Source organism: Colias philodice, chromosome 16, assembly GCF_061535455.1.
Source record: "Colias philodice isolate Cphi_HAF_F1 chromosome 16, ilColPhil1 Martin Lab GWU primary, whole genome shotgun sequence".
Classification (NCBI taxonomy): Eukaryota; Metazoa; Arthropoda; class Insecta; order Lepidoptera; family Pieridae; genus Colias; species Colias philodice.
In genome coordinates, this window is record NC_143101.1 from 6,416,969 (window position 1) to 6,550,918 (window position 133,950).

The window sequence follows — 133,950 nt, forward strand, 5'->3', positions numbered from 1 at the left end:
ATGTATTGTTAAAAGTAGGTATCATGACATACCAATGCATAAATAGGTACGATTTTCTCGGTCAATGGATTCCTGGAGAACATAGCTATTGCATTCCTGGATACACAACAGTGCATTAGGCTCTGATTAAATATTGATCATCAGACAGTACGACCCTACAGTGCCACAAACTTATCTGACCCGGTGGCAAAAACTGGAACTACGTGCCGCCATTTTGAAATGTCACATTTTCACAGACTTTTCATACGAAATATTTTGTTTAAATAAAAAGAAAGCGACATCAGTGACACTGTCACCGGGTCAGATAAGTTTGTGGCACTATACATGATTCCACATACAACATTTAGTTTAAGGCTAATAATAAAAAGTAATTTTACATTTTAATTTATATCTCAAAATCACGTAGAATGACATTCCACGTTTTAAATAATTTCTATCAACATTCAATATCTTCTAAAGTTCATATTGTCGCATACCATCGCAGTTGCCTTATGGTATGCGACAATATGCTCGATTGGTCTTTCACCTAAAAAATAACGAATACAAAAACATGTTTGTCACAACACCGCATCAAAACAGACCCTAATACACCGAAAGCTCTGACAATTACCAGGATAGAGCCACTTTAATTTTGCAATTAGTACAGTCACTGCTAGGTACATCAGCCAGCGAATTTGCATAGTTAACAAAACAAACCTCATTATGCTACTTTTACACTGAGAATTTTGCTTATGTGGCATTTATGTAGTAAAACGACTAATAGAGAAAAAACGCTGCCTGGAAATCTAATTTTTATCATATTACTAGCGGTTCGCCCCGGCTTCGCCCGTGGTACATATTTACGTTTTCTCTACATAAAAACCATCCTCGTACTTCAAGGAATATAATAAAAAAAGAATTATCGAAATTGGTTCAGCCGTTCTCGAGTTATGCGCTTACCAACACATTTTGCGATTCATTTTTATATATGTAGGAGTATTACTGGCTGGTAGAAGTATTACTGGCTGATGAGAATTACATCGGAACGAGATTTGACAACTGTCGATCTGGCGGAGCGTCGCGTCGATGGTCGGCGGCAGACGTTGCTTGGTTACAAACGAAGAACGGCTAGAGCACCACGTTTGCGACGAATCGCTATTGTTCCGAGTAATCTTGTGCATTGTTGTATCGAAACTAATTAAAAGCGATTGATCAAGTGATTCCCTAATTACTAGCGCATAGATTTGTGTGATTACATAACATTTGTTTGTAACATTGATGATTCATTTGTTTCCACCAACATTATAATTTACTGAAGATATGGGTGATTCTGATGAATATGGCCATCCGCCCATATATATAAGATGTAATTAACGTACATAATATAAATTTACAAATTTCTATAAAGTGTAAAGACTAACACGTCCTGTAACAGAGTCCCTAATTAGTATAATGTTTATTTATTTTTTATCATCAATATTCGTTATATCGAAAAACATAACGGTTTATTAATTATTTACACCAATTTGTGTATTCCACGAATTTTCTTGTACCTATATTTATTACATTACTAATAATAAAAGAAGAAGAATAAGCAGCTAAATTTAGCATTATTCCATCGATTTTCCTCTTAATTAAAAGTTACTTTGTAGATATCCCTGCTGTAATCTTTTGAACTTTCCATAAAGCCTTCTCCAAAGCTGATTTTAATTGGTTTGACAAAAATATGGCTTTTTGTAAAAGTAAAACAAAAAGTAAATTTTATATCTATTTATTTATTTGGTAATACATCAAATGCTTCATATATTTTATTTTTAATAACATGTAACAATTATTGTAATTACTTATAACTTAAACATATATACAAAATGTTAATATGAATATATTTACAAAATGTTATGAATTATTAAGTTCCAATATTATTTTATATACAAATGCTCTACCATTTAAATAACGCTATTAAAATACCTCCACTTACATTATTAAAATTATTCAAGATGAGATATGAAACACAAAATTATAAAATATGAAATACAAATGAAAACACTTTTTAATTTATATATTCAATGGAAAATAGATATTACTCTTTACTAATTGTATGAAACTACATCTCTCGATATAATGTTTTAAAATTAATGATTAAAAAACTATTATTGAGAGAAATAACGATACACTTTAATTTATATTAATACATATATAATTTAAAATGTATGCTCTCCCATATTAATAAACCGAGCAAACAGTTACCGTATTATCCATCACAAAATATGCGTTATAATAGTGAATATCAAAGTATTAACGATGTTAATTTTCTACTATACGAATTTTATATACAGCAATCCTTATAGTATGGACTTATATTTATTGACTTATGTACCAAGCGATACGATTGCGCTTTTTACAGGCGGAAGATCGTTGTATAGTTATAATTTCGATTAATTTTGTTAATTTGCGATTGGTGGCTACGCCAATAGATATATAGGTACCTAAACATTGTATTCTTTGTTAAAAGATTTAATTTTATCCCGTCGTAATTGTTTTTAACTATATTTTTTAATCTTATAGTGTAAAATGCATTGCATTGCGTTCCATCAAGAGAAAATAAAGTATTACTGAAATCAAGATATCTTAAGAATTAAAGCTTGAATCAAACACATCATAATATAAAGATAGTTTTACATATAGTTAAATGATGAAACAAACAGAAGTTCATTCCCCAATTCGACATGTAGGATAGATCATAAAAATGGATTAATAATATTTTATAAAAATCAGGTGCAGCGCATTTATAAAAAATATCAACAGTGACCAGACAATGGACAATTAACCTTCATGAATACAGAAATAATAAGGATATAATAACAAATCTTGTAATACATTATGTTTGATATCTGAAACCCGGCATATTTCTCTCGTTTACAAGGATACTTAGAGCACAGCTCATGCGACTCATCTCCCCTGTTTAATTGAATTCAACATTTTACTTTGTGTATGTTTATTTATAAGTACGTTTATCTTGTTATGTGTATGGAACACATTTAAATACAAAAATGATGTAATAGTCCTATACTAGCGAAGAATAAACAATGTGATTAATAAATTCATAAAAAATAAACCACTGAATCCATTTAACAGACTAAAAATAAAATGCTTTAATTGTATGTAACTAACAACGGTTTTACCAATAATGTGCTAATATAATTTACATGATAACTTCTTCAATATTTTACCAAACATCAAGTTAATCGTATCTCGATCATAATATTATCCAACACATCCAACCAACGCGACGGCCGAGATGAGGCTTAAGAATTAATCCACCCAGCTTCTCTATACGTAAGTGAATCTGACATGTATCACGTGCCTTGATTCCTTGAAGATTTATCAACTTCCACAATATATTCACAATCTTAACTATATACAATAACAAATTATCCCGTCGTCGAGTTGTTTAAAATTTTCTCGTTCAAAATACATAAATGCTACAAACATTAAGAAAGAGCTTACTAATTAGGCGCAAAAATAGCAAATAACAATTAAACATTCTACTCTTATCCTGTCCCGGTCCTCGACGATAGTCATTTGTCAACTCAGCTCCTATCTTTACCTAAACCTTCCCTAAAAAGGTTTCATACATATTATCAGGAACAAAAGGGACATCTGCATAACAAATATCCACAAAGAACATAGTGCTGTCGAGTGAGCACTATGCAAATTTATTTTTATATCAAACCCTGCTTTGTAACATCTAGGAATTTACGAGCATCCCAAAAATGTTAATTCTATATATTAAACTCATGAACATTCCAGTATCTCTATTTTGCCCTACTTTATATAATAATGAATAGCTATTTTATACTGATAATGTATAATATGGTAAATAGATGGTCATATAAAAGCCCTCCCAAAATAATTCTCTGATACATTATAATACATCGGTATCTCCACGCATTCAAGTATATGGAATATTGGTTTTATCGGATTGTCTACAAGCGCCTTGGAAATATACATCACGATTTATTCACTTCAGTATTCTTTGTTTATAAAATCATACATAAGTAGTTTGCAGTTCGGTGTGAGAGCTCGCGCGTGGTTGCGGTGCACATTGAGCTCTTATGATTTGTCTGAACGTCGTTCTAAACTGTTTTGACATGGCACAATAAAGTATGAAGTTGATAGCGCCGTTTAAGAGAGCCAACGCGTCCATCAGTTCACCGAATAAGTCGTAGCATTGTTTGAAGAAACATCGCCCTAATATACCGCTCATTAGACCTGAAACAAGGAAATACGATGCTTGTTATTTTATTTTTGACAAACCATATTTAATTGGTATTTGATGTAAGGAAAATAAACATCTTGCTTTTCATCAAAATCTTCCGTTATTATATCAAATAAAAAACAACTTAGTGCTTATGGTTTCGATTAAAAAGTAAATTTTTAGACGGTTATTGGTATTTATTAATAACCTTGAAAAGCTAACGGTACTTCAATATAAGAAACAAATTTGAAAATTATGCGAATTTCTCTAAAGGTGAAATCAATAATCTATACATATAATAAAATCGTAGGAAAGTCAAAACTGTACATTGAATATTTTTTTAAAAGAATACATAATCCATGATCTATAATCGATATAGAAGCCAAAAATATAGTTTTTAGAATTTTTGTCTGTTTGTCTGTTTGTCTGTTTGTCTGTTTGTCTGTATGTTTGTCCGAGCTAATCTCGAAAAGTACTGCATAGATTGACTTCAAATTTTGCATGAATATTACTAACAGGTCGTGTGAGGTTTTTTTAAACATATTATCATGCTATCACCTCCGGGGGAGGAGCTGTGAACCTTTACTTTTCTTACGTATTCCGTGTACTACGACAGCGTACAATCTAAAGACTCATGTTTAAATGTTGTTTTTGAGTAAGCCATGCTATTATCTAGCTTTACACTATAAAAACTACGTCATTTACGTAATTTGGGCAGAGAAACTGTTTAATGAATCTTAGTACTATAAAGAAAAATTTGATTCAGCGCCATCTATGAGATTTCGTAAAAATCAAATCAATTTACATGTTAACACTACTGAACACAATGTTAAAAATTAATAATTTAAATATAATTATGTTATTTATTTATTTAACTCTTTAACCCATTAAGGTGCGCTTATATAATTCGTGTGAATATACTACATTTTTAAAAGTGAGGGTAGATGTATATTATTTTAAGTCAAACTAGACACCATTACAGTTAATCTAATATTGATTGTGTTCATTGGTTACATTTTTAAAAATCTTCGTGTTTTAATAATTCGATCACGAGGCGGGACTCTAATACAAAAAGGTTAGTTCGTTGATAATTATTATTACTTCATCATTTACATGTTGTTAGTAAAAATATACTTTGACTGTTAATACTTTTGTTCAGTATTTATCTGTATGATTATTGCTTGGTAATTAATATATTTTCATGTCGTATACCTAATGTATAAACATAAGTGTGATGTGAAACTAGCTGGATTTATTTTTACACACTCACAGTCTTATATTTTGTGTTAATGTTAAAATAGTATTAATAGTGTAAATCATAATATTTTTTCAAAGTTAAAAATATTTTCTTTTTTCTGATGGTGTCGCCATCGAATTAAACCGCGCTGTCGTTTCGTTCACAAAAAGTCATGTTATTAGGACCGAATATGTAGCCGCCTCAACTTACGGAAACGAGAGTAACCTGCGTTGTCTGTTAGTTATTGTATAGTCGAATTTAACGTTACATGGGAATTGGAATCTAAATATATGTATACCTACTTATATTAAATCTGTAGAGGTCAATTCTGCACATGAAATATATTTCCTAAATAACTATCACGAGGTGATTAGAGATCGACATCGACGTCAAAAATGTTTGTCCGTCTGTCTGTCTGTATAACCGTTATAGAAACAAAAACTACTCGACGGATTTAAACGAAACTTGGTACAATTATTTTTCATATTCGTGAGCAGAGCAGCAACTCCATTTTTAAGCTTTCGTCGCGTGTGCGTTCTTAATGCGTGTATCTTAATGGTTAAAGCTACACAGAAATCAAGTATGAAAGAAATGTTCTCCATATTATATAAAAAATATCTCCCGACATCATAAATGTCTATCTTTTATGGTTGAGCTTAGGAGTTCAAAGCTTTCTGATTATATTAGTCTACTAGCTGTCCCCGCGACTTCGTTCGCGTGGAATAGTGACTATGGGACCTATGACCATGGGCTCAGGGTGGGGCAACAATAAAAAATCATTTTTATTTTCATGCTCCCACTCCCGCGCCCACTCGCACTCCCACGCCATATGCCATGTTCAGTCCCAATCCCACGCCCACGCCCACTCCCCTTCACAATTAGTACCTACCAGATCAAAGCCAGGGTAAGCGCCCCACCCAGCCCCACCGTGGCTACGCCCATGCTGAATTACTACTTAACATACAATTATTGAGTAAATACGTACAACCATACTGTACTGTTGTACTACCATAAATAATTAAAAGAATTGTTATTAAAATTTCTTACTAAACTGAGCTAAAAAACTTACGTACCAAATTATTAAAGAAAATCAAGAAATGAAATGCCTAACCTATACCAAATAGTTACTTACTACATATTGTAATTAAAAATTATGATTAGTATATAATATCGAAAATCAAAAAAGAAATGCCTAACTAATTCTACGTAAAATTTCTTTTAAATTATGTCATATTATTTTTTAGGAACCAGGGGGGGGGGAGAGGAGCAAATTCTATTTCCTTCCTTTCTTAAACGGATGTTTTTAATAATCTATGGTGTAGCCAGTAGCCACTGATCAGCTTAATCGATACTCAGTTTTTATCAAATCCAGAAACAAATCCAAATTAGATCTTTCCTGTCTCACGCACGTAACTAAAGGCTGAAGAGAACCGTTTAGACGAAGAAAAGTGTATAGAAAAAGGAATAAATAATTTCATAAACATCCCGACGATCTTTAAAAATAAATTATAACTTTCATTTTTTTCATTCCCACTTTTACCCCTATGTAGGTATAATAAGTGGATGAACCAATTTTGATACACTTTATCTAAGAACCAGCGTCGGAAAATATTCTGCCTAACAAAAAAAACCGCATCTAATTCGGTTTACCTGTTAGCCAGCTACGGTGCCATAGACAGACACACACACACACACACAGAAATACATAGCGGTCAAACACATAACACCAGTCTTTTTGCGTCGGGGGTTAAAAATATAATACGACATAATTTAAAGGACATTTTATGTGGAAAATTTACCTATACACCAGGGTAGATAATTTTTGAAACAAAAAAAATCGCAGTAGGATGAAACCCATTAGAAAAGGATATGATAAAAATGTAAGGAAAAATAAATTACGGTCAATCGGAGTTCGGGAAGTGGGAGGGGGGAGCTTTTAAGAGAAAAAAATGGTTTCTCTCGATTTCTCGATAATAATAACACCTGCTAATTTTTTTCTACATATTTTAATTGTACAGACATCACTTTTCCACAATTTTATTATATGTATGATTGAGATTATAACACTCTTAGTCCGTTTTAACTTAATTTTTATTCACCCGCATCAGTGCCACCTAAAAAATCTTTAAATATCGAAATTCGAGCAAAGTTAAGAAAATGAGAAATAAGAGTTCTCAAGGATCGTTAGAGATAAGAGGCTTACTATTGACCGAAAACAACATGAATTGTGTTATGCCGAACCTGAAACCGCTTCACAACGAGAATTGCGGCTCACAGCTGACCGCGAACGGCATGTACTATCCTGTGAGACCGAAACCTTCACTGAGAGGGTATATATAACGTCTCACAGCTGATCGCAAATGGCATATTGTACTATCCCGTGAGACCGAAACCCTCACTGAGAGGGAATTACGTCTCACAGCTGATCACGATCGTCATATTTTATCTCGAGAATTCTGAAACTTTTACTCAATATGAAGACCGTTTGACAAATAATAGGGTGCACCATAATATTATTCGATCTCTCGAAGATGAACATGAGCATAAGCAATGACTAGAGTAGGGACGCGAATATTACCATTATTTGAGACAAGAACGATTAATAAATTTGTTTAATGAAAGATTAAGAATTGAAACTATTGGTCTCTTTAAACGGACGAATAGCGAGAGGCCCGTCTTACTGCAGACAGATTTCGACATAGTCTTAATGACTTAGAGGTAAACATAGAAGATCAATCTACAAATTCGGTGGTGTGGTCCGACAAAATAATATAAAAGTAGGTTTGCTTATAACCTCACAATTGATTACAGATCATCTTCTGTATAGGCGATATTAACGTAGTATGTTCTTTTTGTAATGCTTTAAAGTGGAGTAAGGAGTCGGCTTTCGTTTTAAGATACGCCGGAACCTTTGAAATCACTACTTTTAAGTTTTAGAGGAACATGTGCAATCTAAACAGTTCTTAGACAATATTAGCTCTTATAGTATTGCGTTTTAAATGATCCTTTGGTGCTCAACAATTATCAGATGCTCCTTTCATTCTTACTTTTAAGATACAAGGTCAAGTTTATCATTTGATAGGATCCCTTTTGCCTGAAGGCCAACCTAAGTTTCTTTAAATATATTTTGTATTCGACTACGACGAATAATCGAATACAAGAAATCAATATTTCTCGAATTTAAAACTGAACTCATTTCACAATTTTAGAACATGTTAATTCATCAGGTTAATCCGTATATATGCGTTTTAAATCGACGATATTAATATAAAATTGGTATAAATGCCGATAGACGGAAGTCTATCAGCACTCAGGAATTCCCTGAGCGTGTTATAACGCCCAGGCCACAGTATTACAATTTTTCCTACAGTAGGGCGACGAATGTATTTTCGCATAGCAACGGAGGGGAACTCGTGGGGGGTAAAGAGACGCGGGCCACGTACCACAAACATGTTTAGTTTGTGGTACCGAGCGCGAAAGAAAGTCATCGTGTTTTTAGTAAAGTTACTATGTAAACTAACGTAATTTATTACTTAGGTACATATTCTATAATGGTGCTCTCAAACTGTTAATCTACATTTAATTTAGATTATTATTTTAATTACTAAGAAATGTAGAATTTAAATCACATTCATTCATGTTTTCCTCAGATATTCGATGTCTATGATTTTCGGTGATTTTAAGATTTTCTTATCAGAGTATTCAATTTTAATGTAGTTAAATTTTATAAGAGACAATTAAGAACATTCAAAAATAAAGTGTCACGTATTTTTTTTAAACGACGAATGACGAAAAACGACCGAATCGCGGACGAAGTCGCGGGCAACAGCTAGTACTTATTAAACAAAGCCACTTATGTGTGTATAATTTAAAGTTAAATCGCGATAAAGAGGAAAGTATCTTGTTTGAAAAACAAAAGCGGAAAACGAAAAATTTCTAAACAACTTCGCCATTTCCAACGAAATCTGAATATTTTTTCACTGTATCATATAACCATGGCCATTATCCATTGCAACTGCATAATATATCAACATAAACATACATGATCAATACAGAATGCACAGATTCATCAAACAACGGCGATGCAATCAAATATTTCGTCGCCATTAATTATACTATAGAGAAGGCTCGACTGCAACATGACAGTGACATATTGCCTCGTATTACTTACGAAGAAATGAAACATAAGCCCTCTCATTCAGTAATGCACGATGCTCTGGCTTGGATCATGGACGTGACTTTAATGTTATGAGACATTTCTTAATGCAAACAATAATCTGTCTGTATATCTTTCATCATTTATCGTGATTTGATGATCAAAATAAATATAAATTTACTTTTCTTTCTGCATAAATAATCTACAGATTTATTTAAATGTACCTTTTTACTAGTCAAATTGTAGACTCTTATTAGATTTGAACTTTGGAAGTTCAAGTCTAATTACAGCACTGACATTATTCTTTACGATACTATTTTCTGAATCTATTATTCATAGCTTACCTAAAATCCCCTGTGGAAATTCAGTTAAAAGAAATAGCAGTAACACGGCAACAAGCATTCTAGTCGTTCTGTCCGTGCGTCGCTCAGCCTTCGAGCGTTTCGTGGATTTCCTTGTAAAAACATTTCCGTTGCCATTGACTACCGTGGCGGCTGGGCACGCGTTATATCCTTTGAGAGCTTTCTTTCTATTATTAGCTCTGTACAACACGCGAATAAGCCACGCACTAATCACTGTCAAGATGACGCAGGGGAGGAGCTTTATCACCACTGCGTGAACCCAAAAGTTGATCTGATATAAACGGCCATCGTAATTGGAGTCTACGAAGAACACTTTGGACGGCCGATGGTCGATCGCGTAGTCCTGGTGGATGGTAAACACCTGTAAGGAAATTGTAGCTATTTAGTTAAAAGTTAACAATGTTATCAATAATTATGTTCTAAGGGTAAGTATTTGCACAGTTGTATTAGGTGTAAGAAAATAAGTCTATCAATATGTTTTATGGCATGTACAAATAATTTCTTACAAATATTATCAGGAATATCGAGGACTTTTCAAGGAATTTTTTGATTTCGTATTATTAGCTTCTACACTTTGTATTTAAGAACCCATATACGAAAACCTTTTCTCTAGGTATATTTTTACTCAATAAAGGAATGTTTGTCAATTTGTTTATTATAGAAAATGGAGATATTTTATTTCAATCGCCTACGAAACCTCTTTATTTCTATAAATAATCAGATTGTTATCCTTAAAAATAAATGTGTTTGGATTTGTTATTGATTTCAGTACCTTAAAGTTAAACGTGTAGATTTTAACTTTAAAGTTCCTTAATGTAATTACGTGAACATATAGCTAGCTATTAATAAAGGCTGAACTTCGCGAGTAATTAATTATTTCCCGCAAATTAATGGAAAACCAGCTGTTAATTTAACCGATATAAGAGTGTTTGGACTGTGGCCACAAGGCAATCGATTCATTTTAGGTGCGAGAGCTTAGCCTTGGCCGATAAACCAACTTCCAATAATTGTTTTGTGCCACACCACCTTTTTATATCTCCACTAATCGTCTTATTCAATCAGGAGAAACTTTCCATTCTAAGGATAAGAGAATCGCCAAATTAAACGGAATACCAGAAACAATATTATGATTTCTAAATACCAGTAAAAAATTTTAATAACTAGATAATTAATACTCTATTGAAACCGTTTTTCATGATTTATTCGATCTTATACAACTCGAAGGTAAAATTGTTTCAGCAAAATTTTAAGCGCGATGTTTTAATTAGGTATATTATGTACCCCGACCTTCGATCCCTGTTAAATCGGTTATTTAAAATAACAATTACATCACAATATATTAAACATGAAGCACGTGGTATCAAGAATATGAAATCATTTTATAATATGTTTTTTTTAAGGGTATCATTTAAGCTATCACCAATTTAATTAGTTTTGTGTTTCTTAAGACGATACACAAAAAAAAATCTACTGCTTGGCGGGCGGAGTCTAATAGCTCGCTATCGCGAACGCGAGATGCGCGAAGTCATTCTTGCAAACTCGCCGCGCTGCCGCTGGCCGACTCGGGACAAACATGTATGGAGTCGTCATACAATTACATATAATATTCTTATACCTACATATATATTTAATTGTTGATTTATTGGTTTTATTTTCTTGCTTATAAACAAATAATCTTCTTTTTAACAACTACTTAGACATTATTAATAATTATTATTATTTCGTAATGTTTACTTTATTACAAAATAATACAGGTTATAAATAATCTTTAAAATAACAAAAAATATTGTTACTCTGAAAAAATGAAATGGTACGTGGACTACTGAATGGATTTAGATAGAATTTGATGCTGACGTAGATATTACGTCATGCCCAGAAATGAAAGGTAATATTTCTGAAAGAAGTTATAAACCCTAATTCTTCTCAGTCAAAGTCAAGAGTGGAAGATATCACTAATACAGTAAAACTGATGCGAAACTTTGGATGTTAATTTGTATATTTTTTTGTTAGTTGTTACTTAATCACGTCAAGACTACATTACCAATTTTGATAAAATATAGCTAATTGCCTGGATTTACACAAAGGATACTTTTTATCCGAACTGAACACTTCTGTGGGATAAGACAGGATTCACGATATAATCTAATTCCAAGCGGGCAAAGCCGCGGTCGGAATGATATTTTTTTAAATAAAAAAATTGTTTAAAAAAAACACAAAATATATTGACGCATGTATTTATTTTTTGCACTCTATTATAATTGTAATTATTCATTACAAATAATCAAAATAAAATAGCCAGAACAAAGTCAGGCCCTGGTAGGGTAGGTAGGCAGGTACAGCAATGTGAGACGAACACTGGCTTATTTATACCAATAATAATGTATTATAAACATTAAATTAAGTTTACTTTCTAACAACAAAAATACATAATATTAGCTAATGTGAAAGCGAATCAACCAATCATCACACAAAAATGAAATGTGCACACAAATATTCATCCAAATCGGTTCATGTCATTAGGAGGAGTGACTGCAGCGCCATCTTCCGGGCCCAATTGTGTTTCCAGATCACCCAGGAACTCAATTTAATATAATTACACAAAATTTTTCGAAATGAAAACTCACATTACTATGTAAATATGAATATAAACCTGTTTTATTACTAAGCAATTTCCCGCACAGGTGTAGTAAGTATAAATGAAATAAATATCAACATCAAATTCTTTATACAACATACTTATCTACCACCTTCTAAGAAATGTAATTCTTGAAATTATTTCGTATTTTTTTAAATATAATACTACTCCAATGAGCTCCTGTTCCATATTATGTCCGCCATACTTCCACTAAGTTCACCATGATTTTTTATTTCTTTGCACTTTGTTGCTTTTTGCTAAAAATGGAATCATGCGATAAAACCAGTAGAGCTTTGATAACATACATTTTTGACTGAATAAAGGTACTTACGAAGGAGTGGATTCACATTGTGAACAATCAGTGGGTTTATTTTCCTTCTGGATTCCGGATTTCTGAAAAGATTATTTATGCTATAAATGAAAAAATCTTACACATTCGTTATGTACTTAAAACAGGGGTACATATCAAACATCGTCTATAATACAATTATCATCAAATTTAAAATAAAACCAACTTACTTCATTAATTTGTTCCAATTGTAAGCATTCTTTTTCCTCCAACCTTTATGTTTCTTCTTCTTATTTTCTTTATTGTCCCCATTTGTCTTATCGTGTTGTCACCCTTTTTTACGATTGCGCGAGCGACACAAGTTCCCCGTGTGACAGCCGTAGCGGGAATGACTCGTGCAGCGATCGGGGTAGGAAGGTACAGGGCGGCTCTCGCTATATTGGCTGGTCGCGCGCTAATTTCAAGTATTTCTTGTTTATTTCAAAACCATCGCTTATTTCAAAATTCTAACACGGTAGACGTATAGGTTGTATATTTTATAGTTAATATCCAAAAAGTCGTAACTTTACGTTTGTTATTTTGAAGATGCCAGAGATTAAAAAAAAATAACAATGATAACTTTGTATTTTTTTTTCTATCGAGAAAATATCATGGAATCATGTTTCTAAAACGGTAGACGTATTGTGTTACTATTGAACTTTCTTGTCAAGAATTTTCATCACGACAACTTTAATAATATAAAAATTAGGAAGGTTTGAAAAGGGCCGTAAATGTTAGAAAAATTAATTCATCACCTTAAATAATAGGGTTTGTCCTCAAAATAGTAGATCTGTCACCAAAATGTAGTCACCAAACAATGCAAAATCAGTTCCACAATAATTCACCTAAAATCCTGAGATATAAGGTCTAGTACCAAATAAATGTTTGTGTATGTAATATGTATTATAATAGGTGTGTCCTAATAAGTTAAGTTAAGATATTAAGCAAACTAATTTAAAGAGATCACCAATAAATCATACCTAAGTATTATGTTACTAGAAAATTGCATTAAGTTCAAATAAAAAATTAGGGTTATCATCATCGTTTCAACCAAAAGATTTTGCTACTTAACTTGACTCCCAAGGTTCTAAATTTCCACTGGTAGTATAAATTATATTTAAATAAAATTTTTAGCAGAGTAGTAAAAAATAAACAATATTTATTGTTTAAAATAATTACCACTGAATAATCAGCTCTGGTTTAATAGCTGGCTTATGGCTAGCATAATTGTACTAGATAAAACCCTTAATTAAAGTTAAAATAATCAATTTTTAAAGCGCGCCAATTTGTCTCCGCCCCTTTGATCATTTTTTCATTAAAATTATAAATTGATGTATTAAATTGGTAACGAATACTAATAATTTAATATCTGAACGAAATAAAATGTTACTACTGTATTGGTGACAAAATATCAAATAAAAAAGAGTCGCAGTCAGGAATCGATAATCGATTTATTTGGTGACAGATCTACCATTCTGAGCACAGAGCTTATTTAAGTAACAAAACTGTTATTATATGAACGAAGTTTATATTCATGTAATGCAATATAATTTTATTGGTTATCGATCTCTTATTTTACACATATATTAACATTAATTTGATAATTCATACCTGGGAAAATTTTTTGTTTATTTGAGAACGAAAATATTTCGTGGTGATAGATCTATTTATTAGGTGATACAACTTGATGACAAATATAAATTTTGGTGATAGAAAATATAGTTCCCTTTTTTTAATTTGTAAACTCTATCTTCAATCTCAAATGGTATATTGATGGCAAACATTGTGATACTTATGAACTGAACTTGTGATATCAGTTGCGCGCGAGCGACGGCATAAGACGCACGTCAGTTGCCCAGTTTCGTATTTCGTGAGCGTTAGCGGCGTTTTATTTTAATTCTACCCTCATGTCAATTTTTATTTTGATTTTGGATTATGGCTAGTTTCAATCGATCTATGAGTGTTGGCTCTGAAAAATCAGACGGGATGAATGAAGAGAAACAGATAGAAACGGAAGTGATAATTGACATGCCCATGGGCCCGGAAAAAAGACATAGGTCAGATAGCGAGGAAGAGATTATAGATGATGATGAGGGATTCATTGCCGTTAAAAGAAAGCCCAAAAGATTATTGCGCAGTTCGTCCGATCAAAATGATGAAACAACAAATATAAAAACAAGAGATGATGAAGCTATTGAAGGTGTTCGGGTCCGTTTATCCTCTATGGAATTATTACCTAAACAATTTGGTTTGGCAAAGCTCTTAAGCGTGGAAAATATTGGAAATATAATATCAATTAAGTATAGAAGTCCGTATAAAGTAATAATTACATTCAAAAACAAGGAAGATGCGAGCAAACTGTTGAAGTGCAAGAGATTTAATGAGAATAATTATCGGTGTCAAAATATGGATGAAGTGAATATTTCTTATGGTATTGTGAGAGATATAGATTTAGATATAGAAGAGAAGGAAATACTTGAAGAGTCCGCATGTGAATATGAGATTGTCTCAATGAGAAGGTTAAAGCGCTTAACAAGCGACGGCCAGTGGGTAGACAGTACCGTGGTCCGTCTTGGTTTTAAAAGTTCGTCCTTACCCTCGTACGTACATGTTTACGGGTGTCCGTTTAAGGTTGAACGTTACATCTTTCCTGTCACACAATGTGCAGGTTGTTGGAAATTTGGTCATCCAAAAAAGTTTTGTCCAAGTAGAAAGATTATTTGTCCAAAATGTGGCCAAAAGCACGAGAATTGTGAAACTAAAAGGTTTTGGTGCATAAATTGCAAAGGGGAACATATGGCTCTAGACAAAAATTGCCCAGTTTTTATTAAGGAAAAGCGAATTAAAAGAATTATGAGTGAAAACAACTGCACCTACAGCAAAGGCTTATCTCTTTACCTTGAAAGCAATATTCAATCGAGGCTAAACAACGACTCATCAACTTATATAGATTCACGGGAAAATAATGATGCTAAGGTTGGCACCCCTTCTTATAGAGACATACTCATCCAGGGTAAGAATAGGACTACAAGTGAAGTAATGGAAGATGAAGATGTAGAAAACAACATAGATAATGAAATGACTTCAGAAATTAGTGGCATGACATCATCTCGGAAAAAAAGAAACAAACCAAAAGGAAAAATATTTTCAGAAGACATAATAGAAAGAGAAGAAGTACTCGAGTGTAACGATGGAAGAGAACCGGTATCGGAAGGTAAAGGAAAGAGAAAAGAGAGAACATTCACAGCATTTTTGAATAAGATAAAGCAAATAATACTGTCCAGAAAGGATTTTAATGAAAAAATTTATCTGTGCATACGGTTGGTTGTCGACGAGATTACTTCTTTCTTGTGTGATATGTTTAAGGAAGGGAATTTATTACAATTATTCTTTAACAACATAAGTAATGGCTAATAGTTATAGTTTTAAGTTAAACATTCTTCAGTGGAATGCTCAGAGCCTGGAACCAAAATTGTTAAATTTTGAAGCGCTTCTTAACAGAGAGAAAGTTCATATAGCAGTTATTAGTGAGACGTGGCTTAATTCGGAATCAAATTTAAATTTATCAGGTTATAGTATTTTCCGAGAAGATAGGTCGGATGGTTATGGAGGCGTTGCAATTATTTGCCACAAGTCGCTGAAAGCTTCGAGATCTTCTATTCAACTACGTAATGCTGGAATTGAGATTGTAGGTATCAATATATTAAATTGTAAGTATTTGCAGCATATTATTTCCATATACTGTCCATCATCTGTGCGAACGTCCCAAGTAGATTGGGATGATGTCTTTTCTCTTTTCTCTAGGAAAACTTTGATACTAGGAGATTTTAATGGTCACCATAGTAACTGGTCAAATAGGACCGATCCTCGGGGTAGCCAACTTTTTGATAGCTCTCTTGAGTTTGGTTTCATTTCACTTAATAATGGTGACCCTACAAGAGTTAAGCTTGTTAATGGTAGTATCCAGGAAACTTCACCAGATATATCCTTCTGTTCTACTGATATTGCGGTAAATGCCGAATGGAATGTGACCAATGAGAACCTTGGAAGCGATCACTTAATTGTTAGGATTTGTGCTAAATATCAAGAAAGCCTAAAATTTATAGCTAAAAGAAATATAAAACTGGCTGACTGGACAGAATACTCAAACATAGCAGATAGGTTATTTTCACAAATTAGCAGAAATTTTAACCACGTTCAAGATATGTATGATCATTTCTTAAATATGATTAACGATACAGCAGACAAAAGTATTCCTTACAAAAAAAAGTGTACCAATTCTAACCGTATATTCGTACCTAAAGTATATTGGAATCAAGAACTCTCTAAAGTAATAGCTGAACGACGTCTTGCGCTTAAATTCTTCAGAAAGAATCCCACTCCACAGAATCTGTCACAACTTAACTTAAAAATATCAGAGAGTCAACGGTTAATAAGGCAAGCTAAATCTCAAAGCTTTCGTAGTTTCTGTAGCAGTATAGACGAAAATACAAGTCTCTCAGACATGTGGCGTAAAATGAGGTGGATTAAAGGTTTTAGTCAAGCGAAATCCTATGCCTCCGACAAAGCTAAAGAAGAATTATTGTCCACTTTAACACCTGATTTCGTATCTGAACCTCCACCTACTTTTAGTACATCTAGCACCAAACTTGATGACCTTTTTGCTATGCATGAGATGGTAAACTGCTTCAAAAAACAAGATACTTCTCCTGGTTTGGATGGTATTTATTATAGTATGATATATAATCTTCCAGAAAGCGGTAAACGCTTCTTACTAAATATATATAATTTAATCTATACCTCTGGCTGTGTTCCTGCTCAATGGAGAAATATAAATATATTGCCCATTCCAAAAAATAGCTCCAACGGACATTCAAAACTTCGTCCGATTGCCCTCATGTCATGTTTGTGTAAGACCTTTCATTTAATGTTATGTAGACGACTCGAATGGTATGTCGAACATCACAACATATTATCTCGTAATACAGTCGGATTTAGGAGAGGTCAATCTAGCTTGGATTGTCTAGTACGCCTTGTCTCAAGCATTCAAGTAGGCTTTACCTACAATACTCCAACACTTGCATGTTTCTTAGACATTGAAGGTGCTTATAACAATGTACTGGTTTCTAGAGTAATTAGTATTTTGGATGAACTAAAGGTGGGTATAAGGTTATGCACATATTTATGGGAGTTTTTGCGGTTAAGACACCTTCAAATCCAGTGTGATGATGAGGATAAATTTTTGATACGGTCGACAAATAAAGGAATTCCTCAAGGTGACCCTTTATCGCCTTTATTATTTAATATTGTAACTACTAGTGTTTGTCAGCATATCAATCAAGTATTTATATGTCAATACGCTGATGATTTCGTAATTTTTGAAAAGCAAAGGAAACTTGAAGTTAGTGTTTTAAACATGCAAGAAGCACTTAATAGTTTTGTTAGATTGGTGGAACAACTGGGTTTGGAATTATCTGGTACAAAGTCTAGGTACTGTGTGTTTAGTAGAGCCCGTAGAATGCAACAGGTCCAAATTTATATTAATAATTCTTTATTAAGCCCCGTTGAATGTTTTAAATACTTAGGTTTTTGGTTAGATAGATCTCTGAGGTGGGGAAAACACATAAATGAGTGTTGTGCAAAAGCTTTGAAGTTTTTGAATTGTTTCAAAGTATTAGCTGGTTCAAATTGGGGTCTACATCCCATTCACCTACGTAGGATTTATTTTGCGATTATAAGAAGCCGTTTAGATTATGGCAGCTACATATACGATAATGCAGCCAATTGTCACCTATCTAAGATTGACAGACTGCAAAACCAGGCACTGAGAATTATTGGTGGATTTATAAAGACCACTCCTATTCATGTTATGGAATGCGAGCTGAGCATTCCACCGATGAGTGTAAGAAGATTGTATTTAGCTTATAAGTTCTGTTTAAAAACACACTCTTGGAATAGCAATATTAATAATGCACTATTAAGTGAACTGTATAATCTATATGATAGAAGCTATTGGAGCCATAAAAAGAAACCATTGCTTGCAACCTGCTATAAGGATACTCGTGAAAACCCGGTCTCTACATCTGATTTACTCCATACGTTTACTCTAGACACATGGGTGTCCAATATTAATTTACAAAATAACATTTTTACTAACTTAGATTGCATAAATGGTCCAAAATCTCAATATCTTGATCAACAGATAAAACTAGATATTTTGAATGAACTTCGCAATAAATTTATCGATCACAATTTTATTTATTCTGATGGATCTAAAACTATAAATGGCCTTGGTTTTGCTTTTTGGGACCCCAATAGAAAATACTCCTATAAATATAAAATTAATAATAGTTACATTTCTATAATGTCAGCGGAATTACTTGCAGTGTCCAAGGCTTTAATTTATGCTGCTGATATAAATGCCCAAAGAATAGTTATTCTCACAGACAGTCAAAGTGCCCTTCACCATCTTAAACGTTGTGTGTCTGGTAAGGTAGGTTTCCCGATAGCATATAAAATAATAGAACAAATTAATAACTTTAATAACTCCAATGTTACTTTGGCACTGCAATGGATTCCTTCCCATATCGGTCTGAGTGGTAATGAAGAGGCTGACAGGCTAGCAAAAACGGCTATTTTAGATGGAGAAGAAATTGATTACTTACCAAATTATTCGGAAGTTCTAACAGAATTCAAATTTAAGTGTTATAATCGGTTTAAAGAGTATTTTAATGAAAGGTCAAGGCTAAAAGGCATTTGGTACAAGAGTATACAATGTGAGCCTCTTCACATACCATGGTTTTATAATAACAAGTTTAATAGACGCGAAACTGTAACCGCTTTTCGACTTCGTTCCGGACACATACCGTGCGGAAGTTTTGCTTATCTCTTGAAAAAAGTTGACTCGCCCAACTGCGAATTCTGTCATAAATATGACGATATCCAACACTTCCTCATGGAGTGTGTTCGGAACGATGTTAAAAGAAAAGACTTGTTGACAAATTTTAAAATAAACTGTATGAATGTTGGTGCATATCATAGCATTCTAGCTGCACCACACTCTGATGCAGCTAGAATGCTATTCAACTTTAAATTTAAAATATAGTTAATATAGTTCATTAAGTGTTAAATATTTGTATACAAGGTACGATGGGATTGTCATCGTCCTTTCGGACAAAAATCCCTTAATAAAAAAAGATTAAAAAAAAAAAAAAAAAAACTTGTGATATTATGAACAACATACTACGTTTCTGCAGCCACATTTTCGATAACTTATACTTTAATAATACGTCCGTAACCTTAGATATTATAACCTGATTTCATTGCTCCTGTTGGTAATATTGTTTCTGAATATATTAATTAACACAACATTCAATGCGAACGCGACAAAACTGTATTAAACAACACTATAACAGAAATTGCCAACAGTAGCGGTTTATCCGGGGCTGCCAATCCTTGTTCTTTAAATATTTTACATTTCTTGTAATATTGAATGACATATTTAACGTTTGATTTTAATAATAGTTTATCCAGCTTAAAATCTATATTATGTTGAGACATTTTTAATCATATTAAAATCTGTGGATTGATTTACATAATGTCTATGTTTCCAGCTGAGTTCTTTAAACATTCTCTCAGAGAGTTAATTTTCATTTTAACAATAGATAAAAGTTGTTTTTCATTTTTGACATACTCGTTGAAAAGATAATATTAACAAGATCGTTTTCTATGACAACATGCAGAAAACGATATTGTTAATATTTTAACCTTATTTTAACTTAATTCAAGGAAACTATGCAAACCCACACTGGGCTTAATATACAATTACAGTATTATATAAATAACATGATTGCAAGCCCTAGATTTCCTTTGTGTCCTATGGTTTGAATGGAGTATGCATACACAATCCCTGGTTCGACTTGAGCTTAATCCAATTTCTAAAGCAGAATAGTGTGTAATTGCTTGTTAACTGGGAGGAAAAGTTAGACACTAGAGAGGAAAATTAGGTTACTGTTTTAAATAAGGTTATGAGAAAATCTCCTAAGCCTATTAGTTTTATTTTTAATTCTTTTCATTCTGCACCGTATCAGCCATGTTTATTAAAAAAAAGAAGCAATAAGATTTAAATAAAGAATTGTCCATAGACTAATAAGTTCCCCGCAATAAAAATAAAGTTACAGTGGTTGGTAATATAGACAAATAATTTGCCGCCTTTGTTTAAGAAACAAAAAGAGTCTCATATTTTTTCCCTCGCATAGAATAAATTTCATAAATTACAATTATTGTTTGTCGTAACATTATTATTCCCCAGGTGCCATATATTGAAAAATAGCGCCACCATTGTAAAATATTGCTATTGTGAACTCATTGTGAAATACAATCTGCTATTGATGTATTGTGTCATTCACAGCTCATTGTTTTATTTAAAATATTTACGACTCGTAAATAATACATTCACGATTATTATTTTTTTTCACGGAAAATTTACCAACATTCCAATGCGAAGCGTTCCAACCATGAAAATTAAAAAAGTGTGTTTTGATGAGAACTACACAAAACGATTGCTAATTTTAAGCGAAAATAAACACTTTCAAGAAATGTACCTCCATTTCAAGTTCATACTCTAAACTAAATCAGTTTCTTAATAATAAAAAGAGCCATACACCTTTTATTTTATAACCGAAATAAATGAATTGTAGTTTTGATAAATTAAATTTCACAGTTATTACAGTACAATCTATTTCTCATTAAATGCTTCTACTAATTTATTTATTTTACCACAGCAAGATAAAATTAAAATTACTTACAAAATAGGAAGGAATGCAAAGCACGGGCGGCAGCAGGAAGCTGGTAGCAATGGCGATGGAACACCGCCGGTCCGTGCACAGCGACGGGCCGTGCGACGGATACCTGAAAAGCAGGATATTCATTGCATCTTTTGGAAACATTTTTTATTCATCTTCTATAAAATTGTAATCGTTAATACCACGGCTTTGTCTTTGTGCAGATTAGATTTACCATGTCCGAGATTTCTGATAAATTAATAATTGTCTGAATATGAACAGTACCTACTAGATCTACTATTTCCGTTTATTATTTCAGTATGTCAACTGCGTAAATAAAAGCTTATTATATATAATAATATATTTAAAAGCGGTAAATTGTATAAATTTATAATTTATAAGTGCAAAATTTTGTATGCTATTTTTGGATGGAATTTTGTATGCTATTTAAACGGTTGTGATTGTTTAAAGAGTAGTATTAATTAGTCCCTATTAGATATTTTTCAAAACTTTGTTAGAGCTAATTAAGGCTGTTTTCATATAGACAAAGCCGTAGACAGCAGCTTGCCAGTCCTAAATAATAATGTTCTAATTCAAAATTAATAAAGTTGCCGACTTCAATGTATAAGTTCAAACCGAGCTAGAGTATAATTTTGTGATTTAAGAGCTTTGACTCAGTTTGTATTTGAATCTGTTGTGGGCTACAACAGTTAGAGAACTTTGCTTTATTTACTGATTCAGTTAATTTAGGTCATAATATTTAGACCAGATTAAATACTTTACTATTTAGTTATAATAATGAAGTCGATTCAGTTGTTTCAAAGTTTACCTCGTAACAACCTCGTAAGGTAGAGGCAACTTTATTCATATGTATGTATAAGAGTATTATATACCTATACCTACACTGTACACTATACAGGTAATATAGTTATATAGGTTCGAGGGTGAGGCTCACTTATTATAAGTATCAGCTAATCGTTCTTACTCAGCATTTCAGCAATCGATCACTGACTTCAGTAAAAAATTACCTTTATATTTTATAACGTTATACAACTGTTACATTGGAATAAAATACATAATGAAACACAATAAAAACATTAAGGAATAGATTTATTGAAGTTACTCCCCTAGAGTGTAAAAGGAACGTGAATTCAATTTGTACAGCAATTTCATTTCCAAGTCAAACAAACCGCTAAATATTATTTAATTCTTTTGTGAGAAGGCAATTCAGACATTCTTGTGTTTTAATGAAATTCGTGTAGTTCCGTATTGAATAAGGTTTATAGAAAGTTGCCAACTATTCTTCAAATTCACGATAAAGTAATAAATGAAACATTTAATAAAGTAAATTCCTAGCTAAAAAACTATTTCAAGCAATCTGCACTCCCATTGCGGTAGCTACGTGCTTGTAATATTTAAATTAAAATCGGAACAATGCCCGGCCAGTTAAGAAACCCAGCATTTAAATTTTATTTATTTTACTTAATCAGCACACTGCACTTCTATTTCTCACAGGAATAAGAAAATATACTTTTAATAAAGAATTGTGTGCAAAAAATTAAAAGCTCTTGAGATAGGTCGATTCCTCTGAAACTAAATTAGTTAGAAAGTTCTAGTTCTACTAATTGTAGGACCTATAGTAACTTGGGTATACTATTCTATAGAAATATGAGCCTTATACCCAGTCATAAACTTCCCGTCCCGGATTCGATCCTCAGTGGAGTCTATTACAAGAGATTGCCTCGGTCTAATAAGCCATAGAATACTGATTATATAATTTCCTAATAATTTAATTGATCGAAGAAAATAATTCTCATATTTGGTGATGATATGCTATATTAGATGAATCTATAACACATTAAGACTAGTCTTTATTCCATACATTGACAAATCGGTTACTTTGCGATATCGAAGTGCCTGCATCCTGCGTATCTCACTCAATACCAAATACAATATGGTATATCATGGTTGTGAGTAATAAACCTTTATTGACTCCGACACACAACCCGGGTCCCACGGATCCTCTTTAAATAGATAACCTTTTTATATCAAGGAACATAAATATTTGATAAGCCACTGCCAAATTACGGACTGTAAAAAGTTTCTTTGTGAACTGCTGGCAATTTAGCATACCATTTATTTCCAGGATTGTAGCGCACTTACAATCTATATGCGTCATTATTTAATGGGTGATAAGTGAAGTACCATAAATACTCGTTGTGAGAAATTGAACAAATATGTTTTGTACCATAACTTGCACAAAAATGTATATTTTATCATAAAACGTAATCACGTAGGTACTCAAAGTAACTATTATACTAGTACTTATATTAATACATACGAAACGAAAGAAAGCACAACGAAAATAGAGCTCTTAGATCTTCAAGATTCGAATTTAAACAAATAAAATTCAAAAATAAGTTCTAAGCTAAGTTCAAAGAAACTCACTTGATTGCTATGTACCGCCAAATCGCCAGGGACAGTGTTAGGAGAATGGACGCAGTATGCAGTATTTGAGTGAAATGCATGTGAAACAACATGTATACAGCCCAAGAGTATGGTCTCTCTTCTTGTCCAGGGAAAAGCTGTAGCAAAAGATAATCAAAGTTATGTCTTATTTATATGTATGTGCTCGTAGTATGTGTTGCCTTGTGAGTTGGGCTTTGATCTTATTTCTGAGTTTATAGGTTACCAGAAATCTGTGAGAACCAGGCATGAAACTTGGAACTAATAGAAAAAAAAGCAAGTTCAAATGCTATAGAGTCTATAAACTACTTAACTACTAAGTACTACTACAAAAAATGAAACAAGGAGCTTGATTAATATATTGGAACTGAAATAGCACGTGTATATTATTTTCAATGATTCTTATCATTGAAAATTGGTTTAAAAGTTAAATCATGCTAATAAATGTTTACTTTTTGGTGAAAGCAGAGCAATACTCGTATAAAGCTGATCCCACACCAATGACACAATACAGTGATTTCATATATTCATATTCTATAAACCTTTCGTATAAACGATTAATATTTTGATGCAGCTTTCTGTATCAATTGAAATCTATTAAATATGAATTACTGCAGTTATACATACAACATAAATAGACAATATTGAAAACAGGTCTGATATCTGTTTATAATATTTTCTGTTTTAAAAATCTTTATATCATAGAACATCTTACCAAATATCGGTATATAGCAAAAGGTACGTATTCCAACATAACGAACACATCAGCCACGGCCAGCCACTTCAAGAGGCGGTTAATCGGGGCACCGGCCAGGTCGCGCCGGGTCAACACCGCTACGTTCAAAGTGTTCGCTAGACTTCCGAATAGACATATCTGTATGGAAATTAACATTAATTTGATATTAAATTTTATAGCATTCAGTGCTTTATTAATATACATTTAAAAAATAATAAAATTCGAATTTCTTCAATACATTAAACCGAAACAATGGAAAGAAGTCGATTATTCTGCCGAGATCACAGTTGGCCGAGAGGTCAGTATGGCGAAAGACGCGGGTTTGAATCCCACCTCGTGATCATTTTATTTTTAATTTGACAAACAGCAAAGACGAAAGATAAGTCTCATCTCCTAGTACAAAGTAGAACCCTAATAGATTTTGGTTACGGGGACACCGGTAAAAGTCTTGCTAATGAAAAATAATTTGCTATCAACAGCGAACTAAATAGAATTAACACAGCCACATTACACGAAAGAATAACAAAGTCATTTAAAAAGAAACTTACTTAAATTTTAGTTCAATATAGCATACTGCATTTCTAATAATATTGCTCTATTCACCGGTTTGGATCTACCTGCTGAAGTAACGTTTCCAGTTTATCGAGTCAGCACAATCTGATTTTATAATTCTCCGCTGAGAATAAAACCTCAGTGTATTACTTCGTCTATTGGATAAATCGATCAAACGAGTGACTTAGGACTTACGATATCAGAGGATAGAAAAAATGTTTTAAGCGATAAATATTTTCTTTAGTATAATTTATAATATTGATGTTGTAAATTAATTATTATTTTAATTAAAGTTGAAATTCTTCAATATATTAATTAAAAACCCGATGAATAATAACGTGATTGCATGTAACTTGCAGAGAGTTGAGTGACCAATTTGCATTCCAATTTGCGATAAATTTACTGAGTTAAAAGCTTAACATACGGATTTCGCGTACTATACCAGCGACTATAATCATTAATTTACACTGGAAAACTTTTAATTTATATTAGGTATAATATGGACTTGTTCTTATCTTAGAAGCACTAATGAATATGGCGCATATAAACAGAAGCCAGTGTTAGTTCTCAGACCGCTAGTCCGAATTGGAGCTGTTTTCTATCCAGCTTTCGTTCAACAAAGACGCTCATTTAAATATTCAGATAAAGCTGTCTTCGTCCGCTTCAATGGCGGCGCTTATTTACATTAACTAAACTAAGTGAAATTAGCTACATCGTAATTACTCACCAACAAGCTGACGTATCCATGTATATTATTGTACGCGAGAATTAAATCCCTGAATTCCCCCGAGCAATAGTCGGATCGATCGCATTCTTTCACCACAGATATGTTGTATTTGTTTCTTAGACTTTCTAGAACTCTCAGGATTTCCCCGATGTTATTGCTTTGGTTTGTGCCTCTAAATTTAAGAAGTGAAATCAGTCTTGTGTCTTCTAAAGTGCCGTATGTGTCATTTCCACCAGTATAGCTCAGATTGCCAAACTTATGCCGAGTATCATCATCGGCTAGCATCATTGAATCCTTTGTGATTCACTTGACATAGGTAAACATTCAATTAATATGTTATGTAGTCCACTCTACATTTAATTGGACTGAACCCGACTTCATTCTGCGTATTTTAGTTTTCTGGAACAAAAAACTTGCTATAAATAAAACGTAGCCTTCATAATATGTATGTAGGTAGGTGGATTTTTTTTGCACAAGTAAATATATTTATAAATTTTATAAATCAAACACTAGAATAAAGGCAATAAAACAAGGTTATAAAGTTTGTTTTCCAACTTTAATAGAAACCAATTACGAAATTTGTTCACGTTATGAAAATATTGACGTTTATTAAATTATAATAATCTGTTATGAGAGACAACAAGAAAACTGGAAATTAATTATTATCCACTTATAAAAAGGCAGAAATTAACAAGAAGCAAGTTTTTGTCAATATAAAATTAAAGAAATGTTAAAAAAATGTGTAATCTCCTCCTAAATATAACGAATTAAACTTAATAGAACTGAGAACGTTTCAAAAGCTAAACTATATTACACTTTCGAGGTAGTTCATGAAATTTTCTCACGAGGTCAAAGTAAAACTATTTCTTTTTCATTTAAAATGAATTAAATTTACATTTTTTGTTAAAACTTTCTACGAAATATATAAGTTCGCATAATATTATATACCTACTCGACATTATGAGAATGTTATTATAAAATTAATGCGACGTTGTATCGGATTATTTCGTTTCTATCAATGGAATAAAAAAATGAATATTCACTTATAATACCACAAGAGCTTCAAAATTATCGTATTTTCCGATAGGTTCGTTGCAAACAAATGAAGGAGTCAAGTTTTTAGTCAAGGTTAAAAAATCACGAGCGCGAAGCGCGAGTGATTTTTCCTGAAAAACTTGACGACTTTATTTGTTTGCAGGGAACCTTGAGGGAAATGCCAGATAATTTTGAAGCTCGTGTGGTATTCGGGAGATTATTTTTCCGTCCCAAATGTCGGCCAATAATTTCACAATTGAATTGAACCTGTCAGTTTGACGTCAACGACCAGAGAAAATTTTCAAAAAATTATCAGTATAATACCATGTAGGTTGTACCACGTGACGTCGAATGGTGCAATTGTATTGGTCGATATTTGGGTCGGAAAAATAATCACTTATAATACCACAAGAGCTTCAAAATTATCCGGTATTTTCCGATAGGTTCGTTGCAAACAAATGAAGGAGTCAAGTTTTTAGTCAAGGTTAAAAAATCACGAGCGCGAAGCGCGAGTGATTTTTCCTGAAAAACTTGACGACTTTATTTGTTTGCAGGGAACCTTGAGGGAAATGCCAGATAATTTTGAAGCTCGTGTGGTATTCGGGAGATTATTTTTCCGTCCCAAATGTCGGCCAATAATTTCACAATTGAATTGAACCTGTCAGTTTGACGTCAACGACCAGAGAAAATTTTCAAAAAATTATCAGTATAATACCATGTAGGTTGTAACTTGTACCACGTGACGTCGAATGGTGCAATTGTATTGGTCGATATTTGGGTCGGAAAAATAATCACTTATAATACCACAAGAGCTTCAAAATTATCCGGTATTTTCCGATAGGTTCGTTGCAAACAAATGAAGGAGTCAAGTTTTTAGTCAAGGTTAAAAAATCACGAGCGCGAAGCGCGAGTGATTTTTCCTGAAAAACTTGACGACTTTATTTGTTTGCAGGGAACCTTGAGGGAAATGCCAGATAATTTTGAAGCTCGTGTGGTATTCGGGAGATTATTTTTCCGTCCCAAATGTCGGCCAATAATTTCACAATTGAATTGAACCTGTCAGTTTGACGTCAACGACCAGAGAAAATTTTCAAAAAATTATCAGTATAATACCATGTAGGTTGTAACTTGTACCACGTGACGTCGAATGGTGCAATTCTATTGGTCGATATTTGGGTCGGAAAAATAATCTGTAGAATTCATAATAAGACACCAAAATAACGAAATTCATAATAAGCTCCAAAAATATATTTTTTTATTTTAATAAAACATTATGTATATTGTGAGGAAAGATATTTTTTTTATTTAAATTGTAATTGCTGAAAATAAAAATCATATCTATAGATTTCTTTAAACACATTGCGGGAGATTGTACGCTCCATAACAAAACTCATCAAAGTATTTAACTTGTTATCGCCCGAACGGGACTTGGTCACGAAAATCTGCCAGTTTGCGAATTTGGCATAGTTAAACCTTGTTCAAATTGGAATATAAAAGTTTTCAATAATTGGCATCTCTCAAATAATGCTAATGAGCTACGCGATTATTCTAAATAATTTTAGATTAATACCAGACATATAATAATAAATATAAGAAGAAATATAAGAATAAATATTGATAATTATTAATCAAAGAAACAAGACACTCACATTTATAGCAATAACATCAATTTAATCATGGTGGATATATTTCAGTCCCTGGGCGACCGCTAATAATAAATAAACGGTAACATTAGATTCGTATCGAACGTTATTCATTAAAGCCACGGTGACAATTCTTCACAATATCCCTCGTAAATCTAGGTCACCACACCCACCGATATCCCCAAGGAATAAATTAGATAAGAAAGGATTTCGTATGTCTTTTGTTCTCAGAGGTACATTGCAAAAATATAATTCATGCAACATACTCTGCAGATTTTGTTAACTTTTCTGTTGCTATATTGTACATAAAACAAATATATTTTTATTACTTTATAATATTATGTGTTGTTGAATAATAGTTATTTGGAATCCATGTATATTTAAAACACGAACATAATTCGTACGTTTTCACGACTCAACAATTGGAATTTTTGATATAAAGACCGCGATTTATACCGTGAAAATCCGGAAAATTCTACAGGAAAATTCGCACGATTGGAACTGCGGGCTGCACACTCGTAATGTTAACATAGCGTCGTACCTAAGCATTTAATGTTTTATATTATGTATAGGATTAAAGAGTTGTCGTAAATAATATAATAGACACCAAACACCCGAAAAAACCGTATTAATAATACATAATGAAATAATTAAATAAGCAATATTTTTTGTTTTATAAATCTGTTATTAAGGCAAAACAAACAACATTTCTTAGAATTTTTATATTTTTATTGCTTCTTAGTGAGTACTAAGAAACAATAAAAATATTCCGCCCACAGAATAAAATCAATACTTTCAGAATTGCCAAAACTAGAGCTATTTTTGTTTATTTCAGTCTATTTATTTGACCTTAATTGTGAGACTTGTAAGTGCTACTATTTTCATAGACAGATCACGTATACTTGGGAAAAAAACGCTGGCCTGATAAAACTTACATTTCATACTACGGAACTAAGCATGCATCGTTTATAATGCGGCTTTATTTTGGTTTATATCATCAAGCTGACATGAAGATTGTTTATATCATTTTAAATTCATACAAAATAAAACATTTTTCATCACGAGAAAGAAAAACGAGCTAATACATCACACAGTTAAGCACTAAGTATGATTTATATGCGTGTAATGAAGGTGGGAATTTACCGGTTTTGAAACTGAATCGAGTTTAATATATTATGTAGTTCTCTATTTACGCTGTGCTTGGCAGTTTGGCTTGATCTCATGTGGGAGACAGATAACTGATGCAAGACCGTGCATTAATGGAGAGATTTAGATAGACTGCATAACTATATGCTAAACATATATGCTAAAAACGTATTTTTTAAACAAATACTTTTAATTTCTAGAGGTATTTTTTAAAAGAACCAAAGTATTATTTTCTTTAGCACAAAATATTAACGCTTTTACGATAAATTTATTAGTCCACAAACAAAGACAGTTATTGCCTTACATATCTTAAGATGTTAAATTAATTTGAAATTATAATATACATATTTTCTGCTCAGCGAAAGTAATTTTTCCGATACATCGCTGCTAAAAGTAAAATGATGTCGCATCTTCTAAGTTCTTACGAACTTGAAGAAATATGTAGACATTGTTACTAAGAGGTTTTCAGCTAAAAATCAGATTAAAATACAAAATTAATTTTCGCGGGCATAAACGAGAAAACTTTCGAGAAATTCCTCTTTATTAAAGCTCTGGAACACGTCACGCTTAAGCGACAATATTTCTTTCATGAATAAAAATACTAAACTCTTCTATAATTTTACACAATGTCTGGATTATGGATAATCCATCAAATTAAAAACTTCCGCACTTAAAATAAAATCTGTTTATTTTTCTATCCATTTCTGAAGGTTTTATTGGTTAATGTACCACTACCCGCTTTTCCTTTAAATTCTTTTTCACAAATCATAGCAATGTGATGTGATTTTCAATCTGTTTGAATAAAGTTTCAAGTACAATTTGAAATAGAAAATATAACTCAAGTTCTCATAGTGTTTCATTGCTAGTGCAACATTTTTAAATTGAAATGCTTTATATGTCTTCCTGGGAAAGAAAGGGAATCCTAACTTCAAGGGACAATAGATTTTGATAAACAATGAAACGATTTTCTGTTATTGAAAGTGAATTAATTGATTTCATTTCTTTTTTTTTTCGAAATGAACTTTAAACAATGCCAATTGCCAGTGATATAAAATTAGAATTGCTGAGGGATTGATATAAAGATTTCAAGAAAATAGTTTGAATTATTGAATACACTTTTTTTTTATTTAATTAAATATTAATTCGTGATGTTCGTTATTATTTCGTGTTCAATTCGATTTGCGTCGCTTAAATTTTGTGAAAAAAATGTGCAAAAAACGTTAAACTTTCGTTATAATCTACTGAATCGATACATAATGGCTGTGGAAACTTCATATGTGGCTTGGCCGTTCGTTACTACAAGAACTATTGTATAACACAAAAGTAATGAACAGTGAATTCATTTTTCACCTTATGCCGATGTGAATGTAGCGAAATGGCCAAGCCACATATTTTGACTAAGGTGTAGTTTGTGAAGTTAGGCCTTGTAGAGTTAGGGCGTGTAGTGTTAGAAGCTTGGCTCTACATGAGATCTGATAACTTTTTGACAGTGCGAGTAATAAGGGCTCGTCTTGGCAACATTTTACATGAAAATGTTTTTGGTTCAATTGAAATGGAACTTATGTATAGATAAATAGGATTCTGAAAAATGTCCCACACTATAAATAAATGAAGTTTTTTTACGTTCTAAGAAACAATATCGCTAATTCCAAGGTGTTCCCAATTTCAAGGTGTTGAATATTGTAAATATTGTTATTGTTAATTTTCATGCATTTTCAACTCAAATATAACGGGATTTTTATCTATCCCGCCTCCAAAAGCGGTATGACGGGCCATTTAGTGGAGTTTAGCCGGTTCGCAGCCGATCTGGGCAATGGATATGATGATATATAAAAGTTCAACCCAGGGTATATATATTATTATATTATCTGTGGCCCAGGCGAAACCTGGCGGGATGGATGTTAGTGAACTTAGCAGATCATTTTTAGCAGATCAAAAAAAAATGTGAGTTCTTATCGCGTGCAGTTGAGTTCTACAGTTCCTGATACTTTTTAGAAATAGTTCTGGCGTTTTTACCTTAAAAAACGACATTTGAAAAAATGATCTGCCAACTTCCCGTAGCAGATCATTTTTAGCAGATCAAAAAAAAATGTGAGTTCTTATCGCGTGCAGTTGAGTTCTACAGTTCCTGATACTTTTTAGAAATAGTTCTGGCGTTTTTACCTTAACAAACGACATTTGAAAAAAACCCGACCTGGACCCGGCTTCACGTGATGCTGAGACGTAATGCTACGACGTGATGCTACGACGTGATGCTACGACGTGATGCTACGGCGTGATGCTACGCTGTGATGCTACGGCGTGATGCTACGGCGTAATGCTACGGCATGTGTTATGGCGTGATGCTACGGCGTGATGCTACGGTGTGATGCTACGGTGTAATGCTACGGCATGATGCTACGGCGTGATGCTACGGCATGATGCTACGGCATGATGCTACGGCATGATGCTACGGCATGATGCTACGGCGTGATGCTACGGCGTGATGCTACGGCGTGATGCTACGGCGCGATGCTACGGCATGATGCTATGGCATGATGCTACGGCATGAGGCTACGGCATGATGCTACGGCATGATGCTACGGCAAGAAGCTACGGCATGATGCTACGGCATGATACTACGGCGTGATGCTACGGCGTGATGCTACGGCGTGATGCTACGGCGTGATGAAATATGACATAAATAAATTTTCTAGTGTTTCATTTTACATATCAATATAACAAAAGCTTCAGCTTTTTTAATTCATTTTTTATTCGAACCTATGTTGAATTTTCAGCATCACAGCCTCCACTGTCAATAGGTCACTAGGCATGCACGGAAAATGAGGAAGCTCTAGTGAGTTGCCAATATATAACAGTATAGAAAGCGTATCATATATATTATTTCTTTTTTCTAATTGAGTTACAAGTATCCGATTTGAATTCGCAATGGAAAACTAAAACTTCATTTGTAAAATCGAGTCGTTTAAATTCCTACAGAACGTTAAATTAAACTAATAAGAGCTAAAATTAAAACCTTATCGGTGTAGTATGCCATAAAGTCGGACTTCGTTCGTTCCGAATAAAATAAAAATAGCTGTTAACCTTTATTTCTGCTACTTAGTACAGAGGGTATTGTTAGTAATGTTAAATCGAAATTTAACAGAACCCCGTACTCTTATCGTATTGTTTATTATTTTTGTAGTTAGTTGTGTTTGATTTTATATGAGAATAGATTTTAACCCCGACTTATCACTATTTTTTTTACACTTTTTCATACAGTATTCATTTTTTGTGATATATTAATGAAAAGCCTATCTCTTATGAAATTTTATAAATGTATAAATAAAAATATGTAGAGTATCAGGAATGAGTTGCTGAGATAAACATAAATACATCGGTGTTATTATTTGTGAATACAGTTCAATCAAATTGAAACATCTGTAACAACAAACAAACAAATCTTTATATTTTATTCCCATAAAAGTTTATATATCTATATAACGACACAATATGTGATAAAAGTTTTGTTTGTCTATCTACCTATTCTTTCTGATTTTTAATAGCATAGTTGATTTCGCAAATTTCGATTTAAAAAGTAATTTTCTATTTCTCCATCAAAAATAATTAGGTTTCTAAATCTGGGCACAAAATGCCGGCAAAGAGTAGAGAGAAGGGGTAGCACACAGGTTGAAAATCACAAAGCATAAACCACCGGTGTAAATTATTAACCCGTCGTTAAAGTTTTTATCTCCGTCATCCGCTTTAACCTTGTCATATCCGAGGTCAGTGAAAACAAATTATATTCTACGTATGTAAATGAAGTCAAAATTGCTTTGAAACAGCTGTGGTGCGACTGAACGGCGCCGGTGTTTTGACAAGCCGATCGTCAATTATTATTACTCTGTGAATTAGTGACGTAAACAAAATGATTGACGTTTAATTTTACTTAGAATTTAAGTTTAGAAAAAAAATGGACGATATTCGGTATATTTGGGAACAATCTTGAGATTCTGATTTAATTAATTACGCTTGATTAAGCACTCTTTAAACATATTTTAACCGAACTTCCAAGATTTTTATTTTGCCTGGAAGATCCCTAAACTCTCAAAAATTTCATTTTCGCACGATAGTCAGAATTAATTAATCTGGTAAGAGGATTAATATTTTGTGATTATCAGCCAAATTTTAAAAAGAATTATGGACGCCTACAGAATATTATAATGGCAGCTCCTACGAGTACGATTTTAGTAAATTGTTAAATAGTATTTACTATCTTCACATCTCCTCTATCATTTTCAAGTCAAGCGAGCTTACGCGATCTTGCAATTAATCGGTTTTACAATAATTCTAATGTAATAAAAACAAACTGTCATCCAAACAATTTATTTGTAACAATGATTCTTACTATTCATATATACTATAGTTACGTAAATTAAACAAAATAATCATAAAAATATCGACAAGATATAAAACATAACAACACTGCAATTAATGCAGTTTAGAGATATCGATAAGATAACATCGTAATTTAGATATTATCTAACATTCTAACCCCATATCATCCATCGACCGCCTCCTTGGTACTGACAGTGGTTGACGCGTGTGCTTAGAACCGAGGGGTCCTGGGTTCGATTCCCGGTGGAAACGAAGAAAAAAAAATGTCTCAGTCTGGCAGGACACAGAAGGCTGATCACCTACTTGTCCCTAAATAAAATCGATCAGTGAAATAGATGTAGGTATAATGCATCTGCTTCTTACCCCACTAGGGAACATGGGACTTCACATATCATCCATAACTTGTTATTCCAATTGCCTACAAATAATTTCAGAATAAGTATGTCATATTATGAAGGGTTCAAATATTATCATGGATCGATTTACATTACAAACGGTAGTCCAATTTGTACACATTGCTTCGTTAATATTTATAGAACGTATTTCACTTCTGGGAATTGCCTTTTGATACAGCTACTATCTAACCATTTAAAAGTTTTGTTTCCCTATATACTTTTGGAATCGAACGTGGGCGTATATAATAGAAAAGTATATTCAATTGTATGACCATAAGCTTCTTTATCAGTTTTAGCTCTTTGTTTTATTAAGACTCAAATAAATATTGAAAAGGAACCGCTCCAATTCAAGGGAAGGATCTTAGATGTTTTTATATATATTGGTGGTTGGACCTGTATTATAAATAAACATCACATATAATTTCAGCGACGGAATTCTGTGTAAAACATCTTTCTAATGTAATATTTTTTTTTATTTTATTTAATACTATCTCACTCTACCTACTGCCAATAGTCAACCTCATAATGAATTTCCGTTTTATTGCTATGTGCCCAATATAAGTTTTTTTCAAGATACAAAAATTTCAATGATTAAAAAAGTCATACAGAGAGGTGAATAAATATGAAATGGTACGTTAGTTCGCGAAAGATTTGGTCCAGTGTCACTATGTGTGGTTTCACGGAACTCGGGAATTCAAATTCAACCCAACGATGTTCTCTCTTTATTTTTTAAAAAACGCCGTACTATTGCATATTCGAACCAATATTTGTTTCCTTAAAAAATATACTTCTGCAAAATCGGTCTCAATAAATTTGTCGTTCTAAAAAAGAAATGCTTCAAAAAATTTAAACGGATGAACTGGTAATAGTTTGGGATATACTTAAACTAAAAGATAAACATAAATGTTTGTAAATGTTTAACATCAATATGTTTATGGTTAATTAATGTATGACGATGATTGACAGGCGTTCATGTAGACACAATAATTCCGTTCTATTAATGATTATTTATATTTAAGTAAATATTTAACCTCGGACTATTAAATTTCCTCTTTCTTTGATTAATAGACAAGTTGTAGTAAGATACTGTTAAATTTGTATAAATAAAAATCAATCACCGGTATGTGCGTTCATAAAATCCAAACGACTGTACCAAGTTTGCTTTGTAGTCAATATGTATGAAAGAAAATTAATTTATAAACGAACAGAAAATAAATATTAAATTTTCGCAACAATATTCTTGGAATTGTCTTACTGCCAACCCCTATTCAATGTTACTCACACTCAGCTCGCACTCCTCTCATAATGTATGAGTTACAGTTTGGTTACAATCATAGAAATCTAAATAACAAGACACATAGAAGGGCTATAATGTCATAATTCGTATGAAAACCGCTGTCGCCAAAATTAACACATTCAAACCGAAAGCTAAACAGTACACACAAGTAAACTATGCCTTTTATTGGACAGCTTGATTTTAGTGAAAACTAACTATCTATTAAATTAAGCTTTTGAATATGTATCCTAACGCACGAATTTACGGTTTATTTTAGAATAACATCCCTAAGTATATGAGACTTTTTGCTCCAATACGAACAAACGTGATAATAAGAATGGTCGACTGTGTCATTCATTGTTATTTCGATTACTATGGTGACACTCGTAATACTTGTAAATATTCTATAATTTTAAGGAAAAACGGCATTATTTCTAAAAAAATATATTTTCCGATGAAATATTATTCCTTTATAAGTATAATTACAACTTGTGGAAGAATTTCCGCAATGGGAATTGCTGAAACACACCATGTTTATACACATACGTCTCCAGAGCAACTGAACAGTGACGAACACGCTGGTGTTGTGAAAGTCACCTGAGTGGCGACAAGGTCACGCGCGCTTACGACTTCTAGTGTCTTGTTATTTAGATTTCTATGGAGCTAACATTATTTAATGAATATAAGTTATCCTTGGATTAAGATACATATTTTATGTATATCGTAGGTAAGAAGTTATTAAAATGTAAACATTTTTATTTAGTAGAAAATTATAAAAAGCTGCACACAATTCCCAGATTCATCCTACGAGTTGAGACTAGCTTTTATTCATATTATACGAATTGAAATTTAAAAGCTATAGGAACGTGATTTTGAAATATTGGCGCAATTTAATACTGTAAGCATCCATTCCATCATTACTTCTGTTTTACGTAAAAAAAGTAGACTCATTTAACTTTTGCAATACATATAATGTACTTACATTTATTATAACAGCCTTTATCATAGAGATTAGGTACTCATAAACGCATTGTAAAAAGCTTGCAGATCTTATCAGAATAAAAACGACTTTTTTGTCATGAAAGAACCAGTTCGAAACTATTATCATTAAATAATAATTTAAATTTAAATATTATTTTGTATATTGAATGCATGCGATAACACGTGATTATAAGTACCTATATTTACTTTTCGAACACAAATCTTTTGGCAAATAAAGACGAGTCCGAGTACTAACAACATAAAAAATATGAACTGCGTATTTTTAATATTAATTGCCATGAATTATTTATGTATGCAATTAAAATAAATTACTGACTGGATTAGATATGCTAACATGTGCGCTGGCGCGGTATCACATAACAATTTATGTAAAATCAGACGACCTTTCTGATTAACACGGTCAGTGGCAAAGTAAATACAACAATACGTATTTGTATGATAGAATCATTCTTAAGATCAATATTTTTGTGATTCAAGTGCTATACATCATCCTAAGATTGTCGTTACATAATCTTATCGTATAATACAGGGATATGAAGGTTTTAGCATACCATTAGTCTGAGAACGAGTAAAGCTGGTCCTAGCATCAGATAATATCAAATAGGTGCATTCATATTTACATAAAATATCATTTCAGGATGGTTTTCTCTTGTCCCACACCACCCAAACCATGTTTTTTTTTCATTGAATAATAATATGTAAGAAAAAGGTTATTAAGCATATTTTCATATTATTCATATTAGTATGATTCAAATATGACATAATAATTTAAAGAACACTGTAAGGTAGAGTCGTCTTCATCTAGCACATTACATTACAATGTATCTAAATATAAAATGTTGATATTATGTGACGATTCTAAAGTGCTTCTTTTCAGAAAGGCTCCGTGTTATAGAAATACGTGTTTAAGTAGAACTCTCACCCACTCACAATTTCCTTCAAATTTATATCTTACGAATGTAAAGAGAATGATGCTCTTTATTATTTACATATCTTCTTATATATAAAAATGAATCGCAAAATGTGTTGGTAAGCGCATAACTCGAGAACGGCTGAACCGATTTCGATAATTCTTTTTTTATTATGTTCCTTGAAGTACGAGGATGGTTTTTATGTAGAGAAAACGTAAATATTATGTACCACGGGCGAAGCCGGGGCGGACCGCTAGTAAATTATAAAATTGTGTCCGCTATACGCAATTTCGCTTGTTTCTTTAGAAGTCTAAAATTACATTTAAAAATGAACCGCTGAATTTACAAAATTGCACCAGGCTATTTTTTGTCGATGGCAAAAAATATGAAGTAGGTCATCACGCTATGGTAATATAATATCATCGTAGCTTAATCAAAGTCTTCAGTGATTTATTAACTCCTTACTAAAAGTTGTTTTTAAGGAAATTGTATATCACGCTACAAATAGTGGTGGAAATTGTTACTAATGTAAATATTATGTCAGAAGATGGTTTATACATCTAGAGATATCCGGTTAAAATCGTGCTAGTCGGTTGAATAAAAAGCTATACGCTATCCATAAACTTATTCTGAACCAAAAGAAAACTATAAAGACTCGACGTTAAATGTAAATCACTTTAGCACGATGGATTTTATCTCTCAAGTTTTGGATGAATTTGGCACAGTTTACCGCCATGATTTACGTAAGTACGTATACTTTATAGGCATTGAACTCTCCACGAAACTAAAAGACAATGACTCAATTAAAAACACAGATGAAACACGTCATTCCTTACATTGTTGCAACATGGAGATATAGAACTATCTCAAATAAATTATTCAGTTTAATGCTATTTATGTTTCCTTCGTAATCGAATAGCTAATTAATTATGATAAATTAATACAAAAATAGAAGTCGTATCTTTGAGCCACTTGGTTCAGAATCGGCAATTGTTTGATCACAGTACTAATAATAATCTACGTAATATTTATGCCCAGTTTATAAGTTGAATTAACTTGATTACCTTTATTGATTATCTCACTCCAAGAGTGTTACACTAAACAAAAACCCATGGGATAGGATATATCGGTCAATCTATTGCAAATGTAACAAATACAATTACGAATCCTATTTAAGCAACCCTGATGACATTTATTGCCACTTAAATGCGTAGAGAGTAGCGAATTTAGTAAAATGTATTTTATTTATATAAATGAACTTTTGATGAAAGTTTTAAATATGTTTGCACGATATTTCTTATTTTGAGCATGTACATTGTATATTATGGAACAATAAATGTCATTAATTGGAAAATGGTATTGTGTTATATTTTTTTTTACTAATAACTTCCATAAACCATAACTCCTTGCTACTAAACGACATTTTAAATTACATATTAATATGACAACTTATTTGTGGGATCTGCATCATTGCACATACCTATTATTGATGTTATAAGCTATTTGAATAAAATAATTTGATATCTGCTAGAACATAATGTGATTTAAAAATAGAAATATCAAGACGCATAAGCAATGATTTTGTAAATAAATAGCGTGTCAGGTACAAAAGTGTATTGAACACGTTTCGTATAACGAGCAAACAATGGCAACTCTAGTACTCACACGTCACAAAATTGTCTGTAAATAATTGTAAACGAAAAATAAATAATGGCTATTTTCACAGAGTTATGTAATACGCATTATTCTTTTCAATTTGACAAATGAACGCGGTAAATGTGTGTTATATGGATGTTTTAACGTTTGTTAGGAGCTTTCAAATATGGAATCAAGATAGGCGGTAAACGGTAATTAATATAACATAATGTGATTCAATCTCAAATCAAATCTTTTTAAACATTGAAAATGTGTGTTCTTATAAAAGGAAAAAAAGACAAACAGGTATCTATATGAGCTATAATGTGATATCTTAACCACAATGAGCTTTTGATAAAATTTGAAAAAAGATACATTATGTAATCTGTATCTATAAAAATTCTGAAAATATACGTGCGTTCTATATATGGCTCGAATCTCGGTAACGAAATTAGCCTGCCATTCGCGGTCGGGTAATTTCTACTCTATATCAACACTGAGCTTTCAGCAATTATTGCAGATAACTTATTTATAGCTAATTTACATAAATTAACTGCAAATATTCTAGTGTTACACTACAAACTACGTTTCGAGAAATATACACAATCGCATCAAAAATTATAGGCTATTAAATAACAGGCTGTAATTGCTTGTTAAAATCATGTTAAAACTTAATACTTTGATCTACAAAATTAGTTGCCATTAACAACTATTAACTGTTTTGAACGTAATAATTAATTGTCCTCGTATTGATAATTAATTACAAATTGTGATTAAATACAAACACTATTTTAAAACTCATCGTCGTCTATATAAATGCTAATCTTTACTTATGGTCCAATAAATAAGGTTGCTATACAACAAAGTTTATTTTAGACTCTTATCAGCTTATCTACGCACAGTCCACCATACAATTGTACCTGGATAATATCATCATAAAACAAAAATAGACCCGAAAGTTGTTAGAAATCCAGATATTTACATGACCAGTTTTCGTTGTAATGATACACAAGGTTAACCTTTCAAAGGGTGAATTCAGTTTATGAGGATTATAATATTAATAGGGGTTCATGAGCAGGTATGTGTTTAAATAAACGTAGATATTCCTTTTCTATATATTTTAATAACACTACTCTCTTAACTTAATTTTAAGAAAATGTACTATCGTATATATTAAACACTATTTGTAGTTGTTCACCTTTACAACACATTGTAACTTTGTAAGTACTTTTTAAATACGCCCATGGGAAGTAATAAGGAGTTATTATCATACGTATTATGTAACATAACATTATTACCCATAAATTGTGAAGCATCATTCATTTAATATGCTTTCTTCATAAAAAACATCACATCAGATAAGTTTATGCATAAAACTTAAAAACAGCTATTTAATATAGCAGATACTTAACATCTACAATTCTACACTATCGCAATATTACATGGAAAGTTGCTATCTAGTTCAAGAATCGTTCAAAATATGGTACCTATGTGCAGCAGAAGCAATTTGAATGCTGTTTTCATACTAAGTATGTAGAATCTCTCAATACCCACCTATCTACAATCTACATATTACGCGACTATGTGAATTCTTATGAGTAGCTCAATCCATCAGTAAAATTCTGTTATATTTCCCATTAATCTTTTAGCAAAATGTTTATCAATTAATCTATAGATTTTGCACCAAGGTGGCAATAATGTGCTAAAATTTATTTTATTGCTGCACTTGAGGCTAAAAAGAAAGAAGTACGATCATTTATCTCACTATGAATTTTCTTTTTGATATTCTTTTTCTTATTATTCCAAATATCATATAAATAAATTCTTTGTTAAATTCATTCGTTCAAAATTTAGATTATTTTTCAAATCTTCGACTGAAAAGAAATTGCTAAAGAAATATACATTAATCGTAATTTCACGCTAAAAAGCAAAAGCGGAACATCTCCCTAACTTTCATTTACTGGAATTTTATTGAAAATCCTTAAGCTTTATTGACTGTCGCTGTCATCTAATTAAATATTTCAGAGTGATAATAAAAAGCGACCAGATTTTAGTGAGAGCCTTTCAGGCTTTCTCAATATAAAGATTTGAATTGAATTTATGTGGACTTATATACCCTAATAAGAAATATTAATACGGATATTTAGCAGATATTTTTAAATATTTATTTCATGTTTAAATATTTGTAAATCCAATAATCTTATTTTATAATTATTATAACATTCTGATATATTGTTCATAAAGGTAAAAAGTAAGCCAAGTCTAAGTATTTACTAATGTATTCCTATGAAGTATGTGCTTTATACCCTCTTGTCCTTTTTACCCTATTGAAGTGGTTTTTCCAACAAACAATTCGATTCGTGTTGAATAGACCATTTAATTGAGTATCCATGTCGTTTAAAAATCTAATCTCAATTCCTTACATAGCAGACCGAATTCCAAACAAAGAATAAAAACAAAAACATTGTATTCGTTGTATGGGTATTAGCAATTATTTCTGCTCAAAACTATTATTTTAAAAGAACAATACATAAGAAAAACACAAAACCTAAACCTTCTAATTTATTTATTTACGGCATACGCCAAACCACAAAAAATTGTAATTGTATAATTAATTTTATTGCGAGGAGCGAATGAAAACTATTAATTTAATCTCTAAGAAGCTCGTTACAGAAGTTCAACAAATTACTCCCTTGGAATTTATAGAACATTATATCCAATATCTATTATCAGTCTATCAATATGAATTCTGCAGCATTCTAGGAGACTGAATCTATAAGATTCTTCTTAAACTATTTCTGCTGTTACAAAGATTTAATAAACTGGAGTAAATTAAAATTATCTTATTTTAAAATTGTTATAGTTTCGGTGATAATGCATAGTTGCGAATCTATAGAGATAATGTTCGAAGAGGGCATAATCAATTTTCAAATTTAAAGTTTTGCTTATTTGGTACTCCTATTTTATTCGAAATATCCGAAACTTAAAAAATTCTACATTCCAGATACCAACAAAGAATGTGCTGAACAATGCTGAATCCGAATCCAAATGTACACGAACAATATTTTTTAAATCGTAGTCAAGAAAGAAATGAAGACATGGCTTACATAAGAGCGCGTGTTTAAATAACAACTTATAAAAGAACCACAACGTCGAAGCTACTCAACGTTTGATTGATCCATTGTGTAAAGATAAATGATACATCATGTATATGCAGTGGTCGTGTTTCAGTGTTTGTTTTAACGGTCGGAAAGGTGGGAATTTTGTTGGCTTATGTAGTTCACTGGGTTATATATATTTTATACTATGGTTTTAATAAGTATTATTGTTTACTGTTTTTCCTATTTCCAATCGTGTACAATACATCGTTTTCTTTCATTCATTCATTAATATTATGTTCAACTTTTTTTTTAACAATGATTCAACTTTAAACAATTGTGTATTATTAAATAATTATATATACGTATAAGCAGTTCTGGAAATTATAAAATATGTATAAAGTTAAATCTGTGTAGATCGAGGATCTGCATTTTTCGTGCTGCAAGGTTTATTAGAGTACCTAACATAATATTCGTGACGGTTCGTAAGAAGTGATCTCTAATAATTTTTCATGCGCCGAAATTAAAACAATGCGATTCGATTGAAAATTATTTTGATAAATAAAAATAAAATTCATCAATTTTATTTACTGAACGGAAATTATATGGAAATCTTTTATATTATAGTGCAAACGAAAAATATAAGAACAAAAGCAAAACTAAATTCAAATTCTATTATCGATTTCGCGTCAGTAAAACGCGCTAATGATAAGTACAAAAAACCTGATCGTAAGCATTTCTTCGTCTGTTTCTGTTAACATTTTTATCACAATAAGACGAACAACCTTCTGAAGCTTTATAAAGATTTATGCCTTTTATTATGTTTACTTTGCATTTAATCTTTTATATCATAAAGCAATGTGCACTCAGTACACACAGTATCATTTAATTTTTATAGAGTAGTTGTAGGAATGATAATATATAATCATTTATTCTTTAAGAAGGAAAAGTCGCCAGTCGCCTTACCATCGTCAATATTCATACAGCATATACCAATTTTTAGTTACTACTAAAACTACACTAAAATTAATGAGATTATTGTTATATCAATTTCAAAGAATCGGGACTTTATTTTTTGGACATTATTATTTGTAAAGTTATAAAATGCATAGCTTATGCATTTACCTTGATTGTAGAGGCAGTTTTATGTTATTTACAGTCTATAATCAAGTCTCCGGGCACCCTTATTTAACCGAAGTTTCCCAACGCCTGTGTAAGTTACGTAATAGGTTTTTACTTTTTTATTTGCACCAATTCTATATAGGTCAACTATATAATTAAATGTTACTAAATTTTATCTTTAATATTCAGTATTCTGTTATTACTTCTGCGTATACTTATAAAATCAAAAGAGAACTGAAAATTCTTGACCGGTTTTCATGACACCTTGACGTTAAAGTTGTCCATTAAAATTTGATGTTTGTGGAAGAAATTCCAATTTCACTGTTAGTCTTAAAATAGCAGAATGTGCCAATCATTAAACCATTTATTGACTTTTGTACGGTAAACATTATTGTCAAAGAACTGACCTATTTTACTGATTTATATTTAATAAATATTTTTTTTATAATTCAGAAATACCATCGCACTTATACACCACAACCGCGTTTCACAAATGTATAAAAAAAATTATTCTTTAAATATTTTATCAAACACAGTGTTACAAGTGTATGTTTACCTAACCAATATAAATATAAACCGCCAAAATTTTCACTGTTTATACAACTCGATAATGGCAAGAAGATAAAAAGAATATTACTTACGGATGTTTGCCTCGGCACAATACGAGCACAGTTTTATCAAAGTAAACTTGGGGGCGTTATTTCTATTTGATGAAGGATTCGTAGTAAGTGGAAATAAATTTTCATTTTATTTCGCGCTCTATGAGTGGGGCAGCCGAGTCGACCGCTGTATGTAAACTGAACGGTAGGCTAGAGGCCTGTTGCTTTCGGACTAGAAACACGCTATATCTTTATCGCTTCTTCAACTGTCTACTGTTTCATATTCATAAATCATCAAGTCTGAAGGAAAAGTCTCTGCGATAAAAGTATGAGACAGATTTTGTTGATATGTTCCACGGATAATTACTATACTAATATTATATGTATGTACATACGTTGACGGAGTGCAAGCATTTAAACAGTGTTTTGTTTATAAGCATTTAAACAAGTAATAGTAATTCATTAGTGAGCTGTGAGATTACAAAACAAAGTAAATCACAATTCGTAAACTTGATACATTATCATTAATTATGATATAGAGCACACCTGTTACCCTTATAATTAACATATTAATGGCATTCCTGTTTATATACCCTACAAAAGCACACGTGTGAGCATTTAAAATAAATTATGATTATAGGTCTACCAGAATCTGATGGCATATTTATTTATAACAAATAAAAGATTTTCATGTGGCAACTTAATTTGACAACTATCAAATTGGTTGTCAAATTATTTGTCTTTTTCGCAGTTGATGAATAATTTTTAGGATTTTGACTAAAAAATCTTCGAACATGTCGAAAAAGCCGCTGCGATCACAAGCAAGAGGTGTTGTTTACACTGTGTATAGAAAAATATTCGATGAAGAAGGGTCAAAAACATCACAATTTTCAATTTTGAAGATTTTATTGGTAAATTTGACTTACCCGTTTTGATACTAATAAAATAAAACTATGTTTTTTTCGTAAGTATTATAACAGATACACACATTATAAAGTTGACTTGGACAGTTTGGACTGACGAATAGCCGTATTGGAAACTCCTGTAATAAGTTTTCATAAAATTATATTGTAATCAACGAGTAATCAACAAACAATATTATAGTTACATACTTATAAATTAAAAATATTATAAGTATGTAACTATAATATTGTTTGTTGATTACTCGTTGATTACAATATAATTTTATGAAAACTTATTACAGGAGTTTCCAATACGGCTATTCGTCAGTCCAAACTGTCCAAGTCAACTTTATAATGTGTGTATCTGTTATAATACTTACGAAAAAAACATAGTTTTATTTTATTTTTGTTTTATTTTATAAAAAATTATTAGCAATCTAGTTTTGATCTGCATTATCATTACATTCCATTTTTTGACATGGCATAATGATAATGATAATTATGTATACAAATATAGGTATGTGTAAATAATAATTTGTATTACGTAAATAAAACTAATATGTATATTATACATGTAAGTATGTACCTACATAATATTAAGTGGATATCTCATATTGTCCACTTATGTAATGTGATTAATGATATTGAGGACAAAATAAAAAATAAGCAGTATCAAGATCGTTCAGTCCATTTTCCCTAGGGTTGCACACTCCAAATTTTGATTTCCCTAATTGCCATCAGATTCTGGTTTACCTATACTATTAAAACTAAATGACATCTTTTATTTGGTAGATATAAGAATTAGATTATTATTTATTATAGATATACTTAAAATATATGTATCTATATGTTCAGTGGAAAAATGAAATAATATCTGCAATTAAATTTTATCATTTTGATCCTTGCCTCAATTGAATATTAATTGAGAAAATAAATAAAAATTAACAAAGTCTGAAACCTATTTATTTATTAAAATTTAAAATGCTACTAATATCCACAATTGTATAAATCGATCGAACTCTACGGGGTAATGTGTGTGATTACACATTCACATAATCTCACTGTTGTAATGTTTCCTTCATTACATATTCTGTTTATTACCTGCCTTCAATAAAGCCTTCTACAGAGTTGGAACATTAGAAACTGAAACTATCGATCGTGAACACGTACAAGTAATGGAAATATGGAATTAGGTAAAATAATATCTATATTATTTTCTTTAGTAACTAATAGTTCATATCAGTACCTAAGTATATAATTACTACATAAGTTATTTTTTAAGCTATTGCATATTTTCTATCGCGGGCCTTGAGCGCGGAGACCGAATCGAGAAATTCCGTAACGAAAAAACCTCACGCTCACGCACTCCGACGGACACGGAGGTGTGGCTTGAAGGCATGCTATGCCAATAGCTTTACCGCGGCAGTCCCCGTGTGCCACACGTCTTTTTATTTATTTAAGTTTATACCTACTAGGTAATTGACTGATTGTTATTAACTAAATGTAAATCAAAAATTATTATATTGAGGTACACGGGAACTCTACATAATTTTACCAGACGCTCCTAAATAAATATTATCCGTTATATTCTTTATATTAGTTACTGTATAAAGTTAAAAAAAACTTACTTTTTAAGTATCAAGGGTAGGCATAGGCATAGTCATAAAATGTAGAACGTAATTTTTATGTACCTATTTCAAGCCGTAACATATAATTCCAAATTTATTAGTTTATGGTTCTTGCGTGAAAAAGCAGCTAACTTCTTAGCTGTATGAACTTTCACATTTACAATATAGAGAAGAATTTTGTCGAGATTCAACACAAGTACCTACAATTCTAACAACAATTCTACAAGTAGGTACCTCTTGGCGACACGTGCCGTTAAAACCGTATTACAATAAATTTTATCAACCTATTGCCAACCTCAAAGGTGTTCATAATACGTTTGTAAGATATTAAAAACTGGTGTTAACTGGTGTTTATTCTCTCTATATAAGAGATGTAAAGTAATTAACCGCATTAATCTCAACTAGAAGAAGATTTAGAAAATATAATTGAACTCTATATACATTTTCTTTAAAAGTATTTATATATAGAGACGTGTAATAAATGGTAATAATCGCAATTATTTTTTGTCTGTAGTAACTAGTGTAGTACAACTCTCGTTGAAGTAGGGCGAAGAATATTTAATTGAACTCTATATAAATGTTCTTCAAAAGCATTACCGACTAGAAAAGCACAAAACCATCATCATGAGTTAAACATAAGTGTTAAATATTTAGCTCTCCGTCTCCCGGGAGTTACTAACTTATGCGCTGTCACGCCCAGGGACTAATTACAGAATGCACAATGCACATATTCCTATCTTCTTCGTAGTTAACAAAGGCTAAAACATATTCAAAACATTCAACTAAAAGTAAATCATTCAAATAAATTATTGGTATAAGCTAGGTACTGATAGGAAGAAATATACAAGAAAAAATCTAAATGCCAGAACACATCAACGATTGTAATTATCTATAAATAGGTAAATTGCAAACATGCAATACCTACTAAATTTGTATACCTATTTCAATTTAAATAGCAAATATCAGGTGATAATTTTGTAGGAATTAAAAACATGACACGAACCAAAATCGACCCTCGAAGTCTGTTGGTTTGAAGTTACGTGCCCTGTACGGTAGATGATGATCAGAAATCATTCCATAGTGTATTGTGTATTGCTTATAATGGTATACGGTTTTACCATTTTAGAGGCTTCATTCTATCCACTTTCTTTCGTATTTACTTCATTTTAGCTACAAATACAAAGAAAAGGATAAGTAACAAGATCAAATAATTAAATTGAATTCAGTGATTCCAGAATAATGAATTAAGAGACCACAAGAGACAAACATAAATATTAAATATCTATTGAAAATTATAATACCTACTAGCGGTCCGCCCCGGCTTCGCCCGTGGTACCTACATGATTAAACTATCCTATCTCTCAAGTTGAATCGAACTGCACATGGTGTGCGAATTTTATTATAATCGGTTAAGTGGTTTAGGAGTCCATTGAGGACAAACATTGTGACACGAGATTTATATATATGTACTAGCGGTCCGCCCCGGCTTCGCCCGTGGTACATATGAAAAATAGATGTTGGCCGATTCTCAGACTTACCCGATATGCACAGAAAATTTCATGAGAATCGGTCCACCCGTTTCGGAGGAGTATGCAGACTAACATTGTGACACGAGAATTTTATATATAAGATTAAAATTTTAATTTTTGGGAAAAAATGTACTATGAACAGAGACTTTCATCTAATAACAATCTCGTTTATCATTCAAGATTAAAGTAATACAGTTTTATTGCATAATTAATTAAAGTACGTTCACATTTTTCATTTTATGATTATAAAGTATGATACAGACAAAGGTGAATACATTTAACATTTCATAAAAGTGTAATCTTATATATATAACATAGGACACGTAATAAGATAACACATAAAGTGTATGTAAATCCAAGAGCGCTCAACATTTGGTTTAATTCCCTCTGAGGTCTTCGAGAAAAAAGGGTCTGGCATCGCTCTACCTTAAGTTAGCCATAAAGCAAAGCTATCTGTGAAACAAATTTGAAATGCATTTCCCCAAACCTCCCAAGGGTGGTTCACATTTTTATTTATACCTCTCTATCTGTGACGTAGGTAAATTAGTTCTATAAAGAAGATTAATTTTTAAGCGAACTCATAAACGCGAAGCTTTAGGTATGACAAATTTGAAAGGAATAATATCTTTTAAATAAGCATACCTTCATGAAAACATTATTGAAATTAAAAAGTTATTATTTTTAATCATCCTATCCTAGGTACGGTACTAATTTGATAAGAGTGCAAGTTCGTGCCCATAGAGATCAATGTTTGTTACTTTTTCTGATCGGATCGGATCGAGATCGAATCTCTATGATATTTTGTACAAAGCCCATTAACTATTTTTAAGCCGGGTGCCAAGTCAGTGAAGTCCTGAACTCTAGCCTCTGATTAAAAATTAATTAATGATTACTGGTTAAGTAACTTGTAGGTATATAGTACAGTTAAAAATATAGTATATCATTTAATATGCACGTTATACGGAAACGACTACCGTGCAAAGGACGAATAATGTACAAATTAAACATACCTGCTATGATTGGAAGCTTCGAGAAGTTCACACAATAGTCCATCATATAAGTTGGCGCCATTTATGCGTATAATCGACACCGGCGCGGTGGTGAAACTTGCGTTATTACTTCTAAACTCAACAGGGTTGCCAAATTACCTTTTTGACCATTGCTTTAGTTTAATGAACGTTATTTATATTTATATCCCCGAAAAATAAAATAATTTTTCTCATAAAATATTGTTAAAATATTTTTTTTTTCACGAATTAATAAAACTTACGGATTTTGACTGGTACTTTAGTCTATATTTTTCCATCCACGTTCCAGACCTCATAAAATTGAATAATTATTATCTCAGACCATTAAAGAAGTATTTTATTAGTCCGAGATAATTATATTAACGATCCTAGGACCTAGCTACGCATAACTCAATTAAAACACGTCGTAACAAAATATCAAAGGGCTGAGAATTGAGATTTTTTTTTTTATGTTTTTTTTTTTTTATGTTATAGGGAGGCAAACGAGCGGACGCACCGCCTGATGGTAAGCAGGTTGCGTCGCCCATAGACCATAACAGGGGTTATGGTTGTTGCCTACCAGAATAGGATAGGGGGGAAGACGGAATTAAATAGGTGAATTTATTGCCCTTGGCCTTTCAAAAAACGATACGTTTTTAACTTAAAATTTCCCAGATTATAATTCGCAGGGAACACAGCAGGTGGCAGACTATTCCAGAGTTTACAGGTGCGTGGAAGAAAATTGCGAGTGAAACGCACTGTGGTGCTCCGCCAGCCATCTAGATGGTGAGGATGGTAGAGATTTTTGTGGCGGGTTGTGCGATGGTGGAATTGAGCGGCAGGAATAAGATCGAATAGCTCTTCAGAACACTCCCCATTATAAAAACGATAGAAAATACAGAGGGACCCCAAGTCCCTTCTTAGAGAGAGAGGGTCGAGCTTATCAGTTAACCTATGGTCGTCGATAATTCGAGTCGCTCGACGTTGAATGCGGTCAAGTGGGAGAAGTTGGCACTGCGGGGCGCCAGCCCATAGATGAGAACAGTACTCCAAGTGAGGACGAACCTGGGCCTTATACAATAAAAGCAGGTGTTTAGGCTCGAAGTACCGTCTCGATCTATTGATGACACCCAACTTTTTAGAGGCCAGTTTTGCCTTTTCTTCCAAATGACCGCGGAATTGTACGTCACTCGAAATATCAACGCCAAGGATTCCAATGCTGGGTGAGATGTTGAGGGGAGTGCTCTGAAAGTGAGGTGCAATGTCAAACGGTGTCTTTTTCGCTGAAAACGCGCAGACTTGAGTTTTTTTGGGGTTGAATTCGACTAAATTTAGTCTGCCCCATTCAGAGACCTGTTCTAAAGAGGTCTCAATGGAAGATACAAGTCTCATTCGGCACTCATCTAGGTGTTCCTTGGGGGATCTTGCATGGCCGGAATAGCTAGTATCTCCTGTGCTGTCATCCGCATAGCAATGTATGTTGCTGATTTGCAACATATCATTGATATGGAGGAGGAACAGGGTAGGAGATAGCACGCAGCCTTGAGGGACGCCAGCATTTATCGGCAGGAGTGCGGAGCATGAACCGTCGATAGCGACTTTGATGCTCCTGTCGGCGAGAAAGCTAGCGACCCATTCGCACAGTCCCCCAGGTAGTCCATATGATGGAAGTTTGGAAATAAGTGCCTTGTGCCAAACCCGATCAAACGCTTTCGCGACGTCCAAACTAACGGCTAACGCCTCTCCCTTACTCTCCACTGCTTCCGCCCATTTGTGGGTTAAATAGACTAAAAGATCGCCAGCAGAACGTCCGCGACGGAAACCATACTGGCGATCGCTTAATAACTGGTTTCTTTCTAAGTAATCCAGGAGCTGGCAGTTGATAATACTTTCCATTATTTTGGAGAGAAGGGAGGTTATCGCGATTGGCCTATAGTTTGCTGGATCTGTGCGATCACCTTTTTTCGGGATCGGGTGCACCAAAGCTGTTTTCCATGACTGCGGGACTATACGTTTAGAATAAGAGAGCCGAAATAAGCGCGTCAAAATTGGTGTAAGCTCTGGAGCGCATGCTTTCAGTACAATAGGGGAAATGCCGTCCAGCCCACTCGCTTTAGCTGTGTCCAAGGACAGGAGTGCTTTCCTAACAGCTCGTTGTGTGAACCGAATTTCGGACATAGTAGTATTACAACTGGGGATGGAAGGTGGTATGGTCCCTCTGTCATCAAGATTCGAGTTCGCTGCGAAAATAGAGCACAAAAGATCCGCTTTTTCCTTTGCAGAATGAGCCAGAGCATTATCCCCTTTGCGCATGGGTGGAAAAGATGACCGACTAAAGTTGTTTTGTATGGCCTTAGATAGTGACCAAAACGCACGTGATCCAGACGGAAGTCTGGCAAGTCTCTGCCCAAGCTTCTTGATGTAATTAGCCTTAGCCATGGCAATTTCTTTCTTGTAAGCCCGGGAGGCCGAGTTATACTTTTTTTTTTAAAGATTTGACACTAGGATCGGATAACGCCTGTGCCTGATACCAAGCCTGAAACCGCTCCTGTTTGCAGTGTGACGCCTTAATGCAGGAACGATTAAACCAGGGCTTTGTTCTGCCACCAACAGGAACCACAGATGATGGGATAAAAAGCTCCATACCCTGCAGGATCACTTCGGCGACGGAATCGGCACAGGTATTGGGATCATCGGATGAAAAGCAAACTCGACCCCATGGATAGGACGCATAGAATGTTCGCAACTCATCCCAGTCAGCTGATTTGAAATGCCAAACACGGCGGCATGCTGCCTGTTCTTGCCGTTGAATGTGACCAAGTGGCACTATACTGCGGATCAAGCAGTGGTCAGAAGAACCAATTGGTGCAACAACCGATACCTGATAATTTTCAGGGTGTGTGGTCAACAGCAAGTCCAGTAAAGAGGGACTATGGTCATCTATGTCAGGGATTCGTGTAGGTGAGGAGACCAACTGCGTAAGACCATTGGACAATGCAAAATCAAAAACTGTTCTTCCTGCGTGATCTGTAACTCGAGATCCAAGCCAGTCAGCGTGGTGCGCATTAAAGTCACCCAGCACGATTAGTTCACTGGAAGGAAATTGCTGCAATAAACTATCGGACATCTTCTGGACATGCTCAAAAAGTTGATCAGTGTAATTATTTCCGCCGTGGGATCTGTAGAGGCAAGCGTAAATACGGGAATAATCCCTGAACTCGACATGCAGCCACAGGATAGACAGATCTTTAGCTTCAAATGTGCAGAGACGTCGGCAGCAAATATCGCTCCTGATAAATACGCAAACTCCAGCGCGTGGAACGAATGAATGCTCGAGTTTGTACCCTGGGTATGTAAGATAGGCCGTGTCCAACGGAGGGGAAATTTGGGTTTCGGTAAGAAAAAACAAGGCAGGCCTAGCTGTTTCGAGATGCTGATGAACTGCATTTAAGTTGCTGTGGAGCCCCCTGATATTGCAGAAGTCCACGGATAGCATAGAGCAAGAAGATGTTTTATGTCTTTTGTTCTTACCCCTAGATGTTAGAGAGCGCGGATTTATGCCCGCCCCAGAGTACGACGGGCTGCCACAGCGTGAACGCTGTGGGAGGGATTCTCCTGCACAGATTGTGCCGGTACCCTCCTGGGGTAAACAACCTGATAAAGCCGCTTGCATGTTGACTTATAAGAAATATTTGGAGGATTAAGGGATTAGGGAGGAATTAGGGAAAAAGGGCGAGGATGGGAGGGATTAAGGATAGGGGAGGAGAGGATGGGAAAGGGGATGGGAAGGGATGTGGGCCTCCGGACCCCTCACTCACCGTACGGAACGCGACAGTAAACTGTCACTATAGCGCCGATATTCTGTGAGGGTGTGGTACCTTCCCCGGTGCGAGCGTGGCCCAATTCGTGCCGAAGCATGCTCGACTCCCACTACAAGATATATCATTCCTGCAAATATTTCTCTATTTTTCTTAATTACTGACATAGAAAGTTAACTACCGTGTATGAAATTCAGATTGTTTAGTAACAATCTGGATTAGAAGATCTAGTGATATTAGTTTCGCCTAAAACATATTTAATAAAAAAGTACCTCCTGATGATAGCCCTGGTCCATGTCGTGCATTGAACCGTTTCTATATACATAATATCCACGCTTCTGCATATTTAAATCGCGTACTAATCAATAAAGAATCTACTCAAGTTCATATTTACATAGAATGCACGCCGCAACCAAACGCACGCATAGTATAAACGATAAGTATAGTTAGTTCCTTTGTCATATGCGCGAGTTATTAATAGATCGTCGGTATGTAACATAAAAGTTTATAGTTATCATTCGGCAGTTGCATGTTTTGGCTATTACGTGTCTATTATAATGTTTTATATCGTTTTCTGTTTCAGTGTCAAGACGTCTACTGCTGTTGGAAGAGTACCCCCGAATATTTTTATTTCGACTGATCAAAAATTCAAAACCTGCATCTTACTTGCCTTCATCATAATATCTATAACTACTCCATATTATTTATTAAGCACTTGGTACAGCTGAATCTAAAATGATTTAATGATTTAAATATTGATTGTAATTACCTGGTAGGTACTACAAATATTTATTTTGTAACAATCTTCTTTTTTTAAACCTTATGATAATTTCATAATTAATACGGCATCATCAGGAGCGCTTTTATCGTTCGTTAAAAGCTCTGTCATGTCAAACTAAATTCAATCTAGAGCCCTATTAAAGTCCATATTTATATAGCGTTAATACCCACATTATGAGCTTAAGTTTCTCATACCATTTTAAGAAATACCTATTAGCTATTAAGTTCGCAAATTGTGCTTCATTAAGAAGAAATGAATAATTAATTAATATATAATTATATGTATATTAATAATAATTATATAATTAATACATAATTTCCACCCAATATTTATTTAGTTCAATAATTTCTCGTAGAATTCTGAACAGTACAGAAATATTTAGCTCCTTAGATCCTGTTTACTCAAACCTCAATAGATTGCCAATGACAGATAATACACAGGCGCAGACAGAAAAATACGCAACTACCTACTATCTTTCCGTAATGGCTAGAAAAATGGTTCGTCTTAAGCCTTCCTACTCCTATACAGGGTGTCCCACTGTCGGTATACTAAGCGCGAAGCGATTTATAGTTTTGCATACACTGATCACGTAAAAAATACTTAAACAACAAAATTACGCCACAATTTTTTTGCTAAAATTTTCCTTAAAATTCACGTCTTCTTCTCTAGCTTCGCGCAGCCGGCATATAACGCTTCGCTAATTTGAGCATTTTGTCTATGAAAACATAATCGGTAAAGTTGGGCGGGTTGCTTGTTAGGGGTGTACACAAAGAGTTTTAAAAATTCATCTATTTGAAAAAAATGCATCTGGAATTTTATAAGTATTTTATACGTACTCAGCGTATGCAAAACTATAATCTTCATTGAGCTTAGAATACCAACGGTGGGACACTCTGTATAATAGTTATATACGACAATCCTACAAAATATGATGTAAGACCCCAATTTTCGTTCAGGATCTAGCTAGATATTATCGTCGTTCCTATCTACTGCAAACCTTTTACATCGCAAATATTAAATTTCTATTATATTATGCGGCTCACTCTGTGGGCTCACTCGTTGACGTACCTATGCCTCGTTTGCCTTCCTTTGACTTCCTAAAAAGACACCATAATGTTGCTCCGTGTGCAGTCATTCCGTCCTCTGTGCACGGCTTAGGACTTAATTCAATACTCCGACCAAATGTAATTACATCCGGACCGTGATGGAGGAAAGCGATAAGCGCTAGGACGAGAATCTGTTTTAGATAAAGTAATTTGTATTTTCTTTACGTCCTTCCCACCATTTTCAAAGAAACACGTGTGATAAAATATCTACAAATATACGTATGATTAACCTTTTTATTCCACGCTTGATATACAGGAAATCTATTTAGATAGAGAGGTAAATAGACGATTAAATTAACTAATATTTGAATTGCTGTTATCTAAGGATTTTTACTTACTATTTTACAAATGCGTAAACCTAAACTAGATACCTACGTTATACTAAGTAGATAACTATGTAGGTAGTTAGTACAATGTAATGTCAATTGTAAAGGTTATTTTTAGTTACTGTGAAAATTGAGTTTGGTATGTTTTTGGGCATTATAATTTTTGAGGAATTTTGGAATTATCTATTTATATTTTACCTACCTTAAAATCTGATCGACACTTTCATTTACTTTTACGTCTCTACATTTTAACGCTATCAAGATTTTCCTTAGTAACTAGAAATAAATCGAATAGAAATTCGCAATTATTTGAAAAATACGTGGGTAGGTATGTAAGTTTTAATAATGCTTAAATACTTTTCTCGTTGCCCTAAGGGTATAGCTAGATTCAAAACTAAAAATGTATGTTTTAGTATTTCTGGATTTACACTTTAATATATTTTTTTTTGAAGCAGATAACAACGAAGCAAGTACTTTAATTAATGTCGTTTATTAATAAATTTTTGAAAATGTGATTAAAATAAATGTATTTTCTTTCTTTCTTTCAAAAACCCCAATTTCAAAGATGATTTAAAAGAGCCGTTGGGTTTTAATGAAATTATCTCCGGAATAAAGCCAATCGTGTTTGTTTACGAAATGATAAGTGGGTGTAAAGCCACCTAAAAACTTCAGGGTACGAAAATAAGAATGTTTACGTATAATAAGACAAAGTACTAACTTATTTTTAATCTTATAATTACCCTTACGTGGGTCGGGGGAAGTTACGAGAAACATTGTTATGACTTGTTTCGGTATTTACTCTACCCACCTATTGACTATTAGTCTCAACCATTAATGATTTATTAATGAGCAGAAACGTGAGTAGAAAAATAGGAGTATTGGTATTTGGTACCTAAATAAAAAAAATACATAAAAAAATTAAAATGATAATGAAAACGTGTTAATACAAAACTACATCATTTGGTGGGTAGTTTGATTTTTATTCTACATTATATATAAAATGTTCATAGATCTTTAATAAACTAAAGACCTAAGTATATTATAATTGTTACTACTACTAGAGCTACAGAAAAGACTAGGAGAGGCAATTGTGGCTAATATGAATAAAGTTAGAAATTGCATCCCTTATCAAAGATTAGCTAGAACTCACGATGTCGTTCTTGTGGTAGATAAAAAGAACTATCGAGCCTTTTTTTGGTCTCTGGCAACATCAGCGGAGCCTATTCCAATTCAATGGACAATGCTGCGAATGTAGTATTGGCATTATGAATTTTAACGAAAAAATTCTTCAAATCATCCACTAAGATGTGTTTTTGACCAAGCTCTACACGATAGCCTTACATATTCATAATTGAAAATTATTTGTGTTTTATTATTTATGCCTAAGTAATTATTATTACCGACTTCAAAAAAAGGAGGAGGTTATTATATTTTAAGTTAATTAAGCCATTCAATATTTAAGCGTCTTTTTCCAATAAGAATTCTGGTAAAAGCGAGGGCTGTGAAATGTTTCGATAGCCAATTAATAAACGGTGAATAAACTTTTAAACAACTCTTGATTAAAATTCATCGACAGCTAATTATAATATAAACTTAAACGAGTGCTTTGTATGTACTTAGTGTACGTACCTTTGATATTATGAAGTCTAAGTAAGAAATAGCAAATTGATGTTAGTAAGTAGTACAATCTACAAACCGATATAGAGTTCCATTTCCAAGATTTGTACCAATAATAATTATCGAAATTGTTGATGTCTTACATTGAGTTACATGTACTACGTACTAGAGAGGACATCGTTACTACACTTTTTTTAACACGAGTTAGAGTCAATCGTCTCAAACTCAATTTTTTTTGTTACATTGATTGGTTTTAATTGATAAGTTTTCATATTTTTTAATAATATAAAAAATATTTATTTGTTACATTGATTGGTTTTAATTTATAAGTAACTAGCGACCCGCCCCGGCTTCGCACGGGTGCAATGCTGATACTAAATACACTACAGAAAAACTTTTAACGTTGTATATAAAAACAGCGGCCCAGCCGGCCGGTACCGCGACAAACGGTACGTCCCGCAATTTTTAAATCTGTAATATCTTCGAAAATATTCTCTTAAATCATACGGTGTAAAGGGCCATATAGATCTATATTAAATGAACAATGTATTCGAGGTATTTAATTGGTTAAGGATTAATGCTGTATTGGTTAAAATCGCTTCGAAAATTAGCCATTATTTGTCGTAAGAAGTAAATGACAAAAAAAAGTTATTGTGGGTTATCCATAAGAGATAGACATATGCCATCGCGGACTTTTCTGTAGACCTTTTCAATGTGTACAATACTTAGTACATTATTTTGATAAAACTCGTAGGGTTCAGCCTGCGTTTGCAATGTAAGCGGAAAAAATGTAATTATTTACGACATAACATTAGAAACCTCAAAAATAACAGTACTTCTCCACTATTTAATGGATGTTATTATACATATAAACCTTCCTCTTGAATCACTCTATCTATTAAAAAAAACCGCATCAAAATCCGTTGCGTAGTTTCAAAGATTTAAGCGTACAAAGGGACATAGGGACATAGGGACATAGGGAAATAGGGACAGAGAATGCGACTTTGTTTTATACTATGTAGTGATAAGAGGCAGAATATCTACGTACAAAGTGTATGACTCACTGCCCTCTCCAGTAATAATACCTCAATGATGTCTTAGCCCTTAGGTATGTACAGTATACGTACACCTGTCCTAACCTTCTGATTGGTTGGTATCTAAGGTTGGTATAGTTTAAAGTGGATGTGCACTTTTTAAATGGGGAATAATAAAACGAGCGACTGAAAATAAAGTGAGCGACTGATTATGAGATACTGATTTAATAACTTGAGCGGTATGAATTTGAGTAATCGACTAATAAACTAAACAAGCAACGAATATTAGTTGATAAAAAAATACAGATTGAGCGTACTGAAGGAGGATTGTGATTAATCCATTTGATATACATATTAGAATTCTAACTGTGTGATTACATTACTATATGAGCGACTAAATTACTAGTTGAGCGAATAGATTACTAAGTGAGCGACTAAATTACGCTCATCTAGAGCGACTAAAAACACTAGAATAAATTGTTCAAATAGTTATTTGATAAAACTTTCAAAAACAAATTGAACTGATAGTACCTACTCGTCCATTATAGTATTTTTCAAAGTGATTTTTCTATTCGAAATACCTCGATTAAAATAAAATGCCACTCAGTATAAATAAATCATATGCCAAATAATCTTATTCTTATATATAAAAATGAATCGCAAAATGTGTTGGTAAGCGCATAACTCGAGAACGGCTGAACCGATTTCGATAATTCTTTTTTTATTATATTCCTTGAAGTACGAGGATGGTTCTTATGTAGAGAAAACTTAAATATGTACCACGGGCGAAGCCGGGGCGGACTGCTAGTCTTATATATAAAAATGAATCGCAAAATGTGTTGGTAAGCGCATAACTTGAGAACGGCTGAACCGATTTCGATAATTCTTTTTTTATTATATTCCTTGAAGTACGAGGATGGTTCTTATGTAGAGAAAACGTAAATATTATGTACCACGGGCGAAGCCGGGGCGGACCGCTAGTAATGAATATAATACAAGACGTAATATTAGGTCGCTCAAATATTATGAAGCTGCTCATTTTGTATTTTATGTAACGCAAATTAATATTTTTTAGTTGCTGATTTATTAATCATCAAATATTTTTCATCGCTCGCAGTCATTATTTTAGATAACTTAAACTTTAATTTACAGTCACTCGTTTAAATACTACCCTTTTTAAATGGGAAAAAGCCAAAAAATCATTTCTTATTTTTATCTTTTACAAAAATTACTTCTTATCTAATACACGAGCGTTTTCAAAAAAAAGTGTACCATGACTGAATTTATGGATAAATTTTAAATGTTGCATTTTTAATGAAATTTTGATTTTGAAATTTTAAATATACATCATAGTAAGTGAAATTGTATTTAATTGCTTGCAGATTAATTTGTTTTACGAGAAATCATCAAAATAAATTGGGACTGTGAAAAAAAGTGTCAGTTTTGCGACAGTCATCAATGCTCATGTAACTATTAACTACGAAGGAAGACGCAAAATATTTTGATTGTGTTACGAAGATTATAACATACATTATTTAAAAAATAGAAAATTGAAGTCGACAAATTAATAAAATTCCTATTAAACTAGCTTTAAGTTCTGTTTTGCCACAGCTGATGCCAAAGTAGCCGTTACTTTTACGATACTTAATACATTTTGATTAAAATCGGCAAAGTGATTATTTTATTTCGGAACAGCAAAACCATTTTAAATATTGAAATCGAATTATTTGTGTCCCTTATAATAAAAAAATGTTAAAACTAAAATTTTTCTTGTCGCAAAACGGGGGACTGTCGCAAAACCGATAGACCATTTTTTATAAGGCTAGGTTTATATTTAATCCAATTTACATCAGTGCCGTCTTTAAGGCAGGGCCCGCAGGGCCCTGACCCGAGGCCCCGAGGTAGGCAGGGGCCCCACAATTCTGAAAATTTTCGATATACAACAACAAATTTTATAACATAATAAGAAAAATAATTTGGAAAATCCAAAAGTGCACGCCTCATAATTTTTTTTTAATAAATATTTATTAATTATTATTTTTGTTTATTTAATAACAATTAAACCACATCGAATCAGACCCTGAAAAATGAAAGGGTTCTATTCCTGAGCATACTCAAGCGTAAGAGAAAAAAAAAAGACTCGATTAGTAAAGTAGGTATTTCGGTCGCTATCGTGTTAACAAGAAAAAGGATCCGCACATACAGACACACGGACGTCCAAGACAGAACTTTTTTAAACTGTTTTTTAACTAGTTTAAACAACAAAAATGACATCAAAAATATCATGAACGTTAAAAATAGTGTTTTTTCTTAATATGTGTGTGTATGTATTATCTTACAAGTGCAGTGTATGATACATAAAGACATTTTAAGTTTGAAAAATCAGATGTTTTGCGCGAAGTGACAGTAGTACCCACCTCAACGCTTCGCTTATGAGGCGTGCAATATCAAATCACACACTTGGTAAAATAGAAACAAGATTTAGAAAATTTGTTTAAAAATTTATTTTTGCACTAAAATTAGAATTGGTGGGGTATTAGTTTTTTAGATTCAAAAATATTTATTCTATTGCGTTATTGTAAACTGAAAAATGATAAAGTTAAAATTTAAGGATTTTCTATCCCTTACATAGGCCCCAGCCAGTACCTTGGCCCATAGCCTCGTTGATCCTAAAGACGGCACTGATTTACATTGTTAAAATAAAACCGAGAAAACGTTTACAAAAATTTTATTTTAGTCTCATAAAAAAATACACCAACACACAGTTTGACACAGTATCAATTTTAGGGTAAAACTCAGAAGAAATAAATACACTACACCTTTTAACTTTCCATACATGCATCACATATGTATTCAGGGTATACCTGCTGACCAACGCATTCATTGCAATACCATTTTTTGAAAATTATACATGTCCTTTTTGGTCCCGAGATTAGTGAAACCTAAAAATATGAAAAAATTATAAAAATTATGTAGAATATTACAATGACAATCTAGACTTAGCTTTATGCTGTCAGTTTTGCGACTTTTCTTGTCAGCCAGCAAAATGTTGCAAAACTGACGTGACGTTTTCTTCTCAGTTTTTAGTCAAAATTATATTCTGACGAAAAAATGTGCCTACACCGTGGCCTACACTCATTATCAAATGTAAATAACGGTTAATGAATATATTGCTCATCTTCTGAAAGTATTTAAACGACGTTTACTTACCTGTATCAAGTAATAATATGTCTCAAACCAGACAGTAGAAATTTCAACGGCCGTTGCACTCACAAAACACATCTGTTTTACTCGAACTGTATTTGAAAATAAGCTTTTTTAAATTGGCGGACGGTGAAAGTAAACGATAATTTTGCCATTAAAAAAATTCAAATAGTAATCTAAAATTTCTAAGTGGCATTATTAGCCGTGGTAAACCCGACATGTCCGGTCGGTACCACTTTATAAGATATTTTTGGAAATCAAATTGTTTTTAAACGATTATAAGGTCGTAATTATGAACTACCTACATGCGACGATTCGCAAATAAATGTACTTTTAAACGACACTAAAACTTATGGTACCCTGGTATAAAACTTTTTAGTATCGCTTCTCTAACATCGAAGAACTTGGATGGGGACACGCCAAAAACTGACACTTTAGTTTTAAAAATGATTATTTCAAAAATAGTACGCAATGTTTCTGTGAATTAATTGTTTGCATTTATCAAATTATGATGTATTTAATACTTTTCAAGCATTACAATAATTAGCCAAGTATAAATTTTACTTGTTATTCGACTTGAAACACAGGGGACAGGCCGAAAGTGAGGGGTACACTTTTTTTTGAAAACGCTCACACACAACTTTTCTCTTTTCTTAAATAATTTTATAGTAATACTGCCATCTATGGATATTTTTGAATACCAATGGAAGTATCATACTACAAAAGATTGTAATAGTTCTATAACATACACGAGAGGGCGCTATAATCGCTAGAGCAAAACTGTTTTTATTATTTTAAAGTTAAAACAAATTTTAATTAAATAATTATTTGTTTTATGTGAACTTAACTTTCAAATGTTTATTTATATATTTGCAACAAATGTTTCTCTACTAATGAATCTATTACTTTTGAAACATTAAACTCAGAAAAAAATGGTTGTCTATGTCATATTAAAATGGCTGCCTATAGTTATGTCCTGTCGGGATTTTGTATTCTTTGTTTATGTTGAAAAAATGTTTCCCATTTGTATTTTTTGACTCTAATGTGACATAATAAAATGTTAATGGATGTATTAGTTTTGAACATTCGTTTGGATTCATACAAGTGTGTGATTTGACATAAAACAAGTGGTACCAGCCTCACCTTGTAAAGAGAAAATGGGGAACTGTTTTAGTAGTACTGGAGAAAAGGATTCTAAAAACAAAAATGAACGGGTCAATACCCACGAAGAAGATCCAAGGCAATTTCAAACTCCAGTGCCAACTCCACCGCCAGATCCTATTCGATCAACGGTGAATCAGGGCCCCGATACTAGCGAGGTCGTTCCCACCCGAATATTTGTTGCCCTTTACGATTACGATGCAAGAACCGATGAAGACCTTAGTTTTAGAAAAGGGGAGCATTTAGAGATTTTGAATGATACACAAGGTGACTGGTGGTTAGCTAGAAGCAAGAAAACGAAACAAGAAGGTTACATTCCCTCGAACTATGTCGCCCGTTTGCAGTCCATAGAGGCCGAGCCGTAAGTAGCCATATAAATATTTTTATGCAATCGCTACAATAGTGAGCGGTTCCTGTGCGATTTCATACTCTCTACATGATTTTATAACCATTTATTCAAACATTTTATGTCAGGAATAATTTGTTTACATACAGGTTACGACACATCATACTTTACTAGACTAATGTTTATTACGTTATCACTAGCTTTTTTATAAACTAGTTTACAAATCAATTGCAAATACGAAGAGACCTACTTTGATACAAGATCTGTTATCTGGTTTTTCCAACAAATCATTTTACTATGTTAAATTAATGTGTGTGTATCTATATTATCAGTAGATTTAAAAAAGGAAACATGATTCATATGAAGTGAAAGCATAACTGGTATGTACACATTACAATGCATTCACACTGTATAGCACATGAGTAGAAAGACGGAACAGAGACTAAGCTTCAAACAACCGCGCGAATCGATTGCACTACTACAAGTACGCGGGGCATGTGTGTGTGACCGCAGGCCGCTTGTCGCGTACGCAGCGATTCTGGAAAAAACCGGTTTGCGCTTGCACAGGCTGAGGACAGTCTCAGGGTTGATACGACGCACGTTGTTTGTTTTATTAGTTGCAACTTGCAAGTTTGAATATTTTAATATAAAACGTAATATTTTATTGTTAAAAATGGTTGTTTATTGTACTGTGTGTATGAATAATACTAGAAAAACTAAAAATATATCATACTTCAACTATCCCAGGGAGTACAATAGGTGAGTAAATATTTTGATTATTACTTTTTCAAGTAAGTACTTACTTGCGTTTATTTTATTAGGTCCTTTTTTAATAAGAAGAGAATTGTACACGGTGTGTTTTTACCTTTCATTATTATTACAAGTTTAACATTTGTAAGTATACAGTATGTGATTGTGTGTAATTATAAAACTATTTAACAAATGTTTTGTTTAATTTGTCTTAACCTATTGTGACAACCCTACCAAAATAGGTAACAATTTTGCACGTTCTTAAGAAGCTTAGTCTCTGTTCCGTCTTTCTACTCATGTGCTGTATAGTGTGAATGTAAATAGAAAGGTGAATTTGTTCTAAGTATGATAAAAATAGTCTGCTTGAATTACTATTATCTAGTTATACTTATTATTTATTCAGATATACACATTACACATATGTAATAAGATAATTGATTATGTGGGTTTCTAAAAGTGATGAAAAATGATGTTTTGATTGTATGTACATCATGTAACTTTAAGTCTTTAGGGCATATAGAAAAGAAAAAAATATGAACAAATTCCACAATTAAATCTTCGATTACTTGATAATCATAATTCATAACAATGCACTTTAAAGATTTATTTCTGCATATTATAGTTTTAGTACTGTTTCGCAAAGAATAATTTCGCATGCATACCTTTATTCAGGAAAATAGTATGATTATAACAATTATGAAGATCAATTATAGTGCAACGTTTTTAGTTATGACTGATTTGTTTCCGAATAATTGAGATGGTTGTATAATAGGATTGTAAATATTTACATGATTTTTTGATATCACTCGTTAAAATAAATATGTGTTATAAAGTATTAAAATATATAAGTATAATTTGTAACATAGACAATATAAATTATTTGATGCAGCAAACAAACTATCCAATAAAAGTACTTAAAATATGGGTGTGTGAAATCTCAATCTTGATTGAAAGTATATTGTCTGACTTCATTTTAGTTATGAATTTAAAGTACAATGATGGTGACAAATATTGATTAGATTACAAACAACTTTCATACTATTAAAATGTTTCTAAGAATCATTATAATAAAGGCTACGGAATTTAAATGATAACTATAATACATTTAAATTAAATCTAGATTCTGAATTCAAACTGGATATTTGGATTTATAATATTGTAATCTTGTCCTGATGACCCAGATGAGATGTTTTAAATAATGATGTTATGCCCACTTTAATGTATTGCTATTTATTTTCTGTGTAAACAAGGTGTAGTGAAAGTAACAATTTGATTTAGACGCATGCATGTTGAGTTTAAATGGCAAATATAAATTTTTTAATTCGCTTTTATTATATTTTTAACAACTGTATTATTCTTATAATATGCAATTATTTTGAATGTATTTTTATATGCTTTGAAAATTAAATTTTCTTGTACATTTAACTATTAACTACTAGGAACCATAGACAAAATATAATGTGGCCTAAAATAATAATTTACCTTTTGTGGATTCAATAACCCTTCGCAATCACCTGGAGTGGTGGTAAATTTAACACAATTATAGTCCAAATCAATGATAAAGTTTAAAAAACTAACTTGTTAAGCTTCATAATTGATCTAATGGTATGTAATGGGAATTGGGAACCCTTCACTCATCTTACATGAATATTTTGCATAAAAAAATATACACATACCTACTAACTGTATCTTAAAAATAGCCAGAAAGTCAGAAAGCTCCATGATATTGCAAATCAGTAATATAAATCAATTTTGTTTGCAAATGAAAGCTTATAACGCAGAGTGACTGTATTTAACCTACTTACTTTCATTCTGATCTTTTAATCTTAATAAGTAACTTTGACAGAAAAAAATATAATTAATTTGCGAACATACCATTAGTTTTAATGTATAATATATTCAAAGCGTAAGTGGCGTTTGCTAATTAATTTTTCCTGTCAACCTACCTCGCCTCGCCACCGGCGCCAACGCTTTTTAGCTCGTTGGCTATGAATTTTAATCCGCCTACAAATTCTAGGTATTCAATAGGTTATGACACTTTAAACTTTATTAAACCTCATGTTTGAATAAATTTTGCTTTCTTTCATTTGTTTATGCAATAATGTGTACGAATTTTAATTAAAATAACTATCTTGTTTTGGATCTTGATTGTATTAACAAGAAATAATAAAGGTTGTAACTTGTAGTTATCATGCTAGATATTCGGCAATTAGGGTTTTTTTCAGAAATCATGTTTGTAATCAATAGTAAAAATGCTGAATGCATATTTCAAAGATAGCCGAACGAGTTTCCAGAAAATAGTTTTTTATTATTTTTTAACATACATATCGATTTCCAATACATCGTACGATTACGTGGTAATTCAACAACAATTGTGATGTTTATTTACATCGGAACTGCCTGGTCAGGCGTGACGAATTATGATTTGTAACATATTTAATGTTTGTGTCCGATAAACACGAGCGTCCTCGAATCGCTTCCGTTGGTGATAATACGATCTGACGGAAAAGCTTTGTCGTCATTGCCTTTGTATCTCGGCAGGTAACCATTATGTTAAACATTTGAATTGCACGCATATTTGACTGACGAACTGCGTGTAACATAGTTAATAGGAGGAATATGATACGAGAACTCTATTCTGAATTCTTGAAGCGCATGCGATGCGAACATTTTTTCTTATTTATTAGCCGGGTCCAGACCGGCTGAGCGCGGCTCGGGAGCCGCGCTCAGACTTCCTGCTCGCGAGCCGTGGCACCCGAGCAAAATTGAATGAAGCGGCCAAATTTATAATATAAGAGCCCACGACGGCCAGACTTTCCTTTCTTTCGGAAAGTTGAAAGTTTCTCTGTATATGTCTCCTATACAGATAAGAACGACCAGCGACTATCAAGTTTGGGTTGTGGTTACTTTGGCAGGAAACAGGTAGTAAAGTTGTATAAAATTGTACCTAACTTTCATTATAGTTTAAAAGCTAAATTTTATATATGTTACTTGGAGACCTATAAAAATATATTACCTTAAGAGCCAGACAGTTTTCATGGTTCTTACATCTAGCCAGACACATTTAAAAAATAACTTACATATCATCAAATTCACATAACTACCTAAAAGCGTAACAAATATGAAATAACCCACTAAAAACATTAGTTAATTATAATTATTAAAAAAATAAAAGTATAATATATAAGAAATAAAGTTATTACTTATCTTTTACTTAGACTTATGTTGATGGAATTACACGTATCCCGATGACTTTTTTATTGTGTCATCGAGATACGTGAAATTCCATCAACATAAGCCCCCGTAAAAGATAAGTAATAACTTTATTTCTTATATATTATACTTTTATTTTTTTAATAATTATAGTTAACTAATGTTTTTAGTGGGTTATTTCATATTTGTTACGCTTTTAGGTAGTTATGTGAATTTGATGATATGTAAGTTATTTTTTAAATGTGTCTGGCTAGATGTAAGAACCATGAAAACTGTCTGGCTCTTAAGGTAATATATTTTTATAGGTCTCCAAGTAACATATATAAAATTTAGCTTTTAAACTATAATGAAAGTTAGGTACAATTTTATACAACTTTACTACCTGTTTCCTGCCAAAGTAACCACAACCCAAACTTGATAGTCGCTGGTCGTTCTTATCTGTATAGGAGACATATACAGAGAAACTTTCAACTTTCCGGAAGAAAGGAAAGTCTGGCCGTCGTGGGCTCTTGATCTATTATGTCAATGTGTAAATAAAAATTTTGTAGAAATAAACCTCGTCAAAATAAATATCTGTTATCCGCAATTGAATACATAGTTTCTATATTTTTAGATAAACTTGTTACATTTTCCTATATTATAATTTAATAATATTAAAATTGGAATGGTGTTTTTAATACTCATTTTACATTCAATTATGCAAGAGCCTCATACTAATATCAGTATTTAACAAGTCTTTAATTACGTGGAATGTGCATAACCATTTCTTGTAATGATCAGATTCGTAATGCTTATCCTCGTAGGGTAATTAACTGCTAATGCTTAGTTATAAAAACACGCATATAAGTTACACTAATTACATAGCCCTTTTTCATTTATACGAGCACCGGTTGCGTCTGCACACTTGGCCATAATTATTTGTATAGGCGTTATATTTTTATAAAAACCGGTACCTACTGATCAATAATAAGTAGGTATTGTTAGTACTTACAACACGGTTATGTTATGTTCAGCTTTTCCACCTAAACTTTCATTGAATGAATATTTGAGTTAAAACCATTATTTTGGCAAAACCCTTTATTACCTGATGCTGACTTCATTACTTTGTGTATAATTTAACCCATTGAGCCCCGAACGGCCCGATCGGTCCACGACACAATAGATTTTCTATTGTGTCTGTGATTCCGGGCCCCGGGGCCTGAGTTATTAAGAAAAGTCTTAGGTGTTACTTTTTTTTCGGGATTACCTCTAACCTCTAACGTTCGACTGGGTGAACCGATTTTGATTTTTTTTTTTGTTTGAAAGCTGGTGTCTGCCATATAGTCATCTAAAGGTTTAGTTCTGACAATTTGGTTTGGTTTCAGATATTTGTTAAAAAATAATTATTGCTCCTTAATATGACAAAACTACAAATATTTTATATTCAAATAGGATAATCATAATAATCAATATTTACGACACTATTTGGGCGTGCAAATATCTTCCCTTTTTACTTATTTCCGCGTATTATCTATCGATTTGTCCTCAACGCGTAAATTGATACATACCAGGATTGCCTTCAAATTATAATTAAAATATCGTATTTCGCCGTGCACTGCGTAAGGTCAAAGCGTGAAAATGCATTGAGAGATAATCAAGCCTGCATTTTAAGCAATCCCAAAGAGAATGTTAATATGTAATATGAAATATTGTCATATGACAATATTTTATTAGCAAATGAAATAGATTTGGGTGGAACCTACCGTTTATATGGAACGTTTCTTCTAAATTAAAATTCACGTTACGACGATACTCCTTACCTAACTTCAATAGAATCAGATAAAATATGTAGCTAATATAACGTTTGCCAAATAACAATGTTCTACAAAGAGTTAGTCCTGCTTTAAAGTAATGCAGTTAATTTTCCTGGGTTACTGACCGTTAATATAATAATTAATAAATTAACAAATTATATATTCCATGTGCATAATATCAATTATTAACATATAGGTGCGTTTTTTAAATTTTAAATAAAATGCTCAGACAACTCATCTTTTTCCTTTAGTTGGTAAGTAATTTTATTCATGAGAGTAAGACGTACGGATATCAAATTTAATTCTGTGAAAAGGGACTTTAATGATACTTGGCTATGTGTCACATAATCGATTTGGAAAGTTTAGTAATTTGCAGTTAAATTTATTGCAACGGGCTCCTGGCCTAACTAAAATATCGTATTTGAATTTAGTGAAATAATAAATATGTGACACTCACGTCTCACACGTACCTAATACGTACCGTACTCTCCAAAAAATACTTGTCTCATTACTTCACGTTATGTAATACATATCCTTTACTTATAATATACAATTAAATATCACGTATAATTCCCGGTGGAGACAACAAATTATTTTCTTGTACAGGAAGCTCTAGTTATTCAGTGAGGCTTATGCGTACCTTTTCCATCTAGCCCATGTCCCGTTAGGGGAATAGGCTGTAAATAATAACTCTCCTCTGTTAATTAATATGTTATCGTGATGCTCAGAATTTTGAAAAATTGTCTATTAACTATTTGTAATCTCGAACTTTTAAGTATAAGAACGCCAGCTACTTAGGCCAGCTAGGTAAGGTTCCGTTAAACAATAATGTCTAACATGTTTAACGTAATTCTCTTGAATATGCGGGTAGAATTACAGGGATGCGTTTTCCTCGATAAATAAGCAAATTGCTAGACAAATATTAAATCTGCGGAATTTCTTAGAATTTGTGTGTAGCGTAAGTTGATGAGTTACTGTGCTTACCGTAGCTTGTTTAACTGTAATTGTGATGAATATTTCAACTTCCATATTTATTTTGTAACCAAAATTTGGTTACGTATCCAATCTCTTCTCGGTGACTCTTTGTAACACAACGTACTTGTTACAAACTTACAAAGGATCAATATTATGATACTATAGTACTAGAAAGTGACATGTCGGTTGGTCTTTCAGGCTTATACCATAATTTGGACCTAAAATATTAATTATTCTAATTTTTCGTGGATTTCGTACAAAACCGCGGATCGATAAATGACCACCGAGCGGCCCGATCGGGCCGAGACACAATAGATTTTCTATTGTGTCTGTGATCCGAGGACTGACGGATTAAAACGAATCGCTAGAATTAGCAATATTTTTAGTAATATTAAGCCTTAGTGACCCACAATCCGCTTGAATTAAAAGTACTCTCATATTGTAATCAATTACTTTAATTCAACAAGGTTGAAAAGAGAGCTTAAAATATTATTATTTATTATGTACAATATCAATTTATACTTAGAGTTGTATGTATAAAAATGTTCATTGCTTTACACTTGGTCTTTATTCCATTCTTTTCTTTATTATATGATAATATATTTATGCAAATTAGCATTCGAAATATCGTGTTGGTCCTTCTCGTCACAAGTAACTTTCGAACTGGTGGTAAATTCATAGAAATGATTATTCAATAAACCCTGTAAAAGTTAATTTGAATAAAGAATTAATTAAAAGAAATGTTCAGTGTTCAGCCTATATTATATGTAGATATATTTCATAAAGGTGAATGATTTAAATTAAGCGTATTAAAAATGCTATGTCGAAAGAAAATAAGAAATGTTTAGTTCCATGCGACCTGTATCCATCTTAATCTTCTATCTATAATATAAAAATGAATCCCAAAATGTGTTGGTAAGCGCATAACTTGAGAACGGCTGAACCGATTTCGATAATTCTTTTTTTATTATATTGCTTGAAGTACGAGGATGGTTCTTATGTAGAGAAAACGTAAATATGTACCACGGGCGAAGCCGGGGCGGACCGCTAGTCTTATATATAAAAATGAATCGCAAAATGTGTTGGTAAGCGCATAACTCGAGAACGGCTGAACCGATTTCGATAATTCTTTTTTTATTATATTCCTTGAAGTACGAGGATGGTTCTTACGTAGAGAAAACGTAAACATGTACCACGGGCGAAGCCGGGGCGGACCGCTAGTTCCTAATAAACATGAAAATTTTTAGGAAGGATATAAAACAAATCCTCTGTTTGTTCATAACATGTGTATACTAGTGAAGTGACAGGAAGTCTATCAATTCGGTGAATCACTCGAGTTCCATCACAATCGGCAACGACATTTTGTACGAGTATTGTGTTTGAGTATATATTAACACCATTTTACTAAGAAAATATATCTTAGGAATAATGTACTGATACAATGAAGTGATTTATAATTAATTTTGTCGTAAATATCTTTAACTGCAAGTGGTTCATAAATTATTTTTCTTCGTCCCACCTCACCTATAAGTAAATTAATTATTATCTACTACATATATAAAAATAAGTCGGGTTTTCCTTCCTGACGCTATAGCTCCAGAACGCACGAACCGATTTCCACGGTTTTGCATTCGTTGGAAAGGTCTCGGGCTCCGTGAGGTTTATAGCAAAGAAAAGGTGTATCTGGTGGCGAAACGGAGTTCGCCCAGTTTGCTAGTAATGTATGAATTAAGTAATGTTTTTCTATGACCCAAATTAACATACCTACCTGCGGATTTAACTCTAGATTACTGATTCCTATTTTCTGTTACGGATATACATACCTATCATAATACGCATTCGTCAGTCTTCAAATATCTTCGTTTTAACGTATTATCTTAGCAGTTGTTTCCAAAGCTTATTCGAAGCTGGCGAAATCATCTTGGAGCTGATGATGCGACGCAGTTCCGGTGGTTTGTCGCTGTGTGCGTCAACCATAAAAGACAATATTCAAACGGTGAACGTCGGCAAACGGACGGACGTGACGTACTTAATGGAATTACTAGTTTCTGAGGAATTCTAATGAATAACCACCGTTAGAAATGTCCATGTTCTTATATGAAAGAAAATGAAAAGGAAATCTTGACATGTGCCTACGATAGAGTCGTCAAACGTTTAATACGGATGTAAAATCATCGTCCAATTGTAAACGCAATCTAACGTTGAAATTACTTACAAATTCGTATTAATTATAAAGATGATAAGGCTTTTATGGATGTGAATAATGAATCTAATGCATCTTATATAAAGGTAGCGTTTTATACAGGGTGTACCAAAAAGTAGTGATGAACGGAAGCTGAGAGGTAGAGGACCTAGAGGGCTATCCGAATCACCCCCATGTATGTTATGCGATTTTTCATATTTTCGGAGTTATGACGTTTTTTTCAATTTTTCACCTATCGCCGAGTACGATGATATTTTCACTCATGCTGACGTCAATGATTGCGGAAGATGCTTGATTTTTTTTGTGTGCTAAGCTGAAAGATAGGCCAATTCAGTATGGTAACATTTACTATCGTTAGATCTTTGAATGGAATAAAAAAAAGAATTAAATGGCAAGAAAGATAAAATTACCCGGTATGTTCACCACTTCAAGGGCCCGTAAAAAAATAAAATCACATAAAAAAAGTTTTCCGTTTGACTTTTAAAAACTTGCTCTATCTATCAGATAGCTACCCTGAAAATTTCATTTACTTATTCAGAAGGCTTCCATAGAAAAATTTAAATCTAAATGTGGTAAGTGCAAAAATTGAATTAACATGATGATCATTAAAACCAATAAATAGGTGTTTATTTACCAGAAAATTTTAAAATAACCCCGCTGTTGCTCAATGCAAGTGCGACATCACCGTAAAAAGTTGTCTTTTAAATGTCTGAATGCCCTTTTATCATTTTTAATGGTTTCTTCTGCTACTATGAATTTCCGGGTTATTTCGTCCAAATCGTGGCAGTCTCTCGTCTTTGTAGTATCCCCACGGAAAAAAATCAATAGGGTTTATGTCCGGAGACCGAGCAGGCCAGGCTAAAGGGCAAAGATACCCTGAAAGATGGATTGGTCGTTGCAGCCTGCGCATGCGCCGGTGACGCCTGCCTTAAAGCCTGGCCTCTACGGTCCCTCGACCTAAACCCCATTGATTTGTTTCAATGGGAATACTAAAAAGACCTCGGCTACTTGAGAGAATGCCACGATTTGGACGAAATAACCCGGAAATTCATAGTAGCAGAAGAAACCATTAAAAATGATAAAAGGGCATTCAGACATTTAAAAGACAACTTTTTACGGTGATGTCGCACTTGCATTGAGCAACAGCGGGGTTATTTTAAAAATTTCTGGTAAATAAACACCTATTTATTGGTTTTAATGATCATCATGTTAATTCAATTTTTGCACTTACCACATTTAGATTTAAATTTTTCTATGGAAGCCTTCTGAATAAGTAAATGAAATTTTCAGGGTAGCTATCTGATAGATAGAGCAAGTTTTTAAAAGTCAAACGGAAAACTTTTTTTATGTGATTTTATTTTTTTACGGGCCCTTGAAGTGGTGAACATACTGGGTAATTTTATCTTTCTTGCCATTTAATTCTTTTTTTTATTCCATTCAAAGATCTAACGATAGTAAATGTTACCATACTGAATTGGCCTATCTTTCAGCTTAGCACACAAAAAAAATCAAGCATCTTCCGCAATCATTGACGTCAGCATGAGTGAAAATATCATCGTACTCGGCGATAGGTGAAAATTGAAAAAAACGTCATAACTCCGAAAATACGAAAAATCGCATAACATACATGGGGGTGATTCGGATAGCCCTCTAGGTCCTCTACCTCTCAGCTTCCGTTCATCACTACTTTTTGGTACACCCTGTATAACTTGGAATGTATATTACCTATATTTTTTTTAAACTAGCGCGAGGTTACACAAAATGATCATAATGCATAGTTAAGATATAGTTATTGCTGTATGAAACCTAACCTGTACATTTCTTTAAGATATAATATATGTATAAGTAGGTAATATACTATATTAAGATAGTATGTACGTATTATGAATAAAATAATATCAGAGACGTGCCTCTAGACAGATATTACTATTTTATTCCTGAGCGGACTTCAAATTATCCACAATAATGTTCTTTATAATGATAACAAGTGTGAAAAATGTGAGGCTTATAGAAATTATTAGATTCATGCATACAAGGTGGCTCTTTAAAACCTCAATGTCCATGGTTATCTTAATGTTACTATATTTGCCTGCGAATCGCTAGCCTGTAAACATGTCCTAGAAATATCATTCGAGTATGAGGGTCTAATTAAAGATTATCACCCGCAGATTATGCTAATGTAATCCATATCTTGTCCTATAAACTAATGTGCTGCATAATTTTCGATAGCCAGAAATAGTTTGTCATGAGATAAATGTTGACATACTTATTACGAACAAACAATCGTTTGTACTGGCTACTGACATAAACGCAATGCAATTCATAAAATAAACCGAGAAAAGTACACGTGCTTGAGATGGTAATTCTAAAGTCTAGACAATAGTCTGCTTATTGTCTCGTTGCATTGCAGTTATACTTTATGTATAGTAGTTAATAAAAACCATATAGTTGAGCGTTATTTTTATATTTGAAATCTAGATTTACAAAAATATTATCTTTTAAACCTACATAACTTTAGATCGTAACACATAGGCTGGATTAGGAACAGGCAGTTTATATTTTTTGTAGAAACTGTACGTATTTGCCAATAATTACGGCCTAGTATTTTCGGGATTCTTTTAGTTGGTATCAGCCAGAGGCTTTTAACATCCACAAGCAGCCTTAAGCTAAAATGGCACCGGCCAATTGACCTGACAGATGATGGTTGAGCCACTAACGGCTTCTAAAAACCCGCATTTCCTAGTAAAGATTGCCGGCCGACATCTCTAGAGGAGACGAGACAGGATGCGAGTTCAGCGCCCCGGTGCCGTCCCTAACGATCCGTTGTACAGCTTGTAAACCTACACTGTGTTAACATAAATTGTGGTTTTAACGCGCCCACTGTTTGCATGATTCCAATATACCACTACGCAAATTATTTTTCTTAACCGTGCTACTGTAGGCACATAAATATTAATTTAAAAGTAATAAATTAGATAACCCTGCAAATTGACGCAAAATTAACGACAGGAATCTCGATTGTGATAAAATTAATGTAAAAACGAAGGAATTCGTGTTTTATATTGATTTTATGTGCTGTTTATTCAATATCCCTTACGTAATAGAATTGATTTGAATGTATAATGCGCCGGACCTTTCACAAAGAATTTGACAGAATAACAATAAAAAATATCAAAAGCGTGTGCGACTTTTTTATTAATTGTATATATCTTTATAATATCTGTGATATTACCTACTTTTTATGCCTGTTGCCTACGGAAACTACCCTTTGCCCTATTCGATCCCCTTACACTTGTAACATATAAATAGCGGTCGTTGCCTTATTGCATAAGTCATACATGGCTATTCACGCGACAGGGCGGATGATGCTCACCGATAAGTGGGGCTCTAGGCCCTCCAAGTTTGATCTAAGAGAGAGCAGTGGCCGAGATCACGTTCAATTAGGGTCATTGTAAGCGAAGTGTCGTACGGACGCTCGAGGCACATCTTCACACGTAGCACTGAACAAACTGCATCTTCACGCTTACACGCTATATTGATATCCGTCACAGAAAGTGATCGGTTAGATCTATTGAAATTGGGTTAAACCCAAAGATTGCTAAGAAAACAAAATTCACTGTGTTAATTGTTGTTTGTCTTCGGATTGTTGTAATACGTATTAATATTTTCAATCAATATTTTAATTTTTTTTAAAGCTTATTTTAAATTATTTTAATATGAAGTATTCTTGTCAAGGCATAGTGTTGCAATATTTACGTAATAAATTACAGACGCTGTAACTAAGTATTTCAGGCGTCAAATTTCTAGAATCAGAGGCATATTTTCTAGTTATATTATAATTACATTGGAATGTTGAAATGAAGTTACGCATACGGTTTTATATTGGGTGCACCCAGGAATGTTGTTTTAACCAATAAAATCGGTCCACCCCGTCGCCAAAGAAATTATAGCTTCCCTTCCTTAAGTGTAGAGGAAAAACGCATAGCACGCGCAGACAAGCGATTAGCTACCCTGGCGCCGCTGATGTATTAGCTCGCTACACGGATGTTTTGCGGTAATATTAATATCAACCGCGATCCACGATGTCGACTAGAAGTTTCTAATGCCTGTTTTTTTATCACATAATTAATTTATAATGAGACTTGGAAGTTGTTCTTGCATGATTATTCAAAAGCAGCGTTTATGAATGTTGCAGGCCGCTATTAGCGCCTATGACTTAACTGTAGGAATGTTTTCCCACAAATTTCATCATGTCTATACCTATGAATATAATATGAAAATCGGCTATTCCTTTTAAAATCAGAAGATATGTTTTGAATATTTTGAGATTTTCATAGTGTACATCGGGTGATATAATAGCAACAATGTAATTCCTTAACATTGTTTGAAGTTAGTATCTTATAGTATTAGTATTAAAAGTAATATAATATAATCAAATTGGCTGCCTTATAATTGGAAATGTATAATATAACGACGCTGACGCTTAATTAAGATAAAGACACTTAATTTAATTATTTTATAGGATGGCATTAATATATCTAATTGTCATTACTTTCACACACGATCCCAGTGGCGCCAATGACTACAGCCTACGATTATTTTTAGATTAGAAATGGCTTAACCGCTTTACGTAATTGAACGAGTCGCATGCGCAGCTAGATCCAGAGTATTTGCTTCTAAATATAGGCACAGAGGTAGCGTGCAATTATACCTTATTATCGCATGCTTCCAGTGGAAGGCCGCGTCTTGCCACAGTTATTAGTTGTTGCAGTTTCTTTAGAAAGTGTCCAGATGTGTCGAAACTGAAACAAGCACGTTGTCAACTGCAACTGACCTGAGATTCCAGTCAATTTAACGATTGTTTTCGCATAGCGCGCGTGCCTTAGGTAAAACCCCTAGTCTTATCTGTGCAATGTTTATTTTGTTTTAGGTATAATGGGACAGGCAAGGCTGTCGTGGTCACTTAATATGTAGTGTAAGACAACTATCCAAACACATAGCATTTGTCAAAATATGATTCCAGTTTTTATTATAGAGTAGCTTTTATCCTTGAGGGAGGCCTTTGTTCAGCAGTGGACGGCTAAATAACAACAACAACTTTTAACGTAATAAAACGTTCAAATCAAAACATATCGTAATTTGTATCGTATTGATAAAAACTAAAAAAGGTCCTTCTATTTTTTAAACTAAGTATCCTTTTTCTCAAAAAACATTTTTTAAACTCTTTACATTCAATAAAAATGTTACGTCAAATTTACAAAACCCATATGGTAAAATATTTTTGGTACATTCTCAGAAGCTGCAAGTGATGGCACTTTCAATTATCACTGCACCTCACTATGCGCCCACGCAAATTATTATCGATTAATTTTTAATGAAATGTTTTCACTGTGCGGTTTTATGAATACTTTCTCTTGTTCCCAGTTTTAATTTTTTGCTTTGATATAATATCTATCTGCGCTACAATCTCCAATGCGCCTGTCATTCACGGCATTTTCACTGTCTTCTAATGTCATGTTATGTTAGTTGCTAATCCTAATTACGTATTGGAATTAAATCGTATCTGACGTTGCACTGCCAATTAATGAACTTATAATCGTCGTCAGCTTAAAAATAATGTAAAAAACCCTCGGCATTTGACGCACGTCTCGTGCAGGTCGGATCCTGGTACCGCGAATGTCCATCGCGGAGGAGTGATGTAAAAGGCTTTCAGTGAATTGGCCGGCTCGTAAATTTCCGCTGGCCTAGATTTGATTATTAGAAACGTCGACGAACGAACAGAGAAAATAATATTTTTTGCTACCTGCCAATTAATTGGTAATGAAGCGTAGCATGCGCGAGATGCGAATGCGACATACGTAAGTGAGAGTTTTGCAAAACCGAAACTGGTATATGTAGCGAGCACTCGCGCGTGAGTAATTGTTATTGCTTAGATATTGGTAATTGACGTGTCCGGTATGCCGTCTGAGCTATCAACAAGTGCAAGTGGTGTGGTGCTCTATTGTACCATTCGAAACTCAACTCTCATGTCCCCTGCGCGGATAAAATGTTTCGTAAAATGGACTGCTCTATAAATATTAACTTCTAAATGTGATGTATTTATTGGTTTTCTCATCTGTATAATCCTATTAAAATCAGAACTCTACTTAATAGATTTCTTGCGTTCATAATAATGTATAATAAAAATATCTACCTAAAGAAAATAATAAAGCATAAATATGGACCCCTTTTTAAAAATTTATGACAAGAACAATTGATAGATACTAATACTACTTAGTAACTTATTTTCAATTTTACAAAATCCGTTATTTATTGCCATTTGGTTGAAAGTAATGAGCCAATACTTCCATCAAATAATCGACTAATTAAAATATTCAGAATTAAAAAATGTCAATCACTATTAAGACAAAAAAATACAGCGACATTGAAATGGTAAAGCTTACGCGTTTATTACGTGTTCCTACGTCACGTATGATACCATATTCGCGGCTTTGGTGTCCCATGGCAGGCCGCAGAGCTAGGTCGTTCATCGACCCGCCACCTCGACTCCGCGGCTCGTGATTGTTTATACACCTTCATTATCCAAACAGTGTTCAGCTACTCCGTGACATACCTTTGTAATCATTATCAAATGTAGGTTAAGGCTCTTCATTCGTATAATCACCTCAGTGCGCTCTTTTTTGTCGCTCTCTTTGTTATGCCTGAAATGGGTTTTGTACAGAGCTTTTGTGTTTTTTTAATGTAGTTCGCCAGAGTAAAGTAAAAAGTCCTGCCTTTATGTAAACATATATATTAAAGGACACCTACCTACTTAAAAGCCTGCTTTTTGAGAAAACTGTCCATTTGTCTAGAAATTATTTCAACACGATCAAATACAAAAACTAAAAATTATTACAGAATTAATTTTCTGTGCAAATAAATAAATTTCTATTTGGAATTTATCTAGATATATCTAGTGACGTAAAAAGAGGCCATAGTAATGTTGCTCTTCAAAGGAAGTCCGGGACCGACATTATACCGATAACACTTCTTTCTCTAATTATAAAGCTATTATCACAGACCAGATAGATATATCAGATAATGTACCTATATGAAACGACACGCCGACAATAATGTGTAGTTTTCAATCTCGGGGTATTTGAATTCCATCGATTTTCCTCATTTAGGTTAATGAGTTCTGTTATCAATGCATAAATTAAAATCACACACATCTAACGCATCGCGTACAAATTTTCAGTTTTTGAATAGGTACGTATCTTTATGTACAAACAATTAATTTCCGTTAAACATATTCCTTACCGAGTAATTAACACTAATGAAGATTAGGTCTACCTATACGACGAGCGCAAACCGCAAGGTAAACTAGAATTATTTCAAATAAACTTTTATATTTATTTTTAGATTAAAAGCTAAACGCGCGGTCAATCCGTGTTTTATGTAACAGCGTCGATCGGGTGCAACAAACTATTCATTAGCCGTTTATTCTTAGCGCAGATAGCTTCAATGTGTGCTATAATTGTCTATTTTCTCTCCTATCTATCTCCTAAGGGCATTGCGATATACTTTGTTTATCGCTAAGGTGCATTTTGTACTTTTTAGTCGTTTTGAGCGCTGGAAAATGCGAATCGCAGGACATGCGCAGGCGCCGACCAGTCGCGACGCAACTTTCTACGTTCGCGTCTAGAACGCGCTTAAACCGTAATCAGCAGATTGACGTACTTCGAGAATGTTGAGACAGGCAAATTGAGTTGCATATTATGCCGTTATTAATTTTCATTGCACATTATATTTAAATGTTTTCATTAGCTGATAACGTTGCATTTCCAACGGCGCGTTTGCTTTCCGCTTGACGCCGATTTATTTGCATACCTACCTATTATTGTTGCGACATTTTATACGCCATGTTATGCATGTAGTAGTTGCACTTGTAAGGTTGTTCTGTTAATTGATAAGAGGAAAAACCTAGCATGTGAAAATGTCGTATAAAATTTCCCAAATGGTATCGAGTTACTTTAACGCATTCGCTGAACAGGATAATTATTTAAATAAAGATAATATATCTTTATTACCTTCTAATAATTATTATTAATGTTTGGTTTATGTAGGCTTGTTACTTGGTTTTAAATAATAAAATAATATCTACCTAATCGTAACTACTGTAGTAGGTCTGCAGTAGTTACCTAATAAATGATTCATACATATTATAACGCCAACCACCTAAATTGATTTTTATGCGGTGTTAGGTATTCCTCATGAAATTCATGGTTAATCTCCGATATGGAAACAAAATTAATCGATTACCGCTTCGTCAGTAGCCAGCTTTACTTAGTACACAGTAATCTTACATAATAAGAATATGTTTTTAAGTAAAATGCATATATGTATACATAATTTAATTCAACTTATAAAGAAATGGTTCTTATTCGTAAGCTTTTTTTATAATGGTACATTTCCTTGATGTTATGTAAATGAATATTGAAATGCTTTTAAATTCTTGTAATAAATAACGCTAATACACATGTTATGTATTGGCGACTTACTGTCTGTACATATTAAATACAATTGAGTTCATCGTATTGGTATGTTCTTTAATAGCTTCCAAGTACGTTGTAAATATTGAACAGTTTCATTTATACCGTAATTATAAAATTTTTCATGCTAAAATTTCCTCCTAACGCTTAACCTGGTTCCATTGCAGTCTTTGTTTTGTAAAGGGTACTTCATGCTGCTAGGTGTGGTGGAGCGAGGTGAATGCACCCTTTACTCTTTGTTCCGATATCGACGTTCCCTCTTCCCTTTTCGGCACCCCTATGTTATGTCGCTGTTTGGCTTTTATGTTCTTTATCTGATTGGTGTATAGGTTTTATGAATTGATACGTAAAATATTAAACTGCTATGGATATAAAAGTTGACATCTAAAAACGATAGTGGTTAAATATTACGACAAGCGATAGGTATCTATAAAAATATTCAACACCATCTATTAAATAAATTTAGTATTTTTCTATTATTTATTTCCTTTGTTGGTACTTTATAGGTATCGCTATTGTCTTACGAAACGCCTGCACCGAAGCGCGAGTAAGCTCCACCAGGAAGTAAATGACAAACAAAAACAATCAATAATATTTTCTTATCTTCGGTAGATAGTGATACCACTTATTAAAGGTATATGTGCGATTAATGTTGAGAAAAAGTGAGCGTCGTGTATTGGTCGGTGAGGCGCCGAGTCGTGGCGCCAATGTCTCGGCGTTGACTTAGAGGTCCGCGCCACGCCGGCGTGCCGCCGCCGAGAGACCCCGGCGCGCCGCCGCCGCCGCCGGGTCACAGAAAAATTGGCGCCGAGTTCAAATTTTGCGCGCGAACCATGTGTCACGCACGCGTTGTTGTCTACAACACGGCAACGTCGCATCCATATAGTAGACAATGTCTGCTATATCGCAAATATCGCAAAAGCTAGCCAAAAACACTCCAATAGATTTATTGATGAGGATGACTACGTCGCTCAAGAGTGTTGGAGATATTTGGCTACGGCTAACCCTTCAGATTTAGGAGATGTAGAGGACAACATTCTTAAGTTCTGGGAACAAAAAAAAGTTGTTTTTCCTTGGCTTGCCGGATTAGCGTGATTGCTTCTATCTATCTCAGCTACAAGCACGCCAAATGAAAGGGTTTTTTCTGTAGCTGGGCTAGTCTTAACTGCGAAGAGATCGCGTCTAAATCCTGCAAAAGTTAACAAAATTATTTTTAACCATGATAATTATAAACATGATTTGTTACAAATCACTAACATTCATTGCTATGCAGACGACAGTACGGGGGATGCTCTTTATCCCGGCCGAGCAAACAACTCAAAGGAAAGCCTCAATGAGAGTCGAAACAAACTTCTGTCTGAAGTCGAGTCTTCTCTCCAAGAAGTCTCGGATTGGGGCGAACTTAATCTTGTCGAGTTCAATCCCCTAAAGACACAGGTTTGCGCGTTCACCGCTAAAAAGACCCCATTTGTCGTAGAACATCGGTTTAAGAGTACTCCCCTTAGTATATCGCTGAAAATCGGAATCCTCGGAGTTGATATCTCGAGTGACGTTCAATTCCGTAGTCATTTGGAAGCGAAGGCTAAATTAGCCTCGAAAAAACTTGGTGTGCTCAGTAGATCGAGACAGTACTTCAAGCCGGCCCACCGACTTCAGCTGTACAAGGCTCAGGTGCGACCGCATATGGAGTACTGTTCTCATCTCTGGGCCGGAGCCCCACAGTATCATCTCCTTCCTCTTGACCGCATCCAACGTCGAGTAGCTCGAATTGTCGATGACCGTAGGCTTTCCGATAGGCTCGATCCACTGTCAGTGCGAAGAGACGTTGCGTCTCTCTGTATACTGTACAGAATCTACTATGGGGAGTGCTCTGAGGAATTGTTCCACCTTTTACCAGCCGCACAGTTCCACCACCGGACCACACGCCGTAAAAACCAGTTCCATCCGCACCATCTGGATGGTTGGCGCTTCCCCACTGTCCGCTTCACCCGCAACTTCCTTCCGCGTACGGTGAAACTGTGGAACGATTTGCCACCTGCGGTGTTCCCGAACAACTACGACATTGGGGCCTTCAAGAAAAGAGCTTATTTGTCCATAAAAGGCCGGCAAAGCACCCGTAACACTAGATGTGTTACAGGTGTTTATGGGCGGTGGTGACCACCAATGCCAATAAAATTATTGGCAATGTTTATTTTTGTAATTATCATGTTCATCACTAAATAGTTAAGCTACTTGATTTTAATAAAAATATTTTTTTTATTAAACTTAAAGAGAGATTTTTCTACTGCCCGTCCACCCCCTAATAACTTTAAAAATAACTAGCCCACGCCGGCGGCGCCGCGCCGCGCCGGGTGCGGCACCCGGCGCGCCGCCGCTGGGCTTTTGGACTGCGGCGCGGACCTCTACGTTGACTGTTTCCACGAAACTACTGTGCTAGCATTGGCTGACATAAATATGCACTGACAACCACTCAAAACATCGTTGTTGTGCTGACAAGTAATTTCTATCAGCCAATTATGTTTAACAGCACCCTTTGTGTTGCACTCTCGATGCACATACAATGCCTGCCCAATATGGCACGGTCAAGTTCACGTATGATTATTGCCAAATTAATTTCCGATAACTCGAACTTGAGCAGTTTAATCAGCTATATGCGTTTAGGATTTTCCTTATGCGTAAAAATATGGCCATGGTTTTAAGAAGTAACTTGACGTGGGTTTCAAAGAACTACTTAACATTGATCCTTGTCCGTAAGTTTACCTACCGTATTCGAAGAAACTGGTGTTTGAATATGTATCATATTATGTTATTACTTAAACACGAAGTTTTTAATATCTATAATTTATAGCACATATTTATTTGTAATACTTATACCAAAATTAAATGATTTAACAGAATACACAAGATCCAGATCAGATATCGATACATACCTCCAAAATAACTATATTATTGAAATTAAACACTCAATAATAATTTTTCACAAAATTGCTTGCACTGCATTTGGTAAGCTGAGTTTTCAACTGGTACAAAGATACTTATAACAATTGAACATATTTGGTCCGTTAACCTTACTTGACCCTAAAACTTGTTAAATCTGTTGACCTGTTTTTATTATTTTACAATAAAATGACGTGACCTTTGTAATATAATATCTATAATAAAAATCTAAGAAATGATAGATATTTATCATAGATGAAATAATTGCGTAGTTAGGTAAGCTGTAAGTATTCGATGAACAATCTTAAATTTATTTATGACGTTACACATCACGGTAATTGCCGTAATAATGTATAGAAACTACGAATTATAATTTATAATAAATTAAATGGAATCGAGAGAAAAATGTGGAATTTTTCCATCAATGAAGAATATTCTGTAATTTTATGGCTCGATTCTAAGATTATTGGAAAATTCTATTGTTCGATTTCAAGGTTTATATAAGTTGGTATAAAAGTTACCATAGGCTGTAAGTCGTAGTACCTATAAGCAGCCTACGGCTTTATTACGGTGCGATACTGGGCAAAAATATCTTTATCCTTAATCCAAGTTTCTGTAGCATATTATACTGATATACCTACAGCAAATCACAGTCTCTCTAGTATTTTTTTAAATATGTACTAACAAATATATCTTTCGAAATAGTTTACATCAATACAGACTACTAAATTATAATTTAGTTCAACGAACATTTACGTAATTTATTCCGACATAGAAGAATAATAGGTAATTAATGTATTTTAATTTTCAAATTAATTATGTAAACCCAAAAAAAGAGAATATATAATATCAATTCAATAACACCATGACATATAATTTTTTGGTAGTGCATTTTCCTGCCGTCGGGCCACCCCAAAGTTCCGCTAAACAGAAAGTTGTTCTTCGAAACGCTTTTGCTCGTTATCACATCTCTGAGGCCGTACGGTGACGTCGTTGTCGTCACTGATATTACAAATTGTGTTGTGTGTATCTACGCGTGACGCTAGTTCCGTTGTCCAAAGGTTCTAGTCAAGTTCTAGTCAACGAAATAGTATTACGACAATCATCGCCAAGACCAAGTTGGTAACAAACTTTTATTTTTCCTATACAGCCTCACAGTAAGGAGTTAACCTAAGTGACGGATCTTAGATTAAGGATTGGTCTCCGCGCGCGCGCTACGACTAGATACCGCCCCACCTAAAAACAATAGCTCTGTGAGTGCGGCAACTCATTTCTGTAGTGTGTGTTAGGCAATTTGTAAAGACGCTAGTGTGTGTGAAGAATTGGGCTGCCAGCTACATAAATTTTACCTCATAAATGGGAAATCTGCCATCTTGGAAAGAAGTTTGAAAAATATATTTTTTCATCCTGACCTGGCCGGGAATCGAATCCATGAACGATTTGAGTCGCATGACTCAAATCCACTTGCGACGCTACTATACTATAGTCACAAAGGTTGATTAAAAGTAAAAAAGCGGAAATAAAAAAAATAACATACTAAATGAGTCAGTTAAACATGGTTAAACAGAAATAAATTATTGTTATTATACTCTTTTATATATGTATTAGTAATAGTATTGAAAAAAAAAAGTTCAAATTATTGCTAAAAGATTTCCTCAACCACGTGTATTTTTTTGGATATGCAATACGGCAACACTGAATGGCGTCGTATTTTCGTAGAAAAAAATTTCGAAGTAAAGGAGAAATTTCGAATAATACGATACTTAGTGATGGTACGTGATCCCAGTGTCTTTCTTATTTTTTGTTGTATTATTTTTAAATAGTTTTATGGCACAAATAGGCATTTTACTTCAGATTTTGTTCAAAATCTTTATAAACTATCGGTTCGCCCTCTCCACACAATGCTTGTGACACGACTGGCTTGGGTACGCCGAATTCGGCGTACTTTTAGTTGCCGCATTTTTCAAGTACGCCGGCATCTAGTCGTAGCGCGCGCGCGGAGACCAATCCTTAATCTAAGTGACGGATATTATTTCACGAAGGTTATCTGCCAACACTTAATCTGATTCCATCCGAACGACGATATTAAATTTGATCAAGTGCCTCCTACCTTTCAGTTAGAATTCATGTGTTAAAAGTCTTTGTCTTATACTATAATGACTATCCTTTGTACTTAAGGTTTGCTCTATAAAACAATTTCCAAAATATATTTTAAAGCATTTAAGTGCAGTGAATAGGTACTTAATTAAGACAATTATATCCATCAAAGTACGTGAACGTACGTTTATCATAAACGTACGCAGTTTTTGTTTTACGTCAGCTTAATCCATTCACGATATATTTAGGTAAAGCTAATAATACATAGGCAATTCTTTTTGATATTATTTTGAATCCGAATTGGATAATTAACTTATCATGTACAATGATAATTTGTTTCGATAATGATTAAAATACGAGAATCGAACTTGTAACAAATTATCCAACACTTATTAGCTGTTACGACATCCTACAATTTATCTTATTAGAAGCAAAATGAGTACGTAATTGGACAATCGCTTAAGTTTTTGTTATTGAAATTATACATTATGCCTTCAATCATAATAGTTGGATGTTCCTATAAGGTTCATTAAGTGTTCGGATAATTAGTATCTGATTTGTCTGTGCCAGTTACGAGTTGTGCATCCTAAGGTGCCCCGGCGCCAATCCTAACTGTTGAATGGCATTCGTGCATAAAGTTAGGTCTTATTTCTACACTACGTAATTCTTGTTATTCCGTTCTTAATTGCTGTTAAAGCTAATTGAAGCTGATTCTTAGATACATGCACTTAAACCAACCGTTTTCTGATTAGATATTATCGTTGAGCATTCTTTGCACTTATTTAAACGCTCTTATTGTGAACAAAGCATTATAAATATTATTTCTGAAGGCAAAAGTAATTGCAGTGTTAATTATTGGCTGGGCATTGCCATTACAGATAGGTTAAAGAAAGAGGTGCATAAATTTATTGAATTGCGCTTTCATCTCGACAGCGACTTGATGGACTGCCCTGACACCAATAGGGCCTACACAAAGAAACCTAACTGTTTGTGACGGGATGACCTAACTCGGACTGAGATGTCTTATTATCTACTCCTCTTAAGCTTGTAATAAATCTTTTTAAAGTAAAATTGCAAGTTATACCTATGACTGTATTAGAAGTGTAACTTATTTAATTTACATAGAGAGTGCGTAGAATACAAAATTCTATTAATCGTTCAGTAGCAATAAACGACGTCCGCGGTTGACGATTGTTTTACTAATTTTGCTTTGTGGTTGTTACGTCTGTAATGCAGATCATGAATTGGTGTACTTGCATATTTTATGCAAATATAGAAAATTTGTGCATAACGTAACATAGCAACACTTCTGGTATATTTTTAACTCTGCGCGTATTTACATTGTTTAAAAATTAAGTATATTACTTTCTAGTACTTGCTTTTTTTAGCTTCTGTTCCTCTTAACTAACAATTTTAACTAAACAAATATAAGTTTAAAACATGAGTTAAAATATTTCGAAGCGCTTAATAGGTTACCAATACCGTTACATAATTCGCCCGAGGAGTGCATCAGATGGAAGTTGATGTATGATCAGAAAAGATGGTCGTAAGGTAGCGGGGCGTGCGCGAGCTGCGGCGGTGCGCGTGCGACTCTCACCGTCTTATCTCTCGCGACCTCCGCCGCGACCGGACGCGCACGAAAACCGCGCTCAGCGCCGCTCACACTCGCGTCGCAACGCGCTATGTCGCCCTTTAGACGACTCACTAGTGTATTTGAATATTTAAACTTGTTTTCTTTTAAAAGTGTGGGATGTAGCCCGGAAGAACAACAGTGAATTGTAATAAATATTTTGTGACAAATAATCGAGACTATTTTAACGAATAGGGAGAGTAATTTCTTTAATATTTAACCCGACGATGGTGTCCGAAGGGGCTCTGCCCGTTGTATGGTGTATGCGTGATAACCAACTTGTACCTCACCAGGTATCCGGTGTTAAATTACAAGGTGTTGTCACCGGGGCACACATAGCTGCCGTTACAGACTTTTTACGCATGGTAGCTGGTACCCCTATTATTTTACCCCATACGAGTTTGCCGGAAAATATAGACAATGATGTTAATCAAGAAAAGGAAAACACTACTAGACAACGAAAATTATCTATGCAAGTGGAAGTGCCTTGTGTTTTTCTATCTGAAAGTGCATTACAGAAGGCAAAAAGCCGACATAATTCTTTAGAAGAAAAAAAGGTAATATTTGATAATTCAAATATGAATGATGCGTGTTGGAAAAAAGATAATATGTCATTTATGAATTCAACAAATAATATGTTGTGTAACAAAGCTATGATGGAAAAAGATTGTTTAAAAAGGCCTAGTTATTCCGAATCAGAGACAGAAAACATAACTCAAAGAATTACTAGAATAATAGATCTAGATAATTTAAATAACGACAAATGTAATAACGACAAGGATGTGGAGCCTACTCAAAGGATAACGAGGATAATCGAATTTAAAGATAATCATTTACCTTTACCAGTATCCAAAGACATGGAAAATGAAGTGCCACAGAAAATAACTAGAATAATAGAATTTAATGATAGTAATTTATTTTCAACGAATAATGAAGATACTGACGATGGAAATAACGACCAAAAAATAACGAAATCTACAGATTCTGCTTATCCTAGTATGGCTAAAATAATAGAGATGGAAAATGAAAAATCAAATGAAAGGAGAATTTCATTGACCAGCGAGCGCGAAATTAGTTGCGGGCTTGATAATTGCCATGAAGATATAGCAATGACAAAATTCAGGCCTCTGCAAAGAAGTAGGTTTAGTGTAGATTCCTCGTGCTCCGAAAACTCTTACGCAAATATCGAAACAATAAATAAGAGTTTGCAGGATGATAAAAAAGAGGATAATTTAGAACCTATAAATGCGGATCCTCTGTTAGCTACAAAACCAATCATTCGTTCTCGTTTTCGAAGAAAAAAAACTTCGGTTTGTTCCATCGGGTCTTCGGACTGTGATGATGAAGTAGATGTAATATTTAAATCTAAGCCGAAATCTAGTCAGTGGGTGAGTCTGGATTGGATTCCACCTCATAAAGAAGAACCAGTGATAACGCATGTCTGTGATAAAAACGATTTCATATCGAAATGGATTGCGGAACAAAATTCCCAAAGTTCAGGGATTATGCCTGATGAAAGAAGAAGAAGCCTGCCTCCTAAATCTAATGAAATTTATTTACAAAACATGAGAAGATTTAGCGATGGTTTGCAAATTTGTAAAGAGGATGCGGCCAGCGATTCACCTGCTACAGTGAAATGGAAATGGCATGATATTGTTAAACGACATCTACAGCTCTTAACAAATGATAAAGGTTTTAGACGACAAAGGGGAAGTTGGATGCGAACAGCTCGAAGATTGTCTCATTCAAACGTAAATAATAGTTTGGATACCTTGCCATTGGATACTTATATGAAGCTGAACACAATGCCGTAAGTAGTTTTTTATCAGTACAATTAACAAACAGTTGTTTTTAATACCTTAAACCAAAGAAATTATAAACAACTGTTGATAGAATCGTTTCTAACCATCTGCGCCGGTCTACTTAACTAAGCGTGACTTGTCCGAAACTGGTTATCATCTTTTACTGACGCTCCTACGACTCGTGCTAATCAATTCTGATTTCCAACCTCGTCTAACTTTAAAACTCTTTACTTAACGTGCATTGACATAAAAAATGCACAGGTATTCTCATGTCTTTGTTAATTAGAGGTCGGTGGTAGGTACGATTTGTTTAAATAACTGCTAGCAAGTTTTCTAAAAAATATTGAAGGCTCCATAGTTCGTTTTAATAAATCTCTATAACATATGAGGTTTTATGCTTTTAAAAAGCTTATTGAGGAGTGTGTGTTACGAGAGCAAGTCTAAAGCACGCACTTCCGCAAGGCCGTCTGATTAGAATGCAGGGAGCTCGCGTCCAAGGCTACGTCTGTGCGTTCGGTCGCTGCACCGGCTAACGTCTTCCTCCCGACAGTTTGGCGATTGGAAGTCAACTCAGGAAGTGAACCACGAAGGTGACACTAACGAAAACTATATCTGACCCATCGGAAGCGTTTGTGCTTGGAATTCAACACATCCTTTGTTCGTGATAAAATTTTATAGGTTTCCTTAATTCCTGTTCAGAATAATTAAGAAACATCCGACGCATCGCCTTCTGGTGTTTTCCAGACATTGATACACATAGTAATCAGATACTATAACAACGTAGTATTAGCTACGTACCGTGAGTTTAACCACGAAAGCACGCGGGAAGTACCAGTGGTTATTGAGGCAAGGTATACGGACGTGCTGGTATCGGATTCACTGATCAGCCTTGAGGGTTACCTACCGACTCTAGTTGCACAATCTTTGCGTTCTTGTTTTCCTTTATTTATTTTTAGCAATTGCATCTTTAAGATCGTGATTACTGGATAAAGCAAATCATTATTCCATTTCAGTGGAATCGGTAATATTAATAAAAATCCTAAAACAAAAACGTTACAAATACCAGCGTACAATACTGTTATAGCAATTTAATACTGTTATACTTTTGTTTTCTTAAAGTAACTAATGAACCTTTAACAAAAAAATTAGTAAATATTAAACGTGAGAAGATTTTCTTAAAAGAATTTTGTTTTGAGTCAGAGAAGTTTCGCAAACACTTTTGTTTGTGAATCGACAACATACGGTCTATTGTGCTATATGTGTAAGACGGGTACAAAGATAACACATCGCCAATTCAAGCACAATCTTATTACTTTTTAGTTAAAATGTAGAAAATGCTGATTAAGGATGTACTGCAAATAGGTAAAATAAATTGTTGATATACTAGTATTTCTCTTATCACATTATCACTTAAACACAACACAAATTAGTTGATACATTATGATTTTATCATTTGATTGTTTTTTATAAATGTGAATTTCAGTTTCCTATCAATATTTACTTGAAAACATCGTGTATTTTGCATTTATTTAAATCATTAAATTGAAAGTGTTGTGAATGTTATTATTCAAGTGATTTAAAACGTTCAAAAGTGTTCTAGTTTACTATGATACCAATTGATGTGCAATGTCGTAATGCCATGACGCTGTCTATAGTAATTTGTGATACAAATCATGGATACTTTGGTATTCGAGACTGAAATAAAACGCGTATGGAATAAAAAGTAAACACAACTCTTGCTCTTACGTCCTTGTTCTTCCATAGAATTAACTAAATTCATAATAATATTATGGCAGCAATTCATCCAGTTCACTTTCACCGTATCAAATTATTATTTGAGTACTTAACGCCTCGCAAATTCACAATGCTGACGTTTTTTATGAACTCGACGAGTCACTTTCTAGATCATATACTTTTATTTTTCAATTTCTTATTATCTATCTATTACGTATATTTTGAGTGTAATCTTTTAAGGGTTCTCATTTACATGTTACAATTAAAACTGGTATTTCTGTGTTCAAAAACACGTGTTAGAAATTTACTTGCTCTTATCACAACGGTTCGTGGAGATCGTCTCTTGCGAAAGAACAATGCAACAGGTTTTATGATTTGTTTTTGCTTTTTTACACAGCAACCAGCGCTGGCCAAGAAATACTACGAGCCTTTATCGATAATATAATCGCCGTTTTGTTGAAATTTCTTCGTTTTATTCGTTTAAGGGCTGATTTTTCAATCCTTGTTTCGAATAAATTATAAAACTACCATTTTAAAAACGTATTCTAATTGCCCGTATTTGACAGTTTACGTGACATTTTAATATAATCGTGTAATACTTTATTGGACGGATAAGTTTTATCCAAGCATTGAAAAATCGGCCCTAAGATTATTTAAATGTTTATTTCAATTTTGAATATGTAAACTTTCTTTCTAATAATATATTTTTCCGAATTAAGTGCCTACAGAGACACTTAATTCGGTAAAATATATTAGAAGGCATTGTTATGGATATTTGACATTGACATTTTTAGTCTATGGATACTTCAAAGTCTCTGATTGACAAGTTAAATACGATTCATCGGAAAATAAATATGTAGTTATTAACTTGAATTTTGATTCATGGCAAGGACTTTGCTTGAATATCTTTTTATTTCATTGTTGGAAAAGTATACTTGTAAAAATTGAATATGCTGTTAGTTTCTGATTAACATTGAGTATACGTTTTTTTATAAATATTTCTTTTCGTGTCCACTACATAACACTAGACATCGTATGACTAGCTATGACTAAAGCTATGAGCGAGATTATTTTTACAATATTTTACGCATATTCATATTTCATACTATGTATAACTTGGTGTACCTACCAAGGGGTAGGTACACCAAGTTATACATAGTATCACATCACACATAAATAATTTATTAGAATTGAGCGTAGTTAGAAGTTATTTTATAGCTAGGTGGAAAATATTTTTACGATTTATTTAAATTTTAATCATCCAGGATACAATTCCGGCCTCCATATCTATTTACGCAAACACGCTTATTTTATTAATATATCTTACAAAATATAAGTTTGTTACTTCAAGCATGGCAGTAGCTTTTCGCAGTACATAATATCTGTTGTTTCGCACTACGCATCATCAGACCATTCTTGAACAAATGGCACTCATATTTTACGACTCATTGTGAACTTCGCTAATTGTCACATGTCGATTGCTACATTACCAAAATAATAATAATCTATGTACTTTGTATTTTGTTTTCCTGTTTACTGATCTATATAGAGGTATACCTACCTGTATCATCACATTAGATCCATTGTCAGTAAATAATTATAAAAAGTATGTTAGCTGCGGAAAATTATTAGTCATTTTTATATAGCAGCTTTCCTTTGCAACCAAACCAATAATTGTAATCAGACATTGTTGTGACTATCCGAGTAATAAAATTTTTATTTTATTACCTACTTGTCTATCATAAATGTACCTATGACACAATATTTCCCTTAACCATATCTCCTGATTGTATGATGTATCTATTTCAATATTTACCTTTCTTTATCTTTATATAAGTTTAATTACTTATTACACAAGTCATTTATTTTCTTGGGTTTAAATAAAAATACAAAATCTTTAGTAAATTTTATGCTTGGTAACATTATCATTTTGCACATTGTCCCAGAGAAGTGTGTAGTGGTGTCGGTAGACCTAATAACAACATAAATTATGAACGTTAACTAGTGTTGCTCTTTGCCCCTAGCATACCTGCTATGTAACTGACATCAGCTTCAACAGCACGTTTGACTGCATTATTGTGAATAACGGTACCGTTTTTTATCTGATGCATAACCTCTAATCACGCGTCTAATCAATCAAAATGATGCAATTAGCATAACCCTTATATTGAAATGTTACTGCCTGGTTGGTGTTAAATGACTTAAAAACTTTAAGCAATAGAGCACAAGTCTAATGTATATGAGTCTATTGGGAAAATCTCATTGCGAATTCACCGTATGCCTTGATATCCCTCAATTGTTATCCTTATCTTTTATTAATGGGTATAAGTAACGGACAAACGTACGTATATTGTGTGATTTTACCGTTTGCTTATTATGTTTAATGGGGTTTTTGGTTCACGAATCTCCTTTCATCTGAAACCTCGTGCACTAAATAATATTTCAAGGATTTCGGCTCCATATTGAGAACACGTCAAAAGCCCATTCTTCATAATGACTTACGGTGACCGGGGTGTAAAGTGAACCAATGAAGGAAAACAGTTTGAACTTCTCAGTGCCAATGTTTATTGAGTCATCTTTTAATGCTATGAAATAAAAGCCACTTATAAAAACTTATATTAGGTATAGAAATAACGATAGAATGAAGCTTGATCTTGACTCCAATTTTTTAAATAAATTCTTATTTCTTAGCATATTCTTTAGGTAGGTGTGGTGTACATTTGAAAAACCCAAAGAATTATATAAAACGAATAAACAAATATTACGTAAACATCAAATAAATAGGTAATACGTATAAATCGTAATGAGTGTCATCGATGGTTAATAACTTGCCATCTATAAAACAAAAAGTGTTCATTTGAACGGAAATCGTCTCACAATAAAGCAAATACAATGGAAGCAAAATGCCTCTAATGCTGGATCATCTTATTGTTGCGTTAATTGCTGTCAATTACAGTGGCAATTAATGCAACTTGACTTTTGTACTGCACGTGTACATGTATGCGTTTTGGCTGTTGGTTTCCACTTATCCTACCATCATTAGATCTCCACGTTTATGATCATATCCTGAACTGAAACCATTGTCCTTGAAGAGCATCTGTTAACTGCATTTTTAATTTAAAAATCTAGATCTAAATTACAATTAATATTGAAAATAATAAATGGTGGATTTGGGATGAAACCAATATGTAATGTGCATATTATTATGAAAAATTCTTACCAACAAATAGGTTCAGTATTAAAAGCTCATCAAGCCGCGTATAAAGTTTATAATTAGATAACTCCCAGTAGGCTTTGTTGTTACATGCATAATATAAAAAGCTGAACTTGAACGTGTTTCCTAATCAAGTTCGTGGCAGGAATTAATATGGATATCTAATTAAACCAAGTAATGACTTCATTGTATATAGGTATGAGAACAATATGAATTATATTAATTGCTCTTAATACCGATTAATGAACGGAATTTTATAATGATTCCTATTTTTAAAATAATAATTATTAAATAGACATTTATGTTACATAAAAATAAAATAGATCTATTACGATTTACGTCAACTATTGACATCTAAGGATTATCTTTGACAACTCTAAACTTATGACATACCACATAGTTGTGAAACTACTTGTCAGTTTAGCAAAATATCTTATATAATCGGTCATTAATTATTAAAATGCCATAAAACCATCGAACTTATCAAACTTTAATAAACAAAGTAAATTAGGTCAAACTTGTATAACAAAGTGGGTGTCTTTGGTTTGCGAAATTACAGTCGCCGACTCATACTAGATTTGAGATGTCTAGGCAATAAAGGAAGGCAGCCATATTTGCTCATTTCTGTTTGAACTTTCGAATGTATCGAACAGAAACAAATATAACGGCGAGTCCAAGGAAAGTTATGTTTCAATACTGAGAAAATATGTAACACTAGCGGTCCGCCCCGGCTTCGCCCGTGGTACATATTTACGTTTTCTCTACATAAGAACCATCCTCTTACTTCAAGGAATATAATAAAAAAAGAATTATCGAAATCGGTTCAGCCGTTCTCAAGTTATGCGCTTACCAACACATTTTGCGATTCATTTTTATATTATAGTCTATATAATAATATTATAAAGTAAGTACATTATATTTATGGACTTCTTTAACTATCTGATGGTCGCAGTTATTAAATAGGCGTGCATTAGAGTTTCTTCGGAATGTAGAAAGTTGATGAAAATAATTTAAACCGACAAACAAGTTCAGATAAGTGTAAAAATAAATCTTAATTCTAGAATACTAGTCGTTACAATAATTTACGTAGCAATCTAAGGACTGGTTCTCGGTAAATGTTTAATTGATGAATCACTTTGAAAAACGCACGGTAAAATAGCATTTGTTTACATACATTTTCTTATACAGTAGCGTAAAATGATAATAATCCATTCATTCATTGATCAAAGTTTGTTTATTAATTGAACAATAGATAGACGAATTTCGTCAACGAATATCAGTAATGATTCAAAATGTATAAGATTTCTCTGACACTATAATGCAGGTCAAGGTCGTTCTATCGTCTGGTCCGACGGCGGCGCTTGCGTTACTGTAATATTCAATGTTTTATTGCTCGAGCTACGGGTTTAATAACCGCGTTATACAGTAAAGCTATTATAAATAGAAGCAACTTTATCCTAGACATCACTAGGCGCTCATTTTATATGCCCCAAGCAGCGCTTTTCGATGCAAATTTATTACTTCAGAGATCACGGGTAAAATTGCAGCTAAATTGTTCGCTATAATTAGAAACTATTTAAACTCGTGGCCTTCTGATAAGTTTTTTAAGTGTTTAGTTTCCCGTAAAAGTAATTTGAACGGTGAAGCATTTCAATTTTCAACCCACTGTTAAAGCGACCAATTACTGTTTTTTTTGTAACGACAACCTTAAATTATGAAAAACGTTATTTTGCAGTTCAATATTCTGAATTTTTGTTGTAAAAGATTTTGAATTTATTATATAATATTTATATTAGGCCATGTGAGAATCCCTGCAATTACCGTTTCAGTTAATGAATTAGAAATATTAGAGAGAATCAAACTATTTAAACCTTTTTCAAAAATACTTTAATTAATTACTGTATTTATATTTATAAGTCTGTTTTTTCTATAAATAGTCATTCAATGTGTAAATGAGGATAAAATCAGTTTCATTAAAATGAATCAATTCTCCGCGCGTCTTCAGACCAGACCTTCGTCCAAGCAGTAGCAACAGATCTATGACCCTTAAAATGCCCTTAGCACGTGACGAGGCCTCGCTGGGCAATAAAAGTTTCTATTCATAACCTTTCACAGTATTTTTATGATTATTTTGACATTGGTCTCCACGATAATTATCCTTTTAGATGTTATCTAAATCTAACATTGAATAAATAAGATCGTTTCTCAATTACATTGGTATTCCATTATGCAGTTCGTTGCTGATAAGGAAAGATTTCATGAAGGCTGCATTGCAATTGGGTGATTGTTAGTTTGTAATGAGGGTGAAATCATTGTCTGTGTTGATTCACATTAACTTGTTAAAGTAGTAATCTGTATGAAGATGTGCATACACTCTGCATAGGCTACATTATTTTGTTCTTTTTGATTGGAATTTGTATTTTAATTTTATACAGGCTAACATTCAAACTTACAATCTAAATTTCTTATTGCGTATGAAACCAGACTAGTACAAGCGGAATAATAGATCTAATCATAATATGATAAGGCTTGCAATGTAGACCATTTGTATCATTTTCAAATAGCATGGTGTAAAATTTAGTCATTTTAAAACAGGAGCAACAATATTAAGTATTTCGTATCTATGCGTAATGTTCCATTTTAAATAACTGTGCCATCTTTGTTTCTGAGATTAACAATTATTTTAGATGCAAGCCTGGTCCAGGTTCACCATAACTTTTCCTGTTTCTCATGTTGTATATGTAATTACCCAGTCTCGGTTCGTCTCTGTACTGATAAACATCGGATATGGCTTGGCCGTTTCCTTAATTGCAATCCAAGACTCTCCGTGCCGCTGCTTCGTAATCCAATGAACAATTACAATCAACATTCAATCAGAACTTATCGTCACGAACGCTATAAAAACCTTTATGGTTGTAAAACTGGGTACCTTCATTTGATTGCTGTAAAAAGTTTTCGATTGTTGTCGCTTTATATACTTTTACATTTAATGTGAATGCTTTTATCAACTAATTACTCCCATTGTATGTCTTTAACATTATCTTAAATTGCTCCGTGTAGCAAGCAGGCTGATATTGAGCCATTAAAATATATCACAATCAGGTCTTGCAAGGATTGCGGTTTGAAGAATTCACAACAGGATATTCATCTTATTATAATTTGTATTTTTTCAATCTGTCAAACTAATCTAATGGGTTATGTGTGGGGGATCACTCGCTTCGTTCGTGCATCTTTGGCTCGTAATTTGGCGCAATCCTGTGTGCTATTGTGAAGCGCTCTATATTTTGCAATGATACGGCGAGTTAACTTCAGCGCAAGCCGTTTTAACGATACACGTGATAAATATACGTGTACGGAATACGTGATGTGTATTAACTGTTGCACTAAATTTGGATGTTAAAACATAAACATTAAACATACGTCATTGGTATACTTAATTCTTACCATTTTAAGATTAGATATGTATGGAAACATTCATTCTAATACAAGATCCGTAGTATAATAATTTTAATATTTTAAATACTTAAGAAGAGTTACCATAAGGGATACAGTTCTCTTAACACGTGTTGAATGTAATAACTAATTACAAATGCTGCATTGAAATCAACTGAATATTTAATCATCCTTGCATATAAGTAACAGTTTTTGTGCTTTGTACAAGTATTGATATAAATTTGCCACCATCTGAATTGAGTCATTTTCAAAAGCGCCATTAGCACATTACCATTGCCATTCAATAAAAATATGTACATTTGTCGCATCCTTTCGAGATTTCACGTTAAAACAGCGAGCAAGGATTCGCGTGACACGGTCGCCAATTGAATGCAAAGTAGTCATTCATTCGTTGGTGTTGAGTCATCTAGCTTTCTGGACCTCGTGCTTTAACAGTTCTATTTTTAATAAATCCACTTTGTCTTTCATACGAGCATTGTTTAAGATTTCTTAAACTCATGAAACTTAATCTGATATGCTACGGTTATCTAAAACAATTAAGAACATAATATATATGGTTAGGTTTTATCCCCAAGACATTGAACCTTATGTTTGTTGACACCAACCAATGGAAATATGGGCAATATACCTATCGGCTATCTCAAGTCTCGATTACCGATTTGCTTTCTATCGATATTTGTTTTAGACTTGTCTAGTGCTGCTTAATCACGTATACAGATTTAAATATGTTAACCTTCTTATTGAGTACACTGTATGTAATGGGTTTTGCGGATTGCACATACTCAAAAGTCCGTGTCCGAGGTCTCCCATACTGTCTGTTCAATGAAATATGTCGTTGCATTAATTTGTTTTGAATTAAAATCGTCAGTTAAATGGTTTAGCTTAAAAGCTCTATCCATTTAGCAAGTAATACACATGGAGTATTAGTAAATCAATCTAATTGAAGTTAATTCTTTCAGGTGGTACTTCCGCAAAATAAAACGAATCGAGGCGGAGAAGAAATTGCTCCTGCCCGAAAACGAACATGGTGCTTTCCTTATTCGTGATTCGGAAAGCCGTCATAATGACTTTTCACTATCTGGTAAGTTTTATGATATTTATTAGAAACAAAAAGTACATTTTAATAACAACTTATTCAATGTCAACTCGGTTGTGGTCTTGTTAGCTATGGATTGACGAAGACTCGTCAGCTTGAAAATTGTTAAAAAATATTTGAGTAGGTACTATTCCCTATAGACTTGTTGCAATGTTAAAACAAAGTTGCTCTGAGGATGTCTGTAAATGTATGCATACGAGTTTCTACTTGAGACAAAACCACTGACCTAATGTAAATATTTATATGTATTTCGGATGAAAGTGGTGCAGTAGGAAAAAGACGTAAAATGTCACATTGTACGTGACTGAAGCCGAGGGCATTGGCTAGGTGTACAAACTGTGCACTCGTGTATCTCGAATATTCGATCCTGATAGTAAACCGGTTGAAGTTTTTCTAAGATCTGGCGTCGTGGGAACATGCGTGTAACCAAGGACTAGAGCGATAGATGCCCAACTCGTGACTAACGACCAATTAATTCAGAAGCACTATTTGTTCCCTTTTAGCATCGTACTTTATACGGGTATTTCATCAGTTATAATTATTGTCGTCGTGTTGATTATAAATAGCTTGTTTAAAAGTAATGACTACTTAAGATAATATAAATTGTTTATTTTGGTATTGGGAGTCTTTTAAATTTTAAGAATTATAATCTAAAATTTATAATACATCAAAACAAATTTAAAGTCGCAATATCACGTTTTTTTATCGTCACCCCTGACATCACGTTTGCATAATATTAAAATATTGAAAAATATGCAAAGTTTTAAAACAGCACTTTAGCCAATAGAAGACTCCGTGGAAATGCCTTATTAAACTTTGCTCTTACATATTTTGAACAGAGGGTGTTAAAGCTAATTTATTTTAATACCTGTCGGAGTTTATATCTTCTCAGTGACTGACGTTGAATTATAATGAAATCCTACATACAGTTCAGTGGCTCTCGCTTGATTTGTAACAGTGCAATGTATATTGAGAGACGAATTAAATTATATTGTTGCAACAAACATTATAACTGCAGACCACGTCGCGTCGACATTCTTACTATTACCTCATTATGTTCACCTCATCTTGCTGGTTTTGCACAAAAAGTAGAAGTAGGTCATATTTAACACGGACTACCAGAATCAAATAATTTTAAAAATGTATACGTAATTAATAACAACCAGTTTAATCTTTTTTGTAGGTACTTATTATTGTTTTAATTAGTTATCTTATAATTAACACTCATTAATGGTAAATGAAATAATTTTAGCAGAATAATTGTATTTAAACGTATCGTTATTCAAATGAGTATTTTGTTACTGAGATATTTACTTAATTTCTCTTTTTATGAACAATAAAGACCTGTATTTCACGTATTATTGGTATCAAATTCCAAGGCTTACCGCGAAATCTACATACTCCCAACGCTCGACCTTAACATTCATGATACGGAGACGTGGTCAATACTTCTAGATGAACATTTTAATCAATTCATGTGTTAGTTTACTACATTTTACAAGTATTGGAAGAACAATATTTCACACTTTTGATATGTCATATGTTGTTAGTTATTATAATGTGTGCGCTAATTCTTTAATAATTATTCATACCAAGTTATTTATATAAAGGTATGAAGATGAAAAATTAAACATGTGCGCACATTTTTCCGTGTAGATCGTTACGAATCTAGGGAGTTTGTGTTGCACTATGTCTATATTTAATCATTAGTGGTCAACTGGCATTATTGACGCATTTATATATAAACAATGTTATTAATTTTCTTGTTCAATTAATAGTACACAATACAAAACATGACGCAAAAAATATCAAGCTATCTGTAATTCGAATACAGAACCCAGCCTTTTAAAAAAATTAATTAAAAACGTCGGTTGGGTGAAGATGTTCGGCGAAACTTTTGTTAAATGGATACCCACGGCTTTGTTTTTTTACAACAGAATAAGACGTCTTAACATCGTTTGATATTCTAAACAAAACTTTGTGGAAAATATTTTTCGGAATCCTAAATAAATAAGTAGTATAATCCTAACTCAAATAAGGAACTGTTTTATTATCGGGACTTTAAAATTCAGTCACGACCCAGAGAGTGCTAAAACGCCATCCTTAGGTTTTCATGGAATTTAACTGATTAAAATTAATGCTATGTACCTACTTGGTGGTACATACTATTATCTATATATGGCTAATTGGCTAGCTATTTATCATATTTTTGAATTGTTGACTCATTTGCCAGTTTTGAAACAGATCGTATACCTAATATATTTTATGTTCATTTGATGAAATTTATAGATGCAATACATTTTAGGATTTTAATGTTATCGCCTTAGCAACAATATTAACCGCTAAAGGTCAGTATACCAGTCCTTAGATGTAGATGTTTATTATTATCTACGCAACAACGAAAAATGTGTGATGTTTCGGATAGCACGAGTTTTTATTCATCATTCATTTTTTCAATAGTACCTACAAATTATCTCCGTTGGTTCTGCATTTCCTAAAGAACAGTAAATTTACGAAGGATTACGACTTTTAATGGTAGTATTTAGTATGGGCTGATGATGATGATACACTGTTTCCATATTCCATACATTTCCATATATTTGGTATTAACAAACCCCAATCAACAGTTCGCGACGGTGACACGGTGAAGCATTACCGCATCAGGCAGCTCGATGAGGGCGGCTTCTTCATCGCCCGCCGCACCACCTTCCGGACGCTGCAAGAGCTGGTGGAGCATTACAGCAAGGACGCGGATGGACTCTGCGTGTCGCTCAACAACCCGTGTGTACAGGTTAGTTATATACAATACTTACAATTACAATTTCGCCTTTATTTAACACACACACATACAGAAGACCTTTCATCGTCACTTTTCGTGGCCAGTAGGAATCCGACATAACCCACTATGCAAGATATATCCTCACAAAAAAAATCTTAGTGAAATATGTGAGGTTTTTGAGATTAAATATACTAATATGGTTAAGGAAACATCGTTGGTTTAAATAATATATTATCGAATAAACTGATGTAAACAGTTATGCGGAAGTTCGATATTTTTGGTTTTTAAGGCTTAAGGCGACAATAGAATAATGAAAGATAGTGGTTAATATAAACTGCGGAAAATGTTTGTGAACATCTTATTAAGAAATTTCTAATTAGAAATTATTGTATTACTACATACAATTATGTCAAGTTGAGTTTATATTATATTATTACCTACATAATAATTAATAATTGATTTAATTACGTAATTCTGAATCATTATAATAGTAAATGTGATCATAAAATATATGAATTGTGTAATAATAATAAACACGATATTCACGCTAACCAATCCGTGAACGTACATAAAACAATAATTTACACCTATACTAATATAAACGGTATTTATGGTATTTATTTGAAGAAAAGAAAGTGTCACTGATTTATTGAGCAATAACCAACATAATCTTCACAATAATAGCAATTGAACCGTCAAGTGAACTCGTGTATTATTTATTATTACGCGTACACATAAATTGTGGAATCCAATTTTATTTTGGTCCTCTTCACAATGGGCAGCGTTGGGCGAGTGGAGGCAATCGCGATAGTGTTGACGGCTAAAATGTCTAATCGGCCGTCATTGTAGATGTTTATTCGTTATCGCCATCGACGAGCATTTGTTGGGCCAACGCTGCCCATTGTGAAGAGGGCCCATAAGGTTATAGGAATTACGTGCAGCGATGGGGCACCATTGTACCCGTGAGAAATATTGGCCATCGGACGAGTTCCGACGGGCGTTAAATTCACCGAAGGACAGGCGCGCGCCTGGATACTATTGGCTCGAACCACGCGTGTCATTGTCAAGATCAATCTTTTCTTACGAAAGATATTGCTATACGTATTTGCGATAAGTAATGTTTCAATCTCTTTTTAAATCGGGCTTTATGTTTAAATTTGATCAGAACTCTGTAGAACGTAAAAAAATAAATTTAATAGAAGTTATTTGCATGCATCTCTTAAGTATTTAAAATATGACAACAAATAGAAATTGTAAATTGCGCATAACTCATGATTAATAATAATTAATTAATATCGATAAAAACAAATTCCCTACATAAATATTTATTAGACAAATGTCACGCTTTGTAAATAATACACATACGTAATATCTTAATAACACGTTATTAATCAAATGACATACATAATGCATGACGAACGAGTGATTTACGCGACGATGCAGCTTTTGAAAAATGTTGCGACGTTAATTCTATCGGCGGAGTTTCCAATGTTATGCAATTTATACATTGAATAGTCGGCATTTCAATTTCCAGTTAAACTGTGACCGGCGCCAAGGCTGTGACCCCGCTTTCGTTACGAATCACATACATATACATGCACACATAAAACGATTACAAAATCACGGAGATAGCTCACATTAAATTCTTTCTAAGCACGCTAATTTGTTGAAGCAACGCGGTTGAAAGCAACATAGAATCGAAATAAAGTATCGGTATTGATCCGGATTTAAACAAAGTTGATTATGGCGATGCTATTGTTCCAAAAAATAAGAACAATTACTCTTTATGTTAACATGAATGCGAGTTCAGACAAAAATCGATAATTTTTTAGGTCTTAAAGAAAAATATTAAATTAATCAGGTGTTTCTGTTTAACAATGTATATTTATTTATTCTCGTTCCTTTTAAAATAGACTTGAACAATAAATGGATACAACAATTATAAATATAAATTCCGTACACGTGCAAAATATTTAATACATCATTGTCACGCGTATACATTTTTGACGTAAATGTAATTAGAAATAATGAGGGGTATTGTTCGTGTGCAAACTTTTACATGATTAACCTCACATTTAAGTGTTTTGTTTTACTTGAGGACAGTCGTTTCCGTGATTGTTAGCAGCGTTGATCAAATATGCGTTCAGTCAATGCGGTTCAACATTTTCATATTCACATTGTTCAAGAACAAACAATTAAATCTAAATGTTTATAATATTTGTGTAGACTGTAGATAGATATGCATCACTAAAAAGTAAACAAACGCAATGATTAATGATAATATTTGAGGGTTTCACCAAATGCAAATTAATATGTAAGCTCTTAAAACCCGCCCAAAGCTTTGAGCACGTTACAATCTGAAAGTTGCAAAACCGCCCACCCGGCTATGTTATTGATGTAAAAAATGCGAACGAATATATTATGTTAAAATTAATAAGCAAAAGTAAACTCCCTGGTTGTTCAGTTCCTCGATTTGAAAGTACAACTATCACATCTACGGATCTCTCAAATACGTCATTACTCAAAAAATGCCCCGCGTCAGTAACAACTTAAAATTATTTATCGGTAAATAAAAGTAGGTCACACCAATTAAGCATTCAATGTAGTTATCTGACATTCTCGATCTTGACCCTATGAGAGAAATGCATTTAATGAAGGGTTATTTATAATAAATTTTAAATTATAATACATTTTTAATGTTGATAATGATTATATCAGATGATTTTGTATGCGACAATGATAATTTCAAATCGTAATATTCTCTTAATCATCTTATTGGCTGTGTATGCTTATGTTTGATTGATCCACGATCAATCACAACCATTAACCGATCGGTGACAGATTAGAATAATTTTATTTAGGAAAACCCACGTTTAAGATTTTTCAATGCCTTTCAGAATTGTTAAGTGATTCTAGTCAAAATGTTATTGTGACTTGATTGTGTAATATGTATTTCACACTTTTGCAATAAACTTTACATGATTGCGTAGACGTAGACAAAATGGTCTGCGAGTATTGGCGTCAGCAAATGTTAATGAAGTTTACTACTATCAGTTATATGTATGGAATTAATTATTGCATAATCATTAGCTAGTTTAACCATTCAATGGGAAAGGTTGGTTGTTTATTTTTAAATAAATTAAATGGACAGCCGCACATGAATCAGCGTCTCTAGTGTAAGTATACAAATTAATAATTTACTAACAAGGTAATGATATAACCGATAGAACTGTTTATATCGTATATTGAATATTCGATAACAGTAATTTTAAACGATTCGTTTAAGTCAAGATAAGTGTATGTTTATCGTCTGCCGATGGTTGCGTATGACACATCAAGCAGTCGTGCGCGGATTTGTGGTCTCTATTGCCAACGGGTTCGTTTCACGTGACGGGAATAAATATTATCCTATAATAAAATATTGCAAAAAGCACATACTTGCCAGCTACACGCTAAAATATTTTCTTTATCGAAGCTAATGGCCGTAGTAAAAATGCAAGAGCCTGTGAGCTTATATACGTGTCGGGATACTTTTATAATGCTGGAAGATTTACTACTTTTATATTATATTCTCCGCTTTTAATAAAAGGAGTAAGGCGTGTTTATGTTTTTACATAATATGTCTTATATATAGATACTTGTAAGAGCGAGTGTTAGTTTTTATGTTTTGTGAATTCTAACATTGGTTTTGCTTTAAAATGTAGATACAGCTTTTATCGATATTGAGTATGAAAATATACGAAGCATTTGTTACACATATGCGCAGTCGCACAGCAGTTCTTATTTGAAGCGAAACTGTGTCAAGTCAATATCACATAAATATCACCATAACATATAAACTTGGTGTGAACAATGTTCAATATTGTTATTTAGCGCGACACATTCAATTTAATTTAACGGCTCAATAACTCATTGCATAATGAGCTGCGGCAGTAGGTCTACAGTAACGAGTAAAAGTAAAGACTATGGTAATTTTCTAGCACTCGCTTGACAATGAACGTTTGCGGTCCATTGTTAAGAGTCACATGTTTATTTTTACCTGCTATAAATGGTGCACGTTTATTGGACGTCCGTTTACGCGACATCTTCACGGTGTATTAATATTAATACTTTATTGCATGTCCGCTCATTAATAGTTAACGTTTCTAGGTAGAAATTGTTTTAAATCGCGGGGCTCTTTATATCGCAATCACGTTTCCAGTGAATGCCTGTTGTTCTTAATTGAATTCATAGTCATGATAATAATGTCACTGCTGCATGGCGTCACGTGGCCTGCAGTGTGTTAAGACCAAGACATTCCACATACTGATGGATCCAATATATTTTATCATAAAAATAGGCGTCTTACTACTCGTTGCTCTATTTTACAATGCATAGAAAATGCAGACAGCAATTTACAAAATAAAACAACAAAACTTTTAATTAAAGTTCGATGTGAGTCTGCTTTATAATCTTCTGGCTATTAATCATTCATTATTGAAGCGAAGTTTTGTATAAAAAATATTTAGCCGATACATTAAAAGTGTGTTTTATACTGATCGACATATAGCGTGAATCATTTAAACAATAAAATCAGGTGCGGTGACGTAAATGACGACATTTAAGGGCTCTCTTATTTATTTTTTCTGAGCCTGTTGTTGTTGGCTTTTGTCTCCAGTGTGAGTGAACTAGTTTCCTTTACTTGCTAACATATGATGATAAATAATAACCTTTAAAACAAAGATGAATGAATAGTAGATAATTTTATTCTTAAAATATCGAGCGATAAATATGGATGAATATAAATAAAAAATAAAGTATAAATATGCATAATGCATATTAAAGCGCTATAAATATTATTGGTTTAATTATAAATTCACCCACTTTACATACAAATTGTTCAAGAATTCAGGTTACATTTTTGCTCTAATGAGCGATTCATGTTTTAGTTTACTTATTCATCATATTATGCACAAATACATGTGCCTTATCACGTTAAACAATAAGGAAAATACACAAAACATTATTCAATCGAAATCACAAATTGATTTTCATTTTTCATGTGTTAAGTATCAATACAACATTGTCAACTCGCTTCCAGGTGGAGAAACCGGTGACAGAAGGTCTCTCGCACAGAACAAGGGACCAATGGGAGATTGACCGGTCCTCCCTGAAGTTCGTGCGCAAGCTCGGCCACGGCCAGTTCGGCGAAGTATGGGAGGGGCTCTGGAACAGCACCACCCCAGTCGCAATCAAGACCCTGAAGTCAGGCACAATGGACCCGAAAGATTTCCTCGCTGAGGCGCAGATCATGAAGAAGCTGCGGCACAGCAAACTGATACAGCTGTACGCGGTGTGCACGCTCGAGGAACCCATATACATCATCACAGAGCTGATGAAGAACGGCTCACTTTTAGAATATTTGCAAGGTAATATACATATTCATGAAAATCCTCAGTTCCCATTGCGTCATCTTTGATCAATCACACTCTCGAGTTTTCTTCAAAAGATTGTCAATGTAAACTTTGATACTTGGATTGCATAATAATTGGATTGCAATTTAAATGATCGCATTAGCTATTGTCTAGTTATAATAACTCTGCCAGACAGAGATACAAATAGGTATGTAATAAACTTCTTCGCGAATAATTTAAATGAATGCTCTCTAAAGGAAATAATCTCGCTCTTTCCACGTTCATATGTTAGGACCACTGGCCGTTCCACCTTATCACTTCCATCTCGTATAACGTTTCGCAATTGCGCTATCTTCGTGATTAATTAATTGTCAACGAGTTGATAATCATTTTGCTACCTATTATTATCTGATTGAGATCTTTAATTATCTGATCGAATGCTACAATGTGACGGCCAACTGAGATAATTTGCTATGCCGGTGGAAATATTTTCTTATTAATTATTTTATTGTCTATTATTAGTTGCATTTTATATAACCCGCACCATGACCTCGTTTTTCTTTGTTATTTTCTATAATAAAAATATTACAATGAGACGAGACAATAAAACAGATTAAAAACCATTTCAAGAATCAACAAATTTAAATATTAATTAAGAGCTTACATTAAAATCACTATACATTTATAGAACTTTCTTTAATCAATTTATATTTTTTTTGAAATGAAACTTCTTTAGGCGCGTTGAGAGTGAAATTTCAAAGTCGCGTTATGGCAATACCGTCTTGTCGTGGAGTAAAGCGACGATTTTGGTATCTTTGAATCTTTCCAAGGGAGTTTCACTTCTGACATACGACGATACTAACGTTATAATATATGATGTTACATATGTATTTTGTAAAACTGACATGATTTAAAAGAGCAACTATGGAGTTTCTTGCCGGTTCTTCTCCGTAGATACTGCTTTCCGAATCGATGGTAAATTTTAAAATATCTATGTAATGACGTTTCAAAAGTGCTTCTATAAGAAGTCTAATTGAATAAATAAATGTTTGAGTTTTGAGTTTTGACACGTGTGCTCAGCACGCTCTTGTTGTATACCCAAATTAATAATTGCATCTCCCGTTCCAGGCAAGGGCCGCGGTCTCAAGCTACAGCAGCTGATAGACATGGCGGCGCAGATAGCGGCCGGTATGGCGTATCTCGAGTCGCAGAACTACATACACAGAGACTTGGCCGCGAGGAACGTGCTCGTCGCTGAGGCGAACATCGTGAAGATCGCTGACTTTGGTCTAGCGCGGCTTATAAAGGTTGGTCTATGGTCGTGCACTATGGGTGGCCGCCTCCTTGGTACCGTGGTTGACGCGTGAGCGAAGAACCGAGGGGTCCTGGGTTCGATTCCCGGTGGAGACGAAGAAAAAAAAAATGTCTCGGTCTGGCAGGACACAGAAGGCTGATCACCTACTTGTCCCTAAAGAAAATCGATCAGTGAAACAGATGTATAATGCATCTGCCTCTTACCCCACTTGGGGACACTTTTTCTTCACTTTTTACTATGGGTGGTCTATGCGAGTTGAAAGTGTGCTCTGTGGGTTTCTTTGTGCTTAGTTTTGACTTGTAATGATAGGTGCTCTGCGCTCTGTGCGGGCTTATAAAGGTGGGTGCTCTACAGATGTTTTGTGCTTAAGCTGCTAGTGAATCACTTATATAATTGTAAAAAAAAGTTTTCTTAAACCTGAACGTTATAGAAGATAAGAAATTAGAAATATGAAATTGCAAAAGAGTATTTTCACCTGATCATTTGTCACCTCGAAAGTAAATGATTGATAGAACATGTGATAAATAAATATTTCAAAACAGAAGAAATGATTAATGAGAATGAATTGTGGTATTATTATCGGTCAGAATAATAATTAATTAATCAGTAGGTAGCCACGCTGGGCCCCCCGACCCCCTTCCGGCTATATCAAACATCGCCGCCATCATAAACAAAAATAAAATGTAGCTGTAATAAAATACAGCTAACAAAACAGTTTACATTTTTTTCTTTAATTAGTTAATTGCACTAGGTACTATAATTATAACGTTATTTATATCATGAAATTGGCTGCTAGGCTGTTGCTTAATATAATTATTTAGTCGTTACAGTATAAAAATTATTATGTGTAATAACGCTCCTCAACTTCAAGTATATTTCGACCTAAAATTGTTTAAATAGACAGACAAGTTTACCCTATTATATCAGTCAGTCAGTTCATTATTGATTAACGATATGTTATAATAATATGTATTATTGTATGTATTAACGATATGGCTAGATATCATTCAGGCTGTTAATTTATCATCGCCGTTACATGCATAGGCTCTGCTTTTTATTCAACAGCTTTGTCTTATTGAATTAAATCAATATTTATATACCTACAATCTACATGTTTAATACATATTTATAAAAACCTATCAATACCCATAACTCACGTTACCAAACACTCGTAAACTACACCAATTATGAAACTAACATAGTTTACGATGTTGATAAATTAAAAAATATCTTAACGTTGAAGCCATCGTTCGTTGTTTTTTAACTAAAATATTTATATTTATAAATAAAACTTTAATAGCTGCATTTAACATGCTTGTATTATGTTCGACATATTTTACCTTCATTGCTTCAATGTATCATATCATCTGTGACGTAAATATATTTCTACATTATTCATCGAATAGTTTCGCGGAAGTGGCTTATGTAAGATGCGATAACGGAAATAAGTTTTAAAGCCCATTGTACTCTTGCGTCTAATGATCTTCTATTTATGTTTATTTACAGAATGGTCTCATTTATCAAGATAAATAAATTAAAAACAAAGTAAAGACGACCTAGAAACTGTAACTCCATGATTTGTATAATATAATCATTGTTAGACAAATTACGTCGGTATTGTTTATACTGTAAATATTCATGTACGTAACAGGACAAAAACCAATATTGTCTTACTGACCTTAGTATATATTAAATTTTGTATGCATGAATAGCCTTTTTCTAATTATTGGACAGGTTGTTTACGCATCTTCTAATAAACGTTCAGTGTAGCGAACGCTATTCAGTGTTTTGTAAATATTTTTGTTTTCTCTATAAACCAAACAATCCATACTAATATTATAAACGCGAAAGTAACTTTGTCTGTCTGTCTGTCTGTTACTCAATCACGCCTAAACTATTGAACCAATTTTCATGAAATTTGGTATGGAGATATTTTGATACCCGAGTAAGGACATAGGCTACTTTTTATCCCGGAAATCCCACGGGAACGGGAACTATGCGGGTTTTTCTTTGACTGCGCGGGCGAAGCAGGGGAAACCTAGTGATTCTATAAAATAAAAAGAATAAAGTAGGTATATACTCGTTACATATAATATTCCTGTAATTATTAACAGTTCCAATGATTCGTTAAAAATACAAAAAATCTATTATTATCGTCTAAATAATGTATGTATTGTTAACAGGAGGACGAATACGAAGCTCGCGTGGGCGCCCGGTTCCCGATCAAGTGGACCGCGCCCGAGGCGGCCAACTACAGCAAGTTCTCGATCAAGTCGGACGTGTGGTCGTTCGGCATATTGCTCACTGAACTCGTCACCTACGGACGGACGCCTTATCCGGGTGAGCATTTTTTGGGATTTTTTTTAGATTTTTTGAGATGTTTTTTTTAATTACGGAGAAAGAAATAGTATTTATCCAAAATGTTACAATAAACACACGTTGCACAAGCAATATTAAACACGAGAAACAGAAACACAAGAAAATGCAAACAATACTATTAACCCATTGAGCCCCGAACGGCCCGATCGGGCCGCGACACAATAGATTTTCTATTGTGTCTGTGATTCCGGGGCCTGATGAATTTACACTTTGTAATAACATATTATTATCACTTAGGTTGGTATTATATTTGGATAATGTTCGAATTAATTAAACTACTTCCTCTGTATGATCATTGATCAATATCACTGAGTTATATTTTTATATTATATCTAAACTTCCTTATAATTTTGTATTCATAGTGAGTATAATTAATCATAAAAATATAAATTATTATAGATGGGAACTACAGTCATTATGGTTTGTGCGATGATGTCAAATTACGTGACAAACTCGTGAAAACGTCGTCTGTACATTGTTTTAAATTTTAATTTAATGATTCACTCTTCTATAACTATTTAAACGTAAAAGTCTTTGTATTTATTTGCAATGTGTAGACATAAATTATTTCTTGAAAAAAATATTCGAGTGTTACATTAGCATTTTCAGCTTTATTACTTATATCTAAATATAAACTCAATATTATTATTATTCTAGCGATTCGAACGCTTGATAAATGAACGAATTCGACGTACCTACTACAGTATGAAATATTTATTTAAAAAAAATTGGTTGTCTGTAAAGTCGTTTTACTGACTATAGTAGAACGTGACAACGGCCGATTGTGCTTCTTTGTCGCTCGTTCCGCGCTCTCGCTTGCACTTCAAGCCTTACATGGAACGCTTCAGAGCGAGGTAACGCATGAGTCATGTTTTTCCGTGCGTGTAGCCGGCTATCGAATTATAAGACGTTGTCACGTCAAAAATTGTATTCGAAGGTAATGCACCAAGTTGAGCTAACTAACATGTATGTGCGTGGTGCAGGCATGTCGAACGCGGAGGTGATGCACCAGGTGGAGCACGGCTACCGCATGCCGTGCCCGCCGAGCTGCCCCGCGCCGCTCTACGAGATCATGCTCGAGTGCTGGCACAAGGACGCGCTCAAGCGGCCCACCTTCGAGACGCTGCAGTGGAAGCTCGAGGACTTCTTCACCATGGACAACTCGGAGTACAAGGAGGCGGCGGCTTACTGAGCCCGGCCCGCCCTGCCCGCCCACCGACACAATGCACATGTAAGTTGCGCGTTTGACACGCTGAGAAATAAGTGGTTATTTGTTGCAATTCTGCATACTTATTGTTTTTCTGTTCTATTTCATGTTTTAGGGCCGATTTTTCAATGCTTTGATAAAACTTATTCAACAACATTTTAAAGACGTATTCTAATTGCTCGTATTTGACAGTTTACGTGACATTTTAATATTATCGTGTAATACTTTATTGGACGGATAAGTTTTATTTAAGCATTGAAAAATCGGCCCTTATTAATATAGTATACATCCGATATATTAATCTATTTAAATCTAATTTATAATCTTTATTTTTTTCTGGTGTCATTAATATTGTAAAAAAAAAGAAATTTGTTTTAAAATATAGTTATCAATAATGATGTTCACGATTCATAAATTATTCGAAACATTCACGTTGTGTGTCATCGTTGGTAAAATTTACAAATGTTCTAATCGAATATACGTGTAACAGGCTGCGAGCGTGTACCACATGCCGCCGGAGCTGCAGCTGCTGCACAACAGCGCGTCGCTGCAGCACCTGCACGCGCACGCGCACCCGCACGGCCACGCGCACCACCACCCGGTGCACTCGGCCACGCTGGCCCAGATGCCCGTGCACTCGGCCACGCTGGCCCAGATGCACTCGGCCGCGCTCGCGCAGCTGCCCGCGCACTCGGCCACGCTGGGCCAGGTGCACTCGGCCACGCTGGGCCAGGTGCACTCGACCACGCTCGGCCAGGTGCATGCGGCCACGCTCGGCCAGGTGCACGCCACGCTCGCCCCGCTGTGCCACCACCACGCGCACGGCCGGGGCACGCTCGCGTACCGCGTGCCGCACTAGCTCGCACACACACGCCCACACACACACACACACACGCAAGCACACATCGACACACTACACACGTATACAACACAATGCTAACGTTTGTTATGTGGTCACGTAAACGGTGGTCCACGTTTGGCGTTGTGATATGTATATGTGTGCGGTTACATTTGCACTGTGAATTCTTTACAATTTTGTTATATTGATACGCAGTTCTATATTAGAAGTACGTTATTAACGGAAGTTGATTTCATGATAAATGATATTTAGTGTACATGGCGATTGTAATACTTTTATGTATTTATAAAAGAACACGTTTATAGAGCTGTGTATTTATACTTTTTTTCATGTTGTGTCAACGTGTGCGCGCGCAATACCCAACACATTCATTGTCATTGTAAAATGAAATCATACGTCATTAGAAGTATAGAATTGATTTTATTATAAGAACGGCATATGATTACTGTAAGAGAGTTAACTTGTTGAAATAACTCGATATAAAATTGTTACCATTATGGTATTAAAGCGTTGACATGAAGAACAATAATCTTCAAATATATTTTATATTGAGTTAATTGAAAATAAAATTAGCGTCTGTAATTTAAATCAATCATCACTTCAGTAAAATACGATGTGCGTTGTCATAAATGGTTTTCATCCTTAATGTGTATGTAATAAGGATGAAAATCACATTATTTCAATAGTAAAATCATTAAGCTCTTAACAAAGCCAAGATAGCTTTATTCGCCCGCATTTGCATTTTTCTGTAAGCATATCTCTTTAGAAGCTCTTAACTAGATTAAGCCTAATTAAATGCGTAAATTTAAGCAGTTTTTCTCGCTCTACTAAGAGATTTTAGATGAATAGAAAGAGATAAAGCTATGGCAAAATCCGAATACGGTCGTGTATGTGCGGCTTAACTCTTTTCATGTAAGCTAGATGTCGACATTCCTTTTATTTTACACGTCAAATACTACGTATGTTAGTATTAAGATACCGATTTTATAATAAAATAAAGGATTAACGTAAAAAAAATACTGTAATTGTTTCGATGTGAGGGGAATATAATTAAATAAGCAATGTGCAAAGAGATGATATTATATAGTATTAAATAAATGGTATAATTGAAAATGTACATGATTGTCCTCATTTGTGAAGAAGCGCTTTATTTGCATTTTAATTTAAGATTTTAGAGTGAAGTTCAATAGAATTAGGTCAAATTCGCAAATTCATTAATATTCATACGTACTTGATTCCGTCTCGAACACTCGACATAAATTATCATTTTTATATATTATATAACTTTCATATAGCGGTTATGCTTTAATATCAAGTGTTCGAATCTCTTTGTATCTCTATTCATTGTATGATCCTCACGTCGATAGTACATCGCCCGCAATTTACAAAAGTATTTATAGTGTAGGTTAACTTTTATCGCACGAATTCTCCAATAAAAGTTGTTGTAGCGAATTACAAGATAAAAGCTTGTATTTACTCGGCTATGATATGTCTGATTTTTCAATGTTCAAGTAGCATTCAAGATGTTAATTCTGCTAGGATGATGCGTGTATTATTTGTCTTCAAATTGCACTCGGATATTGAAAGTTTAGTTCGTACCGCAATAACAACGAAGTTAGTGTGAGGATGTTGTGTGACGTGGCGGTGTGTGCGTGTGTGCGTGCGGAGTGCGTGTGCGTGTGCGGCGGAGTGCGCGCGTGTGCGTGTCGGAGGATATTTAGGTTCGGCAGGGACTCTTGTATTGCGCGTATCGATTCTTCTTGAGGTCTCGATTACGCGCCAACGGATAAGGTATTTTTCACCTTCGTATACCATATTTAATGTAGATTAACGATATTGGTGATAGATGCCAAATAATCCTAATAAAGAACTGAATTTTATATGTATACATACTGATCGTTCTGAGGGTATTTAGACGTTAGACATTATTTATGTAATTTATGTAGCTTTTCTATCGCGTTCGATTAACGAATACATACATATTATTATTATTATTCTAATCGTAATGGAGCGTTCGTTATTATTGTTTCGGCGAGTTTCCTTCAGACGCGCTCGGTTCGATCGGCTCGCGATGCGGAAGCGTTTTGAATTTGATTTGTGCCAAGACTTTTAGTTTAAGCGAAAGTTTTACGTTGCCACGAATTGTATCGATTGTCCGACCGACGGGCGACCGCTCGCGTGACTCGGGAGACGAATCGGCCTAAGAGTTCACGTTTTGGATGTGTAGTTTTGTATTTTTATGTGTTAGATATATGATTAGTATTTATTGCAATTAGATGTTATTTATTGTCGGCATCATACTCATGCGTTATTCCCGCACGACCTTACGAGTGCAATATACCTTCGAGTAGCTTTCTTACGTACTGGAAACTCGATGAATATCGATGTAGCGAACCGATTTTACATCCTCAGAACATTGGAAAAGATTAGTTGAACGGTAGGCTTGAAATGTTATCGTTGTTGACGAATATCTAAACTGTTTGTTACCGCGGACAGTGCATTAGTCGTTTCCCCACTTGTGTAAATAGTACCAAATGTAGAGATAAAGGTTTACGAGTGATATTAGTTCGTTGGTGATTACGAAAACGTACTGCCCAATAGAGGTCCACTGACTCTACCATTCCAATCGGATCGCAATCATTTTTACTATTATAGAAATTGTGACAAAACGTTTAGACGGTTGATGACATTTGTTGTATCACAGTTAATTATTGATAAGGTGGAAATTGAGTCGCACAAATTTAAAATAGCTTTTGATTAAAACTGCCTACTAATGTGGTGCCCCAAAATTCAAATGTACGTCACAAAAAATTTGGTCTTACCTTGCTACTCGTGCGTGAGCGAAGTATATTTATTAATTTTCATACATTATATAATATATTAGATTTCTATTAAATTTTGTGCTCAAAACTATTGGTATTTTGATAGATATTTTTTCAGCTTGGTTTCAAAGTAAAATGGTGAAAGTTCGCTCACGACCAGTGGCAAAGTTGTTTTATAAACGCACTGTGGATATAGCACTTGAATGTATAGAAAAATGAATGGTACAAGTAGATTTTGAACTTCTGTATAAACTTTTACTCATTCCGAGTATCCAGAAAATAGTTATATTTTAAATGTATTTTATGATCTTATTCACAGTACTTTGAGAATAATAAAAGTGACTATTTACTCTCCTACTGTATTATTTTGATAATTTATTTAGTACGTTAATATCGTCGTAAGTTGTAGCTGTATAAACGCTTTAGGCTTTACGCTTTATCGCAATAGCTAAGTTCGCGCTACGGATAAAACCCAATTAAGGCAATAATATAACGTATTATCATAATTTTAATTATTTTATTTAGTTAGCCAATTTTAAGTGTATTACTTGTAAAATTGCGCCATCACAATAAAATATGGGAGTGAATCAAATAGAGATAAGGCAACGTGAAAGTGTAACTTGGATATAAATGAAAAGCAGTATGATTTGTTTCTGTGTTACATGACATTTATGCGTGGTTTTACAGTAATGTACAGTTTAGCGATTAAAGACGGAAAGCGTAAATTCGAGTGCGACTGACGTTAGTTGATACTGATCGTAACGTGAGCTAAGGTCTTATTACCTCCGAGTATCAATTAATTATATTTTAATTGTCGGCCGGTGGCTCAGTGCCGTATCGACTTTGATCATTATTATGATTATTTGTTATTGCCGTACGGTCCGGCTTTTTTTTTCTTATATTATGATAAATAATATTTATATGATAAATTATAATCATGCGCCGATTCGCCACTGTTTTACCGGTATTATTATTATGGTTATGATTATTATATTTCACTTATTTGTAAAGATTTTTTTAACACAACAATAAATATAAATGTGAAATATTCTTTGTTTTATTGTTTATTCCTTATCCCTTTTATAAAGATGTCTACATCTATAGTCTATACTCTATACCAATAATAAAATTGGAGTGTCTGTTTTTAATATTGAAATAACCATTTTTACCGAATGCATATAGATGTATGTACACTGAACATTTACCAAAAAATGTAATTTGTACGCTGTCTGTCTGTTTGTTCCGGCTAATCAGAAACGGCTGGACCGATTTTGACGGGACACTTTCACTGACAGATAGCTGTTGTTATTAGAAGTAACTATTTTTTATACCGAGGTTCTCACAGGAACATTAGGATAAAAGGAAAATCTCATTCATGAAAGAGTTAGAAATATTAATCCAGTATTTTCAAACGCCAGTCTGTGATAAATTTCCTAGTATTGTTGCAGGCCTACGATACAAGCTGTCTTAGTGTAGGCCTGCAGGTCATATTATCTTTTAATCATCAGGTCCTATTATAATATTGTTGTATGTTTTATGTTTAATTAATTTAAGATAATGATTTCTATGTATTTAATTTTATATTTATGGTGAATAAATGATTATGATTATGATTATGAGTATTTTTTTGTTTAAGCACACTTATTCGTGGCGTTTCAATATGAAAATTTAACACCTTATAAATTAAAACACAATATACGTACCACAGATAATATAAGCTAAAAGAGCAAAAAAATTACTAATTTACAAAATTTATGACCGTGCTAACTGTTGATTAGCCTCGACATTTATATTATGTACAGCAACAGTCATACATCATCTCTGAAAATTTTACTACCTAACTAACACCTTTCATGAGATACAGCATGCTGGCAAACAGCAAAGTCTTAGTAATAGGAACCCATTTTCATTTTCCCTTTGGCTACAAAACTAATAATTGCAACAAATAATAATAATAGTAAAAAATTAGCCTGTTACCTCTTCACAACTTCACTATAGGCTGGCCTTACACCACAGATTAAATAAATAAATCCTTTATTTCATAAATCCGATTTTAGTCTACTAGTCCTTTAATTGCGTGAAAACCATACATACATACATACATACATAATTACAAACCTTTCCTCTTTATAATATTAGTATAGATAAGACCAACAGGAGCTGAGCCGCGCGGGTGAAACCGCGAAGCGCAGCTAGTTTACTATATTAGGTAGGAGAAACAAATATATGTACAGGGTTTCTGTAGTTCTTTTTTTTTTAATACAACCACAAGGACCAAGGTGCGATAATAGTACAAGAAAAATTGTAGACAATCTACTTGCTTATCTGCTATAGAGCTAGGAATAAATCATAAAATAAAAAACAGTGTTCAATGTTCAATTATATTTCTAAGCTTTACACAGACATTCAATAACCTACTTTTATGTTCTTCACTTAAAATATTTTCCTTGAGGTCGCACAGTAAAGTTGATTCTTCTTCTATTCTCAATATTAGATCTTCAATTTCATTCACATTTAATTTAACTCGCTTAGAACTAGGCTCGTTGTCGCTATCGTTATCAAAAAGTGAATCAATATCGGCCAAATCAAAATTACTTCTACTTTGACTTCGCTCCGACACTGAATTACATACTTGTGATTTCAAACACTTATGAGTATAAACATTTCTCTCTACATTTTCAAATTGATTTTTCAGCATGTTTATATCATTTTGAGTGTTTTTATACTCATTAAATTCAGTCAATACATCTTGTAATGAATCTTGCTGCACAATGTTATTAAATTCCTTTGATATAGGACTATTTTTAATAACATTAAATACGTATTGTCGTAATGCAAAATCTGCATTAATAAGCACTTTTTCGAAGACATCATGCAAGATATCAGGTTGTATATCTAAGTGACGATCGTATAAAGCACAAAATGTTGGAAATGAAAGATAGATGAGATCCAGGTTTTCTGATTGTAGTATCCGTGAAATTATATGGAGAATCTGTAAATAAAAGTTTAATTACATCGCGAAGAATTAACATAGTGATCTAACGAATTTAAATACAGCTTAAATATTTAAATATAAAGGTGTACAATAAGTTCCCACCGTTTTTTGACAAAATTTAATACTTTTGCCAAAGCAGGGTTTTTAAAATAAATAAAATTATTTATAAAAAATTATAATTTATAAAAAATATAAATTTTAAAATAGTTCACGAATCAACCTATTTTTTTTGGTATTTTCATAAGTTGTGAACCGCTCCTCCGACAGAAACATAATATGATATTGACCGCAATGATAGTCAGATGGTGCACTGTCTGGTGAATACAGCATGTGGGGTAGAACTTTATTTTTTTTTAACCCTGGAACCGCTACATGCTGGCCACGCGTTTAGCGCGTAACAAATTCGCTGCATGGGCTTTTTTCCCCATTAATATTTTGATGGTTTTGATGTGAATATTATTATTATGGGGATTGGATAGGGATATATTGTTCTTGAATTACAAACCCTTATCTTATTATCATCTACGAATTTTAACGGAAAATTTGTGAAATGCTATTTATCGAAAAACGGTGGGAATTTATTTGTACATCTAATACTATTCAATCAGACCAAATATTTAAGAAAATGCCATTATATGATCAATATTATAACCATAAACCATTCAATTCTTTTTGTTCATTAAAATTATAACAACTGTCGTTTTTTTTATTTTTAGGCATACATATTATATATGTATATTATTTACCTTAATTTTTACATATTTCGGTATTCTCTCCCTTAAAGATTCAGTTAGAATAATCATTCCTTCAATAAATCTAAAATACCAACTAGAGCTCTGATCAAATTCTTTAATATCATAGTTACATTTAGGGCAAGCTTTTCCCCACATTTTATCTAATAAATCCATAATATTGTTGTCATTATTTTTACAAGTTGCTGCCAAATTGATAAGTTGAATCTGAAAGGAAAATAGAAACTAACTCAGAAAACATATATTTTTTTTTTATAAAATGGAATTTTATCATATTTGCTACACAACATTTAGGAGAATAAGAGCACTATATAAATAACTAGCTTTCCGCCCGCGGCTTCGACCGCGTTTTCAAAGAAAAACCCGCATAGTTCCCTCTCCCTAGGGATGACTGAGATGAAACCCATGTGTTAATCCAAGTTACCCTCTAAATGTGTGCTAAATTTCATTATAATCGGTTCAATAGTATATGCGTGAAAGAGTTACAATCATACATACATACACATACATACATCCTCACAAACTTTCGCATTTATAATATAAGTAGGAAGGATTAATTGACTATTAATATAACCATTAATCTTACCATACAATCAATGTCTTCATCATCTTCTATTCTCAAACCATTGACCATTTTTTGTAACTTAACGAAAACTAATTGTTCTGCAATATACTGCACATTTGACGGCAAATTTGATATTTTTAAACCAATCCACACATTTTGTTTTTCCAGAATATTATACTGTTTATATATTAACAATTTATCCTGTTGTGAACATAGTTGAAACAGTCTTCTTAATGTATATAGGATATATATTTTTTGTGGAGAACTATGGAACGATTTGATGTTTCCTAGTTTTTGGTACACTTTTATTAAAGACATGAGTGTGTTGGAAAGTAGTCTTGGATCACATGATCTGGAAAATAAAGGTCTTATTAGTTTATTAGTTATTACCATTAGTATTTTCAATGGTATCATAAACATCAGTTAACAAGATCTCAAAAATAATCATTTTAATAACAATATTAAAGAGAAACATATGCTTTTGATGGTGTTTTAAAGATCGAAATTAAAAGCGCGGTTCTAAATATATTTGAGTACTAGGTTTCCGCCCGCGGCTTCGCCCGTGCAGTCAAAGAAAAACCAGCATAGTTTCCGTTCCCGTGGGATTTCCGGGATTGCGCCATTTTCCCGGGATAAAAAGTAGCCTATGTCCTGTCTCGGGTATCAAAATATTTCCATACCAAATTTCATGAAAATTGGTTCAGTAGTTTAGGCGTGATTGAGTAACAGACAGACAGACAGAGTTACTTTCGCATTTATAATATTAGTATGGATTAAGAAATTACCTTAATAACAGCTCCCATAAGTTTGCCGCGAAAACGGCGCTATAACAATCAGTATTTAACAAAGCCTCAAAAATAATGCGCTCTAAATGAGAAAATTCTTCAGAATTTAATGTTTTAGCAAAAGCCACTGTGACTGTTAACAAGTAAGCAAATAAACTGTACGTTTGATATTCGGATCCTCTCGCCAATTTTAACTTCATACTTATGTTAAACCATGTGTGACCTGGAACAGAACACATGAATAGTTTTTTTTTCATAATTTAAATTATACTTTACTTATATTATATACCAATAATAAAATTGGAGTGTCTGTCTGTAATATTAAAATAACCACTTTTTTACTAAATGCATATGGATGTATCAATTATTATGTGTACCAAAATAGTATTTTACAATTTTTGTCTGTCTGTCTGCTCCGGCTAATCTCTGGAACGGCTGGACCGATTTTGACAGGACTTTCACTGGCAGATAGCTGATGTTATAAGGAGTACCTCAGACTATTTTTTATTATGCTATTAGTAAAGTAGCAAGTATTATTAAAAGTTTAAATTGACAACATCCATGTAAGTAATTCTTTCATCTTTGCATTCAATTGTGCACTCATATTTTATCATAAAGTGTTAAAAAGTAAACTTACCTGAATGTAGTAATGAAAACACACGTTTCAATATTCGTATTTTTAAATCTCCAACTTCCATATTATTTATATTCAAAAGCTTCGTCATTATTGCCGCAAGTAGTAGAACATATCCAAAGTATGCATCTCCTTGTAATTTGCTATCATTAATGTTACAAATACACTGTAAAATTTATAAGATTTATTTTACTAATAATCCTACTTCCTATCCTATCCTATCCTACTAATCCTACTATAATCCTACTAGTCCTACTAATCCTACTTCCTACTAATATTATAAATGCGAAAGTTTGTGAGGATGGATGTGTGTGTGTGTTTGTTACTCTTTAACACAAATACTACTGAACCGATTACAATGAAATTTAGCACACATATAGATGGTAACTTGGATTAACACACAGGATAGGTTTTAGCACGGGAATCCCACGGGAACGGGAAATACACGAATTTTTCTTTTAAAACGCGGGCGAAGCCGCGGGCGGAAAGCTAATAGGTGATATTGGGAAGGCGAAATTATATAGGAAATTACTAAGATAACAAATAAAGAGTTTAAGATATTTCATTTAACAATTTTAAACCAATACATATTTTTAATCTACACTAAAATTATAAAGCTGAAGAGTTTGTTTGAACGCGCTAATCTCGGGAACTACTGGTCCGATTTGAAAAATTATTTCGGTGTTAGATAGCCCATTTATCAAGGTAGGTTATAGGCTATATATCATCACGCTACGACCAACAGGGGTGGAGCCACGGGGGTGAAACCGCGCGGAGCAGCTAGTATGTACTTACATAAAGAAATTTAGTGTCATTTACAAGCTGGTTGAGAAGTACCTCCAATGACACTATAATATTCGATTCTACCTGTCTTGAAAGCTTCGATTTTTGTTTTAAATCCAAATATGAAGTGTTGAAGCTGCAATATAATGTTCATCTTCATACATAATATATACATATTAATATGGTTTTATTTACCATCTTCCACCTTACTAAAACATCTTTTTACTATCATGTGAATTTGCCTTGATTTTTATTAAAAAAAGATTAAAGATAACAAAAATAGCTGTGTTTTACCTGAAAATAAAACACATATTAAATACTTACCTATATTTGAAGCTTACTTATTGAGAAGGTACCTAGCTTTTTCCGCCTATTTTCCCTCTCTTTCTCGTTGTATATATGCTATCTCTCTCGCACACGGCACACCTCCCACCAGGTGGCGCGGCCGGCGCACGATAATGTGCAGGCGCTTGATCTTCTTCATTGAGTCGAAATCCTCAACAGGTGGACGTTAAGTGTAAGCTTCAAATATAGGTAAGTATTTAATATGTGTTTTATTTTCAGGTAAAACACAGCTATTAAACACTTGACCGTAATTTGAAGCTTACTTATTGAGACCTGTTTGTTACCCACCTGGTGTACAATATATGGACGCCAATGTGAATTTGAATAGGTACATAAGTAATTACTTATTTCTTTATTTGAAAGAGTAAGGTGTGCAGATAGTATACCAATAAATCACACAAATTTTTATATTATTTATATTAACAATCCCAGATGAAAAGTTAATCAAATAAGAACCAAAAAGTTAATCATAATGATTAAAAGTATTAGAACTTATGAGATTGGTTCAAGCGTACCTTAGTTAACCTTTTGGGCTTGAAAAGTTAAAGTTACTACAATTTTCACTATCTTTAGCGTAAATCTGCGAAAGCGCCAGTAACGACTTTCAATTACGCATTTAGATGTTACTTACAAAATGAAGCAACAGCTGATCCCGACGAGGCAAAAATACCTCAAACTCAAACCTTTATTTATTCAATTAGAACTCTGTAGAAGCACAATTGAATCATCTTAACATAGAATTACCACCTGTCTCAACTCACACAGTTTTAACCCAACCTGCTACAAGCGGACAAGAAGAGAACTTGGTCCTTACTTTTGGGGTCAGAAATAAATTTAAAAGGTCACCCCTTGAATAAGGCAATAAAATATCAAAACAGGTAAACGGTTTTAATTATAATACAGATTTTTAACATCCAACCAAACCGTGCGGTATCTATTAATGTTTAGAGCCAACGCCACCAATCATAATCTAAACATGGCTAGTACTTTCAGTACAATGCATGAATTATTTATTTAAAACTGATAGGTCATAAACTCTGTACTGGAAACAAATATACTGAACTTAAGAGACTAAAATGATAAGGAGCTTATCTGTGTCCCAAAACTGCAATTACTACAGCCAAGTACGTTACTTTTAATCAATTCGGTTTTAAGATATAATTATGATTTACATCAGAACTTATATACCGAAAGCCTCGGGACTACATAACGTGACTTATCTTCTTATTCTTATACTTATATAAAAATGAATCGCAAAATGTGTTGGTAAGCGCATAACTCGAGAACGGCTGAACCGATTTCGATAATTCTTTTTATATTCCTTGTAGTACGAGGATGGTTTTTATGTAGAGAAAACGTAAGTACCACGAGCGAAGCCGGGGCGGACCGCTAGTTTATAATAATAGTGTTTGTGCACAACACTAGGCAGTCAACAGCTATATGAACGTCAGATAGGAAAAGAGCCAAATTTATCCAGTCAGTAACAAAGGATTTTAACTATAGTTACTTTATTCTAATTCAACCAACTGCTACTAGCTACTCCGTATGTCTTTTGGATAGACGGAGGCAAATAGGATTTTTATTCCAACTATATCATTTGATATTTTGAAAATGTACTCCACATTTTCATACCGTCAGAGTCATTTTGCAGATTATAGTGGTGCAGCACTGAACACTGTCTATTAGGTGGCTGATGCTGCTGACCGGGCCTTCAGTTCCGCTTTCCAGAATACCTTCACCCTTCTAGGTGTTACTACTACTGAAATAGCGGTACTCTATCGCGTCGTTCAGGTCTCTAACTGACATAATGGCAAGAGAGATTATAAGCTTAACTATGCATTATTATGTTAAGGAATATGGTGGGTTTTGAATACTATCGTCGTCTGAAAGTATCTCCTTTCGATTAACTGCATTAAGGATGCAGATCTGATCCCATCTTTGTTCCGTAGGAATGCTACGACAGTCTAAACGTTACACTGAACAAAGAAAATTGCCCTGAATATAGTCGGTTGTTCCAACATCCGTAATATGGCTAGCCTAAGGTTAGTTATCCCTTGATTGTGACTGCTACCAATGGAGGCATTGCTCTTGTGTTGTCCACAGTTGTGCGAGTGCAAAAATGAAGAACTGAGCTCGTGGGGAGCTATGTCGAATGAATCTGTGTTAAGATTATGACAGTATAGGACAGTTAGCTGTGGATGCGAAGACAGGACATTACTTTATTCATCCGTAAACACGCGAGGCAGCCACGGACAGCGATATAGCAAGAACTAAACTAGCAAAGTTTAGTTCGCTTACCAGACTTTGTCATGTTTTAAATGCAGTATATCCTCTGAATAGCATTGCATTTATGACTATTGATAAACTTAATTCACCCGTAAACACGAGAAGCAGGCACGGATAGCGATATAGCAAGAACTAAACCAGCAAAGTTTAGTTCGATTACCAGACTTATATTTTAAAAGCCGTATAGCCTGTACATTTCATTTATTGCCCCCCCCCCCTCAAAGCAAAGAAATGAGAAGTCATTTGGCAGAGCTTTCTCGTTAAGGGTAGGGGTTCCAAGTAATATCTAATAATAAGAGGCTTTTGTTTGGAAAGATTGACTTTCCGTTATTTATCCTCTATCCTATGTAACTCAACAGTCAGTATTCTCAGCATTCGTTGAGTACTTAAACGTTTTACGTTAATAGTTGTATATAACTTTATTATACAATATAATAATCCTGGTGGGATGACAAAAAAACTTGTCTAACAAACGATTATCCTAATCCCTCAGCGATTTATTGTTTGAGCCCCGAAGAAAAATCTCATGGGTGCAATAATGAGGTCAAATGGGTTGAAAAACGAGTCAAATAAATTGCCTACAAGACCGGGCAACTAAAATAGGCCTATGAGAGGTCAACTATACGTAATCAATCGTCATTTGTTACATTCAATCGCTTTGCGATTAAAAAATCTCTTCCGATGTTTGTATATGAAAATTGGTCGGCTAGTGCCATTTAATTACGATACCAAACATACCGTTGACACAAGGCTTGGTGACAATCCTCGAAACCACCGCCACAAATCATCTGCGAGATGATATTTGATCCGACTCGCCTTCCTTTGTTGTGATTAGGCTTTGCATTGGTAAATACAATTTGTTCAATTCCAATTTCCATAATTGGTAAACCAATGGTGGTTTCCTGATTCCTGAAGCGTAAACTTTTAGGATACGAAGTATCAATTTCATGCGCCCATTATTTGACGTATCTAACCTTTATTGTATTTTATTAGGTCATTTACTATACTGCCCACTGTGAAGTAGATTTCAAAACCTTTTTCTACCTACCTTAGAAGAGTGAAGATCCGATACGGTCATATCCAAAACTTCTTTCGTGGGTCCTCGTTGACAAAAGCAAATATCTATGATCATTTTAATGATCAATCCTTTGTATATTTGCACCAATCGCCATTAAAGCCCCGCGAGGGCTGATATATATTTGCACCATTTCCCCGTGGGGACGGTTGTTATCAAAGCCCCGCGAAGGCTGATATATATTTGCACCATGTCTCCGTGAGGTACTGTTGTAATCAAAGCCCCGCGAGGGCTGATATATATTTGCACCATTTCTCCATGAGGGACGGTTGTAATCAAAGCCCCGCGAGGGCTGATATATATTCGCACCATCTTTTCCGTGAGGGACGATTGTAATCAAAGCCCCGCGAGGGCCGATATATATTTGCACCATTTCCCTGCGAGCGACAGCTGCGCGAGGGATGTTTGTAACTAGAAATAAGTAGGGCCTGCCAAAAAATGCTTAAGAGACACCCTGCGAGGGTGAATTTGACCTGGCTAACCCCTGCGAGGAGTAGTGGCCACATTTATGTATTCTGCTTCGAGCAAGAATACACCTTAGTGCTAATATAAAAATAGCAGTAAATAATCATTTAAATAATATAGCAATTAACAAGGTCCTTTAACTTATTTTCCAATGTTAGCGACATTTAATAAATTCATAATTCAAATCAATTCACTAAATTTTAAAATGAACTTCGATTCATATTTATTTTTGTTCATGCAATCGATGTAACATTTAGTTGCTTTATATCCGTTAACATTCCTTACGAACGCAACCATACCGTCGTAGGACGTTATAATATTTAATTGCACAAAATAATCTCCACTCACCCGCAATTTTTTACTTTTTGTCAAGGTGTACAAGTTTATAATATTATTCTAAAACGTTAGAAGTGAATTGTAAATCCTTTGAAATAAGTGTATCTAAATCTAATTAATTATATTAAGATATCTCGATAATTATTATACGATAACCCTTTCAGCACAAGTTCAGTAAACCAAAGAATTTAATTGTAAAATTTTTGGTACTTACTCGTTTTAACAAAAAAGTTGCATCATTTGAACATAGGAAACGTAATTTTCAATCAAATTAGCCGTGTGTAATATGTCTATTTTCACATAAAAACGGATCAGAATAATACTCATAAAAGGACACGTATAGACTACGGATAGTTTTGAATGTGTGGAACATTCATGGTACGTATCTACTATACATGAGCGAATTCCATCATTATTCAGTTGAGCGGTAACTCCCGTACGATTTATAAAATAATATCACAACGTGTTCTGACATGTCGTGACTTCTTGGAGCTGACTCATCTCGTTCGATAATTTTTAGTAATAAACTATGATAGGAATTCCGAACCGTTCCTAGCGATAACGACAATGTAATAAAGTCGTAGCAATGGATTGTATGCCTGTAAAGCTTTGAGTTGGCTCATATCCATACTAAGTATTAATTGTAATTTTTCCACGAAAAATTCACTTGTACCCTTGTAATAAAAACACATTATTAAAAATGAAATAAAATATTAAAAATATCTATATACAAGAGAGGGTATTTGATATATCATATCAAATAATCACAAAAGTAATATTAACGATTCGAGTAAAGCCGAACGGTAACACCGTTAAAATAGCTTTACTCACAGTATTAAAAATTCAAATATTAATTAGTACATATTGCATAATGAAATATTTCAAAAGAAAAGTTACTATTTCAAGTAAAATGTAACGGTTGTATCGTTAATTTTAAATATCTTTATTCATGCTATTAAGTATTTAAGCATATTGAAAAATAAACTATTGCTGAAGGATTCATTAAAAACCTCAGCATTTTAAATAAAGTCCAACGATTATACCGTTGACTTTAAAGATTTTTACTCATTTTTAAGTAAAATATTATTAGAATAGATGTAAAAATAACTCACTGTACCGATCCGACGGAATACACTTTTTAACACTTTTAGCACTTGCTTTAAGCAATACTTAATACTTAATAGCACCAAGGTTGTAGTCTTGTAGACAACCTTCTCGCGGCGGAAGCTAGACGCCAATGAAGAAGATCAAGCGCCTGCACATTATCGTGCGCCGGCCGCGCCACCTGGTGGGAGGTGTGCCGTGTGCGAGAGAGATAGCATATATACAACGAGAAAGAGAGGGAAAATAGGCGGAAAAAGCTAGGTACCTTCTCAATAAGTAAGCTTCAAATTACGGTCAAGTGTTTAATGATTCTTTCATTTCATTTCATTCTCAAATAAAAAAATAAACTGTCAAGATTAGGTTCTGGATTTTTTATTTAAGACGCAAGAAATAAAGTACCTAATGATTTCCTTTAAACTTACATAATATTATAGATTTTTATCTAGTGAACATTTTTGAACTGCAGTTCAAAAATGTTAATCTAAATACTAAAAAGCTAATAACAACACTTTTCACTTTAGCGCTAATAATATGTAAAAGTCACTTACGTAAACAAATAAATTAATGTATCCAGTATATCTTCATGATCATTACATGTCGCATTCTTGAATATATTACATAACTTCGATAATATTCTAATCCCAAAACTTGCAACTTTTACAGATCTTAATATAGCCTTATCATCATTTACCTGAAACATTTCAAATAAGGTGTAATTTTTTAATCAGTTTTTGCTTAAAGAATGATCCAGCATGAAGCTCCAGAAATACCTATTAAAATTTCAGTAGCTGGCAAAGAAAAGGAGTAGCTTTTCTTGATAGGTATTTGGGCTAAAGGATGTGAGATACTAGAGATAATAAAGATGAGAGACGAGTTTCACATATGTAATATATTAGGACTCAGTAAAGAAAAAGAAAAAGCAAGAATTGGAATGATAGGTTGTAGGTAGGTAGGTAGTAAAAATACATAAGGATGATTTACTTTACAGTCTACAGTATGTCAACAGACCATGTGAGACCGCCTCCTTGGTACAGTGGTTGGCGCGTGAGCGTAGCACCGAGGAGTCCTGGGTTCGATTCCCGGTAGAAACAAAGAAAAAATATATCTTGGTCCAGTAGGACACAGAAGGCTGATCACCTACTTGTCCCTCAAGAAAATCGGTCAGTGAAACAGATGTATAATGCATCTGCCCCTTACCTCTAGGGGACATGGGACTTCACTTTATGTGGCCCAACCGCAGCACGATCAAACATAATTGTATACTTTTCACATAAAGTGTTGTTCACATAAAGTTTATATCGTCGTTTAAGTGTAAGTCGATGGATATTGTTTCATTTATTTCTTGGGCCTGGGCCCTGCACGGCGCAGCATGAATCAAACTAAATTTTTCTGACACATTATAAAGCCAAGAAGATAAATAAACAGATTTAGAAACTTAAAGATATTACCTCTAAACCTGTTTTCATATTGTTTCTTATCATTTCAATGAAGAGCTTTGTACACTTATTATAAATATCCTTGTCTAACAAGTATTTAGAATACTTTTCACAAATTGCAGTATAGGCTTTCCACTGCTCTGCCATAGTTTTTACATCCAGTGCTTGTGCTACTTCACCAATTTTTAGATTTATGTCTAAAGCTGAAAAAATAGACTTTTAATGTTATTTTTTGGACTATGTATTTTTGGTAGCGTTCAAGTATTATGTAACGCAATTTTTGAAGATTTTTGACCGTCCCCCCCCCCTCTCAAAAATTTAGTTACGTAATACTTGAACGGTCCCTTTTAGTGTCCATAATATAGATCCAAATAATTAAAAAAGTCATCTCTACTGAGAATGATCTCACACAATGTAAACCAATAAAATTTATTTAATCTTTATAATAATTTGCCTAAAGCACATATTTTATTCACATTATCTGTTTAAAAATACTAAAAGTGGAGTGATAGTGAAATAGTCAATACCTTCTAATAAGACATCTAATTGATATGATTCACTTAAATCAAATGTATAGTGTTTCTCCATTGACATCAGATATGTTAGTTGCAGTTCATGGCAAGTTCGGAACAAGTCTTTTAACTGTTTTTCCACCTTATTTATATACACTCCATACAAACATTCACTGAAAATAGAGATCAAAATCATATAACTTAACTAGCTGCTGTACTCTATATATTATATAAAAATGAAATCCGTTTCGCGTTGTCACGGCATCACGCGTGAACGGGTGGACCGATTTCGATAATTCTTTTTTTATTATATTCCTTGAAGTACGAGTATGGTTCTTATGTAGAGAAAACGTAAATATGTACCACGGGCGAAGCCGGGGCGGACTGCTAGTATATTATACAAACCACATAATCTGGCTTTGCCTCAGTTGATCTGACTCAAATAAAGCCTTACTTGATGAATATTATGAAGCTTTTAATCATAAAGGAATTTTTATAAGTTTAATCATTAAGAAACAAACAAAAAATATGATGTGTTTGTTTAATTCAAAACGCTAATCTCAGGAACAACAAGTCCAATTTGAATAATTCTTTCAGTATTAGATTGCCAGTTTATCTAAGAAGGGTACAGGGTATATATCACACTTAGACAAATAGGAGCGGGACAATGCAGATAAATTTTTGGGGCATAGTGTTTATATTATAAACTAGCTGTGCCCTGTAGTTTTACCCGTAGTGCTCCACTCCTGTTGGTCTTAGCGTGATGATATATAGCCTATCGCCTTCCTCAATAAATGGACTATCTAACACCGAAAGTATTTTTAAAATTGGACCAGTACTTCCTGAGATAAGTGCGTTCAAACAAACAAACTCTTCAGCTTTATAATATTAGTATAAAGTATAATATAAGTATTTGGTATTGAAACTTGAAAGTTTATAATCTGATTAATAAATCACCTGTCCTTGCAGTGAGTAAACACTGACAAAATAATATTTCCTGTGATGGTTGGATATGTCTTCATACTACAGCAAGCCAAAGCAAAAGACTCTATTACATTTATTATATAGCTTGATAGCATTTGGAGTAGACACACTGCATCTTCTATGTGCTCACATAATCTTAAGATTTCCAAATTGGTGTCTTCTAATGCTTTTGCTATGGCATTTAAGCACTGAAATTAATAAAATAACATATGCAATAAATGTATTAAAGCTGAAAATAATATTTTTTTCAGTATATAACTACAGACATTATACAAAGATACAAACTATAATATTACCTGATAAATGCATGTTTCGCAGTCTTGCAATACCTCATTAAAGTATTTAATTGATATTAGTTTCTTGTCCTTACATAGAGATGACTTTAAACTATGTAATAGAGTTTTATATGTCTCTGTATCCATCTGTATGTTTCATTCAGGATAAATATTTTCATCTAATTATGATTTTATCACATTATTTTAATCTAATGAATGAATGCTTTATCTATAAACAATAAAATTAAAAATGTAATTGCAATGCAATGAAATAAACTTTCTAATAGTTATGTTAATCGCTATAATTTAAAAATGTAAATAATAAATTTAAAGCGATAAGTAGGTATCTCATGAATTTATTATTCCTTTGGATATGGTATTAAGTCATTATTTTTAAAAGGATACGGTAATAACATCATTGTTGGCTTCAAAACTTGTTTCAGAAAATACATCCGAGCTTTGAGAATCGTCCATTTCAAATTTCAATGTTATGTTACTAATAATTCCACGAATTTCATTTGAATAACAGAATGCATTTAAAAATAATATAATGGCATATTATACAATTGTAATATAAATTAGAAATCAACTTATTATCAACACCATTATTTACTTTGGAAGACTTTCCCAGTTCCCCGGACCCCGTTCCCGCTGAAAGAAATGTCAAATGTCAATTAGAAAATAGTGCGTAACCACAGAGTACTTATTATACGTAGAATACTGCCACAGAGCAAGTAATATAGTAATTACGGCCATCATCCTTCATATTTATGTTAATGTCGGTTGTTTTATTTATATGACAGATCATTGAGTGTATCTTGAGTGTATTGTTCACGTATAATTAAATATACTGTTCAGTCCACAGGTTCAGTCCTTCTCTTGTTCTTCTGTATAAATTCCTTTTTCCCTTTTTACAAATTTAATATTAGTTAACCCATTTTAATAATTCAAACCACCTTTAAAATTTATAATCATGCAATCCTAACTTAATCGCTAATGCGACTAAACTATAGTACGACATAAAAGAGATGAAATTAATTATTTTGGAACTAATTCGTTTTTCATTACCTGGCAACCCTGAATTGCCAATGTAGCTGTCAAGTTGAATAAAAATTTGTTGTTTTTTTCGTGAAGTGGAGAATTATTGAGATAAAATTGTTATTTAGAACAAGAAATTTAAATAAAAAAGGAGACATCATGAAAAAGGTTAAACGTAGCGGTGTCCGTGATGTCGTGTATAAAGTTTTTATTCGGTGTTTGTCCGAATTTCAAGCTGGAAAGTTATTGACTGATTTGGAAAACGTTTACAAACGTACAGCAGAATATACCGGTGAGATTCCATTTATTTTTGTTCAGTACTACGTAAAATAGAATATTCCATTAGTGACGAGTGTTAAATGTCTGTATGTATGGCGATTATTACGTTTTCGCAATTTAATTTGAGGTTATTTGTATGTAAACAAAAACTTGTTTTTATAGTGCGACCAGCACAATTTGAGTCAAGAAGTTATATCCAATCCAACCAGCCTCAAATAAAGTACCTAGTTTAGATTTTACTACATAGTATAGTGATAATTGTTTTCATACAGCTATCTATTAATCAATCAAACCATAAGAAAAAAAATCATATTTTAGATTTAGCTTACTAACTACTTACTAGTGTAGCGCAGGGACGCTGGCCTCCTACATTAAAAAAAAATTAATAAAATAAAGGAAGTTTTAGTTTTAAGCTACTATAAAAATATGTTAAATGTACTATTTGATTTTATTCATCTTAATTCGTTTGTTATAGGGGTTTCTGAAAGCACAGTACGCAGGATAGTAGAGGAAGGGAGTAGAAATGAAGGCAAATTTTCAACGCCAGCCAAACATAGGAGAGGTACTTCGAAACAGAGTGATGATCAGTCCTTTGAAGGAGTAGAATATTTAGATTTTGATGAATTATATTAATGTACAAAATTTATCTACAAAAAAAAATAAAAATATGTAGTTTTCAAATCGCCTTGTTTTTTTTCTACCCGACGGACCCAGAAAGAGGGTAATGTGTTTGAGCTGCATGTATGCTTGTTTGTTTGTATGTTTGATTCTATGTGCGCCTCTGCAGTCTAAACACTTGACCGATTTTTATAAAATAACTAATTCCAAATACATTTAAGTAAAATTTGACCTAGGTAGGTCAATTAAAATACTAATGTATTTTTGTCTTAAATTTACACTATTGCTACAATGAAACAATTATAACGGTTTAAATCGCGGTATTTATTTTAGATTATATTATATAGATTTTTAGATTTTTATTCTATAGTATCAAGATCGCTTGCGTCGCAGTATCAGTGTTGCTATATGAGCGACGGTGGCGCCCTCATTTATTTTCATCTCTTTTGTGTCGCACTGTAGCTGAAGAACATCAAGTAAAGTTTCTTAAAAATTAGATGATAACTTTTAATTTCTTTTTTGTAAATTCCCTGAAACAAAGGAGATATTTTTTGCCTCAGAAAACTCTATTTTATATCTGTGTTTTATATCTACGCCCCTCTGACATCCAACGGCCAAATGGCTAGCAGCGGAAAATCTCTTATGCCGCGCAGCGCTGAACTGAAGTCTGAACAAACCTGCGCAGAAGTCAAAAATGTGGGAGGTGAGTGGGTTGAGGGGCACGAACGCGTAGCAGCCAGTGCACGCAAGTGCACGGTGCACCGATTGGTTCTCTCGATTCCTGTCTCCAGTTGGTGTCCAGTTGTTTTCCGTCTGTTGCACTGTCGACGACGCGACGTCCCGCGCACTTCGAATGTACAGTCGCAATATTATATTGTTATTGTATTGTTTTGATAAATTTTTGTGACTCTTTTCGGTTGCCAACAATTTTCTAGTCTCTAACAAAAATGTTGTTGGAACTCATTAGTAATTGTATTATGAGCGCAACAGTACCTACCCATGTGTAGTGCATCCCCTCCAAATTTTGTCCTCGCTAGAGTTATTTGCCTTTGCTTAGACCTGTGGCTTACGTACACCTTACGTATGATACTATAGATAATATTTTTCTTAGAAACATAAATATCACGGGATGGAACAATTTTATTTTATCATTATCATCTTCATTGATAATTTTTTTAAAACAAAAACAGTAAATTGTGGAAAATGAGAACCAACATTCTAGTGTTCTATATATATATCAATTACATACTCAATAACTATAAGTAAAATAAAGCAAACACGCAAAAAAAAGGTCTTGCACCGCAATCTACTTTCAAACATTTTTAGAACTTTCAAAACGAATTGTCGAAATTTCTCTATCATTATTTGAATCAATCAAATCATTTATAAATTTGTATAATTTCTTTTAAAAGAATAGAAAAAATCAATCACGAGGCGGGATTCGAACCCGCGTCTTCTGCCAATCCGAGGCGACCGCGACGCGACGCATTATTTGCTCTGTGACGTGACGCGACGCGGACGCCTGGACCAACTCGACCACCCGCACAGATATATAAACATTACTTGAAGAATAGATAAATTCGA

At 33.5% G+C, this 133,950-nt stretch overlaps 4 protein-coding genes and 2 long non-coding RNA genes across 7 annotated transcripts; 3 read left to right on the forward strand and 3 right to left on the reverse strand.

Moving 5' to 3' along the window:
- Positions 1-1,766: 1,766 nt before the first annotated feature.
- LOC149481737 (G protein-coupled receptor dmsr-1-like) lies at positions 1,767-44,673 on the reverse strand. Its single transcript, XM_089705370.1, has 7 exons — positions 44,501-44,673; positions 26,220-26,618; positions 24,920-25,078; positions 24,187-24,323; positions 21,763-21,865; positions 9,975-10,353; positions 1,767-4,251 (listed from the first exon to the last, which is right to left on the reverse strand). Exons 2-7 carry the CDS (start codon positions 26,505-26,507, stop codon positions 4,028-4,030), a joined length of 1,290 nt encoding a protein of 429 aa, XP_089561496.1. The 5' UTR covers positions 26,508-26,618; positions 44,501-44,673; the 3' UTR covers positions 1,767-4,027.
- Positions 11,814-13,723, reverse strand: LOC149481738 (uncharacterized). The gene is made up of 3 exons (XR_016316824.1): positions 13,147-13,723; positions 12,959-13,020; positions 11,814-12,884 (listed from the first exon to the last, which is right to left on the reverse strand). It is a non-coding gene; the product is annotated as an uncharacterized LOC149481738 (long non-coding RNA).
- Positions 14,777-16,369, forward strand: LOC149481739 (uncharacterized). Its single transcript, XM_089705282.1, has one exon. The coding sequence runs from the start codon at positions 14,891-14,893 to the stop codon at positions 16,367-16,369; it is 1,479 nt and encodes a 492-aa protein (XP_089561408.1). The 5' UTR covers positions 14,777-14,890.
- A 17,674-nt stretch (positions 44,674-62,347) lies between the features above and the next one.
- Src42A (Tyrosine-protein kinase Src42A) lies at positions 62,348-112,045 on the forward strand. Of its 2 annotated transcripts, none has more exons than XM_089704803.1 (8): positions 62,348-62,932; positions 98,209-98,330; positions 100,973-101,136; positions 106,205-106,532; positions 107,646-107,824; positions 110,016-110,172; positions 111,195-111,442; positions 111,909-112,045. In XM_089704803.1, the coding sequence occupies exons 1-7, from the start codon at positions 62,568-62,570 to the stop codon at positions 111,401-111,403; spliced, it is 1,524 nt and encodes a 507-aa protein (XP_089560929.1). In that variant the 5' UTR covers positions 62,348-62,567; the 3' UTR covers positions 111,404-111,442; positions 111,909-112,045. The 2 variants fall into 2 exon arrangements, with proteins under 2 accessions (XP_089560929.1, XP_089560928.1); XM_089704802.1 differs by lacking the exon at positions 62,348-62,932 and adding an exon at positions 87,015-88,856.
- A 5,421-nt stretch (positions 112,046-117,466) lies between these two features.
- LOC149481741 (FIGNL1-interacting regulator of recombination and mitosis-like) lies at positions 117,467-131,285 on the reverse strand. The gene is made up of 12 exons (XM_089705239.1): positions 130,837-131,285; positions 130,453-130,578; positions 130,130-130,344; positions 129,188-129,345; positions 128,673-128,863; positions 127,773-127,915; positions 121,626-121,749; positions 120,834-120,996; positions 120,197-120,419; positions 119,433-119,763; positions 118,841-119,053; positions 117,467-118,091 (listed from the first exon to the last, which is right to left on the reverse strand). Exons 1-12 carry the CDS (start codon positions 130,903-130,905, stop codon positions 117,468-117,470), a joined length of 2,580 nt encoding a protein of 859 aa, XP_089561365.1. The 5' UTR covers positions 130,906-131,285; the 3' UTR covers position 117,467.
- A 147-nt stretch (positions 131,286-131,432) lies between these two features.
- Positions 131,433-132,827, forward strand: LOC149481742 (uncharacterized). The gene is made up of 2 exons (XR_016316842.1): positions 131,433-131,761; positions 132,224-132,827. It is a non-coding gene; the product is annotated as an uncharacterized LOC149481742 (long non-coding RNA).
- Positions 132,828-133,950: the final 1,123 nt, after the last annotated feature.

Bases quoted from the DNA above. Each gene is read 5' to 3' on its own strand.
- LOC149481739 (XM_089705282.1), top strand. From the start codon at position 14,891: ATGGCTAGTTTCAATCGATCTATGAGTGTTGGCTCTGAAAAATCAGAC.
- LOC149481737 (XM_089705370.1), bottom strand. From the start codon at position 26,507: ATGATGCTAGCCGATGATGATACTCGGCATAAGTTTGGCAATCTGAGC. The intron at 25,079-26,219 runs GTGAGTAATTAC...ATTTCCATACAG, and splicing joins ATGGATACGTCAGCTTGTTG to ATATGTCTATTCGGAAGTCT. The intron at 10,354-21,762 runs GTAAGTAATTTT...ATTTCCTTACAG, and splicing joins TTTGCATTCCTTCCTATTTT to GTGTTTACCATCCACCAGGA.
- Src42A (XM_089704802.1), top strand. From the start codon at position 87,274: ATGGTGTCCGAAGGGGCTCTGCCCGTTGTATGGTGTATGCGTGATAAC. The intron at 101,137-106,204 runs GTTAGTTATATA...ACTCGCTTCCAG, and splicing joins TCAACAACCCGTGTGTACAG to GTGGAGAAACCGGTGACAGA. The intron at 107,825-110,015 runs GTTGGTCTATGG...TATTGTTAACAG, and splicing joins GTCTAGCGCGGCTTATAAAG to GAGGACGAATACGAAGCTCG.
- LOC149481741 (XM_089705239.1), bottom strand. From the start codon at position 130,905: ATGGACGATTCTCAAAGCTCGGATGTATTTTCTGAAACAAGTTTTGAA. The intron at 127,916-128,672 runs GTAATATCTTTA...GAAATGTTTCAG, and splicing joins ATATGAAAACAGGTTTAGAG to GTAAATGATGATAAGGCTAT. The intron at 121,750-127,772 runs GTAAGTGACTTT...ATTATATTGCAG, and splicing joins ACATTAATTTATTTGTTTAC to CTTCAACACTTCATATTTGG.